This window comes from Chlamydotis macqueenii, chromosome 1 (assembly GCF_036417535.1).
Source record: "Chlamydotis macqueenii isolate bChlMac1 chromosome 1, bChlMac1.mat, whole genome shotgun sequence".
Lineage (NCBI taxonomy): Eukaryota > Metazoa > Chordata > Aves > Otidiformes > Otididae > Chlamydotis > Chlamydotis macqueenii.
The window spans coordinates 8,139,359-8,283,231 of record NC_141556.1 but is presented as its reverse complement, the minus strand read 5'-3'; the positions used below and the strand labels follow the sequence as shown (position 1 = coordinate 8,283,231).

The window sequence follows — 143,873 nt, the reverse complement described above, 5'->3', positions numbered from 1 at the left end:
TCCTTTCAGTAGTTTACATTGACGCAACGGGGTGGTGTCTCGCTCAGCCCATGTGGGCACGTAGCCAGAGACGATGTGCTGTAGCCATTCCTCTGTTGGGTGGTGGGCTCCATGCAGCTGGTGGTGGGCTCCCCCGTCATCTCCCTGTCCTGGAGGTGGGTGCAGCAAGGGCAACCAGGAGTTGTACCTGCCCTTGGTGCCTGCACAGCCACGCTCCAGCATGGAAGGGGGAATATTTGAGCCCAGGCTGAGTTTTTTCATATTCTGAACAATCTCCCTAACCTGCAGGACTCACGTAAATCGTGTAGGATATGTAAAGACACCACACTGGTCTCTGGGATGCACCGAGGTGTTAGAAGAAAGAAGTCTATATAATCTAATCTGATGGGTTTCTCATGATGTGTTTCTTTTCTAAAATATAATGTCAATGGGATTTTAACCTCTGCTCTGATAGCTGCCGCAGTACATGGGTCTGGCCTCTTGGTCCTTTCCCACACGCATTGCCTTCCTCTCCTCTGAGCCTACCTTTCATCTTTTATTTCTTAATATTTCTCCCTTAAGCGCATTTGCTTCACAATAGTTGTAAACCCTAAACTGGCCTTCAAAATGCCTTAGCAAACCTGTGTAATATATAGCAAGAAATGCTAGTGGGTTCTGGAGGGTGCATGGGTTCTGGAGGGTGCTACTCCCCCCTCCCTTCCTGCCACCTCCAAACCAAACCAAATAATGTAGGATTTTTGGGCTCATAAGCTGATGAGCTCCATGTGCTGGTTTTGCTCACAGCTGGCTGAAACTTGACCGTGGGGATGGTGGGCTCCTGGAGGAAGGGAAGGGCTGAGGGGGAAATGCAGAGGGATGTGAGTCCCTAACCCAGCCTGTCACTCGAGAAATCACAGCACAAGAACACGGCCAGAGGTGGGAGGGAAAGGGAAACTCCTTTAATGCTCAAAAGCTGGAAATGAGGCAAGTTTTGGGAGATTACCGAAACCTGACCTGATCCTGCTTCCTTTCCTGTTCCTCCCAAAGCCAGTGTGGTTTGAACAGGAGCATCACGGAGACCTGAATATGTATTTTGTAGTGTCAGGTTTTTATTAATTTCCCCCAAAGCACAAGCGTACATGATTGTTGAAATTATCTCTGTTTCTGCTGATGAAATTGTTGTTGTTTGGCAAGCAAAATCAAGCAAAAAGCCAAGATGGAAAACCTGGAGCAGCTCTAATAAGTTTATTAACATTCATGATGGCTGTACATCGGAAAACTCTAGTTTCATAATACAGCTTCTTAAAGTATTGATGCTTGATACCAGTGTGGATATTTCGGGTATGCTCTTACATCTTTCCTGGCTGTATCATCAAATGCATCACAGCAGCATGACACCTGCTAACCTCTAGAAATACCCAACTACAGCGATGCTGTGATTTTCTGTAAATGATCAGCTCAAGGGCTTCTTAATGTGTCTTGGACCTCAGTCATTATGGATTTCTGACAACGGCAAAGGCTAATAAGATAATGCATATATATTTTCCAATGCCGGGCTTCACTCATCCTGCCAGGCTGTTCTGTGGAGGTGGGGCTGGAGGGCAAGTACCCAGACCAGTTACACTGCACATCGAGTCCGTAACTGGAATAATAAGGAGCAGCTTAGTGGAGTTACTGAACCGATACAGGAATTTGGCATTGCATCGGCTTTCTTCTTACCTAAGGGGAGTGTGGTGAACACGTGCAATTAATGTTCTGGGTCTTTCAGGGGACACGGGTAATCTAATCTGGCAAGGTAGCCTGTTTTTTTTTTCAGGAATAAATTAGAGGTGAGCTACTCCACTTCAGTTTTTAATTTCTTTTTTATCCTTGTTCTTCAACTGGCTTGAAAACAATGGTGGGAATGTTTGGGAAGAAATCCCCCAGGTAATTGGGATGCAGGGATCTGATGCAGATCTTTCTTTACTTTGATGATATCATATAGTATCTATTATTATTGAGAGACTTGTGCAGCTCTATGACCTGATACACTGCCAAGGTTGGATTAGGAGCTCTGGAAGTCTAGCTTTGATTTAAAAGGGAGATATTTAGCTAATAATTCTTTGCAGGTTTGCACAGGAATGTGGAGGGGAGGCGTCTCTGCGCTGAGGGACTGACAGATTTATTCCTCTGCTATCTGCCGTGAGCGTGGGCTGGGAAAGGGCAGCACTGGAAGGACGTTTCCTTGCCTGCAGAAGGCATTAAGCCCTGCCTTGCTGAGGGAAGCAAATCGTGGCAGCTTCCCCCTCCCAGCAGCTCATTTCCCCTTCCCCTTCCCCTCCTTTGTCCCCCTTCCTGCTATATCAAGGTGCTTTATATAGCAGCTCTGCTAGCTGCACCCCCAAATTGCTACAGCTCTGCTAAGGGCTTCTCTTTGGTTTCTTCTGCTCTCTGAGCAAAAAATGTGTAGTTTTAAACTTACTGAGCACCCCCTAAGCAGTCTCTCCTTTCTCTCCTTACTTCAGGGAGACTCTTACGAACTCTCTTGCCTTGTATTTGCAAAAAAAAGTCTTCTATAGAGAAGACCCTCCAACCTCAGTACCTCAAGCTGTCAAGGTGCAGCCTAGGACCAGGGTGACCGTTCCTCCTGGGATGTTATATCTGGCTTCCTGGCCCAGGCTGTCACACGTTTATGACAAGGAGATACTTTCTTCCACTTTTGGACAGGCTCCTTTTTCAACGCGGATTTTGCAGAACAGCGAATGCAAACAGCACGTGCTTCAGATTCCTAAGGGTATCCCCAGCATATCCTAAGGATAAGGAGCTGTCCTGAAAGAGTTGGGGTGAATGACTTCCCTCCAGAGCAAAATTGTATTGTCAGTGACATATGGACAAATACCACCCAGACAGGAGGACCGCTCCATCCTTTTATTTCCACTTTCCTGCCTTAATCCAGGATATGTCCCGGCAGGCAGTCTGCAGGCTCAGATGATCCCGTTGGCCTAACTCCACTGTTCGCATAAATTCTGCAAGGAAGTCTGTCAATATTAAAACACTCAAGAAATTAATTTGCAGCAAATCCCTTTGATCTCTCATGAGGTATTTGAAATCAGGCCGTAGCTGACTGTTCAGTGTTTGCCCACTTCATGTTCTTGGGAAAGCAACTGCCTTCCTTTACATCTTGCATATTGGGAGCCTCCTCTTTGTGGCACTCCTGCATCCCTGCGGGGTAGAATTGCTCATTTCTGCTGGTATGGCCACGCAGAGTCCTCTGGAGAATTAGAAATCACTGCCTCTCTTCAGAATTTTGATGTAATAAAAAGAAGGCACTCTGAAAGAAATCCATATGACAAAATGAATAGCCTGAAAGGGCAGAAGGAATCTTTATGTGCATTTAATCTAACCTGCCAAAGAGCATAGCCATTGCCTATTATATAGCAATGTCTCTACAAAGATCAACGAGAAAATTCACCAGCATTTCAGCTTGTGTTTGAAAGAGATGTCTGTTTTACTCCATCAGTTTTGAAAAAGGCATTGCTCAAAGCTAAGAAGCGTGCGTTTTGATTCTGCTTCTGCAAAACAAGAGGAGAAGCAGCCTTCTCACTGCTGCTGGCTGAATTTACTTTTCTTCCTGCTCAAAATTCTGCAGTTTTTAGCCTCCTGTAGGCATTTTCGCTTGGTTAACGACTAGGAATTATTCCTTGGTAATGAAGGATGCTTTGTTAGCAGCATCCTAACCAACACATTCCTGATGGGCCTTTGAACTCACAGAAAGGCAAGACCTTCCTTTTCTGGAAAGCAATTCTCTTGAATGGTGAGGAGTTGAAGGCTGTTTGCGCTTGGAAAGTAGAATATGTTTAATAGGAATGCAAGTGCTTGTTCCCAGCCAAAAATCACACCTGTTAGCCTTTGATTCAGGGAATCCTATTGTGATGAAAAAGGCTTTGTGAAATAGCACTGTGGCCTCCTCCTGTGAAATAGAAGATTAAATCGTGATCACCCTGCTGTTGACTCAACTGTTAGCAGCTGAAATATTATTTGCTCAACACACTTAACTCAGTTATGATCTGCAGAAAGATGCTGTGGTTAGAGTGCCTCAGAAACACAATGGAGCCTCACAACTTCCCCATTAAATGAGAATTACTCGTATTTACCAAAGGGAAAATTAAAAGCAGGTTTTCACAAGAAGTTCAAGCCAATCCAGCTCTGCTTGGCTGCCAAAAGGCACAGTCCTGCTTCCCCATCCCATCTCACCCCACCCTATCCCTGGTTGTGCATTCCTGCCACCACCACTATGCCAGACTAGCAGTTGTGAAACCACATTGTGAGGCAGGTCAGCCAGTTAATCCGGTTGAAAAATGACCCACCAAACTGATCCAACTTGCTGGTAGCTGCAAGACAAGTTGTGCTGACACAAGGGAGCAAGCAGGAACATCTGGCCAGGGCAGAGGATAGGCAGGAACACACCTTTGGGTGACAACATGGTCTTAGATTGGCTTAAACTCTTGTGAACCATGGGCGTAGCTGGAGTGACGTACTGGCGTTGATCCTGGTCCAGGACAGCAAGATTGCGCTTCCCTCAGAGGGTTTTATAAGCAGAGGCAGAAAAATCTCTTGACCAAGGCCAAGAGAAAGGCTGGTGTTGACTGAAACCAGAGCATGGAGAATGTGGGCTGAGTGTGATGGAACCCAAACCCAGCGGCCCGGCCAGCACCCAAGTACAGGAGCACGTCACCAGCTCTCCATTGCCAAGGCCTGTAATGGCCAGGAGCTGGTTTATACAATCCTAACCCTTTGCACTCATGCTGCTGTAAAGCTGTAAATGCACATGATAGCCCATGCGAGAGGCGGTGGTGGTGTCTCTCTCCCAAGGACAGGTAATGATGCATTTGTAGGAAGGGACACAGGGAGTCTCCAAGACCTTTCCTCTCAGTGACTCCCTGTTATTGCAAAGGTGGATTTGCTGGGGCAATAAAGGAGAGGATAACCTTCTCCCCATTACTGCTGCCCCGTGAAATGCGCATTTAATGAATCATGCAATGTTACCAGTTCTGTTCCCACTGCAGCTGTGTCCTCCCCCAACACGCACATTATATGGGCTGTTCCTGGCTTTAATATAACCTCAGCACGGGGACGTCTTTTTCCAGATATCGTTTCTGTGGTCTGCATTTTCAGATGCTTCATACTGCGATGCATGCTGTACTTGGCCTCCAGCTCTGCAGCTGACATATAGCTCAGCCCCCACGTGCCACCTGCACAGAAGGGGGTTGGAGCAAATTTGGGGATAAATCACTGCGAAGGAACGTGCCCATTAAGGGGGAACATGACAAACCCCTGCATTAAGACTTGGGGCTGTGCATGTTGTTTGCATCTTGTGAAAGAAGAACATTTTTATATCTTATTTCTACCAACACCGCTGGTGATTAAAGAGCTTTTCAGGGCTCTTTGCCTCATTTTCCTGTCTCATGCCAGCAGAGAAGTGCAGCCTCTCTGATCTGGGTGCTGGGTGTCCAGGCAGTCCAAGCCATCACTGCTCATCCTCCTTCCACTGTACATATGCCTTCAGGTGGTTCCCAAACCATCGTGGGGAGTTTTCCACTTGGCAAATCATAGAATCATAGAATGGTTAGGGTTGGAAGGGACCTTCAAAGGTCATCTAGTCCAACCCCCCTGCAAGGAGCAGGGACATCCCTGACTAGGTCAGGTTGCTCAGAGCCTCATCCAGCCTGGCCTTGAACGTTTCCAGAGATGGGGCCTCCACCACCTTTCTGGGCAACCTGTTCCAGTGTTCTATAACTCGCATCGTAAAAATTTTTTTCCTAATTTCTAATCTAAATCTACCCCCCTCTATTTTAAAACCATTACCTCTCGTCCTATCGCAACAGGCCCTACTAAACAGCCTTTCCCCATCTTTCTTGTAGGCCCCCTTGAGGTACTGGAAGACCGCTATCAGGTCTCCCTGGAGCCTCCTCTTCTGCAGGCTGAACAGCCCCAACTCTCTCAGCCTGTCCTCATAAGAGAGGTGCTCCAGCCCTTTTATCATCTTTGTGGCCCTCCTCTGGACCTTCTCCAACTGGTCCATGTCCCTCCTGTGCTGGGGGCTCCAGAACTGGACACAGTACTCCAGGTGGGGTCTCACCAGGGCAGAGTAGAGGGGGAGAATCACCTCCCTCGACCTGCTGGCCACGCTCCTCTTGATGCAGCCCAGGATGCGGTTGGCCTTCTGGGCCGCAAGGGCGCATTGCCTGCTCATGTTAAGCTTCTCATCCACCAGCACTCCAAAGTCCTTCTCCTCAGGGCTGCTCTCCCAGCTACAAATATGGGAGCAGTAATCCTGGGCTGGTCAGAGCTGTAGGGACAGGGCTACAACAAGGCGAGGGAGCAGGCAGGGTGGCTGAGGCCGAGAAATCATCCTTCATGGCTCCCACAGCATAAATTCAAGATCAAATTTATTTTTACAGACCAGCATGACACCAAAAAGGGCGGTCTGTCCTCTCCCACTTCCTTCCCCACATTGCTGTCTTTGTACCGCTATGGTGACTGAAGCATTTACACTGTGACCAAAGACAGGGAGCTGGGTTGCAATGCTGATGTTCTGACTGCAGCAGAGAAGAGCTTCATCCCAACCCACTTTGCTCCTCTGAAATTCACCTCAGGGCTTTCAGTGCTGGTGCTGATCGAGTGGGAAAGACAGCACCCATCCTGCACCTAGGCTGGCCCTCTCTGGAGCTCTCTCCTTTCCCTCAGGTTGTGAGGGTCACTGTTTTGTGGACCACAAGACCACGCAGGACCCAGATGTTGTCCTTGCCTCACGCTGTGCTGCATCGCAGGCGCCGGCATTGCTCTTGGCTGTCCGCAGCTCTCCCGCTGAGTGGCCTGACCACATTTACTACACGGCTCTGGTTGCTCGTGGGGAGAGGATGAGCAATAGTCTAAACAGTATGACACACCACGACAGCTGATTTCAGTGCTTTTACGCTGAACACTACTTAGAAGAATACACTTTCCTGCAGTAAAATTATGGGAGTCCAAGGTCCCAGCGAGTAGGTTCAGGCCCCTTCCACACACTTTTTATTATTCTTCTGAATCCAGCCCAAAACCCAATCAGATTGGACTCCCCATTGTTTTTCCCCTGTCCTGTTCAAAAGTCTCTGCTGCACACTTCCCATAGGACTTTTCTAACCATTTATTGTCAGAATGGTTAAAGCTGCTTTGCTGATAAAGGTCTCATCCCTCCTCCCCCTGAAAGCACTACCAAGCTCCAGCAGAAATAAGAGCATGGAGGCTGCTGCTGTTTCATTCCTGGGTTGCAGGGGGGCTTTGGAGGTTATTGCTTCATGGCACAGGAGCGTCTTTTGAGCCTGACGTACCCACGTACCACTGCCATGCGCAGGCACTTGGTCTGGCAGGTCACTCTCCAGCCCATCTCTGACTATAGAAGATCACCAGCCTGTTCACTCGTGGGAAATAACTGGATTTTCTGCAGGGCTGACATCGCTCTACTCTTCCCATGACGAAGGCCGAGCTGGACTTTGTGAGCATCTGCAGGCTTGGGTACTCGTGGACCTCAGTGTGTCATCTGCACTTGGTCAGCAGCCAGAGCTCGCAATGGAGAGCACATTCTGTAGAGGAATGGGGACACTTGGTAAAGTGGTTTTGATTTGGTAGCAGACAAACTTTTACAAGAATAGAGCAGATTGGAGAAGTCTTTATCCATAAGATCACAACAGATTTAAAGCAACTCACTTTTTGGGCAAGAGTACAGTGACCCCTGTCTCAGTGACTAATTCATAGCCAAGAACCACAGGTACTACACTAATTAATTTATTAACAGCCAAGTACCAGTCATGAAAGAAAAACACTTGCCTTTCTGAGACTTTTGTCTGAATGTTTTAAAGCTGCGTGACTAATTGGCACTTTTGAGCAGACCAAGTTGTAGATTAATCTAAGTCTAGTTTATGACGTGCCGCTCTTTTTCCAAAGAGTAGTTCAATTCCAGTTTTTCAGCACTAATAGACATTTATGATTGCAGAAGTGAAGCTGAAAAATAAACCAGAGACTGCAGAACGCTCTTTATCCTGAAAATTTGGTGACTTATGGGGGCCAGACAGATTTATGTATTTCCCCTTGTAGAGGTCACGTATTTTTAGCTCACAGATAGTTTTGCGAGATGTAGAAGAATCTGAATCATTCGACTCTGAGACAAAAGTAACCAGAGACTTTTAAAGGTTGATTCTGGTGACTGCATCTCTTGCTCTGGTTTTTAATTACTCTAAGAAGAGCACATCGCTGCATGCACACAGTACCTCTAGACCTTGAACAGAAAAGCAACACAGAGTGTGGGTGAGCACGAGTGTTTCAATAGCTTGGCAAGGTGATGATGGGGAAGGCATGCACAGGGATCCCGTGCAGCTCAGCCTGGCCATGCGAGCAGGGAGGACAGGGAAGGTACAAATACATCCAACCCGACACAGACCACCTGGACAACTCTTTTTCTCCCCAGTCTGTGGGCTGATGTCTCTGCCGGGCAAGGAGGTGAAGGGCAGCCCAGGGGTAGCTGTGATTCAAGGTGCGTGCCATTTTGGGGTGTCTCCTCTGTATCTGGGTCTTCTGGCTCACGGGAGACATGAAAGCAATGCTGTTCCAAGGAACCGTGGGGGACAATTGAGTCTTTAACCTCTAAATATGCCTCTGCTTAATATACTGCTATGCCCTTTTCTTTTAATTTGATGCCAATCAGCAGGCAGTGCATTGCAGAGGACATTGAGGTGGTCAGAACTGGAGGGGACAAGAGAGGGCCAGGACAGATGGATGTTAGAGGCTCTCTGTGAGTCTGCAGTGGTGGAGGAGTATGCTTGACATGAGGGAGTCAAGAAGTCCACTGAGGAGCATGTAAAAGAGACCCAGTGTGTCCCCAGGGCCAAAGAGAAGGTGTCTGCCACCCCGTGAGGGAGGTTTGCTTTGGAGAGGAGGGAGATGGGGTGCTGGAAAGGTGTGCAGAGCCAAAGGCAAATAAATTTTTGTTTTGAGTTTTACAGCCAAGACCCCAGATGCTAACACAGTAAGGATGTTGTGTTTGCCTGAGTGAAACCGTTGGAAAACCTGGAAAAAGGGAATGGAGGCAATGGCCGTGCAGTAGGCCAGTGGCTTTTGCCTCTCTTCACAGCCTGCCAGGGCACATGTCCCCACAGTCACATCCACGGGTGTGGACAGGGCTGATCCAGACGAGACTTTGGGCTGCTGTGATTTCCCTTGGGAGCTGCAGTGATCCCTTGCAAGTCCTGGGAGATGCTGTCAGCATCCTTCCCACTCCATGGGACAGAGGGTGACAGGGCATCAGGGGAGAGTGTTCTCAGCAGGATGCTCATCCCGCATCTCAGCTGGCCCATTATGTCATGGAAGCTTCCCAGGCAAAGGAGCACGCAGGGCTGGATCACAGGACCCAAAGGCACCGAGCCTCCCTGCCCCTTCGCGGCTCCACTTGCGGGACACATGCATGTAGCATCCTCTGCCATCCCAGAGCAGACTTATTTCCTTCCACTGCCGTAGCCTGAGGGAGATGAGCTGAGTGTTACAAAGGGAAAAATCAGAAGAAAAAAAGTTTCTCAGCTGTTCCCCTGCTGTGCGGGAGCACGGGAAGAGCTGTGAGAGGGTTTAGCTCCTACCTTCTGGAAAAGGACTTACTGGGAAATGATAAACATTCCCCAGCACTTCAAAAGCCAACATGAGGCAGTTAGGGGGAAGGACAGTGCTGCAGACTCCAAGTTTTGCTTTTATAATCTGATTATCTGCAGGACTTCTCCAGCAAAAGCAACACAAGCACAGTACCTGCATGCCCTTGGTAGCATCAGCCACACATATACACCTGGCCTTGGGATGGACACTCGTCTGTGGGTGACCTGTGGGTCAGGAGGTCCTTTAAGATCTTAATTTTTGGCAACAGGAAAACAACTGGTTTGACTTTCTTAACAAAAAAAAAACCCACTTTTTTTGAAACTATTTCCCTCACACTCACCTGTAATACTCTGAAGCCTCTGAGTTCTCCATCAAACTGAGAAGTGAAACATTGCTCCTCCACCCATTTCCTCCCTTTAGTAGCAACGTGAAGGGCTGGAAGGGAAAATGTATGAACAAACATTTATTTGCTTTTAAAGTAAACTCCAATTAAGGAACAAGAAAGAGGACTGCAGCTTTGCCACCCTCCCTTCCCCTGCCCCACCAGCTCTGCTGGAAGGGACTCCTCCTACCCAAATACCCAAGCTCTGCTAATCCAGTAAATCTGCTTGCACAACCAGGGTGAAGGCAGGTTGCTGCCCGTTGGTGGTCATGGGTTGAGGTGGTGTCCCTGCGTGGAAGCTCTGCCGCACATCCCTGGCCCTCCCCGCATCAAGCACAGGGGCATCGTGGTGTGACGCAGAGCCTGTATCCCTCTGTTTCCACACCTTTCCTGTTCCTCTGTTTCTCTGGTGCGGTTAATGTGATGGGATCTCCAGTTTGCAGCTGATATGGGGACTCTCACCTTTGCAAAAGCCCAGAGGCAGCAGCGTGGGAAAACGGGGCTTTTAGAGAAGGGAGAGGAATGAGAAGTGTGAGTGGGTCTGGGGGTGTCCCGGAGCACAACCCACTCCCTGAGACCAGGCAGGTACAGCCCTGATGCGGGACCTTTTCCAGTCCTGGGTGTTTGGCAGTTGGCTTTAACCACTGAAATGAGCAGCTTCTGCTTTCTCAATTTTTATTGCAAAGCCCTTTGCAGGGTTGCACAACTTGGCCTCACGTTTCGGTCGTCTGGCAGTATTGCTGCATGAAGTGCAATATATAAAAGGGGATTTGATTAGAGCTTCCTTTCTTTCTCTCTTCCTCTTCCCTCTTTGCTTTCAACTCTGTTGTTTGCTTAAACTCGCTTGCCTGTCTTTGTTAGCTACGGGACACAGCGGTGTCCTTTAACTGCAGAGGGTGCAACGACAACCTGTCCTTCTTAGGCTCGCATGATCATTTTCTGTGAATGAGGCTGAATTTCATTTTATGTCGGTGCCTAATTAAAGGCTTTCGCTAAGCTGCATCACCCTTGGAGCCTGTGAGCTCTCCTGATGTGGTCAGTATCCGAGTACATCCAGCAGTGATGTAAATCTTGGCACATGTGGGATGCCAGCCAGGGAACAATTTCTTGAGCCTTGGCCCTTCCTGTTTAGATTATCTCAACTGCATATATATGAAGGATATAAACGTGGAGAGGCTGGTGGGATGGCTGTGCTGAGCAGGGCTGGGTAGCAGCATCTTCCCTGAGCACCAAAGCTGAGGCCGGTAACACGCAGCAAGGGTGAGGAGATGGAGGAATACGTTTATTCAAGGAAATTATGTTCTAGGCTGTGCTCATTAAATATCCTGTCTCTCAAATATAGCTATGCACTGGCAGGATCACCAGAAGTAATGTGGGATGCAATGGAATTTGAGGGAAACTGTCCCCAGAAACCAAACATCCCAAGGAGAAGACTTTGAGTGAATTTCAGTGGAAGTAAAGAATTGCATAAAAGACATAGATATACTTACAGGAAAAAAAACCAAACAACTTAATATTTCAAATTTTGCATTCTGAGAGTCAGAAATGTTAGCAGGTCACCAGCCCATTAGTGATGAATTTTATCATTCTTCAGAGACTAAAAATCCCCCAGCTGTTGGTGGGAAGCTCACCAGCCTAGAGGGTGGAAGATCAGAAATGACTTTCTAGTTTTGACAAAAAGGATGGAGGCTGGAATATGAACCCAAGATGAGACATTAGAGTTAAGTGTTTGAGAGGTCTTTTTTATTTTTAGGTGGAATTAAAATTTCTTGATGCATTCAATGCATTTTAATACAATCAAGAGAGTTGGACACAAAGTGAGGCTTTTATTTCAACTGAAAAGTGGTTTCTGCCCAAAGAGATTGTAAGAAAATATTTCTGTAAGGAAACAAAGAGGTTTTCCAGGCAAAAAGTACAAAAGCTGTTTACATGAGCTTCAGCATTTGATCACAAAGCCCAGGGCAAGGCTGGAGAGAGCAAGAGACAAAGCCTTCTTGCTTGAGGAAAACCAGCAAGAGGGAGTGAACTACAGGAAGAGATCAGGCAAGACCAGTTTGACCAGCTTTAAAGCCCACTCACTTGCCTCCCCTCTTTGTAAAAAGCCTTTCTACCATAAAGATGACATTTTGCAGTGCTGGCGTTGCTGCTAACCTTGTAACTCTACCGGTCAAACAATAAATGAGGTGAGAAGTGAATCCTCTCAAAATCCAAAAGCTGTCTCCAAATATAATTTTGAGAAATACTATTTATTTCTATACATACACTTATACATTAAAAAAAAAAAAAAGAGAGAGAGAAGCAAACAAGAGTTCAGGAAATTCCTGAGTGACCTGCTATCAATTTTGTGCAGATAAAGCTCAGATCCCACAGCAATGGGCAGTGTACATCCAACCCCTAACACATCTGGAAGCTTCTTCTGGAGCTGAAAACCCTAAGCCAAGAACAGCCGCTGGCTCCCACATACTTTTGGGCTGTGTGACTTGAGTTGTTTAAAGGAAAATGTGCTTGCCTTAGACTCACACCCGAAATTAAAGATGAGGGGAATCTCGGCTTCTCAAGGACCTCTAACCTGGGTGAGGGACAGATGGCTGCTCCAAAATGGACTGGAGACCTCTGAGAGGAGGAGATGGGTGACCAGGTAGACCAGTACCCGTTCTTGATTGAGAGAGCTGGTGGTATTGCTGGTCTTTTGTGAGCATCATGACAAGGCTGTGTGCAGTCCTTAAGCGCTTTGCAAAAGAAGGTGAGGAGCCAGCTGACATGGCTGGGAGACAAAATCAGTGGCTCAGCACTTCGAAAGTCAAGTTCATTTAGGAGCCTTCCTCTGCATCGTGAAGACCGTTGTTAGTTATATATTAGTTATATGAGCTTCATTTTTGGTTAGTCTTCAACCTGGTCCTCAGTTACCATGAAAGGCTACAAAATGCTGCAACAGTGGCTAACGTGTAAGTGTACTGATGCTGTTAATTTCTTATAAGGTAACGAGCAAAGCAACAGTCATGGTGTCTCTCCTCTTCCTAACATATTTTTGCCCCTCTGATTTCCACACATGTCAAGAGTTTTGTCAAACTCACTTGTCAAGGCTCATTAGTTTTCCTGATATGAGGCCAAAGTGGAGAGAATTTCCTAAAAGTCTTCAGGACTTTTTTTTTGCTGAAGGAATAAGATGTTGGTTTTTTTTTTAGTTTATATCAAGTTTTACATGTGTAGAAATAAATATTTTTGGGGAGCCCACTGAAGCTAACTGTAGCCCTGATCAAATGGAGTTCTTACATATGAGTTTATCAAGGTCAACCATACAAACAGTGCCAGCCTGGATGGGTTAGAGATGCTCAACTGTCCACCATTTTGAAGGTAGGAGATTACATCTGGCACCCAGAATGAAACTGTTTCTACAGCTTTTGTTAGTCTGTGGCACCCTGAGCAGCAGTGGTTCCAGAAGTTCTGTCGGCTGCTACAAAACCCAGCTCCAGAGACACTGCCGAGCACTTCACTAGAGTGTTCTTCAGACTTCATCTGAATGACGCAGAAAATCCAGAAAATAGCCAGATGTGGTTAGGTAGGTTTCCTACCCATATCTTCATCATTCTTCCCTGTCTTTGTGGAGAACTATTCAGAAGATGGGGAGCCAAAGTCAATGACTGGTGCTGTGCCTCACCGACCAGGTCCTGGATTAGGGAGACTGGTTTGGCTTTTGTCACCTGAAGTGTGGTCCTTGCAGGCAAATTCAAGTTTGCATGAGCAATTCACAGGCTATTCTACATTATTATGAGCTCAGTGTGGTGATGGTCATGCTGTAAACATGGGATCCAAAGTCAACTTCACAGTGGCACCTTCCTGCCACTACAAGGAGAGCGTCCATGAAAGCAACACTCAGAGCTTGTGGCTGCGTCAGGCTTCAGGAGTTTGATCAGGATGAGCCAGAAAGTCCTTTCTCCTCAGGAGGAATAATTTTGACAGATCTCAGAGGAGGATGTGGACATTTTGAGGGCAACTGCTAATCTCCAGGAGTTTGTGTGAAAGGGCAGTGGGGTTCCTTGCTGGGATTTAGGAGAGCCTGGGAGCGGAAGCCTGGGAAGTGTGGGTGGGTGTGATGTCCCCCGTGGCTTGTCCAGGCTGAAGAAAACCATCTGTCAGATCAAGTGCTCACTGCTGGCCTGGTGGGCAGTTAAAAGATACACCAGACAGCACGTATGTGAACACCCATCCTCCAGCCTTCCTGTGCATCCTGTTATCAACAGCTTTTTCAGGATCCCACAGCTTTCTCTACGCTTTATTTTTGTCCCTGGAGACTGGGTGGGTTTTGCTGCGTGTCAGGGACAAAAGAGACACAGTCTGAGTTGGAGAGACACGAAGGCAGATTTTCTGCCAAGGGGAAACTGCTGTGCCCTGTCTCTGAGCAGCTGTAGCACCTCAGAAAGAGGTGGTGATTGAAGCTGGAAGTCCAGCTAAAGCCACAGTCCTCATATCATATCTGCTTCCCCTTGATCTAGGCTTGGAGAGGTGAATTAGGACCGTTAGTGATCCTTTGTTCAAGCTTAGGGGATAGTGACTCATCTACCACTTACCACATCCTTGGGCTTACTTTTCAACACGTGTGACCTAGGTGAGGTGTACCTCCCAGAGCTGGACCACATCTCAGGAACCCACTGGACGTGCATTTTCTGGAGTACAAAATGTAATCTTATATCACAGGGAGACGGCCAGGGGCCACCAGGTTGGGATCATCTGCTTTGACCTCTAGGACAGGCCTAGGGCTTTTAAAAAAATAATTCTTATTGGGATCTGACAGGGTTGGGTGAGTTCAGCACCCCTCCAGTGAGCATTGCCAGGGCATGAGGTGTGACTGCAAGACTGAATTTATCCAGCCTCAGCTTCCAGCCTCTGAATCTTATCAGGTCTTTCTCTGTGAGCCTGAAACAGCCCCAAATCTGGTCTGAGTAGAGGGGCACAGCCCACATCCCATGGCAGGAAGAGTGGATGCTCTTACCACATCCCACGGGGCGAAAGAGCAATCCCAATGGAGCAAGGGAATGACTTGGGAAGGAAAATAAACTCCTCTAACGCTCCCCACTAACTTAATCTCATGCAGGCTATATGTTTCCCAGGCGTTTGTATCTCTGACTATTTGTCTCTCCACTTTTTCACTGGGTTGAGCTGAACAGCGTATGTTTTATACCCCGTCTTGTTTCCAGAACACTTTTTTTAACCCTCTTTTTGATATCGTTTTTGACAAGTAGGTATAGAATGACCTAAGGCAGGATGACCCTACAGATCATCTTAGAAATATGGTGCACAAGGGGCACTTTCCTTTATTTGCCAGGTATCGTCCTGTGCTGTAAATCTACAGCCCCTGCATGGTGTGTGCAGCTCAGGATGAGATGTGCATTTCCCTTGTCAATGCTTGGCTGAAGTCTTCAAGGTGGGTTTTGCCAACACCGCTGAGTTGACTCCCAGCTGCTGTTTTGGAGTCTCCAGCCTTGCCAGGCAAGACTTTTTTTTTTGCCAGGCTTCTTTTCCCAGAGGTGCTAAGGCAAGATTTTGTTTTGCTTCTGAAAAACCAGAGCACATTCATCTAAATGTTTCAGTGCACAACCTTGCAGCTGTCCTGCTACGTGCACAGGTACCGTCGCATTGCAGGTCTGAAGCAGGAAAGCTGGGGGAAGAATCATTTCCCCTACAGTCTCTTCTAGCTCTGGGCTGCATACCAATACAACACACTCATGCTAATGCATAGGGAAGGGAGCTTCTAGGTCACATCGCAGACTCAAATAAACTGTTGATAGCCAAAGCGAAGGAAACTCTGTCCAGACATGATCCTGGGTCTGTTACTGGAAGGTCTCCCTTGACCTCAGGATTGGATTTAACCCATGGTTATAAAGGGCAGTTGAAGATGCTTCTTCCCTAAAGGCACAGAGGCACTTCCATCCTCTGTGTCTCCGTGGGGCCAGCTCATGGGGGCAGAGAGCTCTGCTCCCTGGGGCTCTCCCCTGCGTCAAACCTCTACCCAAGTTTTCAATGAGTTACAGCTGTGCTGCAGGAGAGGGATGGAGATGGTGAGTGCCTGTTGGGTAGATCCCCAAATAACTCTCCTATGAGAAGGGTGCCACTGAATTTAAACCAGTTGCGATGGTTGGAAACTAGAAGTGACTTACTAGAGGAGGTGGGTCAGAAGAGGAGAGAAGCGAGCTAAACAGCCAAGTCCTGCCATGAGAGACGTGCACACCACTGCCAGAACCATGGTCTGCTCTCAGCCCTGTGGTGACTTCTCCCTAGAGTGGTACAGCTGTGTGCTCTGCTGGACTGAGGAAAAAGGCAGGAAGATCAGCTGTAATTATTACAAATTACACAATGGAATAAGCTGATCATGTAGTTTGCCTCTATGTCATAGTTGGCATGCGAAGCAAATACACGCATTTCTAAGGATTATGGGCCAGAAATGTAGCTATTATAAATCCTCTTATCTATCCCAGAAGGCCTGTAAGAAAACCTTTTCTTTTTATCTTGGAAGTGCTGAAATATGTATGAAATGTTACTTGCCCTGTACACCCATAAATATGGCTCTTGCCTATCACTGTGCTTTCATTCAAGACATTATTTCATCCCCTTGGCATGTCATTAACAGCGCCGTCCCTTCCTTATCAGCCCTCTCCGAACAGGGAGGAGCGCTTGTGTAGTGCTGGTCCCCCTTTGTTTTCCAGTCCATTTGGGTTGGGCGCGTGACCCTCTCTGCGAGGCGAGACACGGGGCTTAGTGCTTGCAGCCTCCAGAGTCTTTGCTCCATTGGGAAAGTTTATCTGGGACCCAAGCCAGGCTAAACCTTCACTTGGTGTAAGCACCAGGGTGATAGGCATCCCCCTTTCTCTCAGAAGTGTCCTTGGACCAGAAACTGGCACTGAGAAGACAGCACTTACTGGACAGGGAATATGTTACTCCATGTACCTTCTCTCCTAGCTTCCCTTTACAGCCTGAGGCAACTGCTTTTCTGATAAATATAAAAAAGCATTTATTCTGCAAAAATCAGAAAAGCAGCAGTCTCCCCTCGGATCCATCCAGCAGCTCCTGACTAATAAGTCCTGCATTGTTCTTAACTCCCACCACCACCGTGATCCCACTGATGGTAGACGACAAATGACATGTGAAGCTGCTATAGAAAATAAGGAAGGGAAAAGTTCTTCCCAACTGAGCAACACACTGGGACTGGGTCATTCAGCCCTGTGATCCCAAGAAGTGCATGGAGAAAGTCAGGCAAGACTGGGCTGCTGAGTCCTAAAAAGTTTTCACAATAGCTTTTCTGGTTCAAGTGCCTCAATGTGCGCTCATGCGTGAGCACCTTTATCAGGAATGAATCATTCTTTTAGATGTTGTTAAAGCTGCACCTCCAACTACCTTTATATATATATAGAGAGAGATATATACGTATCAGTAGGAGTGGGAAGCACAAAGGCATTTCTTGCAATTAAATTTTCCTGTGACCTACCAAGATGGCATGCTAGACACATCCTAGACACAACCTAGAGAGGGGATCTTCTTTGCCTGTGTTGGCCTGACACAACCAGCTGGGGTATTTGGTGTCTGGTGTAGCATCAGTGCTCGTGCACGGCAGGTACCAAGTGCTAATTTTAATGGATAAATAACACGGACAGTAAAAACTACTGACTTCCTTGGTTACTGTTCTGTTTTAGACATTTTGCTGTTGGATACTGCATCAGGCTCTAAGCAGATATTATTTCTGTGGTGCAGTGTAAATTGAAATTTTTACTTGCTCACAGCGAGAACAGACAGGTGCATGTGGTGGGGAGGGTCTGAGCTGGAGGCGGTTTCTGCGTGTTCAGAACCTCTGACCAGCTTGTCTCCTGCGTACTTGTCTAGCTGCCCCACGTGAAGCCACATATCCTTCTTATTGTCCTTCGCTGAACCTTTTCCAATCCTGTTACAGTTATATAAAATGGAAATGTTCTTCAGTTCCCTCATGAAAAGGAAACGCTCCATCGGTCTGAGATACTTAAGTCTGGTTAAACTTTGCCAGAAGCCAGTGGTGGCCCCATTTAGTGCTGAGCCACAATGTTTGTTTGGATGTCTGGATGCTACATCTACTTCTGGTACAGAATGTCACATCTTGCAACTACCATAAATGCCTCCTTTAGCAAAAACTTTGGTATGCTGCAGTGAAGACTCATGGAATACACTAGTCTTACCTCAAGTGTCCACTGCATCCTGATCTATATCTTCTAAGATATCTGGCCTCTGTCTCCCTGGGTGCTTCACTGCCTGAAATTTCCATGGACATTTTCTGAAAAAGGGACATGATTTTGGAGCTGGAGCATCACTTATAGGCAAGAACAGAACATTTATAGTATAACCATTCATCTATAAGCTCAAACCCAAACTAAATGTCCATGAGGCATCTTGGCAACATTTCTAGAGCTGTTGCCTTCAATGTCTGATGAATGCTATTGCTTCTTGCACTTTCACCAAACACGCAGAATTTTCCACTGAGGCTTTTTTTTTTTATGGGGAAGGTTCAAATTGCAGTGAGTTAACGGTGTTGTCAACAAGGTGGCAAGGCAGCTACCAGGCAGCTGCTCAGGGGATGAAAGACGAGGGTGAGTGAAATGGTGGGGGGCACACAAGACCTTTGCCAGCAGATAGTGTGGGTCCCTGCCTTTCGTTTACCGTTGCGCTGGACACCATCAGCTTTCGCCTTCACTAAAGTCACTGTAGCCAAGAAATGTGCTTCAGAGCAGACACAGCAGTGGAAAGCCAGGGAGATAGCAGAAGCTGGTGGAGCCTTCACCCAGCACATCTCAGTGGCATTGCCTGCTCTTCCTTTCCATCACTGCCATTGTCATCTGCTCCCCTCCACCCCTATGATTCCCACCCTGACTTCTCTCCCTTCTCTGTTCTGCCTCACCAAACTGGTTTTCCTAAGCGAATGTGGGGCTTAATTCTCATTCATGGTCATATTTCCCCACCACAAGATGATAAACAAGCCTCCAAGAGGGCGTGAACATTTGCTCCTTGCCCCCCACATAGTTGCTTCATGTAGCTTCTGTAAAAAAAATGCCGAATAGCATGGACCCGTCACTCGAGAGGCTGTTGTTGTCAACAGGTTCTCCATAATCACCTCATCCATCCTCCCGCTCCGCATGGTGGCTTGGGTGTGTGACAGATTTGCAATCCACACTGCATTGCTAATAAGCCTCTTTGGATGTCAAAGGCATCGTTCTGAAAGTCAATCTCAGCCTCTGACCTCTCTGAGCTTCCCTCTTATATTTAATCTGGAAATACTACTCTGAAAGACGAATATGATCTCCTGCTTGGTTTATGCACCAGCAGCTCCTCCCTCACCTGCCAGCAACTGGGCAGCATCTCGTCATTGCCAGTGCTGAGTCCTCCGGGCTGCGTCACTCACACTCATGCCAGCTCACTGCTGAACATCCCAAATATGTACGGTGTAAAGCCTGCAGGAAGGCTGTTGGGTTTTTTTTTTTTGCTTGTGGGTAGGAAACTGAGGCATGGAGAGATGGAAGCATGTGAGCAGGAGAAGGTGAAACCTGGTCTGCAGGCTGACTGCTGGGCCATGTCATGGTGAGCAAAACACGTTGACGTGATCCACGCTATATTCTTTCGCCATTGCTGCTGAGAAGGCTCTGCTGATGGTATTTTTGTCCAGCTTCATGGGTCAGATGGAATCACGCCTTTTGGCAAATATCTGCGTGGCTGCATTTCCTGCCTGAGGTCAAGCTGTCTGTGCTGTTGGCTGTAATGAGGTAAAATAAAGCAAAAAACACACTCGGTATTTTAAATACAAGAAAGTTATTTACACCAAGGAAGGGTTACAGTCTGTGTTGTCAAAGCTGCTTTGAGTTCCCCAGAACAACGTTCATCTTCCAGCCTGGCACCATGAAACCTGCTTCCATCATGCACTCAAACCTCCATCCAGATCTCTCACACGTGTCCCTCCCTTTTCCCTGTTAAATCACATGGACACTTCTGACATGGCACTACCCTAAGGGACTTGAAAGTGCTGAGAGAAAAATTCTGGTTTCTGCTCGTCTTCAGTTACACCTCACGATGGTAATAGTAGGCTGGTTTCCACTATATCTGGCTGCAGTCTTGAAGAGTTGCAAACCTCCATCCATGCAGCATCTGTTCACTGCCCAGCACTGATTTATCTCCTGGTAGATGGCAGGGCCTGTCTGATCTCACTCAAGACATCTGATAGCTCTGTGTATGGTCCATCTGGTGTTCATCCTAAACTGTCTCCAGACTCACCTCACTTATCTTGGGTGACTCTCTCAGATAGGACAGGTCACCAGCTGGAGATGCCTGTCTCTAGAGCCTACAGGCAAACTTAGAGTAGACTCAAAGCAGATAAAACTGAAGAGAAAGGGATCCCTCTTGGGCCAACTTGCCCAAAACGTGGAAGAAAGCTGCTGTGGAGCCAGTGACATGCATTGCCACATCCACAGTCCTACAGTGATCCACTATTCCCAGTCCCACCTTCCCCTTGTTCTGCAAAGACAGCATCAGAGACCATCAGGTTACACCATTACTAATATAAATCTATGGGGAATACTGGGTTGCTTCTCTTAACTAAACTTTGGGAGATGATGCATCAGAAGTTTAGCTGTGACCACACTTTTTCCTCTGAATGCTGAAGACATTAACTTCTCAGAAGAAAAAACAATTGTGCCTTTCGCTTTGTTCTGCATTCGGCATCAATGGGATTTTCAAATGAATGGAGTTAGTATTTTAATAAGGAAATGTTGAATAATTCTAGTAAAGATTTATTTCTCTTCTGAAATGAACAGAAAAGTTTCTGGAGCATGAGACAAGCAACACTGGCTTTTAGTGTCAAGATTAAATCTTGGATTTTTCTCTCCAGCCAGCTCTACCATTCAAATGCTGGGTGGGTTTTGTGAGGTTTCAGACAATTTCTGAGCTTCACGTTCTCCAGCTGTATTAGTGGCATTGTGGGGAAGTGATGTCTGTCACAGGGCTGGTAGGAGGCTTGCTTACATGCTAGGCATGAATTACAAGACTGTTTGATGAAAGATGGTTTTTGATGTAATTCATGTAATTCATGTTTCTATTTGGTATTAGTAGCATTCCTTTTGACAGTTTAATGATTTGCATTTTCTCTTTTTTTTTTCCTGCTTTCCCTTGGGAAACGCAACATAAAAGGAAGAAGATGAAGAAGAAGAGGAGTCACAGAAGGAGCTGGATTTGCCTGTCTTGGAGAATGAGCCCTTACCAGGTATAAGTGACACGCAGAGCTCGCATCCTCTCTGTGGTGCAAATTAAAACCTGTCTTTTCTAAATTAGCCTGAGCCAGGATGAAAATGTGATGACATTCAGATCATGGCAAATGAAAATACAAGCTGATAACAGAGCTGGGACTTGTTGCATGTCGATTAGAGCATGTCTGTCATCTTGGGGTTTTATTTCAGTTTGTTAATACCGTGGTTCTGTGCCTGTATAACAACAGGACAGGCAGTTGCAGCTAATGCAATTAAATACGTCTTTGACCTCATCCTTTGCAAAAGACAGTGACTAAGGGTATGTGCAGTATTTGTTCTCTCCTGCAGTCCATACACCACAGAAGCATGTCTTTGCAGTGGGAATGAAGGGGAATTTAGAATCATAGAATCACAGAATGGTTTGGGTTACAAGACCTTTAAACATCATCTAGTTCAACCCCCCTGCCATGGGCAGGGACATCTTGCACTAGGTCAGGTTGCTCAGAACCCCATCCGACCTGGCCTTGAACACTTTCAATGATGGGGCATCCACAGCTTCTCTGGGCAACCTGTGCCAGTGCCTCACCACCCTCACAGTGAAGAATTTCTTCCTTATGTTCAATCTAAATCTACCCTCTTTCAGTTTAAAGCCATTACCCCTTGTCCTATCACTGGTCCCTCCCCATCTTTCCTGAAGGTGCCCTTAAGGTACTGGAAGGCCACTATCAGGTCACCCTGTAGCCTCCTCTTCACCAGGCTGAACAGCCCCAACTCTCTCAGCCTGTCCTTATAGGAGAGGTGCTCTGATCATCTCTGATCATCTTCGTAGCCTCCTCTGGACTCACTCCAAAAGGTCCATGTCCTTCTTACAGTGGGGGCTCCAGAACTGGATGCAGTACTGCAGGTAGGATCTACAGCAGCAGAGTAGAGGGGCAGAATCACCTCCCTCGACCTGCTGGCCACACTCCTCTTGATGCAGCCCAGGATGCGGTTGGCCTTCTGGCCTGCAAGTGCACACTGCTGGCTCATGTTCAGTTTTTATCCACCAATATCCCCAAGTCCTCTGGACAGCTGCTCTCAATCCACTCACTGTCCAACCTGTATCTGTGTTTGCAATTGCCCCAATCCATGTGCAGGACCTTACACTTGGCCTTGTTGAACTTAATGAGTTAATGAATTTGTCCATCTCCCCCTTTAAAGAACTCCATTATCTTCTTGCTAACAAGACATGATGGGCCATGAAATCTCTCAATAAAGTTTTGGATATGAATCCCAGCCAGGCTGAAGGTTGTTCACTCCAGTTTGGTAGAGCTGGCTGTTAAAATCATTGGCAGTTCCCAAAACATCTGTTAAAAAGGTATCCAGAACTGTTTCTTCCCTGCTACTCCTAGCCCATTTTGGTGGAAGGCTCCTCCTTCTCCTACCCTTGCCTGCCCAGACTTGTTTTCTGAAGTCTCATGTACTTCCTGCTCCCAGAGATGCGTTGGGTGCAGCAGACAGCAGGTATTCCCTAAAAAGAGAAGACTCCAGGCCTGCTAAGAGATCATCCATAATCAGTATTACTGTCACTTCTCAGGTCTAGCTGCTTCATCTGCTTTGTAGACTCAAAACTCCGAGGAGTGGTTAACCTGGTCCTGTGACCAGCCTGTATTTAAACTGGTGTGTGATCCCAGATGGGTACAGCTCTGAACATCCTGTGCAAATGCTTATATCACAGATTCCCATGATTTTTACAAGTGCTGAGCACATGTCAATGCCACGGGAGCTCCATGTGTGAGGTTGGACCCAGAGATATTGTATCTTACCCTTGCAGCATTCTAGATAAGGCAAAATGAACAAGAGGCCAGCACAGGTTCCAGCTGCGTAGGGTCTCCTCCTCCTTTCCCTCTCTGCCTGGTTTGCTATGAGCAGAGCAATAAAATAAAACATTCTCAGCAAACCAGCGGTTATGGATTGAAGTGGGGCTGGCCTTTGCCCACCCAGATGGCAAGCAAGAGATCAGAGCTGGAAAAGAACCCTGGAAAAACTGCCTGTGCATCTATTTAGAGTGTTTAAAATATTCTGGGCAAGTGAATTAATTGCTCGGTAATATCCAGTGCTGGAACATATGTGAGCTCTAACTTGAAGCCCAGGCTATTTATGATAATAGGAGACCTTGCATAAATGGTTGTTACTGGCTGCAGATGCTGAGATTTTGGATGCAAGGACTGGAAAGGGGAAGATGTGGCAGCACCGACTGAGCTGGGGCAGAGTCCTCGCTGGGCAGAGGCATCCCAGCTCCTGCAGTGGTCGGGGCTGTACATTGGGACAGAACTGCTGAGGGATGGCGTCTGAGCCAATGCAGCCGTGGAAAAAGTGTAGGGAGGAAAAAAAAAACATAAGAAAAAAGCTCTCTTGTCATCTTCACTCATGTCAGCACTGAATCAGTCCAACCTCGACACGGGGGGGTTTTGTGTGCAACGTCTGTGCCGCATCCCGGAGGCAGCGTTGTAAGAAAGCAGCAATCAAACGAAACATTTTTACCGATGCAGCTTTTACCCTTCGTCAGTTAGAATCAGTCGCAAGGTTGCTTTTATTTTTTGTGGCAGAGAAATGAAAGCAAACCTCCTGGCTCTTGCATTTGTGATCCAACAGACAAATCAGGGAGCAGGGATGCTCTGAGCAGTGCACAGCGCTGGGACTGGTGTATGAAGAGCCAACTGGAGATCAATACTGGACTGAAGAGTTGTCCTCTGAATTGTGATTTATCTCAATTCCACTGAAGAAAGAACCTGAGCAAGACTTATTTAATTTTTGGAGCAGAAGGATAGCAAATATTTTCCATGTAAAGTCTGAAAAATTCAGACATCATTTTGTTATTGTTTTTTAGCATTGCTCACAGGAATGTGTCATTTTTAAATATGAAAAACCGCATATTTTCCTGGCTTAAAAACAGGATGGTGCCAAAATAAATGTGAGTTTGTGAAGAAAATAGTCTTAAAAAAAAAAAAAAGAAAAGAAGAGGATTGTTTTTTTACAAATATCTGAACAAAACCCAGTTCAGGACCAGCAAGATGCCAAGAGGAACTGGGAGGAGAGATGTAAGCTCCAGGAGCCACTTTGATATCCAGCTGCCGTCCACATCTATCTGCGGATGAGTGCAGCACAGAACAGCTTTTCCCCATCCAGACCTCTGCAAGGTTGGTTGTGATGCTGGTGTGAAGCCAGTAGGAGATGTGCTGGGTGGCTTTGAAGCTGCTTTCTGGGCCCTCCATGCCAGGGCAGAGGGAGTTTTCCCCCTTTGCCCTTCCTTAAACGTACCTCAAGGTAAGGACTAGGTTACTATCTTCCACTGCTGTCATTGCTCATGACCTGTTACTGGCAAAAAGGTGTTAACCCTGCCCCCAGGCAGCACCTGTATATTGCTGTGGACCCTCCTGGTGGAAGTGCAGGTCCCAGGCACCTGCAGAGGAGGGAGGGAGGGATGGAGGAAGGAGCAGCTGGGGTCCATTGCAGCCCCATTAGAAAGAGGAGAGGGTGTTTTGCAGCTTGGGGCAACAAGGGGAGGGGAAGCTCTGCCACAAATTCCTCATCTTAGTGTCTTCTAACCTGCAGGACGCCTGCTCCACACTGCTCATCCCCTTGCTCCCCAGTGACAGGTCCCTCCTTAGCTCTGAGCCACAGCTTAAACATCGATGGCACAGGGACCCCTGTTAATGGCGTTGGTGTAGGCCCCATGCAATGCCAAGAGCAAGTTTTGGCAGCCTTCTCACTGCCGCTTTGCAACGGCATCTTCACAAGCTCCATCGTTTGCCACTTCTCCTGGCACAGATGGCAAGAGCAACACCAGCACCGGCTTTCAATGCCATGAGGATGCAGCATCCGGGGAATGTAAACTCCACAGACCAGCCGAAAACCACCCATCCCTTCTCCACAAAGCCAAAGCAGGAAATCGAGGGAAACAAAGAAAAAAACAACGTTCTGGTTTCTTGCTAAAGAAAATCTCTTCTTGCAGCCATGGCGTGGTTCCACGCTGCACCACAAGCGAACAGGCCGCGATCCAAGCCAAGCAGAAAGCACATTTCTGAGCAGAAGCCAGAGAGTTTGCAGGTAACCAGCGAGTGGATGTAGCTGCGGTAATTTAAGACATTAAGGACTCTGACTGGACGTGCTGCTCATCTGCTTCTGCACCAGGGTTGGAGAATGAAGATGCTTAAATCAACTTATAGGGATAAAGAAGTTAGAAATGCCAACGCTGCATGGTGAGACATGCAGTAAGACATGGGTGTGTGTCCTTTCTGCTGCCTTTCAGGCCAGCCTGTGCTGCTGGTGACACTAAAGCAACCTTCTACATTATTGCAAAATGATTTTTTTAAAAATTGCCTTCCTTAACCCAGGCCAGACTTCCTTCTATTGCAGCAGGATCATGCCACAGGTATTTTTAACCAGTGCTGAAGCAACTGCCTTGTTGCTCAGCTGCAAAACGGACGCGGTTTTCCTGGTTCAGCAGGTCTGTCCTCCGCTCACGGCTTGGGCTGCTCGCAGGACTTCTCCATTAAGCCACAACTTCCTTCTTCAGCTACTGGAGAATGAAATATTTTGTCACCTGGAACTTTTTCCTTTTCTGAGATAGTAGCTTACAGGAGAAAAGCCTAAACTGACCAAGTTGTTCATATCCTTGGCAAAAAAAAAAAGCTGCTTGAACAGAAGCAGCAGGTTAAATAATGACAAATGGTGCAGGGTCTAAAAAATATTTCGCTAAAGTAACTCACTGGTGCCAAGTGGAGTTCAACCAGAGATGGATTTGGGTCTTGAAAACCAGAAAATATCCCACGTTTCAGATTTACCTCCCTTCAGCTTCCCTCAGGCAAGGGGATGGTGTGACCAGCTGTAGAGCCAGTCGTGACCTTGTGACAAAAGCGTGGGGCTCTGTGGAGGAAGATCTGCATTCTGTTTCCATCCCTGTAACACAGCACCCACATCTTAGGGTCCATGTGTGTTTCTCTTTGCAATGCCACGTACAAATGTAAAGCTAAAAATCACAGGGAACATTAGAAATAAAGGGGGAGAAATGGTGCAGGGTGTGTGTGGGTTTTATTACAAGGAACTCCCTCAACATGGCTTACACTCCAGTAAAAAATTTGACTATTTTTTTTCTTTCTCAAAGCACAGCAGCATCACAGACACCCGTCCATGGTGTCTGTGACCCATTTGTTTATGTTGAGATAAAAATAAGAACTTAAAAAAAAATCTCTCCCTGCAGTGCAGAATGCAAATATACATTACACACCTTAGATGTAATTTAAAATAACAACCCCTGGCATACATGCCGTGATCCAAAATACAAATGCCACGTAACATGGCAGGGCTCAGAAAGCTGATCCCTTCACATTATTTACAGGTGAGCTATCCCCTGACCCCGCTCTCCTGAGAGCAGAAGCCTTTACCATGGCTTCTCTGAAGGTCAACAGAAGCAGGGGTTTCCCTGGCAGCTCCATGAGATGCAAGCACTTCCAGGGAACCAGGGATGTCCCTTTGCATGGTCCCTTCCCCTGCCCTCAGTGGCTGGGATGGAGAAGGTGCGGGGTATGAAGCACCAGGCAATGCAGGAGCAAACTGCATTAGGTATCGCTTTTCAAAAAGCAGATGGTTTGCAGTTTGCCTTTGGTGTGGCTGATAAGCCAGCAGATGTTGGGGGATTTATCTGTGTTTCTTGAAATGGCCAAGTGGAACTGGGAATCTGGAGGGATTTCTGGTATTTCCTACTTCCAGTCAGGCTAAATATATTCGAGGATGACCTTCATCTTGATGCCTTAACTCTACCTCTTCTAATCCCGATGTGAAAAACAAAACAAAGAGATTGCTGGAAATGTAAGGTTCAAAAAAGGTGCTGGTCCTTCTTTTTTTTCCATCTCTGGAAAGGGAACATGGTCATTAAGGGGTTTGGCAGTTCAGCCTGGTTATTATTTTATTCCATATAAATCCAGAGCTCTTTCATTGTGCTCAGTGAAGCTTTCCTCACCTCCTGCTTTTTTTTTTTTGCAACAGCATCTTGCAAAAAAGCAAAGAGTAAAATCACAGATGAAAATGTAAATCACTTATTTTTAAATTCCTTTTGGAGCACCACAGATCCCTAGCCATCAAAAATGTCTTACTGGATAATCTAATGCTCAGTTAAAACACCAGTATCCATGAAACAGAGTCAGCAAAACTTCTGACCATTTAAAGCTTTTGCCTTTGATCATAAAAGTCGTTTCCCAAGGCAAATTCCAGGGGAGCAATTTGTTGTCAGTATGGCCTTTAGGTAGCACTGAACCTTTGGCAGACCTGCTAGATAGAAGTCCTCTTCTGGAAGCTCCTCCAAGGAGTTCTCCTCCAGCCTTTTGTACCTTACAGATTTTTCCACTCCAGAACTAGGTCCTGCCCTCTGCTCAGGGGGGAGATCAGCCACTTTGCTACTACCGGCTTGCTCCAGGTATGTGTCTCTCACTTTGAATTCTCCAGCAGCTTCAAGCTAAAAGAGTTATTAGAAAAATAATTTTTAAAAAAAGAAAAAAATGAGTTTTTATATTCAAAATATTGCATTTCATGACACACTTCAGAAAAGTTTGTATGCAAGGATCCAGATGAACTTTCCTTCTCTGAGTCTGCTTGTATAAGAATGGACATTCCCGCTCCCGTCCTCCAGAGGAGTGGGACTTCGGGCATATTCCTCGTGTGTGTCTGTCTGCTAGAGGCTGCAGTTGGTGATGGCCACATCCCAGCAAACACTTTTTGCTTGTTTCTTACAGCCCTACTGATATCTGATGTCAGTCTTTTATTTTTTCCTCTTACCATTTCCTTTCTTCTAACTCAAGACAAGGAAGTACTGTATATTGAGGAGGTAAAATGAGGTTCATCTAATGTTCAAATTTCTCAAATTCTTCAGTCTTGAGTCCCCTTTTTATTTTACTGTGAGATACAGGGCTTGTATGGGGCCAGTTAGGGCAGCAGAGATACAAAAAGACCAGATTTAAGGATTTTGAAGTTATCAGCACTTCTAGAAGAGAAATATAATCTTCATGGCTGAAGGGATGTGCTTATCTGCTCTTGAAGCCACTGGTTTCAGCCTTATTTGGAGACTGGATACTGAGCTAACGGGACTTCAGATCACATCAAGTGCAGTGATCCTCACATTCCTTCTTTCCACTTGCATGCCAGCCTCTCTGCAGCTAAACTCGTCCTGATGAGTCAGGTTTGTACCTACGCTGGGCTCCAGTCTGACAGTACCAGCCTCTACACCGAGTGCATCAGAAGCAGAGGGTGCGTGTGGTCTGCAGAGTGAATACGGAGCGCAGCTCCAGTCTCAACTGGGGCTTTAGGGTGCTGGTGGGGAGCAAATTACGGTAACAAGGAACGATTTGCATGCAGGTCAGCCTCTCTTACCCAAGTCAGTAGAAAACAATCTCTTCTAAGCTTCGAGTATTGCTTTTCACGTTTGGTGGCACTGTGTTTGCTGCTCAGCGCTAGTTTTATTTGTGAAAGGGGAGTTGCAAACAAAGCCCCTGCTATCATCTCTGGGAGTGGGGGAGGTTGGATTTCCTGCAAGGAGGAAGTTGGGCAGGTGGTGAAAACTTTGTGGAAAGATTTGTTTTGCCAGCTGCGGTGCCGTGGGATACATCCCAAGCACCCCACACCTATGGTGCCTGCTGCTTGTCGTGCAGCAGGAATAAAGCCCAAAGTCTCTCTGGGTTTATTCAGACTGGAAAGTGCCTCCTTAGAGCCAAAAAGATTAGCAGAGTATTTCCTGCATCCACCCTGCAGAAAGCGGGATGTTGGAGAGCAGCAGCAAGGCTCCTCTTAGGGCGAAGACGAGAGAGGGAAAACCATGGAGATGTTACACAGAGCCCAGGAATAGTGCTGGAAACAACGAAGAGCCAGAGACTGTGTAATATCTGTGATATAAGGACTGAGGAGAGCAGAGAGAGATGAGTTTCTATGTTTTCTGCTATACACAGTATAAAAGAACCCACACTCCCCACCACCGAGGCATGCCCTCAGTGCAGGACCAGTAAGTTAGCCCAGGTGGGGATGAAGGCTCCCAGCGCTCTGGGGTCAGAGCAGACAGGACCTCCACATGCAGGGCTGCTGCCCACAGGGGTTAGCATGGACAGGTTAAACAAGTCTGCAAAAAATTTTCATTTTCTTCCTCCAACCTTCTGTGCTATTTCAGTGAGGAGAGTGTGAGAGAACAAGAGTGATGCCAAGAGGTACCTGCAGATCATCCAACAGCGCTGACAGAGGAGTGAATAAAGAAGCAATGAACTTAGGTGTTTGGTTTTCCAGCTTATGCAGTGAAAATGTGTTTTTCCTCAACTGCTTGCTGGAGAAAGGGCTCTCCTTGCTAACGGCTGGAACTGCATAAAGCCTCCTGACCCCAGGCCCTGCCTGGAGCAGGGTGAATGATATGCTCTGTAAAATATAGTCAGGTTTCAGTATCAAATTGGCTAAATATGCTTCTGATGCAGCAGGGTCTTCTCCATGCTAGACTTTGCTGATGTGTTTAAAATAGCTCCTACGCTTCAGCAAAAACGGTTTCCTGCTCTTGCCGAGGCCCCTCCAATCCGTCTGCTCAGGCTGGCAGAGCCCAACTGCAAAAAGCAACAAGTTGCAGGACCATCTGGCTCTGAACATCAGCGCCAGGCAAAGCGTGGTCCAATGCAATGGAGCAAGAACAGGAGCGATCCACCAAGGGTGGTCTGTGGCCACCGTGTTCCAGCAGAGCCCATGCAAAGTGGCCACGAAGCACATCTACACCTACTTCTCTGGAGAATAACCCAGGGAAGCAGAAAAGAAGGAGAGACCACATAATCCTGGGTAACTTTAGGGTATTAAAGCTCAGGATACAAGTGAGAATAACACTGCTCTTGTGATTTGCCAAAGGAAAACCATTCTCTATGCCATGAGCCTCAGGCCAAGGAGGGGCAAGTCATCTCTGCTGTGTGTCTCTCCGATACTCAGCACTGGTGCAGGGATAGACTTGGGCTCAGTTGCCTGTAGGAAACATCAAGAAGAACAAAATAGGACATTCTTCTGTTTTCAATGTGCAAAATACTCACTGTGGCATGTCAAACAGATTGTGACTCTGTGCTGATTTCTTTAGGAATACTCCTACACCTGGCAATAAGGTGAATATCCCAGGCCATTGGCAGGAAAGGGCCATGGCTGGGAGCATGGTTCAAGAACAGCCTGGTCTGCCACAGACCCTCTGTATGAATGAAGAGGACAGAACAGCCATACACAGAGGGCGATGTGCTTTTTTGTCCAATAGACACCTAAGCTTGCTGTCTCTGAAGCACCAGGACACATACAGAAGGCAGATGGGAGGTGAAGCTCAACATACCTGAACATTACCACCCAATTCATGTCTTACTGGCCCAGTGTTAATGGAAGGTAATGCCACTTTCCTCGCTAACAGAGATGTGGAGTTAGGCAGACATGCAAGGCTGCAAAGGGCTCAGATGTTGCAGGAGGAGCACAGGACATAGCTAATGCAAGGAAGCTGAGGGTGTACAATAAATCCGTCCCAGTGTCGATTTATCTGGTGCTTTCTTACATTTCCACTTGGCTTCCTCTCCCACCCCAACCCAGCTCCCCAGCCTCTCGCTGAATATCTGATTTCCCATCTGGTAATCCTCACCCCATCCACATCCCCTCTGAATGTGGTCTAGACAGTCTAATTGTACATAATCCTAGAGCTTTCGTGAACACCTCACATTAAGCCCTGCAGTTCTGTGCACACCAGGGATTCATTTGCACTTGTCTTTGCTGGGCATTCAGAACACATCTCATTAAGGAGAATGTCAGGATTAAAAAGTCGGGGTGAGGTGAAGATGAAAGCACATCCTTTGCAGTTTGTGATAAAAAAACACTGCCCTGTACTGATTTTTGCTTATGAAGTGACAAATGTTGAAGGGAGTCATGACGGTATCTCAGAGCACCTTGTTGTGTCTTTGCTCTGCTAGGACTGAGCCTATTCTTTGCACCTCTTGCTCTCCTGCTTACCTTGCACGCTGTCCTCCGCTGCCCAGAAGTGAGCATCTGTGCAGGCTCCGCCGTCTGCAGAAGGGCACAATGCTGCGGGAAAGGCCTCAGTGGTCCCTCTGCATGCTCTGTCTGCCTTGCAGAGGAAGCCATTGGGTTGTTCATAGATGCAATTCAGTGTTGCCTTCTCATTTTCCACTGTAGGAGCTAGAAATCTCTTAAAATTGCAACCTTTTTCCCTTTTTGTCCCCTACTCCTTGCTGATGAGGGGAGTCAGCCTTCAGTCGAGACCCCCATAAGTTGTGTTGGACCCAAGCTGAAGAGCTGACCTCTGAAGTGACAGCCCAGCCTTCACCAAATTAGCGTTAGACAAGGTGCTGCATGAGATTCTGGGATAGGTTGTTGCATAGTGAAGACCTGGCTGGTGTTTTTGCTTAACACATGCTATTTTTAATCAGTCTCAAGGGCTCAGCAGCGTGCGAGTTTCAAGTTTTGGGAAGTGTGAAAACGAGCTGGATGAAATCAGGATGGGAACTTATCTGCCTTTGCAGTAAGAGACAGGGGCCAGATGCCTGGAGGTTAATGGGAAAAAAGGTTTTGAATGACAAGTGTTTCTTTCATTGCTCATAAGCATTCTTTGTCAGGAGGGGATGGGTGGGGAAGAATAACATGTTTTTCTATGCTTTGAAGCCTTAGAAAAAGAGAGACATCCTTGCTACAGTAAATACACTTGCAGGATATGACAGGCACACACACTGAGGAAGCGCTGGCAAAGAGGATGGAGCAAGTGGGAGTTTCTTGGCAGATCATATCAGGGGGGTAATGCTGACTGGTGGCATCGGAGGAGGTGGCACCCCAAAGCACGTAAAGGTTGAAGAGGAACATCAAGGGGAAAGGGTGGGGAGGGGTTGACCTTGCCTGAAGGCTGGGCTCCTTGGGATTGTTGTGGTTTAACCCCAGCTGGCAACCAAGCACCACACAGCTGCTCGCTCACTCCCTCTTGATGTGATGAGGGAGAAACTGGAAGAGTAAAAGTGAGAAAACTTGTAGGTTGATACAAAGACAGCTTAATAGGTAAAGCAAAAGCCCTGCGCACAAGCAAAACAAAACGAGGAATTCATTCACTGCTTCCCATCGTCAGGCAGATGTTCAGCCATCTCGAGGAACGCAGGGCTCCGACACACTTAACCATTACTTGGGAAGACAACCGCCATAACTCTGAATGTCCCCCCTTCCTTCTTCCATCAGCTTTATGCACTGAGCATGATGCCATATGGTGTGGAATATCCCTTTTGTCAGTTGGGGTCAGCTGTCCCAGCTATGTCCCCTCCCAACTCCTTGTGCACCCTCGCTGGTGGGGTGGTGTGAGAGGCAGAAAAGGCCTTGGCTTTGTGTAAGCCCTGCTCAGCAGTAACAAAAACATTCCTGTGTTATCAACACAGCACAAATCTAAACCAGCGCCACACCATCTACTATGGAAAACATTAATTCTATCCCTGTCAAAACCAGCACAGGAGTACAACAGGGAAGGTGTTGGAGTCATTCCATCCAGGTGACGGACGTTTAGGGACCTTTCCGTAGCAGGAATGACTCAAGCACGGCTCCTCGCGCAGAGAGGATACCCTGGAGGAGGTTTATGGAGCAGACAGAGGCGGGCAATAAGGGAACCCTTGCCAGCACTGATCTGTAGCACAGTGGGAAAGGACAGCCAGGGCATATCCACAAAAGAGCCAACTCCTCACGCTGATATGCAGAGCCATTGAAATATTCCAAGGAAGGGCACGTTTGGTGTTTTTTTCCTTCCCTTCACTAACTTCTTTATTTTTCTTTTCCCTTTTTCTTTACTGTACCCAAAGCAAACACGCTCTCCATTCAGTCTCCTGCCCTGACACAGCAAGTTGGGCTGGGCTTAACAGCAATCCATGTTTTCAAAGCTCCACCAGATGAAGTGTGAAGGACTTCCAGCCCTGCTTGCAGGCTGACTCCGGAGGGGTCAGCGGCTGGTGCACAGAGCTGTGCGTTTCCTGCCTCGCGGCAGCAAACAAAAAGCAAATGGAGGAAACAGATGTGGAAAATCCCCCTCCTCCCCCAGTCTATCGCTCAAAAGCAGCAAAAAAGCAGATTCAGGCTCTTTTTCAGTGTGGTGCTAACGACTGCTTAGCTTTGCTAACGGAAAAGGGCTGCTGATCCTGATAGTGGGGTTATCATGCTGCCACGCAAACAAGCAAGAGAGGAGGGAAACGGGTTTTTTTTTTGTTCTCTTGCTTACTTTCTGGCTTACCATTAGTCAGGTAAAATCTTCACAGGGTGCCCTGGTGGGTTTCTCAGATGCAGTCAGAGGAAATACTGCTCTCTTGTACCATTGACCACAAGGGCTGGATGTGGTGACTCTTCCTCACCCCCTTGCAATGACAGCTAAAAGGCTACAGGTTGGGTTCAGCCACCTGAAACACTCATTGAGGTTTCCTCTGAAAATTAAGTTTGGCAGGACTAAGCTTTTTGGCATACAAAATTCCTTAAAGACAGGGACTGCATTCTGCACAGCTTGGAGGAGAGGTTTGCTGATGCTCAATACGGAGTATCTTCTATGTCGTAAGTGATGCGCATGCTGTTCCTCTCATCCTAGTGTTCCCTCATTGGGAAAACCAATGACAGGAATTCCTGCAATTATTAGCTATACACTTATGTTTAGTCTTGGTTTGTATTGGATCAGGAAAAGAAATCTGATAAGGGTTTGGGAGAGGGTTTACATTCATCAAAATATTTTATAGAGAATAAAAACATGAGGGAATATATATGACTTTCTGTGTTTGTCGTATTAGAAGGATGGTGGTGAAGATTACAGCTGCTCCTAAAGGGCTAGCCAGGATCCAAGCTCCGCTCCACACACGCAAACTGGGAGATGATCCTAAAGGTCCCGCTGTCTTGTAAAAGATGAGAGTAATCACCCCATTTTCCCGACAGCAAATTCAGTCAGAGACATCCACGAAATATAACATTCCTTCACAGAATGCCTATGAGATACGCAAGTATCCTGTATTTAAGGGAGTATCTAAGGGAACAGGACCCAAAACCTGGGCCAGCTGTTTTGCACAGCCAGAGGAGTCACTTCTACATCGCCAGGATGCATTTGGCCAAACCTTTGATTGCAGGAAAGCCTCGATGCATATTGTGAGTCTTTTGGCTAAATATATACACGTGATCCCAGAATACCTGTGTGGCTCTTAATTTCTGTGAATTCCCAAAGGAATCCCCATTATTTTCTGTAATCTCACTCAAATGCCTGGGAACCCAGAAGGCTCCCAGCACATCACTGGTGCAGCTGCCTTCCCCCTCTCTTTGCCTTCGCTGTGGACAGGAGAAGTTTTATAAGCCAAAATGCAAGCACCAGAGCCAACGGAGCTGGGATTGCTGCCTGGCTCAGCCTATCAATCTGATAAATAATTACAAAATGAAGAAAGCTCTGCTGCAGCTATGAAAACCAGTGGAAATTTTATCTTTGATTTTGCAGGAAACTGGATGGGCCCCTTAATCTTCCCTTACTTAGGGAGGGGTAGGGGTGGGAAAATACAGCTTTTGTTAAGGAAGAAAATAGTGATGCAGATAATATGTGGTGTTTTTGTCAGGCCCTTAATTATTGTTGCCAAGGAAATGTATCCTCCTGGGTCAGGGATAGTGTAATGACAAAATGCTAACAGCTTGATTCATGTTTATAGAGAGACAGAGCCAAACCCATTCCTGGTGCAACTCGGCCGAAATGCAGAGATGGATTTGGCTCGTTACGTAGCTAGCAGTTCTGTTTTAACATGTTCTCTCAAGCTATTTTACAAACAGCACCTAATTTATTAAAAGAGAAAGTTTAGAAAATGTTTTTTTTTTCATGATTTATTGCTACTTGCCTGCCAGTTGTTCGAACAGGGACTCCACCAGTCTGCTATTCTTTGCATTTTTATGTGCTAAAACAAATGCTCTAGCTTCGGGGTTTTGAATCTGCCTCAGAAAGCTTTTAAATCACAGCAGTAATCCCTCCACCCTGGATCATCACTTATTTCTATGTCTTTTTTACAAGACAACGTTTCTAAAGTAATCAGCAATTATTAAACTCCCATTTGCAATATCGCACTGACTGCGCAATACTTCTACTACAAATTTGCACTATAAATTACCCCTGTACATCATGATTACATTTTTAAAGCAAGGGGTTGTAATTAAAATACTTATAAAGCTCTCTTGTGCGTTAAGGGTTTCCTCAGTCCCGGCTCATTCAGGTCCTTATCCCACATAATGAAGATCAATGGGAGCTTTGCCATACGTGTAGGATCACGTACGCTGATCCGGGTCGTGACCATGAAATAAGCTCCAGGTCTCTGGGTCTGCACAGGATCCTCTTTGACTTCAGCGTAGCCCTAAGCATGATTCAGTCCTTAATTTGTAATTTCCGTGCCTCAAAACGGCACCCGTGCCGAGTCTCTGCACCCAGTGGCTCTTCCTTTGCTGTACAAAATGGGAAAATAGGAGCACTCGGCTTGCAAAGACAAGGAGTTTGGGAATGCTCAGCCACTTGGCTTTCAGATCAGGGCAGGTTCATGTCCAGCCAAGTTAAAGAAGAGCTCAGATCTCTGTGTACCTCTCCCGGTGCTTTGGGGGTACACACAGCCCTTTGTCCCCAAGCAGAGTTTGCAATAGCTTTTTCCAGCAAAGCAAGGCTGACATCGATGCGTCCTGCTTTTCCAGCAGAACTGGAGAGAAAAGCCGGGCTTCTGCAAAAACTAAACGTGTTTTCAGGGAAAATATATTTTCCAAGAAACCTGACGTAAATCTCATTGAAAAAAATGAAAATATTGCAAGGTTTGCAGTACAAAACTGAAAATTATCTGATTCTAACCCAACTTTTTTTGATTCTCTGGGTTTACAAAAAGCCCCAAAGATGCCTGTAGAGGAAACATAGTAGTAGTAGTTAGCAGTTACCAGACTGGATTATTGCAACTCCTGTTGAGTATTGATATGGAAACTGTTGGGGTGGCTAAATCTTTCTCTAACATGCCAAAGAGGAAGCAAGCTGAGGAAGAAGTGAAGGAGGGGTACGAGCAGATCATTGATAATGCAGAGGTTTTAGCTGTGAAATGAACTTGCAGTGCAGTTAGAGGAGAGCTGGGATGCTATCTTTAGGAGCCAGGAAGCAAGGAAGATTAATCTTAATCTTCCAAAAGGCCTTGCTACCCCAGCAGAAAATTACCGACGTTGCTGGAAACTCGACATTCTTCACTCTAATTGCCACCAAAAATGTCCACAATGTTCTTGTGAAAGTTACAACTCGAAGCAAAACTAAAAAAAAATCTGTAAAATTAACCAATGTTAAAATAAGCTTAAGACTCTGAGAAGTTCAGTGAGGACTTCTACATCTGCTTCATATTTTACGTGGAAGATGCCTGAGTATTACAGAACCTGATGGCAAGTGAAAATCCTGAAAGATGGGTACAATTCCCAACTGGCTCACTGCGAGGCATCTTGGATTGCAGCATAGTTCATGTTTTACCTAGTTTAAGAAATTGGGATGTCACTGCAATCTTTCTTACAGATGAAAGGCATTTATAACCAAATCAGGGACTTGTTGCTGACCTGTCCTTCACAGAAGTCTGCTGTTATTTTTTACCCTTAATGTTGTACATTTTTAACCTGCTGTTTACTGTTATCTGTTGCGCAGAAGCACAAACAAATCAGGTTTTAAATAATTTGGAATGCACTGGAGAGATCTTATATTAGTGGTTTTGTTTTCAGTTTCAAGAATCTGTTACATTTTGTAGACATGTAATACCACATTTAAAAAAAAAAAAAAATCCAAGATCGAATTAGGCTGGTCATGGGCAAACTTAACAAAGTTTTTCTGTTTCCTGTCAGACACACAGACTGTTCTGCTCAGGAATTTGTGCCTTTCAGTCCACGTTTAATTTCATTTGCTGCCTGATTTCTATTTATAATGCACAAAGCAATATTATTTGCCAGTAATACTTTAAACAATGCCAGTAATATACTGCAATGTGAGCAGTACAGGAAAGAGGAGAAGGCCTTCCTAAATAAGTTAACTGACTAAATTTCTGTCTTGTTTGGATGCTCAGGGAACCACAGGAATGAATTAGAAGCATTCAAGGTTCGCAGTGGGGCCTGACAATTCTGTGTTAATAAGGGGCTGAGGAACAAAGGTTCTGTTAACCATGGGGTACCGAGAGTTGGGATCCCTTCAAAAGGGACCTTGTTTTCCTCAGTTTTGGGCATGCTTGCAGTCTATGATTTTCTTAATTCTGTGTACACATTCAAATCAAATTATTGTGAACTAGGTGCAGACCAACCTAAATCACTGAACCTTGTATTTTTTTTTTCTCCCTCCATCCCATTGACACCTCCATCTGTTGCTGTACCTCTGTGCACGTGCCTTCTCCAGATCCTTTCAGAACCACTCATTTTCCCTCTCACAGAGCTGTTTTCCTCTGCTTTTGCAGTATGTCCCTGTACCTGCTTTCATGTTTCCTCTCACTGTTTGGCATCCAAATCTTTGTTGAGTGCCTCAAAGGGTTGCACAGGTAAAAGCAAAGTTCTTGGACCATTGAGACTGAATGTTTGTGTCTTCAGGTGATCTCATCTCAAGCAGATCCTTCGAATACATTGATTCTTTCCCCATGGGGAGCTCAACTTCAGGTTTGATGGTCAGAGATGAACAAAAAAATGGGACATTTGGATCTCTGAGTCTAGTCTCCAGTATATCATTCTGTCAATTAAACTATGACACAACCCTCACCTAAAAGAAGAGAAGCACCTAGATATCATGTAGGAAGTGTAGTGATTTGCAAAGAGCAGGTACAAGACAAACAAAGGAGACAGTTCTTCATGTAACATTCAGTTGAGCTGTGGTGTATCTGGGCTGCTAGCAGTTCACATGAGTTCATTAATGGATAAATTTATAAAAATCACAGAAATCACTGAAGGTTGCTAAAATATAAAGCCACCCTCTGTGGCTCAGCACATGCCATCACTTGTTGAGGATTGGGAAAGCACTACAACTTCGCTCTGCTCCTGCATTCTTCCACATACCTTCACCGTTGGCCTTTGTTGGAGACATACACTAGAAAACAAGCACAGTGAGACCAGTCTCATCCTTTTATGACACTTAAATGACAACTAAATATGAACTTCATTAAGCAAAAATACTACATGCTCCACATCTTCAGAAATGGGAGGTTAAACCAGTGGTATCTTACACAGGACGACCGTCCCTCTTTGGCTTTGCTGCTCCCCTAGGCTTACTGTTCAATAAACTTACAGTAATTCGGAGCACAGACACTCACAGTCCAAAGCAATTAGCTCTTAGTCAGGAAGTTCCCCCCAATGTCAAGAGCATAAATCTCCCAGCCCACGCAGAGCTTTGCATTCCTGCAGCACATGGGGCCTATTAACGCCCCTTACAGCCCTTGAGGAATGGCAATGTTGGAGCAGCTCCGCTTTCAGCTGCAACATCTGCCCTGTTTGCTCCTGACCCCTTTGGGGCTATTTCTGATTATGTTAGTATGCCAGATGCTAGCATGATGGCAGAACCCTTAGAAAAGCCTTAGTAGATCTTCTGCACTGACCCCAAGCCAGTGCCAGGTGCTGCAGGAGGGGCTGGTAGCTTTCTTACTTTGCTGGCTTTGAGGACGATCACGGTGTTGAATTGCTGAGCAAACCCTGTAATTTTCATAGAATCATAGAATCACAGAATGGTTAGAGTTGGAAGGGACCTTCAAAGGTCGTCCCCTGCAAGAAGCAGGGACATCCTCGACTAGATCAGGTTGCTCAGAGCCTCATCCAACCTGGCCTTGAACATTTCCAGGGATGGGGCTTCCACCACCTCTCTGGGCAACCTGTTCCAGTGTTCTACAATTCGCACTGTAAAAATTTTTTTCCTAATATCCAGTCTAAATCTACCTCCCTCTATTTTAAAACCATTACCCGTTGTCCTATCACTATAGGCCCTACTGAACAGCCTCTCCCCATCTTTATTGTAGGCCCCCTTGAGGTACTGGAAGACCGCTATCAGGTCTCCCTGGAGCCTCCTCTTCTCCAGGCTGAACAGCCCCAACTCTCTCAGCCTGTCCTCATAGGAGAGGTGCTCCAGCCCTTTTATCATCTTCGTGGCCCTCCTCTGGACCTTCTCCAACTGGTCCATGTCCTTCTTATGTTTGGGGCTCCAGAGCTGGATGCAGTACTGCAGGTGGGGTCTCACCAGGGCAGAGTAGAGGGGGCGAATCACCTCTCTCGACTTGCTGGCCACGCTCCTCTTGATGCAGCCCAGGATGCGGTTGGCCTTCTGGGCCGCAAGAGCACATTGCCGGCTCATGTTGAGCTTCTCGTCCACCAGCACTCCCAAGTCCTTCTCCTCAGGGCTGGTCTCGATCTGTTGCTATTTGAAGGTGGGACAAGCTGATTATCGTGTTGCATGGGTTTTCCCAGAAACGCTGTCATTATTGACACTGGTGTCAACATTCCCACAAAAAACCTCAGCTCAGGTAGATCAGTTCTGTTTCCTTTGCTCCCCGGCAAAAATCTGCCTCATTCAAAAATTCCCAATCTTATCTAAACGTTATCCTTATAATTTGCACCCACAGATCAAACTGCAGGTGCTTTTTGTTTTCCAGAACTAGGCTCAAATGAGGCAGTGCCTGCAGTTTTGCTAAGCCCTCCGAGAGGCACAAATTATACTCCTATATAACTGCTGACAGAAAATCACGCCCACAGTCATTTGCAGGTGTGAAAGAAGAAAATATTAAAAAGGAAGAAAAAAAGCGAAGGCCCTGTCACAGAGCAGGGACCCATGTCTGCCAGGTTCAAATGCACATTCACAGTGTGCAAGGGCACGGGGGAGCGAAGGGAAGAGGCGTGGGTGAGAAAGAGAAGCAGCTTCGTCAGTACTGAGAGGAATTTAAAGCCATGTCAGAAAGGCAGGAAAGCAGGAAAGCAAACTGAGAAGACGAAACACAGTGTGGAGGGCTGCATGCTGGTTAATGAACTCCTCACCCTTGATGTCTGTTACTGACCAAAGATGGGCCCAGGAATGTCCTACAGCTGAGACTTTGTGCACACAGCAATGAAATCAGATTTACTGGCCTTCTGAATTTATTTAATTCTACTGATGAAATTAGTAGAATTCTACTCATTCTACCACTTCAAATTGACAACATTTCTGACACTGGGCAGTCCAGCTCCTGCATGACAAGCAAGGAATCCATGCTCATGAGCAGGGATGCGGGATCTGACCTGAACCGTTCAAATCAAAATCAAGGTGGCCAAATCTACGATGGTGTCATTCTCACATTCTTCCACACCCATGCAAGTTTATACAAGTGGAACTAATGTTGTTTACAGGTTAGTTGCTCTGTCTGAAGGGCACCCCATGTCAAATGGATTAAGGACATGAGAAATCCCTGGATGCTCAGATTGGTGGTCCAGTTGCAAGTCTTTCTCCACCACCTTCTGGCCACAACCATTGTTTTATCTGAGAAGCCTGCCTGCCTTCCCTGGTGCTGCAGTGTCCCGGGGCAGAGCACCCTCGGCATTTGTGCTGGGTTTCAGTCCTGCAGAGCCATCTGACTCGTGGCAAAGCTACACTGTGCAAATTGTGACAGTCACACAATGTTGGCTGACAGAATTTGGAGACCAAGAATGGTCTCTAACGAGTAACATATTGTATATTAATTATTCCAATAACAAATAAATATTTTCTAATTTGTTTGCTTGTTTTAATTTTGCAATCTGTTTATGAACATTTTGTGAACTTCAACGGTACTAAATCCATGGAAGAAATTATATGCTTGGAGTTATTTGGTGAGCTCTATGTTTGCGATGAGTTTCTCGTCCTTGTTTTAGTTAAGTTCTCATTTTAATTTCTTGAGCATTCCATGTTTTTAATCGCAACCTTGTGAGACTTCCATGGAAAGACCTTGCTTGCCTGTTCCTAGCAAACAGATCAGCTTGCAGCTGGGTTTAAGCACAGTTGATGAGAAAAGCATTTCATTGTTTCAGTCTAAGTACCCCCTTCTCCTTGTTTCCTTCCACTGTGAACTCTCTAGTTAGCAGATTATTTCCTACAGCAGAAGACAGCTATCAGGCCTTTGGTAAGGCTCCAGCTCTACTAGGAAAGCTTCTGTGCTGATGGACCGAACGCTTCCAACTCCACCCTTTTCCTCTGTCTTTCTTGCCATCACTTCAGCACATTCCCATGATCCCAGGGAACTGAGTCTTGTATCCTGTAATTGGACATAGAGCCATCCCGGGGATTTCAATATCCAGTAATTTCTGAAGGTGCTAGTTTATTAAGGAAATGGACCAGTTGGAGAAGGTCCAGAGGAGGGCCACAAAGCTTATCAGAGGGCTGGAGCACCTCTCCTATGAGGACAGGCTGAGAGAGTTGGGGCTGTTCAGCCTGGAGAAGAGGAGGCTCCTGGGAGACCTGATAGCGGCCTTCCAGTACCTCAAGGCAGGGGCCTACAGGAAAAACAGGGAGAGACTGTTCAGTAGGGCCCGTTGTGACAGGACAAGGGGTAATGGTTTCAAAATAGAGGGAGGTAGATTTAGATTAGATATGAGGAAAAAAATATTTTACACTGAGGGTGGTGGAACACTGGCACAGGTTACCCAGAGAGGTGGTAGAAGCCCCATCCCTGGAAACCTTCCAGGCCAGGTTGGACGGGGCTCTGAGCAACCTGATCTGGTTGGAGATGCCCCTGCTCCTTGCAAGGGGGTTGGACTAGATGACCTTTGAAGGTCCCTTCCAACCCAAACCATTCTATGATTCTATGAAATTGGCTGGAACTATTGCATCATATATGAAACATGACAGCCTCCTAACCCACATGTGCAATTTATTAATGATCATTGAGATGAAAGAAGATAAAGTGACAATATTCAGATATTCATGCTTTAGAGGTCTGAACAATCTAAAACGTCAGAAGCACTGAAATTTAGTCTGCTCTGTAGATCTAAACAGCTCAGGATTGTTTTAATTGGGTTATGTGTTTAGTTTAAATGAGCATGGGATGGCTCTAAGAAGTCATTGAATAATAAGATTACCAAAGGAGATGGATTGAAACCAGAACCATTTATCTAACACTTCCCAGTCAGGGACTTTTGATTACGTCCCAGTCATTCCCGCTTTGGATTTTGCAAAACAAAACTCATCTGGCATATGCTGTCATATGCAAACAGGGCTCCAGATTCAGTGCTCAGATCGGTAAAATCACGTTCGTATGCAAGACGTGGCAGGTCCCAGGAGCGCTGGTGACACATGGTAAGCTTCAGCTTGCTCTCTCTGATCCCCTGATCTCAATGTCTGTGAAATGAAATGTGCCATGGGCCAAACTTTTGCCAGCCTTTTTCCATTCACTTAATTACTAACAAAATGTGGTCTCGACTCCAGATGCTGTGAAACCAGGGCAATGAAATCAGTGGACAGAACCAAAGGGCCATGACTAAACACTACTGAGCTTCCCTCTCCAAAATCCATTCTGTAACATGTACACAAAAAAACCCCACCCCATTGATTTTCCATTCTGTCTCTTTCTGGGAAAGGACATACGGAAAAACACCGCTCATCATAGGAGATTAATGAAATATCTCGCAACTCCCATTAAATCCAGGGAACACAGTCAATGAGACACAAACAGGGGAGGACGTGGTTTAAAGGCAATGGATATGCCACTTGTCCAGGGCTTAATACATAGGAGGGCCCCATAAGATGCCCACAAGGAAGAACAAACTGAGAATCACCCACATTACAGGATCTGCTCAGGATAACCATAAGACTAACATCAGCTCTTGCAGAAGAATTGGTATCTCCAGAAGAAGTTTTTTCCAGAAACAGTTTTTTAGACTAAATGGAAATGCTTGTCAAAAGTTCAAGGAAGGAATGTGGTTTTTTGGTTAATACATGAACAAACCCTGAAAATATGTTTGATTTTAAATTGAAACAAATTTTTTTTTCAAGTTTTCATTAAAATATTTTGCAAAGAAAGCAGAAAATATTCCTAAATAGCTCCTTTTATCAGATCAGAGTCAGCTTGAGTATCCTATGTGTATCAGTAAAGACATAAATTTGCAACTCGGTAAAACGAGGCAGAGGAGTGTACACAAACCACTGCCAAAACCCCGCTCTGTGACCATGTCCATCCAAGCGCTGCGCTTTCCCCTTGTGATTTCCACGGTACAAGGACATTTAGCCTGAGTAAAGATTAAGTGCTCTCCGCAGGGCTGTGAGAGCAAAGGCACTGGGAAAACTCCCTTCTCCTCTACAGGCAAGATGTTTACTATTTCACTTCTAGGACTGTTTTTTTTTTTTAAAGGTTCGTTTCTGATGTTTTGTAATACCCTTTATTTCTACAAGACACTAAAGTGAATGATCTCACTTCTATGCTTCCAGGAAAAGCTAGCAGGAAGCTTTTTGTTTCCTTTTTCTTCTTCTTTTGTGCTTATGGGGATTTATTTAATACAGCTGGGAGGCCAGGGCCCCCTGAGGTCTATTTGTACGGAACCCTCCAACTGACTTGCATTATAAAAGAATGCAAATGCAATGCACATTGACTATACGGGTCATGGTGGCACGTCTATCTTGGGGAAATCTTGAAGTTATCTATAAATACATAAAGAAGGGAGTCCTCTTCACTGAAGTGTACTGTATTTACAGGGTACCTCTGCCTTAGTTAACAGCACAGTAAAAAATAGCTGATCAAAACCAGAATACAAACGGTATAAATTTGAGGGAATTACAAGGAGGTGATTTGGATTTAAATCCTTTGATAAAAAGGGCCACAGTTTAGCTAGATGAGTGCTGTAGCCATGTAAATGAGAACAGAACTTTTTATTGGAGTTATTTGTTTCGGTAATTGTTTGTAGTGGGGCAGCTCCACTCACCATTCATTAGCATTCATCCTTTCATCTTTCCTTAGAAACACTCTGTAGCTTTTTTTTTTGAAGTGAAATCAATGTTTTGATGCATCCTGCTAGAAACAAAAGCAGTTTTACAAAGCCAAAGCTGCATTAAAGGATACTGGCTACTTAGGAGAAGTTAAAGCTCACTTTGACTACATCGTAATTTTGAATAATTTTTTTTTCTGGTAGCCAGGACCTACCTAAATTGTGGACCTAACTAAAACTAAGAATCTTCTGCTGATTTTGATGTGGCTTGGGTTAGACCACGTTGCTGAGATCTAGCACCACAGAAGCCTGTAGAAGTTTGCCTCCATTGATTGATTGTACTATAAGAAAAATTGTACTAAGTTATAGTGATTAATATTTACAAAATATATTTGTAACCAGTGGTGGCACAGTATCCTCTTCCAGGAGACAACTACTGAGCTTTGCAATTTCTTTCCAAAAGATATTCCCAAAATTTTACATTAATTTAATGGGACACTGGACAGTTTCAAGGGAAAAAAGATCTATTGTGAGTTATTTATAGAAATCTACATATATTTGTAAAAATTACTAGAAACCTATATCCAGCTCAGGAAGCTGTGGGCGGCTGGAGGCTGTGATTGGGGTATCACGTATGTTTGCTCTTTTCTTACAGTATTCCCTGGGCATCTACTTTTGCTCACTGCCGGAGATGAGTCTGGACTCGTTTGTAATTTGAAGTCTGCAGCCACTCTTACAGTCTTTTTATGCCTTTATACTATGGCCGGTCAGAAAGAAGTGCAAGAAAAGAGGCTTTCCAAGAGGATCCTATGAGGCCTTGTCCACAGGACAGACAGTGCTTCCTTCGGCTGGCAACACAGGTTAAGGTTGAGGTTGAGGCTGAGGTTGAGGTTGAAGCTGAGGAAGGATGATCTGTGTGTAGTCCCACTGTGTCCTCAGATGGACACAGATGCTCCTCCTTCTATCATCTGACATCCCAGTCTATCTTGCCCTCCTTGGCACCAATTAATGATCTAATGAGCAGCACACATAGATGATAGCAGCGATGACACAGCTTCTTCATTTCCCACCAGAGATGGCAAAATCCACTCTGTATTTGGAGCTGGGTGAGTAATAAACTCCCCTGAGACAGAAAGAAATACTGTGAAATAAACACAATCTGGGTTTTTAATGCACAATTAGAAAAAGTCATTAATGTTACATGGAGTCAAACTGCCATATAACCTTGGCTTGGGTTCACAGGTTCCATTAATTTAGTTGCTAGATGCACATTTACCCCTAAATGAAAGAAATCCTTCTGTTTCTTCCTATTCATCCAGATGAAAACACAAAGCTGTAAATAAAAGTAAGTGAACTACTTGTTAGATTTGTACAAAGACAGCGTGCAACTTAACACTATCTCCAGGGAAAGGGTGCTTACAAAAGGAGAGGTTTAAGAAAGGCCAGAGGTCAGGCAGGACCTGCAAAGCTGGACATTTGCATTATGATGTGTGTGGAAGGCCACAGAAGGTGATGGCTAGTGTCTCAACTGCGGGAACTTGCAGCAGATACTGACCCCACAGGAGCACTCACAGGCTCCTTTACTCACCCTTTGTTCAGTACAGTAGGATGCCTCCACAGCATGAGATATTTTTGTTCATGGAGCTATAAACTGGACTAACTCATCTCCATCAGCACTGATGTGTTGAACTCATGCAGCAACTCAGGACATAATTTATCTGCCTCACACGCAAAGATGCTAAGATAAGCTTGTTCTTTTTCCATTTGCTCTCTGACATTCATTGCTCTCAAAAATGAAATGTCTTTGCTGTATCTTGGCATGGAGGTGAAGCATCTCCTGAGGCTTTCAGCGGCAGGCTGGGGACTCTAAAGCAAGTGACTTACCCAGTACCTTCCTCAGGGTTGTCACCTGAATTGTCACACATGTGGTTCTTGCAGACAGAAATACGTACAAGTAGTTCTACTGACAGGTATATGGACATCCAATTTCTAACTAATTTTTGTGGTGAAATAGCAGTCGGCGTAAACACGAGTGGTGATATGTTATTCTGTTGGAAACCACATGGAAATCAGAAGGAGACTGGCCTGTAAACACTTAGCTTCATTCTTGAGTATTCATGTTTACCCTGCTTAGGAATAGTTTATCTCATTTCGCGTTCACTGGGGAAGCCGCTTCTTGAATTGTACTCTCCAGTAATTGAAGAGACATGCAGGATTAGATCAGGTTTTATAATGAGGGGAGAGCAGCCCTGAGGCAGATGCTCTTAAGCAGAGCTATAATTTACTGGCAACCTGATCTAAGATATGGTCAGTCAATAAGAAAGCCTCAAAGGACTTTGGGGTAGCCACAGTCTCAATCAACCTGCTGATTTCTTTATGAGGAATGCCAGCTGGTTACTAAACCACAGGGGGTAGACAATAAAAATTGAGAGTTAGGGACAGAATAATGATTTATTTCAAGTGGGAAACCAGGAAAAAAAAAGTTGAAAACCTATTTCTGTTAATTGCTCATGTTGCTGTCATTACCCTTTGTCATTATTTGTGTTAGAATTGGTGACTAGAGACTTGGCTGAGATCATAAGCTGATCTAGCTGAAATGGATCTATTGTGCTCACACGGTGCCTTCACTACCCACTGTTGAAGGCTCTGATACAGTGTTCCCTATATTTTCTTTCCTGATCATACACAATACGCCGTCACCTGGCTTTGAAGCCATGGTTGGAAGCGCAGGCTATGGCTCTGCTTTCCCCTGGGATGCTAACTCCTTTCCTTCGTCTCTTCGGTTTCTTCCCACAGTTTTCCCCATGTGTCTAGAAGACTAAGGCAAGCACTCCCATGATGAATGACTCACTGAGAAACAATCAGAGAGACTTTGAACTTGTTTTAGCACAACTTCCCCAGGAAGAATGGTCCCAGAAGTCCTAGTAGTGTGTGGGGCCAGAGATAATGCAGGCAGAATTTCACGGTGTGACTACCGAAGACGTACCTGAGCCAGCCAGAGATGTCACACGCAGATCACAGACCTGAACCATCTCTGGGGTGGAGATGCATTCCAGAGTGCAATCTACCTGTCACTGGGATAGCGAGAACCAGGAGCTCTGACTCCTGTTCCCTGAATTGCTGCTAGCCCAGTGTGTTGACTTGGGTGTCTTCATCAACTCTGCCACTTCTCCAAGTCATCTGCCATCCTGTTTTTCTAGGAATTTATGAAAAACCTTTTTTAAAAAACATTTGGCTAATATTAAGTATTTCTAGGTGCTCAGCAGCTGTTGTATTATGACAAGCAGGGCTAATCTGCCCAGGCAAGGGGACTTGGACACACTCAGAACTCTTTGCGCATGCTGTGCATGTACCCACCAATTTTGCAGAGCTTGCACACAAGGTCCGAGATGTTGAGCTTGCACAAGACTCATGGCTCAGCAGAGCATGACCCACGATCATGGATTTCTGCACAGGAAATCGCACATAGAAACACAGGGAACTCAACACCTTGAGATTAAAGACTTCTGCTTTTAGATATCAAATGCCAGCAGGTATTATGTGTTTTGTTGTTTTTTTTTTTTCACTTTATTTTTAGATGTGGTAAGCTCTAAGGCTCCCATTAACTTCAGCTAGGATTAGCAGTTCTCGGAAGATGAAAATCTGTAGTTTTTAATCTCTAAATGCTGATACATTCTGGTGATAGACATGCTGGGAATGGCATGGTTGTTGATTTCTCACAGTTGCTAGGTTTAACTAGCACTCTCAGGTCCTGTGACGGAAGATGCTCTAGAGTCTTGATCCATGTGCACGTTCCTCTGCAAGCGTGGACGTGGCCCACGGAAAGCCTTTGGAGTGCAATAATTACAAGATGAAAGACAGAAAAAAAAGCTACTTGCCACTTGCAATTTGCATGTATGTTATGCTTCAGAGCACAGAGAATATCTCTCTGCATTTCCTTTAATGCGGTAAAGAGCACTTTATTATTTGCTTTAGTGGGAAACGTTATGAGATTGTCTGCTCCAATTGCTGTAAGGCCATCCCAAGTACGGTCTGCTAACAGCCTGTCATCTCTGGCAAATAAAAAAGCTTGGAGATAGAAAAATTTGCCCAGCCTGCACAACAGTCCAGATGTGTCCTGGCTGGAGGTAGGGAGAGACGTTCTCTGAGGCTTTGTCTCACGTTTTTCTGTGTCTCCAGCTATTACAGCTGTATTTTTATAGACTTTTCTGTGTCATCCCTGGGAAGACAGCTGGGCATGTCTTCATAGGCCCACTCCAAGCAAAATTCCTTGTGATCTCCACAGGAGCAGAAGCAGTTTCCAAGCAGTTTCATCAGGCTTTGTGGCTTCATCTCATCTGCCACAGGCCACCCAACCAGGAAGACCGAGTGGATGAGGCCCTCAATAGACAGACAGGAGCAGCCTCACGTTCAGAAGCCTTGGTCCTCATGGGGGCCTTCAACCATCCCGATATCTGTTAGAGGGTCAACACAGCATGGAGATTCCTGGAATGCGTTAATGATAACTTCCTTCTCCAAGTGACAGAAGAGGCAATGAGGAGAGGTGCTATGCTGGACTTTGTCCTTACCAACAAGGAGGGGCTGGTGGAGAATATGAAGCTCAAAGGCAGCCATGGCTGCAGTAACCATACGATGGTGGAGTTCAAGATCCTCAGGGCAGCAAGGAGAGTGCACAGCAAGCTCATTACTGTGGACTTCAGGAGAGCAGACTTCGGCCTCTTCAGAGATCTGCTGGGCAAAGTATCATGGGATAAAGCCCTGGAGGGAAGAAGGGTCCAAGAAAGTTGGTTGGTATTCACAGATCACTCCTCCAAGCTCAGGAGTGATGCATTCCAACAAAGAGGAAGTCAGGCAAAAATGCCAGGAGGCCTGCATGGATGAACAATGACAAACTCAGACACAAAAAGGAAGCCTATAGAGGGTGGAAGCAAGGAGAGGTAGCTTGGGAGGAATACACAGAGATTGTCCAAGCAGACAGGGATCAGGTTAGGAAAGCTAAAGCCCTGATAGAATTAAATCTGACCAGGGATGTCAAGGGCAACAAGAAAAGCTTCTAGGTACGTTGGGGATAAAAGGAAGACTAGGAAAAATGTGGGCCTCTCTAGAAGGAAACAGGAGACCTGGTTACTCAGCATATGGAGAAGGCTGAGGTACTCAATGATTTTTTTTGCCTCAGTCTTCACTGGCAAGTTCTCTAACCACATTGCCCAAGTTGCAAAAGGGAAAGGGACTGGGAGAATGAAGAATTGCACACTGTAGGAGAAGATCAGATTTGAGATCATCTAAAGAACCTGAAGGTGCACAAGTCCATGGGACCTGATGAGATGCATCCATGGGTCCAGAGGGAAATGGCAGATGAAGTTGCCAAGCCACAATCTATCATATTTGAGAAGTTGTGGCAGTTCGGTGAGGTTCCCACTGACTGGAAAAGGGGAAACAAACCCTCCATTCTTAAAAGGGAAACAAAGAAGACCTGAGGAACTACAGGCCAGTTAGTCTCACCTCTGTGCCTGGAAAGATCATGGAGCATCCCGGAAACCATGCTAAGGCACATGGAACATAACATGGCTTCACTAAGGGTAAATCATGCTTGACCAATTTGATGGCCTTCTACAACAAGGTTACATCTTTGGTGGGTAAGGGAAGAGCAACTGACATCATCTATCTGGACTTGTGCAAAGTATTTTGACATTGTCCTGCATGACATCCCTGTCTCTAAACTGGAGAAATGTGGATTTGACAGATGGACTGCTCGGTGGATAAGGAATTGACTGGATTGTTGCACTCAAAGAATTGTGGTGAACAGCTCAATGTCCAAGTGGAGACCAGTGATGAGTGGTGTTCCTCAGGGGTCAGTATTGGAACCGACTTTGTTTAACGTCTTTGTCAGGGACAGGAATGGTGGGATAGAGTGCACTCTCAGCAAGTTCACCAACAACACCAAGCTGTGTGGTGCCGTCAACATGCTGGAGGGGAGGGATGCCATCCAGAGGGACCTTGACAGGCTGGAGAGATGAGCCCATGCAAACCTCATGAAGTTCAACCAGGGCAAATGCCAGATCCTGCACATGGGTCGGGGCAATTCCAGGCACAAATACAGGCTGTGCAGAGAATGGATTGAGAGTAGTCCTGAGGAGAAGGACTTGGGGTTACTGGTGGACGAGAAGCTCATCATGAGTTGATAATGTGTGCTTGCAGCCCAGAAAGCCAAACGCATCCTGGGCTGCATCAACCAAAGTATGGCTAGCAGGTCGAGGGAGGTGATTCTGCCCCTCTACTCTGCTCTCATGAGACTCCACAGAGTACTCTGTCCAGCCCATGTGCCCCCAGCATAAGAAGGACATGGACCTGTTGGAGCAAGTCGAGAGGAGGCCACGAAGATGATCAGAGGGCTGGAGAACCTCTCCTGTGAAGGCAGGGTGAGAGAGTTGAGGCTGTTCAGTCTGGAGAAGAGAAGGCTCCAAGGAGCCCTTATAGTGGCCTTCCAATACCTAAAGGGGGCCTACAAGAAAGCTGGAGAGGGACTTTTGACAAGGGCATGTAGTGACAGGACAATGGGTAATGCCTTGAAACTGAAAGAGGATAGATTTAGATTAGATATAAGGACTAAATTATTTACTGTGAGGGTGGTGAGGAACTGAACAGGTTGCCCAGAGAAGCTGTGGATGCCCCATCCCTGGAAGTGTTGAAGGCCAGGTTGGATGGGGCTTTGAGCAACCTGGTCCAGTGGAAGGTGTCCCTGCCCAGGGCAGGGGGTTTGGAATGAGATGATCTTTATCGCCCCTTCCAACTCAAACCATTCTATGATTCTATGAAGGCAGAAATGAGAGCTCAGTCTAAACTCACTTGAGGGCTGTGGCAATTTTAGCAATGGCTTTAATTAGCTATGGATGAGGCTGTCTGTGTCAGACCCGACCCTAGAGAAGTTGAATGCGGAGGAATTCTGGTATTATTAATTGCAGCACTTGAAGGCTTTAACCCTATAGCAGATGCCAGTGATGTGTTGTTTGAGTCTGTGAAAATGTTCTGCATTACAACTCTGAGCCCACCTATTACCGTATGTTTGAGGATGTGATTTCCTCAGAAAAAGTGCCGTGAAGTGCTCTACGCTGTGTTTGTAACATAAGGGGTGTGTGTGTCCACAGATCCCATGGCTGTCAGGATCTAACTGACAGATAGGCTCGGAAATCTTGATGCCTGCTTCTCCATGCCACGGCCAGTGGTACAGTTTATGGTACTAGAGTCATGTAAGATCGCTACACTGACAAGAGAAGTTAAACACCATCTGTGGACAGAGAAGAACTGCAAGACAGGGGTAGAAGGTGTCCTGAAAACCATGATCCAAGTGCAGCTCTGATTTTCTGACCTAATCTTGTGAGACCTCTAGATTCTAGAGGTCAATATCTAGTTTTGTCTGAAGATGAACCTTGTTTAGTGTCTTCTACCTGCGAAATTCAAGCTGTGTCAGCAAATAAGTTAATTTTGCTGTTCTACTAGACCAGAAACGGAGGCAAAATGACTTATTTCAGGTTGTCCAGACAGCCAGTAGCAGGGACAGTACAAGAAGTTGGATCTTGAGAGTCCAAGTTCAGAAAGCGCAGAACAGCTCTTCAGAGGCCAACCTACAGGCTGGGATAAAATCGATCTCCAAAAGAGCGATCAAATGAAATTCTGCTGTTGGAGGGTAAATTAAATCCTCCTCTTTTTTTTTTTTCTGCAGCCTGGGGAATGAGCATGTTTTGGATCCAACTGTGCAACATTAATCACGATATGGAACATTTGAGCCAAAGGTCAGCCGCAGGGGGCCAGTTATTAACATATGGGATTTATCTGTCTCCTTCTTCCATAAAGATGCAGCCTGCTGGATAATTAAACTTCTGAGTGCCAGCATGGAGTGTAGCCCGTTTTTTTTTTTTTTTCCACTGCTCTTTGTGATTCGATCCAGGACCATTTCCTTTCACTGTATGCTCAGAAGGGGAGGAAACAAAGGTGGCATCCTGATCTTCGCTATTAATACACAGGAAAACTTGGAGGAAATCCCTTTTATGCCCCTGGCTTTATGTAAAGAAAACCCTGCAAACTCAGAAGTCATATTGTTCAGCTCCTATATGTATTTATACATCTATGTGCATAGCAGATGCACATCTTCAGATACTTAACTGATGTTCCTGCAGAATCATGCTATGGAAAACCTTCACAACAACCTGCATTCCAGTTGATTTACTTCAATTGAATTAAAAATCTAGCAAAAACATTTAAAGTGGATACGTTGCAATAAAGAAAACCACATTCTCCTGTGATGTAAATCAGTGCTTCTCCACGTTATGCGGAATGAAAACACTGCTATGCAGGCGGTGTTCACCTCTTGTTTACAAATGGGAGCAGGTAATGGGGAGGCATTTTGCCTTTTTGGGTAAAGGAATTACACACAGCTAAAGAATTTCTGAGGAAGGCATCGAGCTGAAGCTTGTCAGGCTGCTGTCTTGTACGACTTGCAGAAGCACTTCCAGAAGCAATTAATGCAATTCTGATACAGACACCTAAGGTCGGAGGCATGGATCTCCCTCTGGAGGTACCCACCTCTCCCCCAGCCTACCTGACCTGCTCAGACGAGTCGTCTGCTTTCAGACGGCTAAAATTAAGCAAGGGGAATCCCACAGCGGCTGACTCTGTGCTGCACTTGGTTTCTGCCACAGTAAAATTGTTATTATTGTTATTTAAGGTTCTATGATGTCAATGCTCAAAGGCTAGGTATGGTGCAGGCATGGAGTAAAATGCAATTGCCTACCCCACAAAGAGGACAATTCTAATAATTAAAGGATGATTTTGCTTTTAATTCTGCAGTTTGACTGAAAAGAAATACAAACATCAGCAAGCAATTAACATACATAATCCTTGATTCATAACATACCAAAACGCCAAACTACATACTACGTACATCCCGTGACACTTATACAGTAGAATTACTGTATACTTTTGGCTATAATGTTAATAAAAAAGAGATTTATCTTGTTAAGTATTTCCAGTGCATCATTCTGTCTGAGAGTTGTTCTAAAGCGCAGCCAGTTTGTTCATTTTTTTTGGATTCCAATACACTGCTTTTCATTTAAAATAAAATGGCAACGTCTTACATTTATGCAGTGCTTTTCATCTGGAAAGATCCCTGAAGCCTTCTCAAGCGCTTTCTGGAGTTTCAGTACCCACAATGCTGGAGGAAGATGACTTGCCATGAGTAAAATGCAGTTGTGGCCAAATTTCTTTATCTCATGAACCACACACTGTAACTTTCACGCGGTCAAGAGGCACGAGGCACATACGATGTGCCTTAAAGAAGAAAGGGGAATGCCAGGAACCTGCATGGCTCGCAGAGGGGAGACAATACTGACTCCTCATGTGTCCCTTTCCTCGCTTATGGGCTGGAGCTGAGCCAGACTGACTTAGTGTCTCCCCAGCCAGGGGTTGGGGGTACCTAGCAGCTCTTGCACTAAAACCAGGCAACTTGATGACACAAGCTATCCCTTACATTACTTGTGAGGTGTGTGACTCAGAGCTATCCTTTGACCGCTGTTTTTTTTATGAGGCACTGAGTAAGGAAGTAAGATTCTAGGATGACATTTGATCTCAGCCATTGCTGGTCCTCAGGTGTGTTCTTGGTGAGTTCTTTCAACTTTCTGCCTCTCTCCCAGATCTTCCTCTTTCTTGCTTATGTCCAGCGATAGTCTTCTAGTCCAGATACAACCATGGTAGGTTCATGGAGCACAACCTGACAATATGTGTGGGAAGTGACTTTGCTAAGTCTGCACCTGGTATGGCCAACAATACCACATAACCACACACTTAAACTGAATGTAACACTGGAACAAAGTAGCTATCACCATGAAAAATGCCTGTGCTCCTTTGACAAGCCGTGGCAAGATACCCAGAAATTTTTGGTAGTTTCAGCAAGGTGTTACATTCCATCTAAAGGTGTGGATGTGCGGGATCTGCTGGAGAGAGGGTACATATTGCAGCAAAACAGCTGTCTGAGCTGAGAACGGGATGGGAAACACTGATCTAGTGTCAGATTTCAGAGCAGGGGCAACTGCCTGTGCAGTGTCTAAGGCAACAGAAATAAAAACTTGATCAGGACTACAAAGTGTCTTTAGAATACAAATGGCTGATGCTTACATACAGAAAAGATATGGAGAGGTCCGTAAGGTCAAGAATGCAAAAGATAGGGAAATCCAGCATTCCAGCTGGCCTTGCAGTTCATTTTCTTTGCCGTTTGCAATTCCCTGGCCATACACCATTTGCCCCCTCCCATGCCTCAGATGTAGGGTTGCTCACAGAACAGGGAACCATTCAATATTTAGACTCCCTTATTGATCTAGGCACATCATTTTACTGCATTTAATAAAAAATAATCAATTTTTATGAGGCTTTTCTCCATACAGTATCCATAGGCTTCACATACAGAAAAACTGTATCTCACAACACTCCGTGAAGGACAGGGCACCTGGGGAATGAGGCTGCCCGTGACCAGGGCTGACACTGTGAACATGGACAATACAAACGGGTGCCCAACCTGTGATGCCGTTAGTGACTTTTTGAGGAACATGTAGTATTTTATAACGTTTAATTTGTTCACAGCATAGCTCTGATTGCATGTGTTGGTGCTCAGCAACAGACTCAAATTGAACCAGAACTGAGAGTGGCCACCCATGCTCTGGATTTTATCCATCTGCTAGGTTTCACCCAGGCTGCTTTTTTTTTTCCTAGTGAAAGAAGAGCCACACACAAACACCTGAGCAGTCTTTTAGTACTTACCAGCCCTGCCCCACAGAAAACATATTTCTCCCTGCCCACTGAGGCCCCTTACCGAGCTGGGGCAGTGGATTATTTAGGACAGATTTGGTGGAAATAGCACCATCTACTGAGTACCCAGTGTCCTTCCTGCAGGGACTTCTTGGGGTTGGGGGTTTTTGGTGTCTCCGCAGCCCAAGTGACGTTGAATGCTCAGCTCCTGAAGTTACTGATCTCCTCAGATCAGTCTGGGGCTTTCCATCCCCGGGGGGGCTCACGTTGCTTCCGTCACTTTGCTGTGATTTAAGTCATCAAGAAATGCAAAATAATCCTAGTGATAAATATACAAAAGAAGTCGATTCAATCCAAGTATGTACACTAATGTATAAACATACATTTTATTCCCAAAGGTCTTTCTTTTTTTGGGTTCCTTCGCAGTCGTGTCCCAGGCTCTCTCTCGACTCCATCGTTTATTACTCACCATGAAACAGATTTTGGGGCACGGCGAGGCACGTTTTGGCTGGCTGGTCATGATTTCTTGGCCTCTTGCTTGGATGGCCCCACTCACAGAGTGGGGACCTTAGTTCCTACGAGGTGACTGGTGGGAGTGTCCACGGGGGACAGGGCTCCAGGCCACGGAAAGGGAGATGGAACCACGGTGGGGAAGTTAAGGGAAGGCGCTGGCAGGCTGCTCTTCCACGAAGAGAGGGGTGGCTTTTGCAGGTGAGTGGGGCCACTCCATACGACCAACGGCCTCGGCAGGCGTTTGAAAACTGCGCGTGGGCAGCCCACGCGTGTTGTCCTTGCTGGGGCGGGGGGAGGCTGTGGGCCCGCCTGCGGCCCCCCACCGCCCTCCCCGCGGAGGCAGGGCTCCACGGCGCTCACCTCCAGCCCCCCCTACCTTTCTCCCCACCAATTTCTTTCGGGATTTCCACCCAGCCAGGCTCCCCCCACCCCAGATTTTTCCACGCTTGACAACAAAGGAGGCGGCCGGGCGGCCTCGGCGGTGACTCAGCGGCGGGCCCGCCCCCGGCCCGCCCCGCCGCTCCCCTCAGGCGAGGCCGGGCCGGCTCCGCGCGTGTGGCGGGGCCGCCCCGGCGGGCAGTCAGGCGGTGAGCGAGCGGGCAGCTGCCGGGCTCCCTTCTTCCCTCGTCCCGCTGGGCGCCCCGGGTCTCCCAGCCCCCGTCTCCCGCGCTGCCGGGCGGGGAGAGCCGCCCCGGCGAGGTAGGTTTTGTGTCTCCTCACACAAAGGCGCGGGGCTGGCGGGGCGGGACGGGACGGGACGGGACCAGAGCGGACCGGGCTGAGGGAAGGCGGCTCCCTCCGAGGGTCGTCGGTGGGAGAGGGGGTGTCCCATCACCGCACCCCTTCCCCAACCTGTCGGGGTGCCGCTGCCTCCCACCACACAGCGGCACCCCCGGGCCTTCATTCATGAAGGGAAATTCGTGAAGTTAAGCGTGGCTCTGCCAAAAAAAAAAAAAAAAGGAGGGGAGCGGAGTCCAAGGGTGCCCGGCGGGGCTGTGGGGAGCGGCGGGGGAGCTGCCGGTCCCCCCGGCCGGGAGCCCGCCGCCCCCCGTGGGCTGCCTCGCGGGTTTCCCCCGGCTAATCCGGGCTGTGGAGCCCGTGGGGCGTTTCGGCTTCTCGGTGGGGCAACTTCTGTGCTCCAGTGAGTTTTTGGTTGCGGTCGGGGCAGCCCCCACGGCCCGGCGGGGTCCGTGGACTGCAGCTTGTGGGGCTGGCGGCGTGTGGTGTCGGATAGGAAGAAGAGATGGAAAAGGAAAACCAAACTGAAAAATATACACATTTTATTTTCTATATGTCCTGTCCTGTTAAATGAGAATTCACTGCGGTTGAACTTCTGATGTGGAGAGTGGCTGTTTCCTTACAAATCTTAAAAAAAAAAAAAAAAAAAAGTAAAAGCTGGGAGCCTGGCAAGCCCCGAGGACTTGGGCTCCCTCCCGGTGCTTCCATCCCTCCCGGTGCTTCCATCCCTCCCGGTGTGGTTCTGTCAGAATTTCCCTACAGGGCCCCGAGAGTCCCCATGGCCAGGTTTTCCTACGCGTTGGGTTGCACAGCTGGGTACAGCAGGGGTGAATGTCTTTTGGGGGTTCACAAGGGGAAGGGGCGCAATGCAGGAGCTCTGTGTAACTTCACTACTTGTTTGCTTCTTCTGTTGGATTTTTTTCATAGTTGAATGAGTTCTGCCGTCTGTCGGTACTGTGCGGATGCCGTGGCTGGCGCTGGAGCAGAGTCTGGTCCTGTGAGTTCAGGGCAACGCTTGTAGCGAACACAAGAGAGAGGCAGGAACACGTGCACACTTTGGGTTTTGTTGAGAACTCGCGTAGTCAAAGAAAAATGCAACAAAACGAGGAAAAGATGCTTCTGTGTGAGCATCATGTGGTCGCTGTGTGTAGTTTGTGGTGTGAGTTTTGTTGAGTAACTCTGGCAGCGGTGCCGTTCTGCGTTGTGGTGCGTATACGTGTGCGCTAAGTCCTGTAGCACCAGTGAGGACGTTTAACTGTCATTGACTTGGCAGACAAGTAGGAGTGTGGAAGAGTGTTGTTAAAAATGGGAATAATTGCATGTGGATCTTGTAGGCATTTTGAGAGACATTTAAACTGTATTTAATCTGCCTGGGATAGAAGACACTGAGAAGCTCTTGCTTTATTGATGATTGTTTTCCTAACAATATATGGACAGGCAGCGTGTACTGTGAATGTGATAGCTCCTTGCTTATTGTCAGCGATATTTGCTCTGGGACAATAAACAATTGTTCGCTGGGCTTTATTAAAAAGAACCACAAATGCCCCATATCTCCTAAAACAAAGCCTTCATTGTCTTAAAGCAACTGTGGGCCAATTTCATACTTGGTGTAGTTCCATTGATGTCAGTGGAGTTTTGCCAGGGATGATTTTTGGCAGGTGAAGTGTCACTTGTGTTTTTCAGAGTCCAAAATGCTTAAGAGTAATGTTGCTATTTTACTTCCAGCACTTAAGTATTGTTAATTAAAATGATATGCTGATGCTTCCCAAAAGTAAAGAGTAGAGGTGAGAGAGTCGTCTCATCAGATCCTCTGAATAGTTTCCTGCTTGCTTTTTCCTTTCTGCTTCAGACCTTGCATCCCTTAATTTACTCTTCGTTCTTTTTCAGTCTTGGCATCTTTTTTCTCTCTTCAAAATTAAGAAGCTTCTCTGAACTCCAGCTCAGCCTTGAGCATTTAAAGGTTTTGGGACTAACTGTGTTGAACTGCCCCACACCACCCCTGCACCACTGGGTAAGTGGGGAGCTGGGTGGCAGTTGGGAGATCCTTCTCGCGCGTGCACGCGCCTCTTCTTTACAAGCTGATTTGTGTGGTGGCTGTGGTGGGTGCATTTGCTGAAGCAGCAGATTGTTTAACAGAGTCACGCAGTGGAACAGCCAGGCTTGAGAGAGACTCAATAGACTGAGGTGAAGGGGGGGAGTCACTGAGTTTTTTACATAGTGTCATACTTGTGGCATTGAGAAACAACTGGTTTTGAGTACACCCCTTCGTAACATCATGAAAGTCATCTAAAAATTGAAGCAGAAGGAAAAATGGAGAAAGATAGATGGAAATATTCTTGTTTGCTAGCTGTGGGAAGAGGAGTGGAACTGTTTAACCAATAATTTGTTTTAATAGAACTATGTTATCTTTATATGCAGTTAGCAGTATTAAAAACACACGGCCAACTCTAAGGCTGCTCTGGCACTGTAGTTGTTTTAAACAGAACAAGTTTCAATGCTTAGCTTAGCAGAGTCTCTGCTGAGCCGGTTTTGTGTTCAACATCTTTGCACTGTACAACTTTGGATCTATTTGCGTCTCGTAATTACACAAAAAGAACATATCGGACGTAACTCACATCTGATACTGTCCTGACACTTTTGCAAACGCGCACGTCAAAGAGCAAAATCCGCGCACTGTCTAACTTCAGAGGGGGAAATAGTATGCTCAGTGCTTCAACGCAGTGACCAGTCTAAAGTTTATTCTGTTTTGACCAGACCTGGCATGTTCTTGAGTATCAGTGGAAGTATGGTTTGCAGCTTAACGTAGATGTTGCAAAGAGCCTGCGACTCTTCTGTATTTGCTTAAAGAGCATGGAAGTTAGGGGTTTGGTGTTTAACATAAACCAATGGAAGGATTCAGCTATGGAAAGGGAATTAGTCCATGCTAACCTAAACACAGAGCTGTACGTTTGATAAGGAAAAATGGGGGTTTTTTTTTAGGAGAAAGATAAATTGTCTGGCTAGAACTACATTTCTCAGTGATACTTCTGTATCTTGCATGTTCTTGTCAGGCTGATCTCTGTGCATGCTTCATTTATATTAATCCTCTCAAAACCGTGCTGAAGTGGAAAGGTGCTGCGTCTTCCCAGTGTGGGGAAGACACCTTCCCTTAGCAGAATGGGGAATAAAAGCACAAGAAAGTAAATGGGTTGTCCATGATTACACAGGAACTGTGTAGTGGTGCAAGAACTTGAACTCATGTCTCCTCAACTATTTTCTGGTGCTGAAATGAAAGAACTTTCCCCTCTGCATGAAGGAGTAGGAGGAGAGAGGAGGCACGGTCCAGAAGGCACAGTATGAAAATAAGTTTGGTTACCTGTCTGGGATGCAATTAGTGGTTGACTGCTTTTCCACCTCTGATATGCACGTTGATCTTTCTTGGAATATGAAAACCAGGAGGTTTTTCTAATGGTAAATGCTTAAACTAAAACATTCAGTACATACAGGAGAGAGAAAAAAAAAAGTAAGGGATGTTTTTCTTCTCCTTTTATACCTGCCTTTAATTAGTGGGTGCTGTTTTTGTAGATGGGTCTCTGGCTGGATCTTTGGGGAGGTCCTTCATCTGGCCCACTGTACAGTTGCACATGAGCAGGTGCCAGCAGAAGGGAAGAGGAGGCTTTGCAGAGCCAGGAGAGTCGTGGTGAGACCAGGACTGCCTCTCTGGGACTCCAGCTGCTGGGTGAGGTGGTGCGAGTGCAGGTTCTCGCCCTGAGAGACCAGGCTCATGCTGCTTTTCTCAAAGGTGGTTTCTAAAGGGGCGCCTGTTCGGACTTCTGCTATGCACAGACGCTCACGTAGCCGCTGTTCTCGCCTGGCTGCTCTTCCGCTTCAGGGCGTTGGTACGAAGGGCTGTGTGTGTCACACGAAAGCGGGGAGCTGCGTGTGGCAATTCTCTTGTGGCAGAAATCTTACAGGGATTGTATGAGAAGGGAGCGCTGGTATCTGCAAGAAAAGGAAGGATGTGGTCAACAGAACCTTTTCTTCCCCTTTCTGTGCAACTGGAAAACATCGGAGGGTACCTGCTACCTCCGTGTTTCATCACAGTGTGAAAACTGAAGTTTGAAGTAACGCTTTTCCTTGCAGCACTGTGTTTGGCGGTTGACTGTTGTAATTGCAAAGTCTGTCATAGTTACAACTTGAGTTTCAAAACATGTTTCGAGCTGGCAGCCTGCTTCTTGTGTTCAGGCCAATGCTGTAAGTTTTGTGCAATGAAGGGTAGGAAGCTCACAGGTGGTAGAGCAGCGTTTCCAAGTTGTGTCTATAAAAGAGTAAGCCACAAAGGTTTTGGAGCAGTTGTGTGCAGTGCTCTGTCCACCGGTCTGTATCACATTTTAAAATAACATTTGAAATCAGTAGTTACTCAAATTTTTGAGCCTGGGTCTATGGCGAAAGGACAGAGTTTGTGGTGAATTGGTGCAGGTTGCTTTCTGGTATAGATCTGCTCTGGCTTGGAGTTAATTGAGTCTTCAGCAGGTCATCAGCTTGCTTAGATGGGACAAGGATCATAGTTTCATGATGAGACCAGGCAGCACAAATGCAATAACCTTTGCCTTATATAGCTTTATTTATTCTAGAAGCAAAACTCCTGGATTTGCTTACGTTTTAAAAATTTCTCCGGCAATGTGAAGCCAGAAAACTGCCTTTGGTGCAAATACATGCTGCTCTTCAAAGAGAGGAATAACGTAGTCATTTAGGAACAGTGGGACAAATTCCTTTCTGTAAATGAGATCCACTTCTTCATTTTTACATTTGTACTGCAGTTTCAGGCAACATGTGTGCCTGTAAAACCTCTGTCCTTTAGCAAATACCAGCCTCTTACATTTGCTGCCCCTCTGTATGAGCTGCATTAGAGTCCTGTAGAGAATCATATTTACGATGATGAAACGTGAAACGTGCTCTTGCTCTAAGGCATAATTTAATGTCCTGGACAGCAACCTTGCTGCTTGTTGTGGTGGGATGAGTCTTACTTTTTACCTTGTACCCAGGAATTATTCACCTTTCCTGTAAGCTGGAGAGCTAAAATAAATACTTCTGGAGGAGAAACTGCCTTCATGTTTGACTTTGGTTGAAGCAGACCCTCTGCTTTGCAGTATAGTATATTTTAGGGAGGGGAAACTGAGTCTTGAAGCTGTCACTGAATAAAGGGAAAGCCACATGAAGCTACTTACTTGAATATTAGGAGTTCTCCTGTCCGTCTCAGATGGATGTTCGCTTCACCGTGCCTGTGCCCACTGGTGCTAGCTAACCCACCAGCTCCACTCTGACTGGGGGCCAAACGCTGCCAGTCAAACGCACTTCTGTAGCGATGACATTTAGTGGATCTTTTGGTGGGTTGGTGAGAGGAGGATGACGATGGGAAAGAATAAAACACTTCTTTTAATTCCTTGCGTGTACAGTGAATGGGCGTTCCTAAGACCTAAGCACATACACAGGCTTTTGTTCTAGTGCTAATAATAAACCAGAATTCACAGCTCTGAGTAGTCAAGACGATGTGATGAGAAGTGGGTCAAGACCATTCGTGTGTACATAACTGCACTCCTAATCTAGGCCAGCGCCTGGGCTGGATGCTTCAAAACAAGCTGAGAAGATTTCAGGGGAGCTGGAGTTCATGCTGTCGGATGGGTGAAGTGCACCTCTAGCTGAGCAGGGCACTTAAGGATGGGGATGAGAATGGATGGTCTTGAGTCGTTTTGCATGTTAACATGACCACAGAGGAAAAGCTTTACTGTTTAGTTCCTCTGGAGAGCAAGGAATTTAGTTTGAGCCAAAGGAATTTTTTTTTTTTTTCTTCCTGGCAGGATGAGTTGGTGAGCAGCCCTTCAAATACGGGCGCTGCTCTGCTGTTGCAACTGAAATATGTCTCTGCTACCTCAGTTTCCTCTTAGGTGTCATCATTGCTGAGTGTCCCATTGTGTTGCTGCTACGTCCTTCAGACCTGCCGTGGTAACTGAGCTCCTCCGTGCCCTTCAGGGAAGAGTGGATGCCTGGGCTCGTCCTGAGATGCAGTGGGGCTTGGCTGTTGGTAGAGGAAGAAAGCCAGTTCTCATCGGAGGCCGCTGGGATTTGGAGGGTTTATTTTTGCAGAGAATAGGGACGAGTTTGATTGGGCTATGATAGTATTTGCATTTTATTACGATTTTTTTTTTCCCGTCCTGGAGCTTTTCCGGGTAACTTGCCCTTGCAGATGAGCTGTGTGATCTAATGCGAGCTGTACTACACGTGTTTAATTCGTGTAATAGCCGGCACGTCACTGCTGCCCCCTGAAAACAGTCTGGCAGAAATTTATAGCCAGGTTTGAGTGTCTTAAAGAGAATGGAGGAAAGGATTGGGAAGGAGTCGTGGTGGTTCTGGGATTTTCTCTGGGTAGGAGGTGGTGTTTTGGGATTTCTAAAAGTGAACCAACTTTTTCTTCCAAGCCGTAGAAGTACCTTTGAGGCCCACTTCTGTGATGGGCAGAAGCAAACTGGAGTGCTGTGCATTGTCACGACCTCCCAGTTGTGCTGGCAGTGGGTTTTGCAAGGTGAAGAGAGAACTTTTTGTAGGTGGATGCTAGGGTGAGGGCGAGCAGTGATCACAGCTCGCCTTGCCGCTCTCCCACCTTTCTCCTGTGTCCCTCGTCATCGTGAGCCGCACAACGACACGCAGACTGATCAGAAGTGCTCAGGTGCAGGGAGTCCTGTGTATTCTGGAAGGAAGCCCTGTCTGTGCGTGGGGTTGTCCTGAGCGTGCTATTTCTTACCACAGGTAGCAACTGTGGGGAGCTGGATAATCTAAGTGTGCTTATTACTCTTCATTTACTCATTTCTTCTTTCGAGTACAAGAAAGCTGAACAAGTCATAAACTTCTTATGCATAATATGAGCCGATACATTCTTCCTTTTTCAGAAAATACCTTAAAAGCTAGCTTTAGAGTTCAAGAAATTTAATGTCTCTGAAAAGCAGAAAAGCCTGTATGTCTTAGGGTGAAGCTGTATCTCCTTGAAAAAATTTACAAAAATATTTTTCTGAAGTTCCAGCAACTAGAAAGCCAATTTTGAAGCTTGTTATAATAGAATCATAGAATAGTTTGGGTTGGAAGGGACTTTTAAAGGCCATCTAGTCCAACCCCCTTGCAAGGAGCAGGGACATCTCCAACCGGATCAGGTTGCTCAGTGCCCCGTCCAACCTGGCCTTGTTTATGAAGACTGTAGTTTGTAGATGTCCATGTCAGTCAGTCTCAGGTGGAGGATTTGGTTTAAAGGGCTGAAGCACGTGTTACAGATGCCATTGTATCAAAACACTCTCTCTTTTGGGGAAGCTTAAATCTGAGTTCTTGGGCCTGTCTGGCTTTCTCTGTAGTTAGTGATGGTGAAACTGAGCAAAAAGAGGGAGAGGCTGGAGGCAGTGACTGGCTCCATCTTTCTCCTAATCATGCCAAAGTGCGGTAGCTTCAAAGTTTCCTCTGTCAACCCAAGAATTTACTGAATGTGCAATGACTTTGATTTTTTTTTTGTTGTTTTTTTTTATAAATGTAGTAGGTAAGCGGAATAAAATAAATTCCCTTGCTCAGAGATGTGAGGGCGAGTTAGCACATCAAGTTAAACAATAAGTGTGCCAGCTATTGTTCTGTTTTCCAGTGGCCCGAGGGCCCTTCCAGCAGAGCACTGGCCTGTCGAGACAGTCCCTGCCCTGAGGAATTTACAGTTTCAATAGAGAAGGGAGAGTGAATGAATGGACATTAGAGACACGAAAAGGTGAAGCATGTTATATATATATTTTATTTTTTTGTGACACCAGCTCAGTGGTTTTGCAAACTTGAAGTAGAAAAATTTTTCTTGCATCAGTTTTGTGCTGAGCGCAGCTGCTTTGCTGGAGATCCAGATTTTTACTGGAATCTCCAGTGCAGATGTATCTATATAAAAGTGCTTTGTCACTCATGCTTGTTACATTGCAGGAACAGATTTTAAGATTGTGAGTTGCCCTACAGGGATCTATATACTTTCCAGCTAGGTAAGGCCTACTTTTCTCAGTAGAAGCACTAAAAAGGCATTTCCTGAACCTTGTTATCTGTTTCCATGTAATTAACAGGATTAACAGATCCAAGACAACATGTTCCTTTAGCTAAATGTCATCCATTTTCCAGCTTCAGCCAGAAATTATGGCAGAGGGGGGGAGAAGCACAGGTATATATAGTAAATCTTATTTTCAAAGAAAACAGGACTTTAAAAAAGTTAGACCAGTACTTTTTGCTAGAAGATTTCTGCAACTGATGTCACTTTTATTGTGAAATTTTACAGCAAACAGCTTTAAAAATGGGGGCCAGTTTGAAATGCAGAGCTGGAGAAGAACTGGGTGAAGAAGTTCAAAAAAGGGGAAAGGCTTTAAATCCTGGGGGATGACTTGGATGCTGTAGCAGTGGGCCATATGGGTACCTGAGTGGCTGGATTTTCTACTCAATTTGTAATTCAGATATCTGCATGGTCTCTTCCTAATCCAGTGCCGTGATTTCTTATGGCTAAGGAGTTCTTCCTTTCCTCAAAGCTGTCACGGTGTTGCTGGTGCGGGATGACTACAGACAGCATCTCCCGGGGAAAGGCTCTCATTTCTGATGCGCTGAGGTGGTGGTTGGCTCCGTCCGTGATGTACTTGCCTTTGCACTGAGAAGGATGCCCAGCTTTTATAATGTTACGTTATTTAAGGTCTTGATGTCTGCTCTACACAATTCTTAATTGATGAAGCATCCCCATATCAGCTTTCAGCGAAACTGTTTTTCTGAGCCTTTTTTTTTTCCTCCCTCAGAATTATGCAAGAAAAAAGACACTCTCACTGCTGAAGCATAATGCTGTCACCTGTTTTACTTTGTGTTTTTTCCATATTGAGGGAAGGCTTTTCTAGTGCTTAATTCTTTCGACTGCCATCATCTGGTAGCATACAGGGTGAGGGCTGCGTTTGTGGTGCCCGTTCAGTGCACTGAAAGGCAAGAGTTTAGTAGTGAACTGTGAGGTAAAGGAGTGTGTGCTTTCAAAGAGCTTATTCCTTCCAATATTGACTGAAGTTGAATTAATTAAGAATCCTGTCAAATTGGGCACAGCATGCATTGATAAAATGGTGCTTCATTAAAAGCCTGCTCTAAGGGGTCATTTCAACCCCTTCCTCTCGTTTTAGTATTGGATCTTAATCTTTATTACACGTAACATTAGGACTTAGTAGAATTAAATATTAAAGTTTGAACCAGTGATGGGTTCATTCATTCTTTTTTTTTTTAATCTGTAACAATGAAGAAGCCTCAGCTGATTTTCCTGTTCAGGTCTGATGCTTCACAAGACTTGAGATTCATCCTTATTTTATCTCCAGAATAATTATTTGATTTAGGGTATTTTTTCTTTCTAATAGGAAGCTGATCAATTAACTGCTAAACCAGCCACAGATGTAGTTAATTTACTTTCTAATCGCAGATGTTTAGAGTGCTATAAAGTCAGGCAAAGATTAGATTTAGAAAGCACTAGATTACACATACTAGTCAACAAAACATTGAATATCAAAGATAACTAATTACTGTAAAAGCAATGAAATAAGGAGCTCCCATTCCTGCTGGGTATTTTCCCCCAGGAAGGGGACTAGAAAAAAAATTCTGTATTCTAAAATACAACTGTTCAGATTCTTAAGAGTAAATGACTTTGTAATCAATGTACTGTTTCTTTTTTCTTTTCTTTTCTTTTTTCAAATTTTTTTTTGTAAACTGCCATAATTAAGCTGCCATGAACTCAGCTTAGGGCGTCATGGTTTGCTAGATGGGTCGCTTAGAAGCGGACTGTAGGAAACAGCATCGCGCAGGAAGGAGAGGATGTGAAAGCTCAAGAAGCCATTTACAAACTTAGAAATAATTCCAGTTAATGTAGTTAAACTAGGTAATTTCTGCTTAGAATTTTAGAGCCGTGTATTTGAAAAATAAACTGTCAGGGTAAACAAATCCTTCCAATATCTATTTAAAGTAGATAAATATTTATTATTGTCCTTTTACAGATTGAGAAACAACAGTTGAATTGACTTGCCTACAGCTATAACTAATTAGTGCAAGGATAGAATTTGAACTTGGGACTTTGAACCAAGAGAAAAACAAACAGGATGAAACATGGCAAATGGAAACAGAATGAAAAGATAATATAAACTTTATATTTCCAGCATAAACTACCCCAATATGGAAATAATCTTCCCTTAAAGGCCTCCAGGCAAGTAGGCAGCCTAAAAAGCTGCTTCTTACTGAAAAAAGGATCTGGTTAGACCGTGATCATTACCTTACTTGCCAATTTTGTGCATCTGCCATTACCCCATTACGCTTGTTGCTTCAGAGAAAATTCCTAAAGACAAATTGGAATTCAAATTAAATTTTTAAATCATTGAAATTCAAACGAGGAGCACCAGGCAAATTACACTTCGTTTTGAAAAGCTGCAGCAAAATCATGCAAGAAATTTCCTTTGCTTATCTCCCAGACCGATTGTTGGTGTGAGTCACCCGAAGCAGTTTTCCTAAACGTGGAAATGCAGCTGACTCAGTGACAAGTGATCGGCTTCGTTTTATGGGATGTCACTGGCTGTGCTTTCATTAAATTGCAGTTTTCCCTCTGTCCTGGTCAGATGTTAATTTTCATTACAATTTGGGCTGAGCATAGAGTCAACATTTCTATTTTGCTTTTGGTGAGTCCTCTGGATCACAAAGGCCATGACCTTTATTTTTTTTTTTTTAAACGCAAAAGACAGTGCATCATAAAGCACAGCGCTCACTTGCTTCTCTAACTGGCGTGCTGGAGGAGCGGTGGCATGCCACGTTACTGCACCGTTTTATAATTTGTCCATTTTGGGAGAACAGGGTTGTCCTGTAACAGGGTTTGGGATTCCCCTCCCCTCTTCTCTGGAGGTGTATTTGGAAAGCATTTAATTCATCGCAGTACCTCGTTATTTCAGTCAACGCATTTTGCTTCACTGATGAAAACGAAGAGGTAGGGAGTTCTTAGTGGCATTTCTGTATAAACTTAAGGAATTTCAGACTTTCTTAATGGTCACTGCTTGTTTCTAAACACGCTCAGTTAAAAGGCAAGGCAAGCTTCCCTTAGGTTTCTGGACTGTTGAATGTCTTCTGTAATGGATGCTCTTTGAGCCAGATTCCTTTGCCTTTACTGTCTGGTGTTTGCTCTGGTGCTTGTGATTCATCTGAATGTGAACTAGCCAGCACTTGACTAATGGAAAACCTAAAGTAAATAAGTGATAGTGCGTGCTAGAGAATCAAAAGGTCCTGTAGTGAGCCTTGGCACTCTTTAAAACAATTTAAATATCTTTCTGTAAACCAGTTGTTGAATGAAGAGTGGATGAATGGAAGTTTAAAAGCTTGAATCATTGAAGTTTGGGACACTGAAAGCCTAGGCTAGATTTAAGTGTTATTACTTTGAAGTCCTTAATGGAAGGGAAGTAGAAGAGCATTTTTAAAAGGGCTTTCTTTATCTTTGCCTGGGGTTTATAGTTGAATCTAGGGCTTGAAGTTTACAGGGTTTGGCATTAGAGTGGGAATATCCACATACTATTCAAATGTACGGTCATCAGCTTAAATGATCTGATTTTTCTCTTGTCTTCCTCTCAACTCTAACAATTTAGTCTCTACTATGAATTGTTGTTTTTTTTTCTGATGAGCGTATCTTCTATGTCTCCTTTACGGGAAGCTTGAATTTACAGTGCAATTCTTCTCCCCTTTGCCTCAATAGTGTTTGTTAAGAATATGAAACTTTTTAATCCAGAGCCAGCTGTTGTGAAGCTGAAAACCTAACTTCAGAAGTTAAAGGCCCTCCACCGAAACCTGGTGAAGGTGTACCCGTGTGTGTGCACTAGATAAAAGCAAGCTGCCTTGCAGCTGTTACTGGTGGTGGCACCAGGCTTTCTCTCCTCCCAGCCCTGTTCTGGAAGGACTTTTGATGGTACGACTTGTCCTCAACTGAGTAACTGGCCCGGGAGTGACCTGGGTTTATTCTCATGGCAGCAGTTAGACCTTGTTGCATTATCTCGTGTAAGACAATTTGTTAAAGGTTAATAGTTTCTTTTTTTTTTTTTTTTCTTTTCCTCTAAAGTGAAAGATGTTTTAGATGATAGATGTCAATTATGCAATTGGCAAATGACAGGAAGCTTGTAAAATAACCAAAAGTGGCTCTTGCAAGAATCTCAAATTTTAATAATGTTCATCACGACGGTGGTGTGTTTGTCCTAATAAAAGAGGTCTTTGTACCTAAGGCTGGAATAGTTTGGACTTTGGGGGCTTTTTTGTTTGTTTTTGGGTTTTTTTTTTTGCCTTTTCTTAAATGTGACACAAGCCAGAGGTATCCTACAAGATGCTTACTTTCAGAAGGAGTGCGGGCAGGTATGTGCATTAGAGTTGGCCTTTTCGCCATAGTCATCGTGTTTGATAAATTTTGACCTGATCTCTGGTCTGGAGAAGGATATGGGTCAGACTGCAGGACTAGACTGGAAAGAAAATGAAATGTGAGATAACTAAAGGAAAAAAAAATGTGGTCTGTCTGTTTATAACATATGTATTTCTGCTACAAACCAAAGCTGTAAACTTTCTAGCTGATCTGCACGAGATAAGATTGCATGAATCTTTCGCATTATTATCACAAGCCTGAACTCTTCCGTGCTGCGTAACTGAATCCCTGTTCTGCAGTTCACATGTAGTCAATGTGAGGATCTTCCAGTTTTGCCCTCAGTAAACTTTGGTTTGTTTTCCTGACACTTCATTTCCTGTTGATCCACATTCTTAGAGTTGTTTTTGGGGGATTTTCTTGTTTGCTTGTTTTTTGTTTGGTTGGGTTTGTTGGGTTTTTTTTTTTTCTTGGGTTTTTTTAATGTTTCCAAGGGCTGTTATTTGCAACTGTTGTTTGGCAGCACTGGAATGAGCCCTGTCAGAGCCCAGGCTCCTGGCTGGAGTTTTTCATTACTCAGCCACCGGTTTACATGAAATTTAGGAGAGCTTTGTATCTTGGAGGCTTCAAACCCTTAAAAAAATTTGGCTGAAATCAGCCAAAACTTACAAGGAGGTGTGTGACTGCACACTTAAATTATCATATAAGAAATCTAAGAAGGTCATTTAACTTAAATACCTGACCTGGGCCTATATTTGCCTCTTGGTTATGAAACAACCTCTCTGGATGTGTTTTTGCAGCTCAGCTTGGCACCAAGGGCACTCGCTGCGGTGGCTCTTGCAGCCCAGCTCTCGCAGTCTGGTTTTGCGAGAGCCGTGCTGATTTAACCAAGATGTGGGCATCAGAATAGCGTCCTAGATTCTTCCTGCTTTGTGTCTAAATGCTTTACAACATGCTCGCTACCTTTTTAAGAAGCTTGTTGTGCAAGAAAACCACACCGATTTCCTTCAGCTCTGTTTAACCGTCATTTGGTGGGTAGGCGAGATGGGGAGTAGAAAATACATTTTCGTTCTTGCGAACTTTCTGACGGGTGAACCACATGGAAATTTTGTAAAGCTGAAGACGGGGAAAAACCCCAGTGTATTTCAGTCCTCTCATTTGGTTACAATTATGAAGGCGTAATGTTCATTTACCACTTCTTTCTAGACGCTTTTTGTAACTGAATGAGCTAGTCCTGTAATTCAATGACATGTGCATCGCAAAATCTTGAAAATTAGATAGGAAACTCGTTATTTAAAATTGTTAACTATCTGTAAACTGGCTTCAGGCTTTTGAGTTGAAAGACTAACCATTGAATTCAACATGCTGCTGGGTTGTATCACAGAAAGATAAAAGTTGGTTTTACATGAGGTGGAAACTTAGACATAGTGGTATGAAACTCAGTAAGCCCACAGTGAATATACGTTGGCTGGTTTTTTGGTTGGTTTTTTTTTTTATTTCTTTATAGTCAAGGATCATACAATAAAGCAATGTACTTCTATAGGTGGCCTGTCACATCATGTAGGATCCATCTTTGCCTAAGCAGGAAATGCTGATTAAGGAAAGCGGCTGCAGACCTGAGCTGGTCTCCAGCTTTATCATCTCTGCTGGCCAATAACCACATGTTTCATCTGGTGTTCTTCCCAGGGCACGAGCGTGCCTAGTGAGTAATGCATAAAAAACAAATATAACAAGGGTTGATACATTTGGCCAGCTTGCAGAGTATAAGGTTGTCATTATTTTTTTTTTCCTACTTCCTGCCTTTTGGTTTTTTTTTCATTTGAAACTTACCTTTTTAACACAGCATTTCCCCTTAACAGCCTGGGCAAGGTTCCTTCCCACTTTGTCTGCGTGTTAGTCTTTCTACAGGGATGGCTATGTGGAATGATGTATTTGGTTTTTATTTTATTTATTTATTTTAGCATTAGCTTTTTTATTTGGATTTTGCAGGAAGTTATATAGTTACTTTTTCTTAATTTTTTTTTATTGTTGTACGTAAAAGGAAGGCTAAGGACCACATTCTAGTGGGGGAAAAAAATAACGGATGTCAGAAATGTACCAGTTATTACTATCAATAAAATTATAATTAACTAAATGCTCTGTCTGGCCTCTTGCCCATGTAACAAAGAAAAATCAAAGTCTCTCCTAAGTTGTCATTACGTGTTATCAAAAATACATTTCCATCCCCCAGTGAAGCTGAAGGAAAACTGGCTACCAAGTCTCTACATGCAGAGAAATCTTGGTTATCCAGGTTACGTGGTTCCCTACACTTGTGTGTTTGTACTAAAGAGTCACCTTTATCAAGCCAATCTGTATTTAACATCACCGTTGTATGCACACAAAGTGTGGGTCCTGCAGCAGGACTCCTGTTGACTTTGCTTGCAAGGTCTGCCCAAGGTTGTCTCGATTTACTGCGATACATGGGATGCCACCTGCAGAATCCCTTGGAGAGGGAAATTCCTGTTCAGCAAAGCCTGTGCCTTGCCTCCTCCTGTGCTGTTAACCTGGTTCTTGTTGATGTGAGGTCTTTCTGCAAGTCCTGCTCAACCCAGTAAGTCAGGATTTAAACTGTCTGAGCAGGTATTGGGCCGCTGGGCTGCCGACGCAGATGGCGGCTCGTCTCGCCTTCCCTGGGAGGAATGAACCTCCCTGCTCCAAACCTGTGCGAGGTTTTCAGTAGTTCTCAACTTTTTCTGCTGGAGACGGGTGACGGCCTGCGCGCTCCCCAGAAGGGACCAAACTGGTATCAGTGCTGCATGCAAGTGTTTGTCCTTTGGGTGCGGTTACAGTGATGGGAGACGAGGAGGGAAACATCAACTCTGCCTGGCTTTACTTCTTGTTCCCGAATCTCCTGTTTTTTTTTTTTTAATCTTTAATCTTCAGACTGAGCCAATGAGGTTTAACGGCAGATCCTAACATTGAGCTGATTACGCACAGATCTGCGGGTAAAACGTTAAGCTGTCCGAGAGAGACTGGCCGTGCTGCCTGAGATGAAGTGGTGTCTTCTTAGATCCCCATCAGGCAGCCCCCACCTTGCTGTGTCCTTCCAGAGCCCCGCTGTCAGAGCCAGAGTCGCGGAGGTCCCCAGGCGCCATCCTGTACCACGCAAGGGGAGAGCGCAGAGGCAGCATCCGCACCGTGCTTTAAGTGTGGTCCTGACACCAGGTGCAAGCTGGGACTCCCGTTGGCTGCAGGTTTGGCGTGACTCTTCCCCACTCATCCTCCCGTGGCCAGGTGCCGTGGGGTTGTGGGCCCCTCTCTCCAAACCGTCACCCGCATCACCTGCTGCAGGAACGGGTGGGGCTGTGCACGTTGGCTGTTCTGAGCTGCCTTACAGCTTCTCCGTGTCCCAGAGAGGAGTTTGCCACAGCTGATGGCAGCCTCCCATGACAGCCAGCAAAGGGTGGGGGAATGGAAACATCACCCTGAAATCCCACTCCCTGCAGATGGAGGGTCCTGAGGCCGTGAAGTGGGATTCTCCGCTGAGAGCTAGGACTTCCCAGGGCTGCTCCTTGGGACACAGGAAAATCCATCATTTTCTTCCAGCCCATTTTTTTCATTTCCTGGTTCAGCACTCCAGTTAAATTTTCTCTTAAGTGCTGTTTACATTTGCAGCTTTAAAAATGTGGGGAAGGCTCTCTCGTGGCAGGCTGTAATATAGGGCTAGTCATTATTTCAGAGATGGCCCCTGCCTTGCCTCTCGCCCTCTCATCTGTCATCAGCTCCCTCCTGTGTTTTCTGAAGTTTTTGCTTCGCTGCTGTGACACGGAGAAAAGTAAGCTCATATGGAGCTCAAATTACTGTTGAGCCAGTTCGGATCTCTTTAATGGAAACCTTCCTTCTCCAAACCTTTTTGCAGTCATTTCACTTAAGTCATAAAACCTCTTCTGTTTGAACATTATGAAAACAAACCAAACCCCTCCTCTGTGTTCGTTACAAAACACTTTGGTTCCTTTCCCTGGTTTTGTTTCGTATGATTTACTTAGCTGCTGCTGGAGTAGCATCTTGGGGTAAAAAGACACTGCTTCTTAGCCAAACAATTTAAATTTTTCATTAAGTGAGATGTATAACCAGACTCTTTGTGAAATGAGTTAAATGTCTGTTTCAGCTCAAGCTTTAAATAGGAAGCGTGGATCATTTCAAAAGCCAGGAAAATTTGGACATGATAGAGTATGGATGCAATAATGCTTTTCAGCAGCTGTGGAAATAAAGGAAAATGTCTGACTGGTTCTGGCAAAAGCTTGCATAAATTTATAACTTAGGCTGTATGCATAAGATCTCATGAGACAGAGTGAATTTTTGCGACCGCATGTAGTGCTGAGCATCAACCCATATTTGCAAAATCCTGTGGTAAGTGTCTTTTCAATTCATTTTGTTTTTTTTTTTTATTTTATTTTCCTAAGGAAGAGATGTGCCAGGACCTATTGTAGACCTTGTTAAGTAAATTCTCTCTCTCCTTTTGTATTCTTGTTTTGCTTTTTGGCTTTCTGTGCTACTGGCTAATCTGGTAGTGATGCTTAAGTTTAAAGGGACCTCAGTTGCACAGTCATGCATGTAGGGAAAAAAAAAAGTAAAAATATATATACTTTGAGTTTTTCTCTGAACTCTTTGTTTTCTCTGTTTTTTGAGATGGCGTGATATCATCTAAGTTATTTTGTCAGGTTGTGAAAAGCTTTTTAAAATGGTCAGCCTTGCATTTGTGCAGGGAAAACTTTGGTATCTTCTGCCTTCAGAATTTCAGCAAAGCCACGATCGCTGCAGAATCACTTGGGTATGAGTTCTCTCCAGTTACTGTGTTTGACTTTTACAAGGAGCTGTACATGTTTAAAAAGATTTAATAAGAAATAATAAGATATTAGCCCTCCAGACCTGGTTCTCTGCACACATTCAGTAAATGACTCTTGAGATCAATGGTTTCCTGTGTTTTATTAGCGTGCCAGTTTCATCTGGTCCTCTAATGTCACATTTCTTTTTATAACTAGTTTATAAGGAGAAGGACCCCGTTAAACCAGTTCAGGTTTCTCTGTTGCAGTGCTGTTGTCCTTGGTCTCGTAGCACGCCCATCTTGGCTGTCCATCTGCCGTGCTTCGCGAGCCTCTGGCACATCCCCCCGGCGCTTCTGCATCTGTGCCGAAAGCTCCCGCAGTCGCTTATGGAGCCGTATCTTTTTGACCATCTCTACCTCCTTTTATTTTGATGAGTTTACAAAAAAAAAAAGCACACAATCCCATGTTTGCTTTGTGTTTTTTAGCTGACGCAGGCTGAGATTACAAGGTGGTCCCACCTCTGTGTGCGGGGATGCTCTAGACGCTGAAGCCTCCCAGGCTGGAGCTGCGTGCCCCTCACGCCCCCTGTGCCAGCCCCCCCAGAGCAGGGCTGACAGCAAGAGGAGGGTGAAAACCAGTGACAGCTGCTGCAGGGCGATTAGGACAGCTTCTGCTATCTGATCTCGCAGCCAGGTGGTTTCTGTTCTTGCCAGAAAAGGTGAGGATGCTAGGTAGGCAGGGAAGAGGGGCCATCCTACACCTGCAGCAGCCATTGCCCAAATGCAGATAGCTGGGCTGTAGCAGGAGGAAAAGAAAAGCTTCAGCTTTCTGAGCAGTGCGCCTCTCCAAGAATCGTATTCTGCTTCTCCACGGAAGGGTAATGCAGGTGAGCGGAGCCTGAAGACTTTCTGCTGGACGTAAGTCTGGCACGGATGTGATCTGGGTGCCTGGTGTGTGGTCAAGCAGCACTGCTGTTGTCTTTGCTGCTCTGCTGCTGAGCTGGGAACTCAGTGAGGTGTGGAAGCATCTTCTACGCTTGTGCCTCTTTATCCAAGCCTCCTGGCAGTGCTGTGATACAGGAGTGAGTCTTGTCCGGGATGAGGTCAGGGCAGTGTTCTTCAGATTCTCTGTTGGGGATCTTGGACTTAAACGCTAATTGTGAATTCAGGATTGGCAAAGAGCTGTTTCAGGATGGAATGCCCCCGATTCTGGTTTATCCACTTTGAGATGATCTTTGAATATTTTATTGAATGTGTATATGGGATTAGGTCTTTAAGATTGTGTAGGTCAAAAACATTAATTTAAACTAGATTAGAAATACATAGAAGTAATCAGGAAAAAAATCTTATTTACAAGTAAGTTTAAAATAAATGTGTAGTTTAGCTTCATGAAATATTCAGCCTATCTTAACCTGCCCTATATCCCTGATTTAAGCACCTTAAGGCTTCCCCTCCTGAACACTTGTGACCTGTTGAAATTTACTGGTTAAGAGGTTGGAAGCAAGTTTTCTTGAAAAATAAGCAAAATTCAACAGTAGTTTCTGTCAAATTCAGAGATATTTTCTTGATTTTTTTTTTAATGTCATTCAATGAATTCTGTAACAACTTAGTTCAATTCAATAAGTAGTTATTGCAAAGCTGAGAAAGTGATGAAGAGTCGGGAATATGATTGAAATAGAAAAGGATAACTCTACTAGTTCTAAAATCTGGAGTCAGGGCCACAAATAATCAAATTGCTAACTTTAGATAATTTGTTTCATAAATTTGATCCATAAACAAAATGTCTGTTCTGCTCGCTTCAGGTGATTTTATCTAAGTAAATAAAAGTTTCGCTTTGGTTTTGTGAACTTACTCAGCCTTCACTTAAGTCTCTTAATGCAACCTTCATAGGAATAAGGGCTGAAAATTTGTTCAGTTAGAACATTAGAGCTGGGTCATTTTCCATGTGTAATAAAGAATTTGAATACGTGTGTTTTATGCCACCAATTAGTGCTGTAATTTATCTTCCTCTTCAGCAAACAAAAGGCTCATGTTACAGCAACCCTTCTGCAGAGAACAACTGAAATGTAGAAAATGCTACAAATGCTTAACAATCAAGATTTCTGCTTAAATAACTTTCATTTTTAGCATCTCTTAATTTCTAGAGTACGAATCAACAGTGTTTTGTCCTCTGATGAGGAGGAAGTGAAGCTGAAGTGAAAAATGGAGGCATGGAATTATTGTGAACCTGCGTGTACTTTGTTCTTGATGTAAAACACTGAAACCCACAGACTGCAAGCTTTGAATATACAGGAGTCGCCCCTGGCTGCACAAGAAGATACTTAGATTTGCAGACTACGAGGAACCTTTGTGGTCTTTCAAGGAAAGCCTACCTTGGTTAAAAACAAGTTTAAAAGTTGAAGCTTGCTGCGGTTTCTTTTTTGAATCTAACAGATGCTTGGATAAAGGGAATTAGTCATAAGAAGGAAGTCTGAAAACTGGTTTGAATTATATTTCAAAGGTGAAGGTTATGTTGATCATTTAAAACCTTGATTTCTCACCACCACCACAGTCAGTAAATGGCAATCTGACATGAGGTTCTGGCAAGATACAGGCTGGTCTGTGAAAAGCCTTATGCGAGTTAAAACAGATGGGGTTTGGGATCGTATTTAACATATCTGGGTGGTGATGGAGTAGTACACCAGAGGAGGTGACTTGTTCTCACCAGCGCGGGATGCTTGTAGATTCAGCTGATACGGGCCCATTATTTATGCATGTTCTGGCAAGTCCTTCAGCGCTGAGTTGGAGAATGTAGGTCAGCTGCACCAGTGAGGCTCTGGTTTCTGAATGGCGATTGCCAATCCTATCCCAGTGCCTCTTTCCAGTACCCTTTGGGCTTTTGGAGTGCTGTTGGAAGGCTTTGTTGGCAGTCTGCTTCCTGGCTTTGGCACAGACGACTATTAGTCATCTGGTACTCATTTGCCCAAGGGCAGCCATGCAAACGTTCGCATGGAGGATGGCACCTCTGAGGGAAGCAGCAGGGATGTTTCCTTGAGTCTGTGCCTCGCCGAGTCATCTCCGGCCAGCGTCCTGCAGCACGAGCATGGATGTTTGCTTGTTAAGTAAAGGAAATAGGTTTCAAGTATGTTACATCCTTCCAAAGCTGTAACAATTCCCTCCCCCCTTTATTATTAATCTGAATATTTAATATCAACAGAATCACAGTAGATTAAATGCCATTTTTGGTTCCGATGGGATGCGATTGCTGTAATTGTTGCCAGGCAGTATCTGAAGACGTTTCTACCTAAATACAAAACCTAACCAATGGGAGAGGGAGGAAGAGACTGCTAATGAGATTATGAAGTAAAATATTGACCGAACGATGTTCTCTGTCATGGAGACTGGGGAAGGAGGAGAGAATTTCTGCAAAAGGAATCAAAAGAGGCCTTGGTTTGCATTTTAATGATGGATTAAAATTTGTGGTTTAAACAATGGGATTTAATCTGTTAGTTGAATTAGGGTCTTAAAAGTATGTTGAATAGGCTGAATTGGGGATAAATATTCAAAACATAACTACTGCAAGCATTTAAATCAGGAGCAGAAGAGGAAGGGAGAGAGCAGTAGGAAGCAATTGGTCTCCCTTTCTGTAAGGCTCTGGACTACTAGATCTTGGTATCCAGCTGAAGTTTCTCCTTGGAAGCCTTTTGAAGGGTGGTTAACAAGGCACATGCTTTCTCCTCAGGGAAGTCAAGGATCAGTGACAAATTAACCAGGGTTATCAAAGGAAAACATGTTTTAATTTGCTTTGCAATTCAAAACGGAATATTTCAGCATCTATAGCACCCACCTTCTGTCAAATTGTTTCAACATCCAATAGCTTTCACTGAGGATAAGTTCTCTTCTGTTTTACATGGTCCACATTTCATTTTGCTCCTTGAATCCTGCATATGGCTGTTTCCTGTGATGACATTTTGTAAAGGACTTCTGCGTATTTCTGCTGTTTCTCACATACGTCCTTCTGTGCAGGCTCTGAATGGGAGAATGGAGCCGCTAAATGTCTTGGTAAAGGATTTTTTCTGTACTTAAGAATAGATCAGTCTTTATTTTAGAAAACATTTGCACAGTGATGGCACCTATTAAACATAAAATGCTTCCGTGATACCCGTTGGAAAGAATATCCATGAATAAAAAATGAACTACTTAAATTGGTACTATTACTTTTCGTTCTCTGCTTTTCTACTCTTGCCTGTTGCTTTTCTTCTCTTTATTAGCTTTCTATGACGGTGGAGTTTTCCTTTCAAAAGAGGCAACATGGCCCTGTTATTCCCCGTTGCTTGGTTTCATCTGCAGCGCACGCGGTAATGTGATGGGGAAGTTGGGAGTTGTCATTTCAAAACTCTGCATGCAGATAGCTTGTCTTCAAAACATCCTTCTTTTTCTTCCCTCCCTTGCTTCTGCTTGAGTCTTTTGCCATATCAGCTCTTTTCCTTTTACCTCTTTTTATTGTTTCATTTGATGATGTGTTGTACGTACTCTGTGAACACAAAGTGAATTGACGGTCTCTCAGTATTTACAGCATGTTCCTGAGTAGAGGAGGTCTCCTGGCTCTCACTTACATAAATCTTAAATAATTCAGAGCACTTTAGGTGTAAGTATAGTTTTAAAAATAAAACTTACCCTCTGTTAAATTCCTGGAGATCGTTGTCTTTGTATCAGCAGTCCTCGTCAGGGTTATTAACTTTCCGATCTTCACTCAGGCCAAGTCTTGTTCACTTCTCTTCAGTATTCTTTCACTGATTTAATAAAATAGCATCATTATGTCTTTGTTACACCTGGACTTGTGTGAGAGGGTAGTGGTGATTTACTCTCTTAATTTCAAAATTTTCAGATTTTATGTGAAGGACACTGGCCACTATTCATTGAAGCTGATAAACCTTCCTCGGAGGAGCGCTGGGTTGGTAACAACAAAGGAATGGGGAGGATAACGAGTCACTGGTTTGGAGAAATGAGTGGGTGTTAATGGCAGGCGAAGAATAACTGAGCGCATAATGGGCAGGTAGTGAGGGTGACCCTCCAGCACTGACTTCTGTTCACATCCATTTTGTTCCCTTATTCTTTTCACGCTCGCAAAACTCGATTCTAATTTAGTGCAGGTTTCTACCTTCCCCGTTCTTGTTAGCGTGGGGATGGTCAGAGCTGCTGGTGGTAACGAGCCCACGTACCATACAAAGTCGGGGGGGCTGCGGGTCACTGCCGCTGTGCCCGGCCCCGTTTAATGAACCTTTTTGAGAGTGTGCAGCAGTTGTGCATGCATTTTACGATGATAACAGGGCCTGTTAGGTTTTAAATAGATTTTCTTTCCAGAAGCATGACAGGGTTTTCATGCAGCTTGGTGCTGTGTTTGAGGTTACATCACCATTTCCATTATAAAACCCTTGTTTCCAGTAATGGTGCTGGGCAGCAGCCCTGTTACAAAGTACTTAGTGGAAAAAGGTTCTGTTGAGATTAAGAAAGGAAAAATTTTCAGCCTCTTCTAATGTTCACTAAAAATATTGGAAGGTAGGAAAGCCTGTGTTTGCCAGTGAAGAGCTCTGGCTCCCCTTGTTGGGCTTGGTGCTGGAGAGATGTGCTCTGTTTTGTTGGTAACTGTCTAGCTTTGGAAGGAAAACTCTTGGATCTCTACTGGTGGCATCTTTGTGACTTGTGATGCTCTCCTCTGTGACCTCAGACCATGTGCTTCTCAAGAATGTAAGAGGAAGTTAATGGAACATCTGACCTTACTTTTTAAGAGTGAGACTTTCATTTTTACTTTCTTGACTAAAGCTTCACAGATTCAGAGTTCATCTGAGTTGCAGTGACTTTTTGACTAGGGTGAAGTATTATCTTGCCTTTCTTTTTCTTTCCCCATTCAAAAAAAGTTTCCTTTCCTTGATCTGTGAAACTGTAATTCTAGATGGTGCATGAGAGAGTCATTCCTTGCTCATCTACTGGGATCTAAACTCGTACTAGTTGGAGGCAGTTTGTGGTATTCAATTAGTGGAAAAGGAAACCTTCAGTTAATCAACTCTTATAATTAGTAAATGAAATGTAAATGGTTATATCAACAGACTTCTAGTGCTGGCCCTGCAGACGGCTGTAGCAATTCAGCAGCGTGCAGTAATAGACACTTCCAAACTGAAAGGCTATTAAGAAAGAAGTGGTGTCTTTGCATGACTTCAGTTCTAAAACGCCTGTGTTAATTTCTGATTTCCTATTTTTGATGTAGATTAAATGAATATTTGATTTAGAGCTAATAAAGCAAATGGTATGTCAGATTTTTAGAGTGAGAGGGAATCTTCTGGCATTAATGCTAAACAGGCTCGTGTCTTATTCAGCCTACAGCTTTACTCTGCCAATCAGGCTTTGTTTTTTCACATATTTTCTTAATTGTTTGCACATTTGGGGATTGCTTTTTATAAGAATCACTGTAAAAAAAAAAAATCAAATAGAGGTGATTCATCAAGATCTGTTCCAATTATTAACAAAGGCGATGTATATGTGTGTCTCTATGTATGTACATATGTATCTATATGTTTATGTGTATGTTTTAAAGCAGCCGGCTTCAGGCTTTAACCACACGTGGGATATCATCACATTGTTTTTTCTTGGCCACGTTTGTGGCCAGGAAATGGACTTGGCCCAGAAATGGACTATTTATTCCCCTTTGAAGTCCATTTGTGGACTTGAAAATAAATAGATGGAAGCAGGAGAGACACTAGGGATTATAAGGAACTCTTAAAGTTCTCAACCAGCTTTAGGGTCATCTTTTTCCAGTGATGGAACATTCAGGTCTTCTGTTAGAGTTTAAATAGGCAGGATTGGAAGTTACTGTGCATCTAGAAGTGTAGTAGATGGCCAGATGCCGAAGGGCTGATCTTACAGGGCTCAAGTGGGACTTGCATGATCCACCTTCAGTTTCCAGTTCTACCTAAGTTCTCACATATCTGTGGGCAATAGCTTGATTTCTGTTTTTTTTCTTTTGTTTTAGCTGACTGCCTGCGTAAATGCACGCTCCTAAGTACAAAGTACAAAGCAATTTAAAAAAGCTCTTAAAACCAGAAAAAATTCTGACATCTAATGAGATGTGCTGATTTGAACACATATTTGATTTGAATTTATTTAAATAACTGTGAGAACATGTGCTACCAAAACCACTTTTCTTGAGACCTAATTGCTTTTAAGTCTTGAAAAGCTCATCTTGTGCATGCATGTCTACAATTCTAAACATCTTTAAGATAAATGTAGATTAATAAAGTGTCTTGAGAGTGCTTGTCTATACATGCATTTAACCTAAATGGGTGATGAACTGCATATATGAATGCTTCATTACAGAGAGACAGAGGCGAGTGTAAAGTTTTCAATTCGAATGAAGAAAGCTGAGGCTGACTTTCATACGTCTTCAAGTTGTGCTCGCGTGCCTCCTTGATCGGAGCCTGCTACGCATTTACAGGCTGAGCTCATCCCTCTCCAACGGGAGCAGATGGGATTCTTGAACTTGAACCAAATTCCTAGAAAGTTGCTGCGCTGACATTTTGTAAAGGTGTGAGAGGGAGTGGGAATTCGGATGGCAGAGGCTGCCATGGCAGAGAATGATACGAGGAGAAGCAGCAACGCTTCCCTTCACTGTATTCGGCACTGCGGTGACGACTGAATATGGAATTTTTCAGCGTGGTGGAATAAATGCTTCTCTCTTGCCATCTAGATGCCATATCAAACACATCCTCTGTGCTTGATTGTTATTCGCTCCCCACAATGTAATTAGCTCAGAATTATAATTCTTAATGACATTTTCAAATTGGAAAATCCCAATACTTGAGTCTTTCCCTCTCCCCTCCCCAACTGGGATTTGTACAGGGATTTTGGCTGCCTTGTGGATATTTTGACAAGGCCCATGAAGAAGATGGGTGAGAGCCCCAGGCAGGTATTTCCTAGTCCTCTTCCCCCCGCACGTGACTGTGTGATTCCTCACGGTCTCAGCATAGCTGCTCCCCTCTTGGGGAATCTGGGAGGGAACGCTCAAATTCCAAGGGATTTTGAACATGATGACGACTTTGGCACCACTACCTGTTGTTATTTAATGGAACAAGCAAAGATGAGTTTATGTGTATTATTGTAAATGAAATAGAGAGGGGAAAAATCTGAGATGTTATATTTAGTAATAATAATTTTAAATGTTCCACCTGGAAATGTGATTCTGCCTTTTTTAACAGGCTGTTCTTCTTGCAAGCCAGACTGGTAATCCTGTTTGTCCACAGCTTTACAGACTGAGTTCTTCTTGCTTTGCTTGAGGGGTTGGAGGTTTTGTGAGCAATCTTACAAGCTGGTTTACCCTAATTTAAAACAAAAGAGTTTAAGAGAACAGTGCGTGCTTCTGATGGAGTAACTTCTAAATACAGAATTCTCTTGCTTCTCTCAAAATACTGAATTTTCATACCAGGAGAGGTCTGGTAGCTTTCCTTTAAAATGTGTGGCTTCAGCCTCAGTGCCAGAAAGATTTTGTCTTAGATTGAAATTGCCGTATTGTATCTGGTTGCAGTTATCTCTATTAGATACTGACTTGCATGATGGGCTTTTCAAGGGAAAGCTGAGCACATCTTTTGTTCTAGGTAGCATTAGTTTAACATGTGGAAAATCTGTGTCTCTGTGTGTGTGTAAAATAATACAGTAGGCTGAGTCACTGCTTTGGAAATTGTTTTCAGTTGATGAAAATAATCAACTCACATTTTTTACATTATCTTTTTTTTTTTTGTTTTTAAAGTTTCAATTTATCAGTTGTTTTGTTCCACTGTTCCAGAAAAAAAAAAAAAATCAGATATTGTTAATTTATATATATATAAAGTCTTTTGGACCAAATGAAACCGTGTAACAGAAGATTGAAGCAGGAAAGGGAATTATTGCTGGTGAGTGATTAGATGTGCGTTCTCTTCCAGTATCTATCAAGAAAACTGGCAGATGTGTGGGCTGCAAACCTGGTATCAAGATGATACAGGCTGTTGAGTTATTGTCTGTAATACCCAGCCCTGACGAGCACGGACTAGTCGTGCGTGCATCTCTACAGTGTATGAGTCATTTACTGCTCTCCTGAACGCGCAGGTTTTGTTCTGTCTCTTAGTGGCTGCTTCCTTCTTTGGCTTTTTCTGTGACAACACAGCCAGCACTGAAAATGGCTGATGTACAGCCACCCTGCTTATGCGAATGTAGTGAGCCGCGTCCTCAGAAATTACACGGCAGCTTCCAGGAGCCTCTGGCATCGGTGCAGCGTGCCGTGTAAACCGCGGGCAGCTCTTGCAGGGCGCTCGTTCAGCCCGAAGGCACTCCGGTCCCGTACGAAACACGTTGGCGTTTGGCACCGCTGTGTCAGCAGAGTGGTTTAGCTGTGCAGCTGAAAGACACATGAAAGAAAACGTGAGGAAGAGTCCGCCTTTCAAGCTAAATGTTCAAGCAGCTGCTTTGGAGCGTCAGGCCTGCCAGTTCCTATAAAACCAGTTCTCTGCAGGCAATGGGTAATAGTATCCTTTGCTCTGGAGTCTCCTTCCTTGTATAAGGAGCGGACCTCAGCAGACATTTCCCATGCTTTTTGCCCCTGTTTTCAGTCCTACACATGTGTCTGTACTGTGGTTTTCTTTTAAACCGTATGATCCAGTTCCTATAGTGAGTCTTAGCTTAATTCCTGTCTGACAAAGGTCCTCTTGTCTGTTTTACGTGAAGCACATGGTGACATTCGCTCAATTCTTTTCATCAAGTATTTGACAGCGTAATTATGTATGAAGAGTCGTTCAGACCATGCTGACTTACAGCTGCTGAAAGATCTGGCCCACAGTGTGTGTTTCTCTCTGGGTTTTGATTTACTCAGCGTTTGGAAGACACATACAAATACTGGAGGGGGGAATGAGCATCAGTATTAAAAATCTGCAATTGTTTCTTCATTTCACTCTGAACTGTTAGGGTTGTATTTCATTTGCTATATGAAAATAAAAACAGTAATCTGTGCTTGCTGATACGCAGATTGTAGAAGGGATTTAGAGGAGTACGAAAAAATCTCATGGGCTAAATGAAAAGTTCAGGGTTCTAGCAACTAAGGTTAGCGGTTTGTTGCTGAAAACTTTATAATTGCTGTCCCTCTTGGAGGGACTGGACCTCAAGCTGTCGCTTGAACAAAGGAGACTCCTTGGATCCTGCCTATTTTATCACTTTGTTCAATGGCAAGTTGGGACCTAAGAAGAGATCACCCGGTATTTTGTTAGCCTGTTGTTGGACATAGGTTTCAGTAGCAGCTGGTGAGCTGTTAGACTTTCCTGAGTCTACCCTGGAAGTCCCCGGGCCTGCTGGCCACAGGCATTTTGTCCGGCGTTCAGGTAACGTGCAAGCTAACAGTTGTGCAGTTCTTGCACCTCCACTCCTGGATGTGCTCTATGGGGCTCAGCGTAAACGAGAGTTTATCTGATCGGTGACCTGGTTTGTTGTTGTCTGAGCTTTGCGCATCTGTGAGACTCTGCTTTCTTTCTCCCCGTTAACACAGAGGCAGAACAGGCGGGTGTTTTTATGAAATGGATGGGATAGCTGAGTAGAAGGTTGAGAGCTGAGCCTGAATCACTGAATTTTTGCATTACTCCAGCTTCTGCATCCTTTTTTCCCCTCAGTTTGAACTTTTTAAGGAACAAGTGGCTGATGCACCAAGTGAGCAAGCCCGGGAAGAGCTCTTCTGGGGAAGGGAAGAGCTTCCAAATGAAATTAAAGGCAGGATTTCTGTAACCAACGTGAAGAAATGTTGCCATTTCCCACTTCCATCAGCTGGGGCAGAGCTGGCTGTTGCAGCACCTGGCTGCTCCTTGCCGAAGTGGAGCAGTTGTTTTAGTTGCAGCTGCCAATGTGAGACCGGTTGGGTCTTCAGGAGGGCATGAACCGGTGCAGGACACCTCCTGCTTAACTGGGACAGCTGCGCTTGTTGGCCCTTGGAAAATAAGGGCAAGTGTGTCGGAGGAGAGGAGGAAAGTCCCGTGAGTGGGCAGCTGTGAGAACTTGAGCCCTGGGATGGAAAGCTGCCAGCGTGGCTTCCTGACCACGATGGGTACAACATCTCTGATGTGGGTCACGCGGAGACTCGTGCGTTTGTCACTCGAGAGATGTCCTGCCTGTCACTGGTACGGAAGAGAACAGAGCCGCTACAGACGCTCCTTGTTCAGTACTTCAGCCTTTTGGTGGTTATGTGATTTACTAAGGATTTTTAATTCTGAGCACCAAATTGCTCAATTTGAGTTTTAATTTTATGTTTTATGGCTTCTAAGACGACACTTTGCAGTTCTCCATCTCATTAATCCAGAGCAATGATCCAAGCAGGAGGATTAATAATAGAATTTAACGTTGTTGCTTTTGATTTGAGAATGGCATGAAGAATGGTGTCAAATTAAAACACTTAGTGTTTTGTGTGTTGCTCTTTGTAGTCTGAACTCTTTTTGTGACAAGTGGCATTAATTTTCATACAATTCTGGAAGAAAGAAATCGGATATCTATTTCTGATTGCTACTGGTTAGGAATGTGATATGTGTGTAATTGCAGGGTAGATGGATTAGGCTCATTATGACGTGAAATGAAAATGTCAGACCACAAAAATAAGCAATAGAGTTGTTGCATTTTTTATTACACTTCTGCCTTGGGTTTTGCATAATTGAAAAAGATCATACACACAAAAAATAACCTTGCCCTGAAAAACAGAACATCAGAGGAAAAAAACCCTCTCAATTATTGGAATAAACGGAGTCCCAGGAGTTTGAGGAGTGTGATTTGTCTGAATAATTGCATGCAAAGAAAAAAATAGAATAAATATGTATTCGGGTTTAGAGTCACAATGAGGAGACTGGGCTGCATCTCTTCACAAGCACAAGATTGTTTTCAGGACTGTGGCAGAAGCAATGGAAACTTTTCCAAACGGATCCAAGTGATGCCATGCCTGGAAGATGTGGAAGGAAAATAATGTTCTTATTAGTCCTTTATTGTCTTTAAATAAGCTGCAGTGCCCTGTTACAAGAATTGATGCCTTGCTTTAATAATTTAAAACTTTTCTAAGACTAGGATCTGATGTCCAGACCCTTCTCCCTTTACCTTGCTGCAGAAGCACCATCGGTAGCACTGGTAGTCCTGAGTCCCTCTGTGCTGGGGAGAACCATCCAAGTGCTATTTTTGCAAGATGGCACGTTTAATGGCTTTCCCTGCCAGCTTCCGCAGACTCCATCTCTGGATTTGTGCCCCGGGAGGTTTTGGAGGCGGGGGAGCTGGGAGCTCTCTGCTCCGTTGGACTGTCTTCTCAGCCTGCCTTTCTGGTGGGAAAACAGAGGGGAGGAGAAGTACGTGCTCCTGTGTCGTTGCAAGGGGACGTTGTCACCAGCTTGTAAAAGCTGGGGGATGGAAAGCAGGCTTGGTCAGAGCAAGGCTGAAGAGAATGGTGCTCTCTGGGAACAGAGTGGCCTTGTCTGCATGGCAGTGGGAGGGTGCGCCCGCTGCACTCGGTGCCTGTCATGGAGAGGATGGCCTTGATGCAGATTTTCTCATGACCTCTGTGGTCTCCTCCAGATGTGCTAAAAATATCTTCTGCAATGGTAATCTGTTGAACAGATTTTTGGTTTCTGCTGTGTTTGACTCTTGCTCTAAAAAAAAAAAAATAAAAAATCATTAATCCTACCTGTTTATATCTTCTGCTGTCCCCGTGTTAGCAAAGGCTCAGCTCTGTGGTCACGTAGGAACCGGCCACCCAGTTTGGTGGTCTGTGTATTTATTAGTGTTAAAGGTCAACACCTGGAACTTAAAATGAGATGAACAGCTGGGTTTAAATCACATCTTGTTTTGGACTGAGATCAAGAAGGAAACATTTTGGCTCAAAACCCTCCAGTGAAGGAGGAGGTGTCAGGAGCATCGGCGTGCTACGGATCACCCTGGGGCAGAACAGGGCTGAGCGGCCTCCTGAAGCGCCTTCCAGCCCAGTTTTCTATGATTCCGCAAAAAAAAAATGTGATCACAATGGTTGTTATCTGTGCAAATTGCTGGAGACAAATTGCTTTCAGCAACTTGTGTCCATTTTATGGCTGTTTCCATTGTTTTAGTTGATATGCTCTCGCAGGAAGAGCATTACAGGCGCGTTGGTGCAGGTCTCCAGCATCGTGGTGCTGCTGCGGGTGAAGGTTAACTGAGGCCGTTGCCCTTGCCAGCTCTTCTGCATATGCGACTCCGCAGAGAACTGTAATACTCATAATTGTACGCGTTCCCTGAGTGAGCCAGATAAGCTGAGGAAGATTAATTGATTTTAGTAGACTGGCTCCAGCTTATGCCAGCTGAGAGTCTAACCTGATGCTATTTATAGTAGTATTTCATGTGATTGTGTAATTTTGATGTCAAACTGGAAATCTCTGGAATGCATGGGTCTGATTCTCCAAGTACACCTGTAATTTCTGAGCTCCTCAATTCTTGATACCCAAGTTGAGCTGCATATAAAGTGGCCTTTGTTTAATACTGCAAATACTTAGGTATTTAAAAAAAAAAAAAAAACACAAGAAAAACCCCAAAGCAAATAAACCCCACAATCCATCCCCAACCCCCAAAAACCTCCTGAAAACAAAAAGAATGGAACAGCAACAATAAATGCTCCTCCCTCAATCCCGCCTGCAAAAATATCAAATTGATCACCTGGAAACAGAGTATTCTAAAACACTGTCTTCACATTTTCCACCTATTTAATACTGGGAACTATCTGTTCCAGTATATTTTTAAACAAGTGCTCTGGGAACACCAGTGAAAGTGTTTCAAGTATTTCCTCACAGACCTATTTTAGTGGAATTTATTCTGAAATTCATCTTTGTTGAAAAATATCTCAGGGCCAGATTTATCCCTGGAGTAATTTTCCTTGATTTTTAATAGCTTTGGAAGAAGAGTGGATTTGGCTCGTGTTTTAATTTATAACAGAGGAAATATGTACAGCTACAGCACATCTTAGCCGAGGGTATGGTACACAAGGGGAAAACATGCATGATTCTATCAGTACGTTGTTAATTTAATTATAACAACAGATGCAGCATTTAATCTATTTGACTTTTGTTACTGAGTTACTAGATCCTGCTCAAAGAATATTTTTGTTTTCCCCAGCTACAGCAGTGAGTGAAAAGCCTCACAGCTTCTTGAAATGTTAAGCAGCTTTGCAACTTCCTCTCTCTCCGCATCAATAATCTAATATTTTTGCTGATGGCACTTTGTTTTGAAACTGGGAGATGTAAATGTGGCTTCCTTACTGCTTGTAGCAACACCTATTTCCTCCTTGTTCGCAGAAAGAAAAATGCCACAAAAGAGACATTCTTTCTTTTTTTCTTTTTTAAATTTTCATTCCCTTCCCCCCACTCCCTTTTTAGGTTAGAACATGGTCAAAGCTAATTTAAAATCAGAGCTCTCAGAGACACCGTTTAGGGACATTTATGTTTGGTATGTGTTCAAGAAAGCACTTCCATTAAAGGCATTTCTCAAATTGCAAACCAGAGTAGTGAACCAGTAAGTGCTACTTGTGTTTGGTGGCCTGGAAATAACAGAAATATTTCCATTGGTATTTCCAGTGGTGTAGTTTATATTTCCTTCAAACAGAAATCCGTGCCTCTTGCTTAACCAGGACGCATAGAAATGAGACATTTCCAGCTGTGCAAGCTGAGCCTGGGGATGGTGCGTGGCCACGTCTGTGGTTAGGGAGAGCGGTAATTCTGCTCGAGGGCTTCATTCACTCGCGTGAATGCCGTGGGGCCAGGAGGGCTCTGTCACCTTGGGTGCCGTATCTCTTTCATCATTGGACTGCTTTTGTCAATCAGGACAAGAACTCTCAAAAATATGTTTAACCCATCCTAATATAAATGTGGTCAGTCACAGATCACAGAAGAGTTTGTGTTGCAGAGGACTTGTAAAGTTCATCTAGTCCAGTCCCCTGCAGTGGGCAGGGACATCTTGCACTACCTGGGGTTGCTCAAAGCCCCGTCCAGCTTGACTTTGAACCCTTCCAGTGGTGCAGCATCCACAGCTTCTCTGGGCAATCTGTCCCGTGTTTCAACACTCTCATCATAAACATTTTCTTCCTTATGCCCAATCTGAATCTATCCTCTTTCAGTTTTAAACCATTTCCCGTTGTCCTGTCACTACAGACCCTGGTAAAAAGTCTTTTTCCATCTTTCTTATCAGCCCCCTTTATATCTTGAAAGGCTGCTATAAGGTCTCCCTGGAGCCTTCTCTTCTCCAGGCTGAAAAGCCCCAACTCTCTCAGCCTTTCTTCACAAGGGAGGTGTTTCAACTTCATGGCCCACCTCTGGACCTGCTGTTCTCTTTTTTTTTTTTTTTTTTTTCTTCTCTACAAAAAAAAAAGTCTAGATTGGCTTAGACCAGCCAAAAGGACCAACTTACCCTGGGTATGTAACTATTAGATGGACTGGATCGTCCCACTTAGTAACTGTGTTTTTGTTCCACCCATGCCATGCTCCCGGTGTTTAACTAGCCATTTCCATCCCAGGAGATGAGCATCTCTGGCCAAGTTTGGGTGCTTGGGGAGAAGAAGGGGTGTGTGCATCCTCTGAGCAGGCAGTGCTGGAGATCCACTGGGCTCCACAGTGAATTCAGCCATTGATGGTGTTGCACTACTCTTTGGGATTCTACATACAGGACTGAAAAACAGTTTTCACCATGTAGCACTTACTACATGGTAAGTTCATGTAGTGATTGATGAGAAGTTCTGGCTCCTCGTTGGGTTTCGGATGAAGATGACTCAGATGTGTCAGACTTGGTGACCCTTCTCTCCTTTCTTTTGAACAGTTTGGCTTCCAGGTATGAAAGCTCTTTCCTGTCTTCAGTCTTCCGAGCATTTGAGACTTTACACAGTTGCATAATGGTTTAGTCACCTTCCTGCATGAGGAGGAAGGGTTTTTTTCACCCCTGTGCAGCAGCTAGGAGGGGTGGTTCTTCAGTTCAGCTTTCCTCACACCGTAGGTCGCAGGAGCATGTTGCTGTGGTTCTTTAGATGACTGCGTCAGACCGACAGCATTAATGGCACTTATAGTAATTTTGTTATCCAGATAATTAATCCACAAGGTATTGCAGACAATGCGGTGAATAATACAGGAAATGATTAAACTTGAGTATTTTCCACGGTTTTATATTATAGAGGACGTGAAGCTGGAAGTAACTGGCGTACTTGAGATGCTGTAGAAAGCAGTGGCAGGTTTAATTTGTTCAGTATTACTGTAGTTTATTAAATTTCAGCTGGAGTTTCTAACTATTTTGATTTTTGAAGGGACTTTTCCCATTGCTGTCAAAAAGCAGTTTGGGAGTCTAGGCTCCCTGGACTTCACACAACCCTGTTGCAGGAAGGCAAGTGTCTCTGGAAGCTGCTGGAGAGCGATGATGTTTGACATCAGAGTTCAGCACAGCTCCTTTGATTTGCCCTCTGGATAACCATGCCAGTGCTGTAAGGAGCTTGCTTTCCCATTTTAGTTAAAGGCCTAAAGGTGGGTGACATGAATGGTTCTATAAATATGATGTTTTAATCAAGCCATTGTTTATAACTAGATAATAATCACAATGGTATAAACAAGGGTCAGAGTGGGAAATATAAAAGGTCTTAAGCGAGCCAGACAACTGGTTGATGTCTTCAGTTTTTAGCTGAGGTCTTGGGTAAGATTAATAGAAGGTGTTTACAGCTGAGCTGCGTTGATGTAAAGAAGGGGAGAACGAGATGTGAGAATCTGGATGAAATTCTTGTTGCCTCAGTCTTCTTTGTGTCTGCCTTCGTGCTGTTTCCTCCTACCTCTCAAGTAACTTGAAGTAATGCAGCTGTCCCATGGGAGGTTTTTGGGAAGGGATATTTAAAAGACATGTTCAGAGTTTTTCTCTGAAATGGATGTCAGCACCCTCTAGCAATGGAGATACCCCCCCCGGAGGAGATTAAAGAACTATGAAATTGTGCATAAATCTCTTTTCCTCGATAAGAGCCTGTGCCCTCGCATCTAGAAACTTTTCTGTTTTGACTCTACTGGAAACAACTAACAAATTTGTTAATCCCCCTACTAGCCAGACTGGTACTTCTCATGGTGGGCAGGCACATTTGGGGTGCACTCCAGTAAGCCCGCTGCTCCTGACTTCCGAAGTTCATCCATTAACTTCAAACTTTTAATGGTCTTATTGTCATTTTTTTTATCACTGTGTGAATGTAGCTAAACATTGTTTTCCTGGAAGCACTGAGATTTCAATGGTAAATGTTTATGTTGAATAGAAGCCATAGGAAAACACTGAGCACAGTAGGATGTGGATCAAAATTAATTTGTAGACATACACTTCCTGAATCAAAATCTGCACCCCTGTACAACCACAAAGACTTGTTTGTTCTACCAGGCCCTGAGGTGTATGTTTAATTATGTGTGCTTGTGAGAGGGAAATGGCTCTTTAAAGAGGGTGTTTGACCCAGAACTGTGGAGTTGTTGGCTTAGCTACGTAGAAGATGGTGCCATGTTGGTGGACTCTCATGGAGGTGGCTCTCAGCTTGCTTAAGGACACATAATATCGCATCTCCTGCAACCTGACTTTGCAGCAAACAGGTCAGTAGTGCTGGCAAGGTGAGACTCGGGGATGAAGGTGGCAACCAACATATTTTTTATCTGGAAAATCTAAACTGATCAGTTGCCTAAAACGTGAGCAGGATGTTATCTTTGTGTGAAAGACAAGCTGAGGGTTGTGTCTGTCTGGAGGTACACGACGACTCAGGGCAGTCAAAGGTAAAATTTCTGAAAGTTCTCTTATTTTGTAAGCCCCGAAGGCCGTTGGCTTCCAGGAAGATACAGGATATAAAATGGGGATAATGATTGAGCCCTCTGTGTGAACTGTAAGCTTGTGGAGCATAACGCCTTTCTCAAGTCTATGTGGACAGTGAGGTTGCTCTAATTTTGGTTCTGATTGCTGTTTGTGAAATAATATATAACATAGGCTCTAATGAAACTTGAATAATAATGAATGAAATCTTGTCATTTCAGCTTTCTGTAACTCCTTCCTCATTGACTGCATATATCCCGAAATATGAAGCATCTAGGATATTTTTTGTGATGATGTCCTTAATAGAGAGATTTCATTTTTTTTCACCTGCACTTTTTAGTCTAATCTTAAATGCTGCTAGGCTTCTCAGCTTTTCTTACAAGTTGTGCTGCTTTGTCTGCCGGGTTGAAGTGGTACGATTCCCCACGCTAGCTGATTGTGTTTGTGCTGGCACAGCCCTTCCCAGTCTGGAATAACTTTGCTTGCTACTGATACAGATCGACCTGTGTGCTGATTTTTACCAGTACGTTGCGCTGGTGAAGCTGCGTGGTCCCAGCTGGTTGTGTCTGGCTCTTCTGGGCGTTTTGCTTCCTTGCAGGGCCTGTTTGCTCACGCGGGTGCAGCACGAGCTGGTCACTGCTATGCATTTGCTCCAACACGGTTGATTTGGGACTGGCTGGAGGAAGCTGTCATCTGCTGGAAAGATCCTTAAGATGCACATCTGGTTGAGTTAACAGCATGTTCAAACCATGTTCACAGTGTTCAAATGTTTACCAGTTGTAGTTTGGTGCCACTGATACCTGTGATGTCGCTGCCCTCAGCAGTGCTGGGAAGGGGAGGTGAGAGAACAAGAGGTATTAATGACAGATCTGTGCAGGGGAAGGCTGATGGGTGACTTCTGATAGCCTGATGGCTTTCATCACCAAATGCATTTATAAATTGGAAATGGATGCTGTTGCTGTCTGGCAGGAAAAATGCTGCCTTTGTTGTGTTTCTGGGCTGCATCAAAAGGAGCGTGGCCAGCAGGTCGAGGGAGGTGATGATTCTCCCTCTCTGCTCTCATGAGACCACACCTGCAGTACTGCATCCAGCTCTGGAGCCCCCAACATAAGAAGGACATGGACCAATTGGAGTGAGTCCAGAGGAGTCTACAAAGATGATCAGAGGGCTGGAGCACCTCTCCTATGAGGACAGGCTGAGAGAGTTGCGGCTCTTCAGCCTGGAGAAGAGAAGGCTCCGGGGAGATGTGATAGTGGTCTTCCAGTACCTCAGGGGGCCTACAGGAAAGATGGGGAGAAACTCTTCAGCAGAGCCTGTTGTGATAGGACGAGATGTAGTGGTTTTTAAATAGAAGGAAGTAGATTCAGACTAGATATTAGGAAAAAAAAATTTACAATGAGGGTGGTGGAACACTGAAACAAGTTTCCCGGAGAGGTGGTTGATGCCCCATCCCTGGAAACATTCAAGGCCAGGTTGGCTGGGGCTCTGAGCAACCTGATCTGGTTGGAGATGTCCCTGCTCCTCACAGGGAGACTGGATTAGATGACCTTTGCAGGTCCCTTCCAACCCAAACTATTCCATGATTCTGTGATTCTGTGGAGCTTTTCCAGTTGCTGTACTGGGATCAGTGTTAAAGTGGGTGGGACAACATCCTCCGTGCAGGCGGGCTGCTGGGTTAAGTGTTGTGGGTAGGAATCCTGTGTTTGTAACCTCATATGTCTCGATGATACAAAAACAGCTAAGGGTGACTTGTTAACATTCACATTAAAAGATGACTGTTAACATTCTCTTGATGAAACGGGACTTAACTGTAGCAAACATTTGCTGTAGTCTTAACCACTGATGTGTACGGTAAACTCACATTGACGTAGCGGCTGAAGATGCAGTATTTACACCCTGCTGAGCCCCGAGACTGTTGAGGTGTACATGCTGTTTCAAAGAGGAGAGATTTGATAAATGAGGCTATGTCTTATTACTAACGTGCTGGAGAAGAACATGCTGTATTCACTAGTGGGATAGGAAAGCCCTCAGGCATCCAGCTCTCGTTCTGGCTTTTCGATGTGGATCTTCATCTTGGAGTCGTTTCTGAGAATGTATTTACTAGTGCAACTTAGAAAAGCATGTGTTTAATGTGTCTTTTTTTTTTTTTTTTTTTGCTGTTGAGATGATAAATCCATAGACAAATAATGAAAAAGAAAACACTGGGGACTTTGGTAATAACTTGGGGAGGAAGAAATTCATAAAAACATGCTTGGGGTGAAAATGGCCTCAGTCTTTCAGGAATAAGAATTGTAAGTCCTTGGTGTTTCTTTTGCAGCACCAAGAAGTTCACAGCCTCTGTGTTATTAACTCTAACATCTTTTCTAAATTTTCTTCCATGTATCTGTTAATCCATAACTTTTTAGCTTATTTTAAACATCATCAATCTAATTTCTTAAACTTCATTCAGCAAAGTGCCTACTTGGATTTTGCCTCTTGATTCTAAAAGAAGCAGTTATTCAATCATAAAAATGAGTTCCTAACATGAAATTACTCCAAAACTTTTGACAGAATGCTGCCTATAATAGAACAAAGCATAGCATTGTGTTAATTTATGATGTTTCATACTCATCTGCTCATCCAAAAAAGCATGTTTTGCTCTCTCAGCATTTGGTATCCGACATGTTGTCTTGTGCTGACAACCACAGCCTGTTCCAGATTAATTTAGGCCTCAGTGACTTGCTTGGCATCACAGATTCAATTTTTGGTAAAGCTGAGAATAGAGCCTCTCTCTTCTGTCACGACTCGGCCGTAATTACGGGGCAGCTTTCCTCTAAGCGAGCGAGCCTCTGTTGTGACCAAGCCCGTTATAATGAACAGGTCCCACTTTACGTTTTGATGAATTCCCCTTCCTCAGTATTTTTTTTTTTTGCAGTTTTAATAGATAATTCCTCAGTGAATCATTGCAAAATTGATTATCTAATTAAAAAAAAGAAGCAGATGTTGATTTTCTGCTTTGGCAACCTGGAATTCTCCACTACTTGTTAAGCAAGCAGATTGAGAAAGCGATTGTGTTGTAAGATGACGGACAAGTGATGGATGTAGGACCTTGAGCAACTTGGGTTAAAATGCTTGAAAGTGTTGTGGAAGGTTAGTTGGTTTTACTCAGATTTGTAGGACTAGTAACAGGTCAAGAATTTACAGTAAATGGTTTTTAGAAATAGCGCTCACATTTGCAGACCACCTTTCCTGAACGGAAACACAGCCCAAGGAATCAAGAATGCAGGAGATACCTACACAAACACCAATTCCGCTTTCACCCTTGATCACAAAGACTGTTCCTCTCCTTCTAATGAGTCCATAGCATCTTTGTAGGTTACGCAGTCAGGTAGGAAACTAGTAATTAATTTAGTGATAGGAAACACAAAAGGTAGTGCTTGCTGGGATGTGACACGGCGCACTGTGTTCCCTGGAGTGCTGAGTATTCCCCCATGACCGTTCGTTGGAGTGTCTTCTGATTCCAAAACAGGTGTGCTTTTCAAAAACACGTGGGGATCATACTCCTTGGAAATTTAATTACAGTTTTTCTATATTTTTTTTTTTAATAGCCTGTTTAGCTGTTGAAGGACAGCAGGAAGAGGACCGCAGAAGAAGCACCTCTTGCCATTTCTTCCTTCCTTCTACAAACATCTGAGGCAGTAAGGTGATAGATATCCTACTGGGGACAGTATATGGTGACATTTTTAAGGAATCCTTAACAGACAATTTATTGCCAGTGTATAAAGTTTGTTGGCCTGGAAGTTTCCCTCTTCGGTTGCAGGCTCAAGTGCTAAGATTCCTCCAAGTTCTCTGTTCAGCAGAGGAACAAGGAACAGGGCTGGCTTCAGGTGTGAAGGGGTGCAGCTGGATTGCCTATCAATAGGTATTCATCGTATTAATTAAGCTGCTATTGTTAAAACTGGACGTAGAGGACAGCTTTTCAGCCTGCTTGTTGTAAAGTAAGCTGAGTCACCTGTGAAATGGTGTTAATAAGAGGGCTCCAAGGCTTTCGAGAAGGCTTTTATTCAAACTCTTTTCTCTTCAGGCTGACAGCACCCTCTTTCAGAGGCATGGCTGTCTGGTTGTCTATATGCGAATGACAAATGGCATTCTCTTCTCTGGAAGCTGCTTTCTTGAACCTTGACTTGCAAAAGCCAAGCTGTGACCTCATACTGCTTTTGTTCCTTAGCTGCAGGCATCTAACAACAAAGGTTTTCAGCCCCTTTCTTGGATCTACACGAGTCTTGTTTTGCAGCCCTTTGGTTTTTGGCTTCTTTAAGGTTTTTCTTTATTTTTGAGCATGAAGAGACATGACTCTGCACATTTTCTTTTCCTTTATGAGACCATTGTGAACTAGAATGTGACTTTTTGGTGGGCAGGTAGTTTGTTTTGACAGTTTGATGGAGATCCCTGCAGTGCCTCTTATGATTACTGAGGGTGTTTTCGCTTGTTCGACTTACGTACTGAAGAGTTCTTCCAGTTCAAGTTTAAGTCCAGCTCAATTCCACTTCTGTAGCACAGAAAGCAATCGAGCCATCCTCTCAAAAGCTCCAGAGAAGGATGTGGGGAGCAGAGCTGAGCGGTTCTCCTAACTGTGATGGCACGGCTGGCCCCCTTCATGCGTGCTGCTGAGGAAGGACGGTCTTGAGACTTTCCTCCAGGTGGTCTGTCAAGCAGAAAGGTAACAATTGTAGGAAGTTCCTTTCCTGCCACCAGCGCACAAGCTCAACAAACAGTCTTTTTGTGGAGAAACTGGGGTCATCTCTCTAGTTTCTTCTTTTTGTTTGTTAAGTACTTGGAATTTGTTGAGCTGTTCCTTTCTAGAGGCATTAGGGAGGGGTGGTCTGTTTCTCCCTTCCTGAACCTCTTTGAGCCTTTCTTAGAAAACCAAAAAAGATGATGATGTAGAAAACATCCTAGAAACAGTCCCATGTCACCATACACTACTTAATTTGTTCTGCGAGAATATAAGCTAAAATCTCCCCTGTGTACATGCTAAGCCTGTGTAACTGCTTTTGCTTTAGGTGTTGACGTTCTGGGTTCTTCATTCCAGGGATGCTAAAAGGCCAAAGGCAACTCAGTTCTGTGAGCAAACACATCAGTATACTGTTCAGATGGAGGCATGTTTCTTTAGAAAACAACGCCCATCTGTCTGAGAAGCGAGGCAGACTGTGTTATCTGTGCAGCGTACTGACTGATCCTCAGCCCTGCCCGTGTGTCAGAGCTTCCTGATTGATGAGGTTGCAGTAGAAGCTGCTGATTGTAGCTGCTTATAAAGAGCATGTAAAAAGTCACCAGCTTTGACACATGTGATCTGGTGTCAACATTTTTTCCAATTTTTGTTTTCCATAAATTCTTATTTTTCCGAACTTGTGTTTCTTCCATCAGGCAGCGAGAAGATGATGTTCCACTAAACGCCCTGCGGCGTGTCATGTTCTTTGCAGGCCTTCTGTTGATCACTGTTGCAGTTCAATAGCTTCATTTATATCGGGCTTGGCTGTCCTAAAGCCATACGGTGTACGCCCTGCCTCCTGTAGCATGCACTTCCAGGAGGCTTGCTCTGGCTGACGTACACTCTTACACCTACTTGTTCCTTTTAAACCCATTGGGGCATTGTGCCTTTGGTTAAGGTCATGAGTAGGGTGTAGAGCAGCCATCTCTTTAGATTCTTACTCCACCTCACTTTTGGAAGATCAGATCATCAGTTTTACTGTTCTCATTTTTGCTTTTTCCTTCAGGTCTTTCTTCCTTGCCTTTGTAGTGGCGTCCTTTTCGACTGAGTCGCAGTGAGGAGCCACGTGCCTAAAACACATCTCTGCCAGCCGAGAGTGGATAGAACAGGCCTGGGCAGGGAAGGGTGCCTCTGTGTGGACACAGTGCAGGCTGGAATGTGGATGTAGGTGCCTGACCCAGGACTTAACTTTTGAGGTGAAGGTTTTATTTCTCTCCTGGGAGTAGCAATATGTTTAAGAAAACGCTTTGTTTTTGTTTCCTTTTCTCTATTTCTAAGAAAAGATACTTCTTTTGTTAAGAAACCAGAACAGAGGCTGGATGTTTGCTCTGAGCTCTTTGCCACCAAAGAGAGAAGAAAAAAGAAATCTCTACTAGTCCAGATCTTTTTGTCTTTTTATTTTGTCTTTTTTTTTTTTTTTTTTTTCCTTCCTAGGAAAAGAATTTCTTCCTAGAAAACAAAGGGAACTTGAGTTGTTGAGCTGGCAGGTAATTGATACATGTCTGCAGGGTCTGAAGAAGTACTTAACTTTTACATAACTACCTATGAATATATGTAGGAAGCTAGCAAGCTGCAGTGGACTGTGTGTTTTTCATTATGTCTGTATTTTAAAATTTGTTGAAAAATAAATTATTTTTTGTTGGTAGGATTCCTTTAAAGTTATAATTCAGAAACACTCAGAGGGGAGGGTAGGCATGGGGGCACAGCAGATCGTGTTGTGCCATATCTCCGGGCAGGATGCTGGTGTCTCCTAAGGAACAGCACGTGGTGGGAAGCAAGCTCTGGAGGTTCAGCGGCTCCGTGACACTCGGACTGGCGAGAGTCGGGGATTTACAGCACTGCTGTAACTTAGGCAGCATGGGAAATAGCTCACTTGCTCTCATTTTTGCTGTTGTAGCTACAGAATGCGTAGTTGCCTGATTAATGCAGAGATTTTGATCTTCAGACTCCCTTGCAAACACTTAGTAATTGCACTTATAGATTTACAAATTTGTGAAATTAGAAGGAATAATTATGATCCTGTAATTTGGTCTCTCCATGCATTTTAACCATTTCTGATTTCCTACCACAAATCTTTTAGTAAATCTAGCATTTCATTCCCCTCACTGCATAAGTGTGTGCCTCATTTTAGGAATTTGTTTTCTAGTCCTGATCTCCAGTCACTGAAATTTCTCAAACCATTATTGGGTTTGTTGCATGTAGGACAATCGGGTTCATCTTGATCTTCCCTTCTTACAAACCAAACAGACTGAGCTCTTATGACTGCCTCAATATAGGGCATGTTCTCCAATTCTTAGATGTTATTTCTCTTCCATTTGCTTAACATCCTATTTTCTTGGGCTGTGCCCATCATGTTTACATGGGTGCCAAGTAAGGTGCCTCTTCTCTTGCTTCAAAATTTTGTCACATAGATCAAAAGACATTTTACACTTCTTGGCTTATATCTGGCATAGACTTCTGCCCAGTTGAGTTACCAGGGTCTTCCATCTTCATCATCAGCATCATAGCACCCAGAAGAGCATTTCTGTTCAGGGAGTGTGACCTGCACTCTCTTGTTCCTGGGTCTTGCTTGGCCTCACAGAGACACACATTACTGTCTTGAATTGCTCACCAGATCTTAGTGAGCAAAATACAGAACAAGTGCAGATACAACCACCATCGACGTGTTTCTCTCTTCCCTGGGAGAGTCTTGATGGCAGTCTTCTGAACTAGAGTTTAAGAGCGTTCAAGATTCACCAGTCTCCTTTTAAGCACTTCAAGTCAGATGCTGGAAATGTTCCGCTCTCCCAATTAGTAAGAGGCTGCTGGCTGTTCTGGATTTCCCCCTCTTCCTCAGAAATACACTGCTTTAGTGTTACACCCTTTATATGTGAGGAATCACTGTCCTCTAATGCTGATGTTTTCAGAAATAGAATGAATTACAAGTAAGACTTTCTGCTAAAATGTTGTGGGATTTAGTTTGTGTGTTCTTTAGGTTTAATAGTTTTGTGTATAAATGTGGATTTGGGTCAGTTTTCCCTCTTCTCCCCCCCAACTTTTCCTGCTCGGTTGCTGTCTGCAGGAAGCCCTTTACCACTGGGTGACACTGTTTGATAGTTCTTCACGTTTGGAACAGCGAAGCCCTGAAGAAGCTGTCCTCTGACTCTTCGAACTTCTGCTTTTGAATCGAGTCGCTTTTAATACAAAACCCCGTATTTTAATGTAGTTAAATTTGATTCAACCAAACCTGTGCTGATTTTTAATTGAGTGGTCCAGACTGATCTAGAACATGGATGGTGCACTGTAACTGCAGGGAGTATAAAGTGATCTTACTTGCTTTTCTAATCTTAAAATCTCTTTAAAAAATGCGTCATTTCAGAATCACATATGGGTTGCTATTGACCAATGTATGAATAAATTGCTGGTTACCTTTTAGGATTAATCTAGTTGCAGACTGTGCTGTGGAGTGCGTTTCCTAGGAGGTGTAATTTCAATGTTCTCCTGAAAGTCATGTTTACTGCGGTGTAATAATTACCTCTGTAGTGCACTGGTGGAAGCCAGATTCATATTCAGTTACGTGTCTTTGCTAGTCATGATTTTGTCCTTTCAAATGAAAGTTATTAGATGAGATGGAGGGGAGGGGGTATGCGCACAACATGCTGCTGTTCTGCAGGAAAAAAAAAGCAACGTAGTTATTAAGGGCCTTTTCATAGAATCACAGAATGGTTTGGGTTGGAAGGGACCTTCAAAGGTCATCTAGTCCAACCCCCCTGCAAGGTGCAGGGACACCCCTGACTAGATCAGGTTGCTCAGAGCTTCATCTAACCTGGCCTTTAATGTTACCACGGATGAGGCATCCACCACCTCTCTGTGAGAGATGTCCAAAACACTGGATCCTCTCCTTGCCATCACATCCTCTCCTTGCTTTCCACATCCTCAGCCCTGTCTAGGGATTTCAGTCATCACAAGGACCTGAGCAAAATTAATATGGAGAATATAAAGTCCTTAATAAACATGTAGGACTTTGGGGGAAGAGAAATGATGTAAGATGCACAGTCTGCTTTATCTGCCTTTAGTCTCAGATTGGAACCATGATGTTACAGCAGGTTGAGCATAGACCAGGATTTAGGGGAGATGGGTGCTCCTCACAGGGTGCTAGTCTTCATCCCGTGTCTTTCTGTCTTTTCCACTGCCTGTATTAACAATTAGATGCTAAGTAGTTTGTTGCAGGGAAGGTCTATATCCAAGTTTTGCCTGCATCTGACAAGAAGGGGACCTAACCTACCTGCAGTGGTGAACGAAGGTCTCCATCTCTTTTCCTTCCCAATGCTCTTAACAGCCCCTCTTGTGTGGAGACCTCCTGTTGCAGTAGATGGGGAGAAGAGCTTTCAGCACTTGCTTTTTCTCTTCTGCCACCCCGATTACACAGCTGCACTGATCCCTCTTCAGCATTTTAACTGAGCAAGAGAAGAAATGCAACTACTTAGAGCTGGTACTTTCAGCTGGTTTCAAAGCTGGTAGCAGAAAGCTTCATCGCAGATCTTGCAGCCTGGGGGAGAATTATTTGGGATTAATACAAATTCCTGTTCATTGGTCCTGGTGATTTTAGTGGAAGGTGAGGCTATTCTGAAAGCTGTTTGTATCTTTCTGCATTTCTTTTCCAAGTAGGCTAGAGAACAAGAGGGACCAGCCATTCTGTCCTCACCAGCATTACTCTTCAGCCCTCTGTCTCTGGGGGGATCTAGGCTCTTCCCTGAGCACCCAAGACTTGACTGAACTTCAAAGCAGAGGAGCAGAGTGTCGTAGTTCCCCCCTACCACCTTAGCCCCCCCCCCCTCACTAACAAAACCACGACACAGAGACTGCCTGGTGGTATTGAAATTGAATCAGAGCCATCAGCAGCTCTTTGCATTTGAGATAATTGTAACAGTGTGGAGCACTGCCCCAAATCTTGTGCTTGGTCTCCCTTTAGGTGTCAGTGCCAATGCAAACATCTTTCAAGTGACCCTTTCTTCTGTTTTTCATCTAGTGGATCTTTTATCTGTGCTTTGTGGACCTTACACTCTCAGCAAGGAAGAAAATGAGCGTTAACTGGATTTCCTTGAGATTTTGCGTGGTTTAGTTCATTTTAATGTCCTCTAAAGTGACAACAGGAACAGCTGCAGTAGCCAGCAAGCCCTGCTTCTCTCCATTTCCTTGACGTCACTGAGGTTGCTTTTTGCTGCCCTGGTCAAGTGAGCGGTGTTCCTGAGAGAAGGCTACGTGGTCTGTCAGTCTTTCAGCAGCCGTGCAACTAATGAAGCCGTTAACTGCTGATACCCAGCGCTGTGAGTTAAGTTCTTCAGTCTTGCTACTTCATTTTGTCTGCTGGGATCTCAAGATTTTTAAAGTGCACGACAAGGAGAGCAGGAAGATTGGCCTGGCAGAAGCTTGTGGTGGTTTCTGAAATGCCCTTTTTTTGTCTTGTATGTGCGTGAGCGGGGGCACACAGGGATGAAATGACTTGCCTAGGATCAGTAAGGCAAGGCTGGATCCAGAAACAAAAGCCAGGTACCTGCCAAAGGGTTAAAAAGTCCGATGGTCTTAATTTTATTTGAAGAACAGTGATGTAGTAAATAATCTGGTAACAGGTTGATATTTGATGAGCGATCGCTGTGGCACAGTAGGGATGTGCTGCCCTGAACGTGTTTGATTTTGAGGCGGGTGAAGACACTCCTCTCCTAGTCTAGAGGCAAAACTCTTGTAGCTGGGAAGTGGCAGCCTTTTTGAACAAAGCACAGGGGGCTGGGAGGAATTGCAGTCACCAAGACTTCTCCGGTCCTTCTCTCTCTTCTCTGCAGGCAGTCAGGCTGTGTTTGCCGTGGTCCAAACCCCATCCATCCCTTTCAGCTTTGGAAGATGGTGCGAATAAGAGCCAAGCTCCTTGGACGGTGGCTGGCTAGAGCATCTTGGCTGGGAAGAGTATTTTGTATTCTGTTTTCAGAAACTCTTACTTTTGAATTAGAGGGTGAACTGTGGGAAGTTATTAATGATATCTATAATCAAGGATTAATCACGTAATCTCTCTAGTCAAGTGCCTCTTACCGCAGTGAGAGCAGATAGATAAAAACTATAGTGGCGGTGAGCTTTCATGTTCCAGCGGTGTGGGATGGTGCCTGGAAAGCCCCCTCTGCGTTTAAGTCGCTGTTTTGCTTTCCACTTGAGCTGGCTGATGCGAGGCGGTGCTGGTCCTGGAACGTCTGAGCAGAGGCAGGCTGAAGGGTTTTTATTCAGATTCCTCTTGAAATCGGAAGGGGGAGAGGAAAGCCATATTTCTTCTCAAGGAATGCCTTTGGGTTATTTGTAACAAACCGCAAGTCTACGCGGTAGTTTAAAGAGCTAAAAATGTGAGTCTTAAAAAATAGCATTTGATGGTTTATGGTGCAGCTCAGAACAGATGTTGAAGCTTTTTTGAGAATGAAACCTTACTTCAGGAGGTATTCCGTGTTCGAACAAAATGCTTCTGTGGAAGATAGTAATTAAAGAATTTATTAAGACAAAAAGGAAATTGTATGAATTTAGCCTTAATTTAACTTTTGGATGCTGGACTAGTCTATTTATTTTGATGTTCATTGGTATTTTAGGGCATTTATTTGTCTGCATTTTAAGGGGCCTCAACTCTGCCTCTGCTTTCACAGCTGGAAATACTTGTGGGAGTCTTTTGAAGGGTGAAAATGCCGTATATATGTATAATAATATAAATACGTGGTGTCTCTCAGGAATTTTTATATTCAGATTCCATATGTAGAGGGTGATTTCTGGTATGAGGAATACCAGATAAGATAATAAATGCAATTCCCCACGAGCCATGTAAACACAAGGGTTTTTTTGGCATGAACTTCCCTCTCTTGTGGAAGCCGTGGGCGCCCTGTTGTAGCAAAAGCTCTGGCAGCTGCTGCATCCGTAACCTGATGCTGTTAAGATCTACTTTGAATCTGTTCAAACCACTAGTGGCTGGCTGCAGCTCTCTTTGCACGTCTGCTGCCAGTGTTATTACCATCAAGGGACTTTTGCTGAAAAGAAGCTTTATAGATAGAATAAAAAATAAATAATATTGGGAGCAAACGGGTCTGTTGGATGTGCTCCCCTAAATGTAACTTAATTGCTTCTGGCACACCCGGTTCAGTTGTATCTGTTCAGTATGATCAATTTGAAGGGGCTCCTCTCTTCTCCCTGAGTTTACTTGCACTCTATGGAAAATAAATGAGAGAATTGCAAGTACTGACCACTTCTTCTCGGCTCTCCAAGATTGAGGTACCAGCATGGTGGTACTCGGTTGCTCTAGGAGATTCTTTGTATCCGAAAACATTACAGTTCTATCTGAGGAGGGTACTTGAAATTATTGTTATACAGATATATTTTCTTTATCTAGTGGGATATTGAAATTGCTTTGCAGTTCTGTTTAAGGGGTTAAAATTCCTCTTACATGCAGGATTCTCAGTTTCTTTCCGGATGAAAATCTATGTGTTTGTAGGAAGCCGTGGACAAAGTCTGTGAGAGTTACTCAGCAGGACAAGGTAGGGCGCATAAATGCTTGTGTGCTGCTTGTGCAGCAGCACCTAATTCAGCAACTGCCCTGGGGGAGCACCTGCCAAATTAGTGGGGGTGCTAAACTTGAGCCAGGCTCAGCTAAAACGTTCCCCAAATCCACATCTCTGTCCTTGTTTTGGAGCAAGCTAGCAGGGAAACACAGAAATAGACTGTGCCTTCTCAATGGACCATGTAACAGTAGATGTTAAAAGGAGTTCTCGGTCACCCTTAAGGCAGAAAATTCCTACAAAGTGATTATTGGGATTATCCACGTCCCACTTGCACCTAGTGATGATCTGAAAGCAGCTCTATGGATTGTGACATTTGTGATGATAAGCACTAGAGACTCGTGGAATTAATATCTCTTTAATTGCTGTTGCTTGAACGTTGATTAAACTTTGTTTAAGGACTTCCAAGGGGTTCCTTCGCCGAGCTTGACTGGTTTATTGGTGTGAGCCTGAGCCTCAGAATGGAGCTCAGGGGCTGCACTGCCAGTTCTGTTCCTGTTGCCGTCGCGTGGTGAATCCTTTGTGCCTCGGTTTCCTTTTTTGTGTGAAATTTGCCTGTGCTTTTGTAAATGTTTGCTTTGAAAGGGTGTGGGTAGAAATGACACGATCTTAATTGTCTGGTTTGTGTGGAATATTGCACAGTGACTCTGCAGGACTGGGCTGGTGGCCTCCAGCCAGGCTGAGGTTTGCAAAGGGTGTGAGAGGAGTCACTGGGTGGGAACCGGGTGCTCTGCTTTGCTGGCTCCGTGTGGAAATCCTAGCTGAAATCATTTACAGCTTAATCACACGCGGAAAGCGTCTTCAGTTCCCAGGGGAGTTTTATTCATTCAAGTTTGCTGCTCGTAGAGTTCATGTTACCTTAGGAAACCGCAGTTCCTCACCTCTGAGTTGAAAATGTGTTTTTAAAAATAGAGGTGCAACGGAAGAAAGAAGAATAAATAGACTTCATTTGAAGGCCTTACCTAAAGCAAATCTACGTGCTGTAAAATATGACATCAAACTTTCCGATAAATGATCGGATCAAATTGTTTTTCAGGGACTTGTGTTAGAAAAACAGTACGTTACTTATGACAGACAGTTGTGGGGTAATTCTGCGTTTTTCATCTTTGTCTAAGCAAACAGAGGGCTTGTCTTGAAGAAGCAGCAGGTTATTTTTGGGTTTACTTGAGTGGAGAGCTGTTGATGATGAATGCCTTCTAGAACACCTGTAGCCCTGCGAATGCAACAGAACTGATAGAGAAGTGCAGAAAAACAAATATTTACAGAGCAGGTTTATTTTGGGTGGAGGCTGGATATGTAACTTTTGAGTTGTTTTAGTTGTGATAAGCCTGACGTGAACACTGAAGAAGTATGAATTGTGTCCTTATTTAAAAAAAAAAAAGAAAAAAAAAATGTTGCTAGTTTATTCAATGTCTATGATAAAGAGAATAGATTTCCACACACTTTTTATTAACAGCGTGGTGCTACATGGTATACATTGAGAAGTATGCTGTAGTTTGGATTTTTGGGAGGTTTGGAGTGTTTTTGCTCTGGCATGCAATTGAACAGTGAGGGATTTGAGATGATGAGTTCAGTGAAGGGCCACTGAGATGGGCCGGGGGCTGAGGCTGGAGGGCCTGGGCTGGCTTAGCCCGGAGCAGAGTTACGGTTGAGAGCCTGGTCTGATCTCATAGATGTTCCTGCTCTCAGCAGGAGATTGGATTAGAAATTTTCCAAGTTTCTTCTGACCTCAGTTATCCAATGTTCCTGTGTATTTGGCACACGGGTGATCGCTGGTTACTTGATTGAAGCAAAAAGGGCTCTGAAGGGGTGGTGGGGGAAGTGTGTTTTTATTGCATCATGAATGTCAGTAAGAGGTTTATGTCATGTACAGCAATATACTTACACAGTTTTGAACTGCGAGCAGTTTTATATTAGTTTCAGAGGTCCCTGTGAGAACTAGCACCCCTACAGAGTTCAAAAACGCTGCATACAAACTTGTCTTGAGAAGCTAATGCAGGGGCCACCCCAAGAGCTACTCACGCTGGTAAGCTGTGTCTCGTTGGATTTGCTCCGTAGAAACTCGGTGTGTGAGATGTAGCGCAAACAAAACACAATTCACGTCGTCCATTCAAACAAAGACGCCGGAAGGGCTGTGCTGGATCTGCTGGACCCATTCAAATCCAGAGTGGCTTCCCTGCATCTGCTGAAAACTTGGTCCTGTTGTTCTGCTGCTTCATCTTTAAGTGCACGTCCAGCCTGGGCAGGGTGATGGTGGCACTGTTCAGTATCAACGTTCTGAAGTGTTAGTGGAAATCTTTCCACCATATCAAGTGGATTTTTGGATCAGACCCTCTGAGGAACAATATGAGATTCCTAGTGAAACAGCATAGAAATTAAACTGAGACTGAGTTTAGACAGGTTTTACAGCCTGTGGAGTGAGAGAGGGAGGGAAGGGCTGGCAACAGTGGGATCTGAATTAAAGCACGTACTCAGCTTTTACTGGAAAATACGCAGCAAATCCCAGTGATTCTCTGATTTGTCGCATAGCCCTGTACCATACAGTGTGCAGCATTCACCTCTTGCCAGTCAGGCTAACGGAGGTCTCTCGCCTTTTCTTTCATGTCCCATCGATTCACCTCTGTAAACCCACATGCTGTGAAATTATTTTTTGGGGATATGTTTGAGGGGGCAATGTTTCATCAAACTGATAATTACAGTGTGCCAGATTCTGCGTGCGGGTTTCTCCGCCAGCGAACGGAGGCAGAGTTGCTCTGAATGTGCGTTGTTTTGGATGCTGAACTTTTTGTGACTGAGGCTTTTCAATGGAAGAGGGTATGAATGGGCACATGTAAATTATTTGAAAACTGTGGTTTACTTGTCAGCTGTTGATTGAAAGTGTTGTGATGTGGTGTATAGATACATTTTCTATAGCAGGATGGGAAAATGACAGATTTCCAGATGATATAAATCATCAAGACCTCATTGCATTTAAATCAGTGGATTTCTGTGGATTTCCACTGGGTGAAACACATCCTTTAAGAAACAACCTCATCCAACTTTTTCTCCTCTACCTTTCCACTCAGACATCTGTCCCCCACCCCAACAACTGCAGATGTGGCGATTCCCACATGAAAGCTTTTGCTTGGTACAGGACAGTTCAGGGCTTTTCCACGGAAGGTGTTTTCCCTAAAGCTGACGTGATATTGATGGCAGAAAATGAACTTCTGTGCGGTTTTGCTACACATTGTCGGTGTTTAAAATGTCTTTAGAGTCTCAGTATTGCTGATCTAAAAATCTTCATCTGAGTAGGCCTATTAAAATCAATAGGCCTCTTTGTGCGCTTAACCAAAATTATTTGTCTAGTTCTTCTTAAAACGGGAGGAATCTGTGTCTCTGAGTCAGTGGATGAAGGCTGTTGGGAGATGATGTTGTTGTGAAATTGCCATCTTTTTAAATAAGGTGCTACTGATGTTTGCTCTGAGAGCCTTTACTTACTACAGGCAAAATTAATCTCAGAAATCATAGCCGTTACCAATGTAATATGCTGGCTTAATGTTTTAATACATCTTTAAAAAGCCTTTCAATGTAGGTTTACTGCAGTTTTCCCTCTGTTTTACAGATACTGTGAACAAGGACACTGAACCCAAAGATCCATATCCCATTCCAAGAAAGATTATGGCTGAACCGGACTACATAGATGATGACAATCCTGAATTAATTAGACCTCAGAAATTAATTAATCCTGTGAAGTCATCCCGGAATCATCAAGATCTCCATAGAGAGCTGCTTATGAATCAGAAAAGGTAAGAGTTTAGAAATCACGTGTGCCACCCTCCTGCCCCAAACACACAGCTTGAGTTTTAGTTTCATCAAAATGATGTTTTACCTAAAACCCATCAGACACTTTTTGTTGGTTTAGATCTTGTAGCTGAAAAATCTCTGCTTCTTAACAGTGGCATTTATTTCTGTTTGGATTTCAGTTGCTCTGCAAAAGCTTGCTGTAAGAGCCTTCTTTCTTTGTTTCTCTGAATGCCCACAAAGGGTCGGTTTCCAGAGGAAGCAGTTCAGTTCTTCCCTATTCCATTTCATACTGGTTACCTGGGCACTGGAATTTGTCTTGACTTCTTAACTTTATCAAGTATTTGACAAAATTTTGCTGTTACCAGCAGGATGATAAAATCTTTAGATTTTCACTGTTCCCAGCACATGAAGTTTACAAGGCCACTTTTAAATCAAAGAAATAATATATTTTATTTCACATGAAACTGTTCTCCTCTTACTTGATTTTTTTTTTTTTTTTTTGCAATGGAGTGTTATAGCCTGGTGCCTGCTCCGCTGCTGCACAAGTGTTTCCTTGTATGTTACGCAAATGCTGCTTCCTTCAGTCTGGGATGCACAGCTGTTGCTCCATGTATTGCCTTTAAAGTTGTAAATAACTGGAACTTGGTTTTGTCAGCTTCAGAGACGCAGACACTTGGCCCAGAGATAGCTGAAGTCGTGTTATGAAATCCCTTCAGCAAGGGAGGACTCATTTAGAAAAGACGTTAAGAAAACAGCCACCAGACCACATGGTGGATAAAAACCCACCAAGCCCGTTGAGACTCCTCCATTTAAACAAAAAGAAACTAACTGTTACATAAATTAGTGATTTAGTGCATTGAGGCCACCTAAAATGGACTTTCCAAAGGCAAAGGGTGTGAGGATCCACAAAACAGAAGTGAAAGAACAGTATTTCAGAGGGCATTTGAGAATAAAGCTGCTGGTGGCAGCCATTCAGGCTTTTTGACACCCAGGACCTTGATAAAGGAGGGGAGGAAGCTATGGCTTTGGCTGCTCTAGCACACCTGGATTTGTCTGTTTGGCAAGAAGAGTCACATTATGAAATTTTCCCCTTTTTTATTTTTTTTCCCTCTGACAGTATTATGAGGGGAGAAGGAGTCTTTTCTATGTGTAGTAGTAAAATCCTCACAAATGCTAGGCTTAGATACTTAATTCTAAATGAATTGCATACACAATACAGCATTTCTTTAGTGTTGAAGAAGTAGAAGTATTTTACAGAATGCCAACTGAATTGGAAGAAACTGGCCTAAATAGGTGTTTGTCCTATTTTCCATTAATGAGATTAAACATCAAAGTCAGTTCAGCACCAAGAAGTTTATAGGCATTGAAAGAAAGATAGTTGAAGTTTCACAACTTACTATCTTATTCTAAAGGATGTGGAGGCTGCAATAAATTAAGGCTTTTTTTTTTTTTCTTTTAAGTTTATGAAAGCATAAAGCACTTTTAAATAGTATGGCACTCCTTTCTTCTAGGAGGATATCCTATTACACAGCGTTGTGCAGCCCTTTATACCCACTCTTACTGTGATTTCCATGAGCTGCAGGTGTTAACTTTAGATTCTTCTTTATTGGTGCAGAAATTAAATACTTTAAGGGTTTTCACTAGCAGAAAAAAAATGGTGGTTTTGAGAAGAGAGTTAGTCTTCTGTGCTTTGTGCCACTGTGCTAGCTTTCAGTAGCGTAGATATTACGCTTGCGTTCTGCTTTGTTACTGCAAACTGCCGTGTGTACGGAGGGGTTTTAGTGCTCTTACAGAAGTCTGCTTAACATGTACCTTAATTTATTGGGAAGACTGGTGTATGCACCAGAAGCTTCACTTTTTGAACAGTTAGCTCCGAACAGCTATTCTGGGCTCTGAGCAACCTGATCTAGTCAGGGATGTCCCTGCTTCTTGCAGGGGAGTTGGACTAGATGACCTTTGAAGGTCCCTTCCAACCCAAACCATTCTATGATTCTGTGATCTTGCTGGTCATTCTCCATGCCGGCTGTGAGCAGTGTCTGTTGGGTCTTGAACTGATGTAGTTATCTAATTGCAGAAATGGTGGTTGTTTTGGACAAACAACGGTCTGGGTAGTAGTACTTCAAGGCACTCATCGCTTACCTTAAACTGTTTTTACTTGTTAGGACTCTGCAGAGTATTGGTCCTGTCCCTTCCAAAGGTTTTAACCCTGTCAGCTCTAAGTTGTGTTACAGCATGCTTTGCTTACTCTGTATCAAAGCTTTAGGATTTTTTATTTCACCAGAACAATCACCAGGAGGTGATACAAGACTCCTAGTTAATCCATTAGCCGCCTGTTTGTTGCTTTTCCTCCTTACACAGGAGTGTGAAAATAGGATTGACGTTACAGTTGTTGTTCCATTGATTCAGCCCTCACTGACTCAGTAGTAGTACAACTAATAAAAAAATCACTCCAGCTTTTCTCGGCCTGACTTAAGTTTTATGTATTAAAATGTAATTAAAATAGCATGAAACATAAAATATTAACGCAGTCTTGTAGCTTCTGTTGCATTCAGGCCATGAGATCTATTATGAAAAATGAGGAACAGCATTTGATGCTGCTAAATATTTTATTTTGCTGTCAGGGTATGTACAGGGCTAGAGTGTTGCATAATATATGGAGTAATTCATAGATGTCACCATAAAATGGCGTTTTAATGTATTTTTGGACCTGCTGTCAGATATGCATATTAAGGAAGAATTAGGCAGCCACTGATATATACCAAGTAGGATAAAAACACACTTTCTGAAAGCTTATTCAGATTATTGCATTTCTTAAAGTTGAAATAAAAAAAAATGGTTGATGTTAAACTGGGTGTTTTCACATAATAGTCTTCACAGGGAAGATGACAATAACAAAGGCAAATTTTGGATCTTTCTCCTCTGACTTAAGTGATGCTAATGTCTGTGTAACGAGGAGAACTCTGAATCTTGTCATAACTTTTGAAAACGTCGTAGCATAGCAGAGATAAAAGAAATAGCTGAAATCACAAAAATAAGTAGGAGTGAGTGTGTATTTATCTGTATGTGAGACTGTACAAATAAAGTCATGCATCTTCCCAAAGCGTAAGTTTTCTCCTTTTAGAGTAGATGTCTTGGAGGGCAATTTGTGCTGAACAGAGCTGAAACGTTCAGTTGATGCAGTAGCTGAAATCTTGTGAAAGGGAGAATCCTCCAGCCTTTGTCTGGTCTCCAAGGTGACTGCAACTTTTTTTATTCTGGATTTTTGTGGTCTTAGGTTCTTTGTGATTTTGAGAGTAGCTTGGGAGCTCTCACTGGAAGTAGTGTTGTAGCCAGGCATAGGTAAAGCTCTCACATTTTCAAGGAAGGACAGAATCCATGATTTTTCAGTGTGACAAAATCTAAGGGGAGACCACTTTTTAGTCCATGCAAACTTCAGTGGGAGTAATACCCTGCATGGGACTGTCTGAACGCAATCTCTCGCATTTATCAGCCAGCAAGGGAAGTGTTTTTGTCCAAAATTTGTTTCTAGCTCTGCTAGAGTCTTGATTTGTGATGGATTTTTTTAATCCATTCTTCTGGAATTGAGAGAATAGAGGAAGACTGAAGATGACAGTCAAAGTAGGGAATTATCCAGGAGAAATACTAGCATGCATGTTAAAGGGAAATATCCTCAGTAATAATATGGTTTAAATTCTAGTTTAGGGGCTTGGTTAGAAACCAGGCAAATGTCTGCATGGTTTTTTTCCTTTTAATTAATTATTTGTATTCCAGTGTATCTGAATAGGCAACTACTGACTTTAGAAAATCTACCTACAATTCTGTGTGAATTTCTGCTAATTAACACTAGTCTTTCTTCTCTGTTTCCTCCCCCCGCCATCACTCCTCCTATTTAATTTAAAGGGGTCTTGCTCCTCAGAACAAACCAGAGCTACAGAAGGTGATGGAGAAAAGGAAACGAGATCAAGTTATTAAACAACAAAAAGAAGAGGAAGCACAAAAGAAGAAATCAGACCTGGAAATAGAGCTACTGAAACGGCAGCAGAAACTGGAGCAGGTAAGAAGGGAATACCACCACCTTTACACATCTGCATCTGAGCTACTCGCCTGAGGGTCCCTTTGTAGGCAGGCAAGAAGCAGCAGTTGATTTTTGGCATGTTTCCTCTGATCCAGTGCAGGTATCCTTTTTTTTAGGATGAGTCAAATCACACTCTACGATTACCTGTTTGTTATCACTCACACTTATCCATATAGGAACTGTGTATGTTGTCTTTGGTCAAATCAATCCTGCACCAGACAACAGGAATGTGTGTGGAGCACTGCGCGTATTTAACCATTGAAACTGTGGTGAGTTAGTCAGCTTTGGTAGTCTAACTCTGAAGGGATGATCCACTAAGAATGGCTGTTAGGCTGTAGTTCTTCAAAACTAGATGCTTCCTAAGCAAAAAAATAAATTGATTCTTTTTCATGGGTTGTGTAAGAAACTAGATGACTTTTTAAAGTGAGGCCTTAAAATACATGAGCCTATTGGTGTTTTCAAATGAAAAAGATCCTCAGACCCTGAGTGTGGCGATGATGTGGAGTTGGAGTTCATTGTGGTGAGCTTACTGCTAGGTGCAGGGCCAGCCAAACGTCTCTGTGCCTCTTAAGGCACTTCGTGCACCTGCGAGGAAACATTTCTACAGTGAAACACCTCCTCAAAGAAGGCACTGTGCATCGAGCATTGTGTTTATTTTTAAGTGAATGAATGCTTTAAAACAGTATCTCCTGTTTTTCTCAATGAAAATCAGTTAAGCCAAATAATTACTCTATTCAAAATTGAGTGTAATCCAATCATTATGTAGGTTTTGGAGGTTTTATTATAGCTTTTTTTTTTTTAATTAGGCATAGAAATATTTTTGGAGGGAAAAACCTGTTGTGTTTTTAAGTGTATCATCCTGTCACTTTCCCTTTCTGCTCTAAGGGCTCAGCTTCAAATGGTTCAGCTAGTGGGAAGATTTGATTTGATGAGCCATCCAAGGAACTCTGCAGAATAGAATATTCTGTTAGAAAAGGAGAAGCCTGCACATTGTAAACGATGTTGTGACTTTGTCAACATCATAGGAATGGCATTAATTGACAAGACGACTCACGGAGGAACGTTGTCATGATTTACTGTAACAAGGCATGTCCCTTGCCAGTGAACCAGAGACAAAGGAGAGATTATTTAGGTGAGCTGTATGTGGTCCCCATTAATCAGGGAGACCTTGGTCTGTTTAAAAAAAGAAGAAAAGCCTCTTTCAGGAGCTTTTGTTAGTTTTCTGAAGGGTTGTTTCTTTCTTTCTGCTGACTTATCTGCCTTCACTGAGGATTGCTAAGCGGTGTGTATTTGCGATGTGTAAGCCGTGTTCTGCGTGGGCACCATATAGCCTTGCTCTGTAGAACAGAGCGTCTAACCTCACATGGTGATGTGCAGTGTCTGCATGGGGAGGATCTCCAACTGAATTGAAAATGTCAGTGAATGGACAACTAAGGGCCAAGGTAGATTTTTTTTTTTTAATTGCTTTTTGTGATAGGCAAAACAGATGCAGCAAAAGAGGCTCAAGTTAGATACAGAAATCCATACCTAGACACTCAGAAATAAATTCTGCATGTGTGCTCCATAGTAGTTGTTCACATGTGTTCTCCCACAAAGAATGTTTGTCCTTGTCCTGTTGTAAAAGCCAGATAAGGGAATTACAGTTGTTTCTGTAAGGAGGATGTCCAAGAATTTATTCAAAAAGTGCCTCACCTTGTTCTCATACTGGGCTTGCAGAGTTTTTGTCCATCTGGCAACAGTGGACATCTGGAACAAGCTAGAGCTAAGGATTTGAAAAGATTTATTGTTTATGAGAGCAGATACTCCCAAAGAAATGCAACTTTATATTTTCCATGAGAGAAAGCAAGCAAGCATTTTAAAGAGTTTTGCATGGCCAGTTATGGAAACTTTTAGTATTTTGTCTTGTATTTCAAAGATCTCGTTTATATACGTTTTTTTTTTTAACTTGTGATTCTCTTTTAAGCTGGAACTGGAGCAGCAGAAGATACAGGAAGAGCAGGAAAATGCACCTGAATTTGTCAAAGTCAAGGGCAACTTGAGGAGGACGGTCCAGGAAGCGACAGAAGCACCGGACTCCTAGAGCCAGCACCTGCTAAGACTTCCAGCTTTCCTGTGGAGAGAGGCTTTTGCAAGTTGTCTCAGATTTGCCCCTCAAGAGGGTAAATAATAGCATCCAGCTGACGCTTAACTGAAGATGAGATTTTTAATTCCTGGGACGTGTGGATTAAAAAGACAGGACTGTAAACAGATCGGCTTGCCAAATGCAGTCCTGAGATCAATGGATAAAGTCAGTTCAGTGTCATGGACCAGTCTGACGTGCTTACTCAGAGATTTTAACCAGGAATACTAGAGAAGCTCCTTCAGTGTTGCACTGCTTTATCTCTTGTGATCCTAGTTGAGTAGAGATACACAGATTATATTTTGCTTTAAAACAACAAAAATCCTCCTGTGATATCTTATGAAGCTTTGCTGTGCAGGTAAATTTCCTCCATCTAGACCTATAGCCTGTCTGTACTCCAGAATAATTTGTGTTTAGCTGGAATATTTATCAAATCTGGGAGGATACAAGGTAGTGGCTCACCACTGCCTCTCCTCACTAGGATAGGCAGATGTGGGCAAACTGAGAATGCTTAAAATTCACCAGCAGTGAGCAGTTAAGCAGCCTTAAAGTCCAGTTCTCCCTGTTTAGCATGTAGAATTTTGGCTATGAAAGAGCAGAAATCTGATGATGCTCTCACCAGGGAGAATCCAGAAGCTGGTTTATCTCTGTCTCTAAACTTCTCCCTTAGGCTATTGTGTGCAGGCCTGTGCAGTGCTACCTGTGAATTTACCTCCGTTATCTCTCAATGCAAAATGACCTGCCTTCTGCTTTTTGTGGTTTGAAATCCGACCTACTTTGCTGTTGTGGCCTTTCTCCTCCAAGGACATGCTGATCTGAGTACAGAGTTAACACATGACTTGGTAGCGTTTAAACTCATTTGCTGGAACTGAGGTCAGGAATCTGATCTGCCATCAGTTCCTGCTCTTTGCTTGCAGAAGCTTGTTGTAGTTCCTGCAACAGAGCAGTGTTTAAGCCAGACCAAACTGATCATTGGAATCTACTGAAATGGAAATTTTTTTCCCTAAATTGAGGCATAAAATGAAATTCATTTTATCCCATCCTTCCTTTAGCCTCAAGAAAGAGGGGAAGCGTGTTACCACAGAGTCTAAGGGTCCAATTCTGCCACCTTCTGCTTTTCCACAAGTTGCTCCTGTGTCTTGCCATTAAATAAAATACTGTTCAGCTTGCACAGGGATGGCAGAATCTGGTCCTTCATGCTTATGACTACTAGTTATCCAGGAAAGCCTGGGATGAGGAGAGGGGAACAGATTACTCACGTAGGATTATAGATTTGGATTCTTATCTGGTGTGAATGGGTGCAGGTATTTTATCTTCAGAATCTGGGGAGAAATCCTCATCTTCCTTGTTTGGCACAGTCCTAGCTCTCACTGAAGCTTTGTTCATCCATATTAACTGAGGATCTAATCCTAGTCTTTGCCTTAGGATGCTAAACAAAATAATTTCTGCTTTGTAATTACATTGGACATAACTGTTTGAGAACACTTTTTATTAATATCAACCGTGGCATGTTTGTATTGTAAAGGTGGCGGGGGAGGGTTTGTTGGTTTGGTTTTTTAGTTCCCTTTGCCTTTCCTATAAGCACTGGACATTTTAAATACAGTTTCAGCATAGCACTTGGTACAAAATGTTCACAATTAGAAATGTTTCCTAGATACAGACTTCAATTTGTCAAGATCCAGGCATTTTTTATGAGGACATAATCAGATCGAGAGTGAATTGAATTGTGATAAGTGTATTGCCATTGATTGAGACTTGGAGTGTGACCCACGTCTAGAAGATTAAATGAGAAGATGGTCTACCAGACTGTTCAGATTATGGACCTACAAAAGACAAAGGCCAAACATAAGACTTTTCCATATATTTTCTCAACAAAGGAACGCCCTGAGTGCTGCAGGTTCTTCCCTCTCTCCTTCACTTCTTCTGGAAGGAGAGGTTCTTCCTTTCTGGCAGCCCATTATTCAGACACTTGCACTGATTGAGTTTGTTTCATGTTGTTGAGACAGAGCTATATATGAGCCTTCCACACCACACTCATATTTTATCTTAGCCGCTCCCAGCCTACCAAACTCCATGTCTCCTGATTTCCACTCCACGATTAACCTTTTACTCACTATGGAGTTGTCTGGAAGTTCGTGAGGAAACCCTCCTCTGGCTTGAGCAGACTTTTCTTCTCAGCCATTTCCCCTCAGTGAGCACGGCAATCCTACCGTGCACGCGCAGTGAAATGAAGTTGGTGTAATCCTGATGGCACCGGAGTTGGTGGGAAACAAGGACCTCTCTTTGGCTTCAGTGGGTGTGTTGGATCGGGGCCTTCAGGGCTGAAGGCATTCTGCTTTCTCTCCGTGTTAGCTTGTGGTTCAGGGTAGAGTTTCTTTTTCTGAAACACAGGAGGCCAGAAAACCCCCGTGTACACACAGCGTGAAGTCAGTTTTTGTTTTCCATTGGAATTAATTCTCTGTGTGACCAGAACATCAACACCTGTGTTAGAACATCTTTGAATCCTACTGACCCTTTAGTCTAGGAGCCCCAGCCACCTTCATGGCAATTGGACAGGCAAAAGCTTGTCTTTAAGGTCAGGATTGGGCTAGAATGGGCAAACCCTTAAATGGATGGTCAGCTAGTCACACCGCAAGTGTCCTGTGCAGCTACTCCAGTAAGAAACTGCTTGCCAGTAAGCGTAAGCAATTCCTCATCTGTCCTTTAGCTGTATGAGTTTTGAAGCAATCTGGCAAATACTTCAGTGATTTGAAAATGGCTCACTTACCACTTTTGTACTTTTTAAAAACTCTTGCTTTTGATAGTATAGTAGTAAATTTTTTAGCATTTTTGTGGCTTTAACCCTCTGTTAATATCTGCATTTGTTTGAGTGTACATATATAAATATATATAAATATAAAAAGGGAGCCTTAATGGATTTGTTTTCATAATTTAATATTTTTTGTATTTGCTCTTGTATGATTGTTTTTAACTAAAGGTATTATGAGAATGAGGGTGGAATACTTAGAACCAAAGTTATGCTTAATAAAATCTACTACATGCTTGGCGTACACGGTGGTGTCTGTCATGTCCTGTTGAAAACAAAACCTCCGGGACTGCGCTGAGATACTCAGGTAATTTAAAATTCTGCAATGCAGGGGGACATATCAAGACAGTGATGACTTTTGGTTCCTTTAAACCGCATCTGTGTTTGTATATGCAAAATTATTGGCAAATTAGTTGGCAGAAAAAGTTCATTGTGTCTCTTAGTCTTATTATGTTTTGAGTATTCTTGATACAGAAAATTTTTAGGACTGTGTAGCTGTTCAGCTAGCGCAAGGTGAGGTGGAGCACGAGGGAAAACTTACAATGGGAATCAAATAATTGTGAAACTCATTCACTGTCCTGCTAACTTCATCAATGTGTCCCAGGCAAAATTCACCCCTGGCATCGTTAGCATTGCAACAGCTCCATCCTAAAAGGGAGCGAGGGAAGAGTAATGAGCCTGGTCCTGGGTTCTGTCCTGCAAATGTCCTTTTAATTAAGCCAGCGCCTGTGGTTCTAGTAGGAAAAACTTGGACATGTGAAAGCACGCACAAATGATGTGTTGGATTAGGGTCAGATTGCTCCGTGCCATTGTTAAGAGCAAACCCTCGTGTCAACAGCAGACAGAGAAAACTGTCAGGAGGAGGAACAGGGCTGGGGCAGGTGTGCATCATCAGTTCTTCATGAAGACCGTCAGCTCTTACTGGTGAGCCCTGGGCAGCCAGGGACAGGTGGTGATGGAGGGGGAAGTTGGAGAGGAGCGTGGGGTGAAATGAAGTGGGGGAGGAGGAGAAGAGCGGTGAATTCAGAACAGATGTCAGGAAATGCTTTTGCCTTCAGAAACTGCTCAGCATGTGGAATGGGTCCTGGCAGTACTGCTGACGCAATGACGCTGGACGCGCTCCAGGAGCTGTCAAATGTGGGGGAGGTAAGAAAGAACAGAGAGTTAATAAGGAGTGGGTTTCTGTGGCCTGTTGGAGATATCGCCCTGTGCTCTCCTACCTCAAGCATCTCCAAATGTGTTTTGAATTATCCTTTGATACTTCACTCTAGCTCCAGAAAGGAAACAGTGAGGGTATGTGATCTGCTTTTGTAGCATGTCCAGTGGAAAAGATGATCTTCCTTTTGTATGCTTTTTTTGGATTGAGCTGAGCCACATTTTATCATGTGGCTTTGCAAGCACTGGTCTGCTGGGGACTTTGTGCTGCTGTGGCCTCATGCAGATGGGTTGTGTCATGCCATGGCTACGTGGAAAGAAGTACCTTGAGGTCCCTTGGCTGCTGTTACAGGGGCCATGGATGGCATTCATAACCTTGAAAGGGGTGATGGCACTTGTGACCAGTTGCACTTAAGAAAATAACTGAGCGAAACAGCTGGAGGCAGAACAGCTTCAGTGGTGCAGTTTCCGCAGGATCAGAACTGACATCTTGAGGGTGAAGAACAGGAGCGCAAGTTGGGTTCTCAAGGCATCGCAATAGGAAGAGCACAAACACTTAATGAGATCTAGAGGAGTGGAAATACAAGGTGTCTTTCCCACCACTTTAGACTGCTTGTGTTCTACTTGAAATCTTTCATCTGTCAGAGTAAAGGTTTGTGGTGCCCTTGTCAGCATTAAGGATCGCTGTCCTCAGTGGAGGTGATGGAAACCGTGGTCAGAGGGAAGTACGTAGCGGTGGGAGTGGAGCATGGACAGCCTGACTCCCACCCAGTGCTTGTCTTCCACAGCCAGTTTTTGGCATTGCTTTAGACCTAGGTAAAGGCTGCACGGTGTCCACTACACTGCCTGCGCTGCCTCTCTGAGTTTAAACAGTGACTACTTCTGTTCTTTTGGTACCGTTTTGCTGAACCTCAGACAGGTGCGTTTGAGCTAATCATCTGGATTTTGTTTGTATCGCGCCGGAGAGATCAGCCCTATGGAGCGCGGTTCCCTTCCTCTCTTTGACTGCAGAGGAGCCTGCAGCGCCTGTCTCGGAGGGAGCATCATCTGCACTGCAAAGACTCTGGAGCTGGGCAGTTCAAGTGCCAGCTCTGAACCACCTCTTTTTTTTTCTGGAGTCTTGCTCCCCAGGAGAGATGAGGCACCTGGGTACCTTTAGTAAACATGGCCCTTAATCTCTGAGTGCTTTGTGTGGTGATACAGAGCCTGTCCCTTCACTGTGCTCACCAACTCCAGTGCTCGGTGCCGCGGAGCCCTCGGCTAAGCCCCCAAGGTGCTGGGGGAACGTGTGGCCTCTGCAGGGGGCTGGGGCGAAGGGACCTGCGCCAGGCCAGACAGGCCAGCGGGAGGGGAGGTGGCATCTCCACCGTGGCGGTGAGGGAAAGTGAGAAGGATGTAAAGCACCTGAGGGAGCTCCAAGAGCCGGAATCACCCACTACAACTGTAGTACTTAATTATCTGAGTAATGATTTTCAGAATTAACTTCTATTATGTACCCAAGTCTAATCTCTCCGGTGGATGGCATGAGCAATTTAACACAGATTGAGGCTGGCACCGGGAAACCTCAGCCTGATGAGGTGGGAAGAAGAAACGTACTTCTCCCCTCTTCAGCCGTTCAGAAACAGATCTTTCATAATGCAATTGAAATGCCAAGTCTGCTTCATTGTGCTCGAAAATTAAAGAGCACCCAGCAAGCCTGAGCCCCTTAGCAGGGTTCATTTGAAGCGCGTATCGCTCGCTATGGAAAGGCAAAGGGAGCTGCCGCAGAGCGCTGAATCCCACCCGCGCTGGAGTCGGAGCGCAGCAGCCCAGCCCATCTGAAAGGGTCTCCCTGAAAAAGGTGTTACATCCAACAGGATGGCTGTCTTTGATCTCTCCTTTGGGAAATGAAGCCTAAAAGATTTCTCTGATGAGTAGCTGATCAGGAGTTTGCTTTCATCAGTAGCAGCCAGAAAAGAGAGGGACCCTTTAAACTTACGCTTTCAGACCTGGACGTCCTTTCATCAGTCGTGGACCTGATGTACAATTTCTGCGCTTGTCTTCAGCCATCTTTGTTCCTGTGCTAATCGTTCAGGTGAATTCTCCTCCGTAGAATTTCAAAATAGCTCAGGTGCTACTGCAAAAAGTGGCTTTTGGAAATTTGCTAAGTACAGTGGGCCCTGTACTTCACAACCCCTGGCTTGTTAGGGAAATTTTCCTCTCATTTCTAATACAAATCGAATTAACTCATTAAATACCAAGGAGTAAATTATCTTCAAAACACAGATCTTGTGGGGTTTTTTTTGTCATTTTCTTATTGCAAGGGAGTTGCTTCTGTTTCTCACCAAGAACTCTGTTCCCTGCGTATCAGGAAATTGTGCTGATAACCAGACCAGCGGTGAACTGCAAACTGCCTGGGGCTTCAAAAGGCCCCTCTGTGGCAGACCCACACAATCCTGATGCTGAAGAGCAGGTTGCTGTCTGGAGGGGAGAAAGGAGGTGCTAAAAAGGAGGAATAAACAGTGGGAAGGTGAGTCCCTGACTGATGAAGATTTCTGCCCCGCACCCAAGGATAAACAGCAAAATCTGAGGACAGCGTGCAGCCTACGTACGGCATAGTGTGTTCCTGTGTTCACATCTAATGTCTAAACCACCACAGTACCCTACGGCTCTTTTATTTTATTTTTTTTTTTCCCCTGAAGCCTTATTGTGCTTTTGATTCCTTTCCTATTGTTCCCTTTCACCCCAAGCTCTTGCTGCCTGTTCAGGCCTTCCTGCCCTTGGATTATTTCCCAGGGCTGGTTTGTAATGAAAGGCATTTAATTAGTGAGGAATCCTTGGGATGGATCCTCAAATGGGTGCTTGAGGCTGAGGATGGGGACACTGCCATGCTGAGTGAAGGGAAACCCAGCCCCAGGCAGGTGGGGAGTGGAAATGAGAAATACCGTGTGTGCAAGGGGACAGAGCAGATAGGAACCAGAATTCAGAACGGATGTCTGATAGAGCATAAATGAGCAACTGGTATAGTTGTATCAAAGTCTTTATCTCAAACCCCCCTTAAAAAGAAGGGCTGTGATGATAAAAGCCCAACAGGGGTGAGAAGAGGATGGAGGAAGTACATTGTGTGATTAGCAAGAAGCTTAAAATACGTGGAAGCAATCCCAGGGCAAAGTCAAATTGTTGTATTTAAAACGATAAAAAGCCTCTCTGAGTGATTTCCCACCCAGGCTATTTACCTCCCCTTCGCTAGGCTGCAGCACGGGGGTGTCCAGGGGCTGTTAGGGCACGACGAGTCCCTGCGGGTCTGGATCCCGTGTCCTGCGCTGAACTCGCCCCCGCTGCCGCTCATCTCTGGGCCAGACCTGTGCAGAGCAGGGTTGTCGATGGCTCTGCGAAGGTTTTTCCTCCTGCCCCCTTCAAAGCTTTCCTCCGAAAACACAGTGGTGCTGAGCTCCCAAGACTTGCTATGTCATAAAATGGTGATTTCTTAGGGAAACGCAAGATTATTTAGTGATTTTTGTTGTGCAGATGTCTTTAACAGTTCCATTGCGCTGAGACATCATGCTAAAAAGCTTTGAGTGTTTTTCAAGATCTCAGTGATTCAGTAGCTCGGTTTGCAAAGATTAACAGAAACAAAAGTTTCTGTTAAAATGCTCGGTCTGGTTTACCATGGAGAGGTCCGTGATGGCTGTTGTGGCGTCTCCAGGACTGTTCTGCACTGGCAGATCACTGCAGAGATCCAAGGGGCTGTCAGGATATTTTGGAGGTGTGATAAACCCAAACGTGCCAGGATTGTGGCTGGGACAACCTTCTCCAGCTGCTGGTCCTTTACCCTAAGGGGCAACAACAGCCACTCTGGGGTTGTTGCAAAGGGTTTAGGTGCTGCTGCGGTTCCACCAGTGAGCACATCTCTGTGCTCCCTTCCCTCTGCCCCCTTCCCACCAGCCACCCCACCAGCAATGGTGTTGGTCCTGCTACCACTGTGGAGAACGTTTTTGGCAGCCCTTCCCTTTCCCGGCAGGAGAGGGACCCCGGCCAGACCCTTGCTCTGCCCCAGGGGTGGGGACACGATCTGATTGCATATGGGGAGAATCCTCCATTCCCACGTATTCCACACATCCCTCTGTAGTTTCCATCCTGGTCTCCAGACTTTCGTTTTGTCCCTCTCTTCCCCCCCTTCAAAATCTCTCCTTTGCTTTCTAAAAATGTCCCCCTTCCCTATCTTCGTGCTCCATCCTCTCGGCTGCCAGCAGGCTCCTCCTGTTGCTATAACAACGAGCAGCAGCCCGGCCAAATCGGCCAGGCCCTGCCACACTTCCCTGCCTGCATCCAAATCACCTCCCTATGTGCGAACGCACTCCCTTCCTCCCCGAGTCCTCGCCATCTGCCTCGAAGGGGGATGCTCCGTTCGGGGGGCTGCCATCCCTCTGCAGCCCCCTTGTGCCCCCTTCCCGCTCCATGCACGCTTTGCGGCCTCCCACCCAGGCCCACGTGTGTGACCTGGGCCACGCTTACTGTCCCAAACACCCTCCAAGCCAAAGGACTGCTGTTTTGGCCCGCAAAACCCATGCAGATTACACGATGGATACATGAAAATGGGTGAATTGCTTGAAATACAGTGAAATAGATGTGTCCAGGGTTGTGTCCCGGCCCGGTCTGAAAGCTGGGAGGCATGTCTAGCACAAAAGTACAGGGCGAAAAAAAAAATAATTGCAAAGCAAAGTCACTGGGTGTCCCAGTGATAGGCCCAGCCCGTGGAGTATCTGTTGCTAAACCTGGCAGCAAGCAGGCTTTTCCACCCTGGATTGAGAGCTCCACCTAAAGGTCCTTTCTCCAAGCCTTTCTGGGAGCTGACTGCAGCAGACTGGAAGATGCAGGTGGGAAACAGCGAGTTCCCCTCTGTCAGGGAAAGCGTGGCAGCAAGCTCCTCACCCGTCCTGAGCTCCGGCTCTGCTGCCCTTTCCTCGGGCAGGCTGCTGCCCCCGGGGCTCATCACAAGGACTTCTGAACATGGGGCTGAAGAAGACCTAGGAAGCCTCTGGGCTAATGCCAGAATGATGGGACATCAGGAGCTGCACCTCAAATACTGTGTTCAGTTTTAGGCCCCTCACTACAGGAAAGACATTGAGGTTCTGGAGCGCATCCAAAGAAGGGCAACGAAGCTGGTGAGGGGTCTGGAGCACAAGTCTTATGAGGAGGAGCTGAGGGAACTGGGGTTGTTTAGCCTGGAGAAGAGGAGGCTGAGGAGAGATCTCATTGCTCTCTACAGCTACCTGAAAGGAGGTTATAGGGAGGTGGGTGTTGGTCTCTTTTCCCAAGTAACAAGTGATAGGAGGAGACAAGATGGCCTCACATTGCTGCAGGGAAGGTTTAGGTTAGGTATTAGGAAAAATTTGTTCACTGAAAGGGTTATCAGGCCCTGGAACAAGCTGCCCAGGGAGGTGATGGAGTCACCATCCCTGGAGATATTTAAAAGACATGTAGATGTGGCACTTAACGACCTGGTTTAGTGGTGGACTTGGCAGTGTTAGGTTAACAGTTGGACTTGATGATCTTAAAGGCCTTTTGCAATCTAAACCATTCTATGATTCTATGTCCTCTGCCATCTCATCACCTCAGGTATCAAAGGGCTCCAGTTGTCGCTTTACCTGTAGCATTTTCCATGCCAGGCTGTAGGTCAGAGGAAATCTAAGGGTTTTCACAAAACAAATCTTAAATCATGTATTTTCTTCTGGTGGGCTAGTGAGCCTCAGGAGATGCTCTTCACCAGCGCTGTTTGTGTTTGTATGATGAGCAAGGGGCCTAGACACAGCCAAAGAAACCTACTGAGAGTTTGCTCCCAAAAAGTACTCTTGTGTGCATTTTTAAACTCTCCAGCTCCTTGATATTTGTATCTCATCCTCACTAACTGGAGTGATATCACTTCAAAACCAGCAAATTAAAAAGCAAGCTAGAATACCTAGGGCAATTGCTGCTCCTTGTAGCAATGAACACTTTTTGTAGTCTTGCCTGCAGCTGGAACTACATATCAGCTACTGATATTTTAGGTGGTTTTGTGGCCTCAACCACAATATAAATTTACTTCTTTATATATGGAGCTTTGGATTAAAGAGATGTTCTTTCAGTTCATCTTGGAATGCTGGTTTCAACAGCTGCCTTGTTCCAGAGCTACTGATCTTTTTTTAAAACAGCTTTTAGGTGAAAAATGCTTTTGGCTTAGTGTACAGATAGACTTTTCACAGCCTGGTTTTGATAACTGGGAAAAGGCTCAGGACAAATTTGAGATGCTACTGCCACTCTTTCATCAGACGGAAGCATATGTTCTTCCTGCGACCACAGGGGATGGTGCCCCTTTGTGCTATGTTCTCCATCATCCAAGGTTGAAGTGAGGATCTCTTTAGTGAAGCTGGTAAGTGCTGTGGGTTCTCTTGCCAGACAGAGGTTTGCCTCCATAAATGGAGAACTTCAGCTGCTCTTTTTTGCTGTAAATTCAGAAGTGTACTCTGTGCCTCTAAGCAGGCTCAGCTGAAATCCATGGCAGGTCCAGGCTGTACCATCCTGACAGCAACAAGCTGGCCCAGATGTTCTTGTCCTTACTTTGACTGATCAGTCAAATCTCCAGCTCCAGTTGTGCTGGCCTGCCTTCCCCAGTGTTGGAATGCCCCAGAGGCTGGCGTAAGAGCAGCTGACCAAGGAGTGACATGGTCTGCTACGCAGAAGATAGCCTTTGACCCAAGTTGACTTGCCCAGTGAAATGGAAGAAAACTCAGAAGCAGATGACCTTGACACCAGCAATTCTGCATCACCTATTTTCTCTAGAGAAAGCATCATTCTTTCTTTGGGCCCATCCAAATAGGTGTGTACAATGGATCCTGGTTTCCTACCTGCCATTTCAAGGGCTTTTGGAGGAAGATGCCAAAATTTCATAAAAGCATCCTTGTTTTCCAATGGCCTGAGTCTCTTTGTTCCTCATTAGTTTAAGGAGTAACCATCTGATGTCACAGCAAAGCATTTTAGAATCACATGTTCATGCAGATGAAGTGTTTGGACCCACTTGGTCCCACGCATCATTTCCCATACAATCCCCCATAGACTCATGGTGCTGTTCTTGATTAGGGCAATCTTCGGCTTCCTCTGCTACCAATCCATGATTTATTCCTCTGTCAATCCACGATTCCTTCCTCTGTCAATCCATTATTTCTTCTAAAACTTTCATTCCAGCTCCAGTCAGATTAAACTGAAAATACTGCTGGTGCAGCATTTTACTATTTGGACATTAGCAGAGACTTCCAAATTTGGGATGTTTTTTTTCAGAAAGAATTGGACAGAATCTGCCTCCATCCAGTGACAACCCAAATGAGTTTTATATCGTTTAATACCACAAATCACAAAACAAGGGTCCTTCCAATAATGCCAGGCTACATTAAGTTGTGGCTTTCTGAGGCCGTGGATTTTTTCCATTCCCAGTTTTTAACTCGTCCTGATATGTAGGCTTGGAATGTGAGTGGAAGTTAAGCCTCAATAGCTCATATGCCTTTTTGGTCCTCTTGCTGCAAGCTCTCAAACCCAAGCAATGTTCCAGAAGAGCTGTTTTATAGGCCCTTGTCAACTAGCATGTGTCAAAGAAGTTCACCCAAGTCTGCTTGTTCTTTCTCACCTTGATTTGGATTTGTGGAATCATGCATTCAGGAAAAGAGAAAGATTTTTTTTTTTTTTTTTATTAACGGTTATTTTAATTCCTAAAGATTTTAGCAAAATCTACTGCATTTCATTCTGGATTCTGGGCTGAGTTTGTAGTTGGGTTTTGTTACCACTGAGTTCATATGCAGCAACAATGGCATCCCTATACATGGGCTAATTTAAAACCGAAGATATTTGGAATGTCTAAGCTTCCAAATAAGAGGAAAGCATCTAAGAAAATGCCTGCATAATTAAGCAATGCTATTCAATGTACACACAACTCCTTCAAAGCAGCTGTCAAAGGCTGCCAAGGAACTTTCAAAAATCACTCATTGTCTTGAAAATGTCATGAGTATCCCAAATGTGGCAAGAATGGGACGAGAAGACATGCATGATCCTTCTTCCAGCAATGCCTGACTGACTGTTGTGTTTCACCTCTTGTGAGGCAGGGGTTAGCTCATGGAAAGAGCAGTGAATTCAGTTCAGAAACATCTTACCTGGTATTTAAGTTCAGAACTATTTGCATTTCAGGCAGTACGAACGTTAGTGTTTTACAGAAGTTGCTGGGAGTGGTGCTGGAGATGTTTGCAGATGGTGCTCCACACACGTGCAGCTCCAGGACTCTCCGTTGTGTTTAAACGTGGCTTGAGTCCACAGCAGTACAAGCACGGCTCATGCAGCGTGAGGTGTTGTGTGCGCCCAGGGGAAAACTGCCCCGAGATAATTCATTAAGAAAAACAAAGGAGAGGCTGCTATTTGGATCATCTCGTATTTGTAATTTGCTCTCTTCCTTTGTGCTAGAAAGTGCTTTAAGGCGTGGCTTTGTGTCATGAATGGCCACTTAAGTTTCTTCTGTTAAAAATTCAGTGTTCCTTTTTATGTATTTTAACATTTCTGTTTTGTAAGGAGGGTTGAGGAAACACGGCGTGAACCCTTATGGGAAGTTGTAAATACTCCTGCAAATCTACAGATGTCACATTCCCAGAAGTCCATTGTTTTAATCACATATTTCTGTACCAAATAATATTGTGACCTATGTGTTTTATTATTTTTAGATCTTAGCTTTTGACTGAGTTCTTTGTGCAGCTCTGTTTTATTTTCTCTCAATTAGCTGTGTTCAGATTTGGTTACGTCCCTCTCCTCAAATATCTCTGTTGGTTACCTGCAGCATCAGTCCCTGTGAATGCAAAGATGCACGGGCCACCTTTAAAGGTCCCTTCCACCCCTAACTATTCTACTATTCTATGATTTCCAAATCATGCATGTAGCCTCCTAGTATCATCCCTTATTGCTCTTACATGAAATCAGTGGAGAGAGGGAGCCTGATCCCGTGTCCTGAATGGGGAACAAAGAGCCAAGAAGCTCCTGGGTTTTATGCTTGGCGCTCTTCCTAGCTCACTGTGTGGTCCTGGCCTCCTCCTTGAGGCTCCGATTCTGCCAACCATCACAGCTCTTCGCTCCTGTTGAGACTCTGAACAGCCCACTGAGTTCAGTGGGAAGCCAACAGACTAAATGCTTTTGTGTTCAGGTCTTCATCTTCTGGTATCAAGTGTTCTGGTGTCAATATGTTGTGTATATCACCTACCCAGAATGAAAAAAAATCTGTACGTGCATGAAAAATGGAGGGGAATATACTTGCATCTGGATTTCTCATTTACATTTGTAATAGTTTAGAAGGTAAAAATTAATGGCATTTAATTAAAACAAAAATGGAGCATGAGAATACAAGTCCAGAACACCAATTAAGCTGATGTCTTGTCTGCAGCAAGAAGATAGATGCCATTTTGGCTGATGTGTTGTTCATATGGGGGGACCTGCAGAGTTAACATCTGCGCTTTCCCTTTATGTTAAAAAACCAAAAAGGCTCTGGTGTTGTGTGGAGTGGGTGCTTCACGGAGTGGTAGCAAAAACCAGGTAACACAGAGGTCCTGCAGGACACAGGTCCCACCTGCTCCTGGGATCCCTCCTAGACATCTGCAGGGAAGGTGGGTACCTCAAGCAAGAAAGCTTCAGGCCTGTTCCTGCACCCAGAGCTTTTCCCTCTGCCTTGCTCTTTACCCAAACAGAAAAATGAGCCGTCTTCAGGTGTGATTTAAAGCTGGTCGTGGTGATTTAGAGATGAAAATCTCTTTACTTTTTAACCTGGTTTGTCTGCCTCTAAGTGCAACTTTAAAAATATATTCCCTGGCTGTTACAATTGATGAGCTGGTGTGAAGGACGGAAAACGATGTTCACTATTCACTACTTTCTGAGTTTTGGAAGGTTGCCTGGGAATATTTCTAAATTTCAGGAGCTTTCTGAGAAAAATCCGTAAAACTGAAAAGCAAGAGGAGAGTTCAACTGACATGGGTTATTCCTGTGCCTGGCTAATGAAAATCAAATAAATATACTTGTTCTTAAGTGGTAGTTTCTCTCTGGCAATTCAAACCATAACATTACAGCAGGTGAGATGCATACCATTTCCTCCCTGTCTTTTGGAGGGGCCAGAGCAAGACCTATTGTCAGCAACCCTGAGCTTGGGTTCAGTCCCTGGAGAGATGGAGCAAGAGCTCGCAGTGCCGCTTGTATGGGGTTAAGGGGAGGAAGATGCTGCCGGTCCATCGTGCTGTGAATCGGCAGAGCCGCAGTAGTGGTGTGACATTGATTTTGGCTTTTCGACTAGTTGAATTTCTGGTCCATTAATGACAGGAACGGAGTGTAATTACTGAAGCTACAACCTGCAGGACGCGGCAGTCAAAAATGTCTTTGCGAGGAGTTCTAAAGATTTAATATATATAAAATATCGTATGTCAGTATTATAATACATATATTTAATGCATAATGCTAAATTTATAACAAGACCACGGGTTTATTCTCTGATAGGTGACAGCCTCAGCTGTATGGAGGGCTGACGGTGTGGAGCATGATGAATAGTCAAATGAGCTGCAGGGGACAACCACAGTCAGGCAAGCCATAAATTTAAGCTCTTTATTCTCTGCTAAGACCAACCTACAGTCATTATATAAAAAAAGTGATATAGGTCCATACTCTACCTGAAAAGGAGGGGTTGACAACAGTAAGATTTCTCTGTGCAGAGCCTGTTTTTCCTGCCAGAGGCGCATTGCAACAGACGCAAACATTAGCATTTTCTGCTTTACAAGACAACTGAGGGATGGGGAATTTTTCACCCAATAGTGTGGAAATAAAAAATGTTTGACAAGGACAGAGTCTGAATGGCATGTATCAATAATCAAAGGCACCAGCCTGCACCTGGAGTTTACAAAATGCTGCAGCTCACTGAAGTTTTTCTAAACAACCTCGTTGAAGTTTGAATTCTTGAGCTTCCAGATTTCTCAAGGCCCAAAGGCATTAAAAAAAAAAAAAAAAGAGATATACAAACAGAATTTTAAATAAAGCTCTCTCCAGAGAGGAAACTAAAAAACAATAAGACTTTGCTCCTGTAAGGGAGAAGAAGAGCTGAACACCACAGGTCCTTTGTTGCATTAGACCCTTGAACTCATCTACATGGTGCTATCATCTGCGGTGGCTTTGACTCAGGGTGATGAACAATGCACAACTTTATCAGTCAGCTTTATTTTGAGAGAGGCTTCCAGGAACCAGAAATCCCGCCTGAACTGTAGCAGTTTTATTTTTGTGAAGCAGCAAAACAAAGTCTGGAGGAAGGACTCCCTGTGGAGTTAGTCAATGGAGCAGCTCCTTCCATGCTAGCACAGCCTGTGCATTTGGCACTGGGCAGAAGACCCAACCCAAAGAGTTGGCAGTCTGTCTGAATTCAGAGACAATTAAAGAATTGGAAATGCTCTGCACATTGGACACCAGAGCTCTTGCTTAGTTATGTAGATCTGAGTCCTGATGTGAACGGCCAGATTGTAATTTGTTAGTGACCTGGGTCGGGGTCTTTAATTCCTATTGAAATCACTGGAACATGAGCATGCTCGAACGTCACCATCTAGAAAGACATTTAACCTCAGGAGAGACCACCTGTGTCCGTCTTCAGAGAGATACAATCAAGTAAGGGTCCTCAGTTGGGTTTGATCCCTGGAAATCTTCCAAGACACCTTTCCTTCTCTGTTGATACACAAGGAGTTTGGATACTTTAAGAGGATTTTTCATTAGGAGTAAATATATAGTACCTAGTTTCATGCATCTGGCACCTGCTACTTGTTTTTGGATGGAGGCTTTAAGGACATGCTTACGGTCAAGAGACTTCAACAGAAATGTGGCAGACATCTGAGGACAATCCTGCACCACTGAACTTGGGTGGGATGGAGCTCACTGCAGGAAATACTCTTGACTATATGCAAACTTTGAGTAGGGAAAGTACAAGTCCAAGGAGTCTATAAAGGAAAAAATTGTCCACAACAAGAAGTTAGAGGTAATCAGCTGATGCCTAAGAATTTTGCAGACAAACTGACTTGTTTCAGCACACTAAGACATTGAATAAAAATTTAAAGATTTTTTTCTGAGTTTCTGGCTCAGTGAAGATCTTATGAATGGGTAAAAAGAGTGAGAGGAAATGAAGGGAAGAGGAGAAAAAGCTGCTGCCACCTCAAAGTACTCTAGGTTCAAATAGCTCCTTAGGCATCGTCACATAAACATTTTGATCTCTGACAAATAAAACAATACATACCCTTGAGAAAAAATTTAAGGAATTGTTTTCCAGGAAAACCCTTTTAAGAATGATTTGCATGCTAGAGGGAGGAAGTAATCTCAGCTGTGCAATTCCTGTGGTATTTCAAAAATGACTTGAGATGTACCTGTGCTCTAATGACTATAAAGCAGAGTGAAAGGAATAAGGGATGAGCCTGAGAACGTTCCTCTGGGAAATTCAGTGTCCAGTGATGAGCACGAAGCTTTTAACCCTTAGAAAATCCTTCTTACAGACTGCAGGTGTGAAAAATGTTCCTTGCATGGTAGTTCTCCTGTGAAAGCTAACAATAAATGGGGCCATATTGCACCCCACATCGTTACAGAAGACTGGTCTAACTGTTGCTGAATATCATTTCCTTCTGGTTGGGATTAAAAATTACTTAAATCTGAGCAGAGGTTCCTACTGGGGATCCAGTAAGTATTGGTAAGAAGATTTTTTTATACCTCTCTTCCTGCATCTCACGTCCAAGGCAGAAGGAAAGAACCGGCCGCTGCCCTTCAGCTGCCCTTGCCTGGGATTTGGTCCTGCCAGGCTGTTGCAAGCTGCCTTGGGCTACAGCAGGCACCAGCAGCCAGCTCTTCTTCATTCTCCTGAATTAATTGGCCATAAATAGCGAAATCAAAGACCTAAAATGATTGGTCCCAAACATTCAAAAAATTGAATGATAATTACAAAACTCATGAAAAAAAAGCCTTTAAAAAAAAGCTTGAAGAGCACTAAATGAGATAGATAGTTTTATTTTCTACCTACAATTTGTAAGTAGAAAATACAAATTTGTAGGTAGTAAAGTGTAGGTAGAAAATGTACAGCTTTGGGGAGAAGCAGCTTGTGTTTTAAAGTGATAGATAAACGGTCCATGCAGTCATGTAAGGTCAGGAGGCAGTACTGGTAACAAGTGTGCCTAATCTTTCTAAATACCAAAATATTTACTGGTTATTTACTTACAACCCTCTGTTTTGTAGTGCTGTTAGTGAAAAATAGGGAGAAGCATCTCTGGAGAGCCTTTCTGCAGAGTGCTGCATTTCTACGTCACTCCTGCTATTTCATTCCTTTCTGCTCCTCCATGGTGGGATCTGAGCAACTTCTCGTTGAGCCTAAAGCACATGAGTAAGATCTGTCAGAACTGATTACAGCTTTACTGCTGCTCAGACACTGTAATGTCAATTCTCCTTACATTTAGCTTCTCAATAGCCCCACTCTGAATTCAGATGTTTGCTGTAATTTAATAAAATACTCTAACAAATATATTTGTGTCAAGCAGAAGTGTCCTCAGTGGTAAGTAATAAAACACTTAATCCAGCTGCAGAAACATGAAGTGCAATATTTCCTGTAATAATTTCCTTTTTCTGTGTAGCAAGATGACCTTAAAATCTCACAGAACTCATCGAGCTCCAGTGCTGGAACAGTTCTGATTTACTCTTCATCACCTAATAAACACTTTTTTTTTTCTTCTCTGGTCTCAAGTCTGAAAGGAGAAGATATAAAAGAATAAGTGCTGTGTCTATCGCAGCGCTGAATGATCTCAGCTACACATTGCTCAGTTTGTTTTAAGTAATTTAATACATTCTTTTTCTTTGTTTTGATTTTTTTTTAAATGCTAAAAAATCTGGAAAGATAATTTTAAAAATTGTTTTCATTGGAAGAGAATATATTTTGATTTGATTTTCGATTAGGAGACAAATATAATTTTATGGCATAGAGCAAGAATATCTTTCCTCCTACTGCTTTTTACCCCTGCTTCTTTTTCTTTATCGCAAATTATTGCAGAATATCTATTAACTACTGAGATTCCAGATCCTGGAGGAGCACTTTGTGTTGGAAAGACTGGAAGGGTTTGGGGTGGCTTCCCCCCGATTGGTAGCAAGTGGAAGAGCTTTCCTTTTTTGACATTTCCTCCCTAGGGCACCTGAGCACAAGAAAAAATGTCTATTAGGAGCTGCAAATAGTAAGTACAGCAGGGTACAGTGAAGTGCACCATGGAAAGGTGTGAACATCCAAACACCGCTGCTCCAGCTTGGTATTATTAATGACTGCTACCAAGAGAGGGGGCTGTACAACGTGCTCTCATTGTTTATTTCTTTGTCTGGTGCACAGAAATTTCTTTTCTTTCTATGTTGTGGTAGATCCTCTCCCAGGTCCTCATTTATTTACAGAACCATTTAAAATGCATATATTTAAAAAGCGAAAAATAAGCATAAGAAAAAAAAAAAACCCAGAGGGACACACGGACTAGCTAAACTTCAAAGCCGTTCCTTCCCCGCTGCCTCGTGTGTCTACACATTTCTCAGTTATGAAACGCCGGTGTTTTGTTTAACTTGCTGCCTCTAGCACAGCATGACCTTCTCGTGTTTATTCTGGGTGGAAAGAAGAAACCATTTCCCAAGGGAGCGCAATGGGCACCGCGGCTGCTAGGAGAGGAGGCTGAGGAGCCAGAGCTTGGCCATGGGTTTGCGGCGCATGCTCCTGTCCCAGGCAATGCCCAGCACGTGGCCTCTCTTAGACATCCAGCTTGCCCCTGTCCAAGTGCACAGGATTGCCATCCTCCACGGACGGGACTCACTGGGAGACAGCAGAGACCTGGGGGGTCCCCACCGAGTGGCAGGGTTTGCCGCAAGGAGGGTATCAGTCATTTCCCAGTGGGCCCCTTCTGTTGCCACCGAGATGTCAAGATGCAGTGAAGCTGATCAGAGGATTTCAGGCAAGCTGGAAAGAAGATAAAAACAGAGGTGTAGTGGGAAATCAACCTCTCTACTGTTTCTACGGCTACTGCACATTGAATCTTATGCAATAAGAGCCAAACAAGGGTGAAGGAGGTGGTAGAGACCTTGGTTTCTACAAAAGCTGCATGTTCTCTGTCCTTGATGTTCCCCATCTTGCTGAATTTGGTTCCTAGGGGTCAGAGGTTGGTTAGGGTCAGCACCTCAACAAATGAGATTGAGGGAACTCCTTGAGACTGGCAATAAATGAAGGGGATGTGACCTGGGCATCTGGGGGCACTCCTTAGACAGGCATCATCCCCTTGGAAAGCAGGAATCTGACTCTGAAACAGACATTTGCAGTCTCCAAAGTAGCAGTAACGCCTCTCCTGGATCACGGATCTACTCAGCCAAGCAGAATTCCATGCGCCTAAAAACCAGGACAGAAAATCCTGAGGCTGTTGTGCCCAAACAAACATAAGCCGGATTGCTGTGCTTCAGGCATGCGACCAAGATAGGGACCAGATTTCCTTCCCTGGCTTATTGCTTATTGCCAGATCTACAGCACCATTTAAACATCCGATTCACATTTCCAGTGATTTGATCTTGGGTTTAGATTTGGTGAGAGGGAAAGGCATTGGGCACAGCCAGATTTTTGAGTCATATAGAGGACTAATAGCCAGCAATTAGATCATCCTCTTGAGTGTGAAAGAGCCAGGTGCTGGTCCCTCCTCTGCTTCGCTTGAAATTTGCGTTGAACTTGAGGCTCCTGCCTCTGCAGAGACTCACCTACCTCTTGGGCGTTTAGAGATGTCGTAAGCTGTGTCTGTCTTTGCTGGCATTTATCCATTTTCTGTGATTATTGAGCTGATGGAAGAAGAGAAAATAAATGAGGACACTTGTGAGGGGCAGCGAATGTCATTCTAAAATTATTGTATGTATTTTAAAAGGTGTAAATGATCTAAAGGCCCAATACTTAAAATTCCAGCTAATAATATGCCCTCATTTATTCTTAAAGAAAACTCAGGGCTAGATTTTCAACTGATATAGTGTATTTTGTTGCCAATTTTTTAAAATTGGATCATCACTTTGTGAAGAATGGGTTGGCAGCATGACACTAAATAGAGCTTTAAGGCTGACCTTATTATTCAAGCCACTGTCTTCTAACAGCTATAGAGATTCGGGTGAAAACCTGATTTTGTGGCTCTTTCTTTGGGTTCCTGGTGGTCCAGTAGAGTGACTGGCAAGAACAATAACTGGTTTACAGGATTCTAGCTTAACTATACTGAGGATCTCAGCTGTGGTACTCAGTTTTCATCTCTGATTTTCACCTGCTCCCATGAGATTTGGAGAGGTGTCAGTCCCCTGCAGGTAGGGGACTTTTTCTTAAAATATTAGAATATTAGAAAAATTCATCAAGATTCAACAGAGTCCGGCGTAATTTCAATCGCAGCGTTTAAGTGGAATTTGATCTATACAGACTCTGTGGATCTGCTTCATTCTCTGCCCTGATTAAACAGAGACGTCAGCACATCTCTGTTCCCAGTTGCAGACTTCGTGGAGTTCATTCTTCAGAAATGTTAATTACTCCAGTGCTCAATTCTGGGAAGCACCTTTTTTCAGGTCCTACAAATTGCGCTTCCTCTCCATGGTGTCCATGGATGGCTGGGAAACCAGCACATCTCTGGAAGCGTGCTCAGAGCAAAGGTCTGGGGAGGAACCCGTGTTGTTCTGCTGGAGAGGAGCAAATTGGAGGAGAAATCACATATACAGACAGGGAGACAGCCAGAAACATGACCTTCACTCTTTTTACAGACACCTGCAGTATATTATTTGAAAATGAAACAGATTTAATTGGTGTTGAGGCTTGTCAAATAATTTGTCTTCCCTGAATCTGACCACTTTTTTTTTTTTTTTAATCAGCTAGGCTGATGTATAGCTACCTCTAGATGTCTGATGCTGACAGCTACTCAGATAAACCTATTCAGTTGTGCAAAGATGAGTATTATATGAAATACAATAGTACTTGGTCATTTCAGCATTTTTGGGTGAAAATTTGGTGAAGTACAAAAAGCATTCGTGCTGTCTCCTTTCCTAGACACGCAGATAGATGTGCAGAGCCACCCACCCCCTTGTTCCCACTCTGGGGACAACCTGGCAGTAAAATTAATGCAGACATTTTTTCTATAACATAGAAAGCAATCTTCTTAGTCTAGTTTATGACCTCAGTGTATTTGTTTAAGAGAGGAGAACTTTAGCTACAGTTTCTGTAATATAGCCCAATTCTCTGGAAAATCAGCGTCCTTTCCTTTGGACAATTGTGGAGGGTTTGGATTCTGATGGATCCACAACTGCAGACACCCAGGTACTGGATGATGCATAGTCCAGAAGGGTCCTTGAGCAGCTACTCTCTGGCCACTTACATCTGTCATAAGTCACAAAATATCAGATACTTTCAGCAGACTTAGGACCACCGGATCAAAATGCCGAAGCAGAAAGCAAGAAGGAAGGGTCAACTTTCTGCAACTATATTTATAACTGGAATTTTTGGGTGCACTATTTTTAAGTAGCTCTTTTTGAAACTTGTTTTGCAGTTGCCAAGAGTAATGAAAAATAAGAAAAAAAATATTTTCACATTACCTTTCCAATAAAAAATGGGAAAAAAAAAGATAGTGTTAAGAAATGTGAAATTTGAAGTACTTTTCAAAGTTAATAGCCTTTACCTCCTTTTCTTTTATTGAACAAAAATATCTCCAAATCCACTCTGTGGAAAAATTGTCAATGTTTTCTAGTTGTAACAAGATGTGCAGACCAGTGACTGAGCTGGTGACCGCAGCGGTGACTGTTGTAGCCAACACAGAGTCACCACCTCCAGCCTGGCAGCTGAGGTCCCCAGCCCTGAATTCCCATTTGAAATGAGCTGCTGTTTGTGATGGGAGATGGCAGCAATGGGTTTTCGTCCTGCTCAGCAATGGGATGAGCTATTCAAATTATTTGGCAGAAATTAAAGCTTAGTCCTCACCTTTCTCACCAGCTCTTGAGCTGTTGAGTGTGACATTTTCCCACTACAAGACACTTCACGGAAAGATGCAAGTGGTTTTTAAAAGGCTTGAGAAATAAATAATAGCAAGAAATATGATTTCTACCTGGCTTGTCTTTATGATCCAGCAGGTGGATAGATCCTACATCCAGGCTGAATTCCGGCAGGCTTTCCCAGCTCTGCCAGGCTCGCTCAGCTGCAGCTCCTGCCTGAAGCCTACAGCACCATGGCCCCGGCTGTCGAGAGCTGGGACCAGGGCTGGAGAAAAGGTATGAGGTCAAATCTAGGGCAGGCAAGAAGCCATCCTGTGCAGACACCGCTCTCCCAGAAGAGACACGAACTATTTTAAGCCCCTCTTTACCCACCAATAACAGAAGCAGGGGGCTTTTCTGTGGCTAAGAGTAATCCATGATAAGTGCACCACTGAGAATAAACTTAATGGCTGGACGTGGAAGTAGGAAAAAACCTTGCCTTGTCTTTAAGTATGTCAGCACGTAGCACCCAGGCTGCTCTGGAGACAAGAAGAGAAAATGAGACCTCCACTACCATGTGCCCAGAGGTGTCTCTCTCTGCAGAAATAGTCCCCCCCTCCTGCCAAAGTAACTGTAGGATTTTCCCATGGGCTCCCACGATCCCGTGCAAACCTACCTCTGCCCATCGCCCCGATGACAGTTATCCCAGGGCCACCCTTGTGATCAGCCATTCACACTGTGCTCTGCGAAAGGAGAAACACTGGGGCAGAAGGAGAAGGAAAAAAAGCCCTAATTGACAGGAGTGGAAAAACCCAATTACAGAGATGAAAGAGTCAGGCCAGGCATATGTTTCTCAGCTTTGGATCATCAGACCTGCCAGTTCTCATTATTTTCTAGCAAGCCTCAGTCTCTCCCAAGAACAGACTCTGGTGGTATACGGTCTTTCGGAGAAATGTCATGCCTGCCTGGCTCACCTGAGCCCGTGTTAGCAGAGCACCTGGTGACAGAAGCAGCAATGTAGGTGCATTGTTACTGCAAGAAAAAAAAAAAAAGTTAAAGGTAGACCAGAGAAAGGAGGAGGAAACAATGAGATGAGGGGAGAAAAAGAAGCACATCCCATGAGAACAAACTAATCAAAACCATGGCATTAAATAAAACAAAGCGTCTGCCATTAATAATTGAGGAAGCACGCCAGCGCGCGGCGTGCACCGTGAGTATCTCATTTGTCTGAAGAATGGAAGGAGCAAAAGGAAGCGAAGCAGGTATGAAAGGCATCATTTCCCTGTGTCTCTAATGAGCAGCACTGCTTTCTTTTTTTTCCCAACACCTCCTCCCCCATTATGCTCCCTTTCCCCCTCTCCTATTTGTCATCTGCAAACATCCTACTCTTAAGAGGACAATGGCATGATGTCAGGTCTGAAGGAGGCAGCAGAGCTGCTTTGTCCTTGGGCTCTGTTCAGGACTCGTCCCTTGATGAGGAGATTTCTCCAGAAGGAGAGGAGGGCTCGGTGTGCTCCCCCTTTGTGATCCCAGACAGTGGTCTAAGCTTCTGATACACACAGAGACTGTGTTTTCTTTAGGTGGAGAGACACAGGAATAGGTATGTAAATACTAGCTCCTGCACGCAGCATATAAAATAGAGCTTTGAAACACTGAGTGGGAGAAATCAGGCATTTTAAATTGGGAGAGTGCAGGGTCAGCGTATAACGACGATGATTATATAATCATATATTCTATGATTCTATTATTGTAACCCAATCTGATCGCTGTCATGTGTGCGGATACAATGCTTTCTTGCATGCCTGACTGTCGTTTGCATCCAGAGCAATGAGTGAGGCTGTGTTGGTACCCTGCTTTACAGAATCATAGAATGGTTAGGGATGGAAAGAACCTTTAAAGGTCATCTAATTCAATCCCTCTGCAATGAGCAGGGGCATCTCCAACCAGATCAGGTTGCTCAGAGCCTCATCCAACCCGGCCTTGAATGTTTCCAGGGATGGGGCATCCACCACCTCTCTGGGAAACCTGTGCCAGTGTTCCACCATCCTCATCATAAAAAATTTATTTGCTTGCTGCAGCCATGGGTGACTGCAAAGGCAGCAACTGGGGTTTGAACCTGTGTCTGAAGAGGCCAGATAAAGAGCTGTATCCCAGGACAGTTCCCCACATGAAGGGTTTAATGATGGATGGTGGCATCCTGGGATGCCCTCTTAGGAAGCTGCTCCCTGCAGCTCCATTTGTTCTGTCTTGTTTGACACATCTGTGTTTTATTAGTCATAGGAACCACCAGAGCCTGCATGAAAGAAAGGTTAATCTTGTTAGAGCCTGGCCTTTCAGTGCTGTCCTTTGCGTTGGCACATTCCCAAGTATCAGCACCAGGCAGTGGCATGCAAAGGCAGCGGTGGGATCCCCGTGTGGGAATGCTGACCCTCTGGACAAGAGCACCTCTGCCAGAGGAGCAACCATGGGGAGAGGATTAGACATGATTCACCTCATTCACCAGGTATTTCCTCACAGAAACAGGCTCATTTTTTTAGCTACACACCAGCATTTTTTGTGGGGGAAAAAAGCCTTTTCATTCCTGGGAATAAGTACCACACAGAGAAATCCTTTATTTTGCCAGAGCAAACTGTTCCCAAGATACATGGCCAAAGCTGTCTTCTCCATCAGTATAGCAACAAATGGTCTGCACTTCCAAACCGAGCCTGAATTTGAATGGCCTGATGATCTCTTGTTGCTTTCTGAACATCTCCATGATGCTTTATGAGCACTGTGACAAACTCTCATCCCTGCTGTGGAAATCTCTAGATTCTGTTGGTGTCACTCTTGCCGGCAGATGTGTTGCTGTCTGCTACCCTTATGCGCACGCCATTCTGACGGAGTATACACGTATAGTGGTATCACCCCGGCTCAGCAAATCCCTGGGATGCAAATCATGGCAGGCTGGCAGAGGGTCAGGGAAGCACCTCTGTGTGTGAGCCCTGTCCTTGCACTTACTTCTTTTTGAAGCAGAAGATTATTTCTGCTTCATAGTCTTGCGTGAAAAATACCTTGTGAAGGATCTTAGGCCATGGGACAAAAGTGGTTTGTCCTCATACAGTAACAAGGAGTAAGGTGCAAATGTATTTTGTCTGATTGTGGTGTGGTTTAGAGAGAGTTGCAGTAGACCTGACCCTGAAACCACTGAAATCAATGCAGAGGCTTCTCCTCCTCCTTCTGCGGTGCTTTGGCGGCGCTCAGTACTCCCAAACTGTCCTTCCATTGATGCGGATCAGGAGTACCTCAAAGGAAACAGCTGGGCATGAAGCGATTTGGAGGAGCAGTCGGAGAACCAGCATCGCTTGCTAGCTCAGTCACTTAGCTGATCTGCCGTGCGACAGGGCTCGAGGGGAATTTATCCCTGCATCACTCTGTGTCCTCTCTGCTTGGGCTGGTCTAGGGAGAAGAATAGGAAACTCCTGACATCTACCACCCAGGAGGACTCAGCCTGCCCCGTGGGGTGAGCCCACCTCTCCCTCCACAGTGCAGGAAGCCCAGGGCCACCCAGGATGCCTACAGCTGGCTGCAGCAACACAGATGGTGGTGAAGAACAAAGCGGAGAAGGAAGCTGGGGCTTTTGACTCCTCCTAGTGCTGCTGGCCAGGCTGTGCTGCTGCTCGGGGAGGCAGGACTCTGCCGTTTTCTCTCCAGCTTCCTTTCTAAAGACATTTAGCAAAGCAGTGACCGTCGCTGTTCCCAACCAACAAAGGAGCGGCCACACACCAGGACCAGCTTTCAGACAGAGGGGGCATGGGTAGATACAGGAACCCTGTGGACACATGCCACTTTGGGCAAGATAAAGGTGCTGTTGTGCAATGACATGCTGAATAAGGGTGGGAGTTTTGGGAATGTTTCTACAAGCAGCTGAGAAATCACCTGAACTTCAGCCACACAGATGGGGATCCAATAGCCCTTTTTGGGCACTGGAAATTGCTCTATTCCTATTTCAGTTTATGTAAACAGAAGAAAAATTAGATCTGAACATTGCTCCCAAAGGATGGAGTGGCATTTTCAAGACATTTGTACAAAGTAGCACGCAGGGACTGCAGCAAGAATCAAAGATACTGACTCTTCCTCAAAAACCTAAAAGTCTAAAGCTGCATCCACATTAGCCACTTACTTCAGACCCTTGGTGAGATTTTCAAGTGAATCTCACAGGAGCAGTCCCCGTGCAGGACTTGGTTTGGTTTTCAGATTGGGTTTGGTGTGCATGGATTGGATTCTTTCTGGAGGACATGCAAGTTCTGCCACCACCACTAATGCTCTCTGTATCCTCATGGGGACATACAGGTCCAATGGGACCAATGATTGACCTCCAGATATCCTGAAAACTTGTGGTGGGGACATTCAGTGCAAGGCCCACAGTACAGTTGCAGGGGTTTAATCACTGGCAGCATCTCTCATCTCTCACCACACTGAATTACTTGCCAGTGGAGATGAAACCTTAAGTGAAAAAAAAGACAGTAATTAGGTCTTAAATGCTTCAATTTCTTCTGATAAGGGAATATAGGTGTTTTCTGATTACAGCTTTCTCTATCGATCAGCAGCTGCCAAGGTCCAGAGAAGACCCTGTGCTTAGCACGAGGGAAAAGACCCGGTATTCTTCAGCGGGTCCCACATTCTTGGTTGACAACCCTTCTGAAGGGTATGTGGATGGAAGAGAGCCAAAGGAGGTTTTCAGTTTAAAGCAGCTCTGACAGGAAATTGCTAAGCTACCTGCAACGGAGTGTAACCTATCACTGGAATCGATCGCGCTAGCAAAGAAATTCTGTTAAAAATCAGTTCTGCATTAAAAATGGCTCTGGGGAGTCCAGGGTACTATTACTTGGGCTGAAAAAGTTATTAACTATACCTGTACAAGTATGTCTGTTTACTAGTGTATCTGATGAGTGTATTGACTTCTACAACAGGAAAATTGGCTGAAACAGTAATATAAAATAATCAGTGGACAGAATAAATGTATTAGGGAAATAGGTACGAATTTTGTAGAGAGAAATCACAGATCACAGGTGCATCAGAGCTCTTCAAGGGTCTCAGAGAGGATGCGTTTAGGGTACAGAATAACTGAGCAGTCTTAGCTGGAAAAAAGGTGTCTGGGGGGTGGGGGGCTGAGCAAAGCTCTAGCATCTTGGGGAAAAGGGAAGGGTGGAAAAGGATAGGAAAGGGAACATGCCTGAGGCCAAGCTCCTTTCTCTTTCAGAGTCAAGAATTGCACCAAAAGACACCTGCAAATGCCAGGCTTTCGAAAACAAGCTGAAGGACATACCAACAGCCGTTCAGTAAGACTGCACCACCACCATGCGGGTCCTGTAGGAGCTAAGCTCTTTTTTTCACACAACATGGACTTAAGTTCTGGGACTTCTTCCCACACGATGATCTTTAAAATTTACAAGCGTTCAAAGAGAGATTAGACAAGTTGATGGAGGAAAAATCCATTAAAGACTGTTAAAGACACTAAGTCTGAGTCAGAAAGCCCTTAAGCCTCAGGTTACCAGATCTGGGGAAAGTATTCAGGGTTGACTCACAACCTTCTCAGTGTCCTACCCTTGTTCTCTTCCACAGAAAGCTCTTGGTCACTGTCAGAGACAGCACCAGGCTGGACTCTCCTTTGGTCTTTGCCCATGTATCCAACCTTATGCTTTTATTGCAAAGTGCTGGGGGATCATCTTCAAAATGACTAAGCAGTGAGTTTTAAATAAGCAATGGAAATATGTACTCTCAAAACACCCATGAAACTGGGGCAGTCGTGACAAGTTATCAAGAAATCCAAAGTTAAAATGGATTTGGAGAGGGGCTGGACAAGTTCACGGCAAATACATCCATCCTGGACTACATAATATGATGGCCCAGAAGCAGCATGTGCCTTAATACCAGTGTTAGCTGTTGTCAAAAACTATGCCAGCTGAACTTTGGTCCAAGCTATTAGTGCTGTTCAAATGTCTCATATCCATTTCAGCAGACCACATCAGAGAACGTTACCTTAAATCCTATTGCTACATGAGCCCATGAAGATAGTTGCTGTGATGGCCATGCCGTGAAACCCTACTTTTATCAGCTCCAAGATTTTATCATGCAGGGGAATGACACCAACCCAAATATGCAGGTGGGGGGATGATGTGTTGACACAGCTGCAGCTACGCTAGTGATTATTGACTCCCTGAATGTGGTAAGTCTGGCGTAAGCAGAAGCCTGAGTCTTCAGTTTAAGCTAAATTGTTCAGCTATCGGCTTTTTAGCTGATACAGAGCCAGCCTCCCCCAGCCAGCTCACCTCTGAAGCGCTCATTCAGTGCTCAGCCTTCTCTAGGAAAGAAGGACCACACCACAAAGGAAATTTTGCTCAAACTGAACCTAAAACACTGAGAAAGATTTTTTTTTACCTTGCAAACCATAGGCATTTCTGCAAGCTGCAGAGTACCTGTAATAGCTAGACACCAAGACTGAAAACAGATCTTGTTACAAAGGAAGGCTATTTTATAAATGCCTTGGCATTTTGAAGATACTACTGCATTATAAAGCCAGAATATTCAGCATTTCTTTAAAGATTTTTTTTTTTCCCCAGGCAATCACCCTTTGCTCCAGCTTCCATCCCTGCATCCCTAGCTTCCCTAATTGTGAGGGGGTGTTGATAAGGAATAAGTTTTTCAGCAGGAAATCTTCTATCCACTGAGTGGTATGAAAAAGTCCTTTTACTTCCATGGAAAGCAGATAGCAAATTTGCTTTAAAACCTTTATTTCCCTAGAAAAATGGATAGGGGAAAAGTCCATGGTCTGCCTGGAGGTCAGCTCTGTAGAAAGTGGTGGTATAGAAATGGAACTGAATGGAAACAGAAGATTTTTTTTTCATTTTTATATTTGCAGCACTGCAAACCTCACTACTACAGTAAAAGAACACATTTTTTTTTTTCTAATCAAAAGGAGCATTTTATGAGCTACTGGAATTTAGAGGAAATTAAATATGTGTTTAAGTGTTATTTTTAATATTTTAAAGGCTTGCTAGGAAATGTATTAGGTTCTCTTCTATTATGACTGACATTTTTTAAAATGATGCTGGGATTCCTGTGAGAGTAAGCTACCTTCAGTCTATACAGTGACTGTCAGAAGTGTATGTCTCCGTCCTGATAGATTTTTGATTCCACAACCATGTATTCATAATATGTCAGACATGCTAAGAAGTTGCTGAAAAATGTGTTGATGGAGAAAAATATGAATTGAACTCCTGTAGAGCCCCTTCAGAATACCAATGAGGAGACTGATCCATCAGAAATATCCACAAAGACTTGATGTATTAAAAAAACCCTGTTGCTGCAAGTGCTATGATTAACATAGCTGTCAGATTCTTGTCTTTATCTCTCTCCTTTTCTAAAATCATAGTTTGAAACATAGATTTTCACAATCATCTGCCCCTAAAAGCAATCCAATAGTATTATGTACTCCAGAAGTAGTTTCAGTCTGCGGAGCTCAAAGCACCTTACAAATAATCCCCAGGCATTGGATGAAATCAATAGACCTGCTCTGAAGTAGATGAAAACAACTTAGGATTGAAGTCCAAAGACACCCAGTAATTTCACTGCAAAGCTGTTGGCTCTTGTCGGCTCCTACCTTCCCTGTTCACAGGGGAGCAGTAAGAAAACATCAACGTTGGCAAAGCAGACAGGACGTGATGCAGACATCACCTACGGCTCAGTGGTGACTTTCTGCAGTAGTTAAAGGTAATTCACAAAGAAAGAAAGTAACCGGGATTTTTCCTCATTATTTGCTTCTCTCCATGCATAAAAAGAAATCTGGAAGTTCTTTTGTCTTGCTTGTCCTCAAAGAGATCCTCTTTTTTTTTTTTTTAGCATCTTAATGCATTAAGCAAGTACTTCTTTGATTTTGGAGAGTGACTCAGCGATCTCTGATGCATATTATAAAATTTATTTCAACCTTTATTAAAAAGGTAGGGATATAACGACATTCCATCAAAGGCTTGTTTTGAGTGATTTTTTTTTTCCCCAGGTGTCTGAATGACAATTAATGGAATCACACAGAAAAATAAGGCAGAAATCTTAAGCCTGGTAGCAATATTTATGTTCAATATATTGGATTTCAGTAGTGCTTTAAAAAGCTAAAAATCATCTCTCCTCTTAGGCATTTCATTTGCTTGTTGTCTTTGATGTCAATTTTCCAGTCTTTTACAGACTTTTTAATAAAATGCAGGTTTTAAGTGTCTATAAATTCTAGCTAAAAAGACAAGACTTTGTTCTAAACTCTTCAATTGTGGTTGGAAAATGGCTCCT

General features: G+C 44.4%; 1 protein-coding gene across 5 annotated transcripts; it reads left to right on the top strand.

The window, feature by feature from the left end:
* The first annotated feature begins 56,060 nt into the window (after positions 1-56,060).
* On the top strand, positions 56,061-116,628 carry FAM107B (family with sequence similarity 107 member B). Of its 5 annotated transcripts, none has more exons than XM_086745411.1 (5): positions 56,061-56,205; positions 71,752-71,895; positions 107,203-107,386; positions 111,285-111,438; positions 113,423-116,628. In XM_086745411.1, exons 3-5 carry the CDS (start codon positions 107,259-107,261, stop codon positions 113,537-113,539), a joined length of 399 nt encoding a protein of 132 aa, XP_086601537.1. In that variant the 5' UTR covers positions 56,061-56,205; positions 71,752-71,895; positions 107,203-107,258; the 3' UTR covers positions 113,540-116,628. The 5 variants fall into 5 exon arrangements, with proteins under 5 accessions (XP_086601537.1, XP_086601514.1, XP_086601503.1 ...); XM_086745388.1 differs by lacking the exon at positions 71,752-71,895 and adding an exon at positions 58,132-58,255 and having other exon boundaries at positions 56,067-56,205; XM_086745398.1 differs by lacking the exon at positions 71,752-71,895 and adding an exon at positions 103,496-103,580 and having other exon boundaries at positions 56,142-56,205.
* Positions 116,629-143,873: the final 27,245 nt, after the last annotated feature.

Coding starts and splice junctions, on each gene's coding strand:
- FAM107B (XM_086745411.1), top strand. CDS start 107,259: ATGGCTGAACCGGACTACATAGATGATGACAATCCTGAATTAATTAGA. Junction 107,387..111,284: donor CTGCTTATGAATCAGAAAAG/GTAAGAGTTTAG, acceptor TTTAATTTAAAG/GGGTCTTGCTCCTCAGAACA. Junction 111,439..113,422: donor GGCAGCAGAAACTGGAGCAG/GTAAGAAGGGAA, acceptor TTCTCTTTTAAG/CTGGAACTGGAGCAGCAGAA.